This window comes from Coregonus lavaretus (genome assembly GCF_964263955.1).
Source record: "Coregonus lavaretus genome assembly, chromosome: 4".
Taxonomy (NCBI): Eukaryota; Metazoa; Chordata; class Actinopteri; order Salmoniformes; family Salmonidae; genus Coregonus; species Coregonus lavaretus.
Genome location: NC_139991.1, coordinates 41,753,921 through 41,898,099, shown reverse-complemented (window position 1 = coordinate 41,898,099; position 144,179 = coordinate 41,753,921). Strand labels below are relative to the sequence as shown.

Here is a 144,179-nt window from a genome sequence, read left to right as displayed (position 1 = left end):
ACATACCTTACACGGAACAAGATCCCACAACTAACTGGTGCCAAAAGGCTGCCTAAGTATGGGCCCCAATCAGAGACAACGAGCGACAGCTGCCCCTGATTGGGAACCACACCGGCCAACATAGAAATAGACATACTAGAACATATCACCATCGAAATAAACACAACACGAAATATACACACCCTGACTCAACAAATAAACGTCCCCTGAGTCAGGGCGTGACAGTACCCCCCCCCCCCCCCCCCCCCCCCCCCCCCAAAGGTGCGGACTCCGACCGCGCCACATAAACATAACAGGGTAGGGGCCGGGTGGGCATTCCGCCTCGGAGGCGGATCCGGCTCCGGGCGTGACCACCACCTATTCTCCGCCTCCCTGTTGCGCCCCTGGTCAGGTCTGGACCTCGGCGCGCTGCTTCCCCTCTCCTTCCTCCCACGACGTACCAAGCCCTGTTTGGGCCCTGGTGTGGGAGACCCCGAACCTGGAGAGGGGCTGACGTCTGGGTCTGGACTGGAACCGCTGACTGGAGCTGGACCCGACGACGGTGGATCGAACTGCTCTGACTCCGGAGTGGAGCCGCTGACCGGAACTGGATCAGGCACCGGTGGAGCGGACTGCTCTGGCTCCGGAGTGGAGCGGCTGACCGGAGATGGACTGGACCCCGGTGGAGCGGATTGCTGTGGCTCCGGAGTGGAGCAGCTGACCGGTGCCGGACCAGGCACCGGTGGAACAGGCACGGGCTGTGCCGGACTGGACACACACACCACTGGCTTGGTGCGGGGAGCAGGAACGGGCCGGACCGGGCTGACTACGCGCACCACTGGCTTGGTGCGGGGAGCAGGAACGGGACGTACCGGGCTGGCGACGCGCACCACTGGCTTGGTGCGAGGGGCAGGAACAGGCCGGACCGGGCTGGTGACGCGCACCACTGGCTTGGTGCGAGGGGAAGGAACAGGCCGGATCAGGCTGGCCGGACCGGGCTGGCGACGCGCACCACTGGCTTGGTGCGAGGAGCAGGAACGGGCCGGACCGGACTGCGAAGGCGGACTGGAGGTCTGGAGCGGAGAGCTGGCACAACCCGTCCTGGCTGCCCACTTTCGCACTACACATGCGGGGCGCTGGCACAGGACGCACTGGGCTGTGCACGTGCACTGGCGATACAGCTCGTAGAACAGGCGCAGGATATGCGGGACCGAGGAGGCGTACTGGAGACCAGGAGCGTTGAGACGGCACACCCCGTCCTGGCTGAATGCCCATCTTCGCACGACACGTGCGTGGTGCTAGCACAGGACGTACAGGACTGTGCCGGAACACTGGCGACACAGTACGTAGTTGGCTCTGCTCTACCTCTAGGCTCCGCCAACCACCCTTTAAGCCCCCCCCCCCACATTTTCTTGGGGGTATCTCTCAGGCTTCTTCCTCGGCCGGCGCCCTTCCGCGTTGCCGCTGCTCCTCTCTATATCGCGCCTCCACTGTCTCCTCCCAAGGACGGCGATCCATCCCGGCCTGAATCTCCTCCCAAGTCCAGGATCCCTTCCCGTCCAGGGTCTCCCACACCAGGGTCCAGACAGGGCTTGGTACTTCGTGGGAGGAAGGAGAGGGGAAGCAGCGCGCCGAGGTCCAGACCTGACCAGGGGCGCAACAGGGAGGCGGAGAATAGGCGGAATGCCCACCCGGCCCCTACCCTGTTATGTGTATGTGGCGCGGTCGTAGTCCGCACCTTTGGGGGGGGGGGGGTACTGTCACGCCCTGACTCTAGGGACTCGTATTTGTTGAGTCAGGGTGTGTATTTTCTGTGTCGTGTTGTGCCATGTTGAATGTCAATGTTTAGATCTAGTATGTATAGATCTAGGTTGGCCTGTGTGGTTCCCAATCAGAGGCAGCTGTTGCTCGTTGTCTCTGATTGGGGACCTTACTTAGGCAGCCTTTTGGCACCTGTTAGTTGTGGGATCTTGTTCCAGTTATGGTATGTTTGTGTGTTACCTTGGACCTCACGTTTCATTTGTTATTTTGTCGTTGTGGTGTTTATTCTATATACATAAACATGTATGCATATCACGCTGCGCCTTGGTCCTTCTTGTTCGTAAACGATCATGACAATTGCAGATAGATTGTAACTTCCATCATTGTAATTGTCTGCATCACTTCCAATCCCCCATATGTTTTTTTTCTTGCTAATATATATATATATATATATATATATATATATATATATATATATATATACACACACATACATACATAAAAATACATATACATACATACACTGCTCAAAAAAATTAAGGGAACACTTAAACAACACAATGTAACTCCAAGTCAATCACACTTCTGTGAAATCAAACTGTCCACTTAGGAAGCAACACTGATTGACAATAAATGTCACATGCTGTTGTGCAAATGGAATATACAACAGGTGGAAATTATAGGCAATTAGCAAGACACCCCCAATAAAGGACTGGTTTTGCATGTGGTGACCACAGACCACTTCTCAGTTCCTATGCTTCCTGGCTGATGTTTTGGTCACTTTTGAATGCTGGCGGTGCTTTCACTCTAGTGGTAGCATGAGACGGAGTCTACAACCCACACAAGTGGCTCAGGTAGTGCAGCTCATCCAGGATGGCACATCAATGCGAGCTGTGGCAAGAAGGTTTGCTGTGTCTGTCAGCGTAGTGTCCAGAGCATGGAGGCGCTACCAGGAGACAGGCCAGTACATCAGGAGACGTGGAGGAGGCCATAGGAGGGCAACAATCCAGCAGCAGGACTGCTACCTCCGCCTTTGTGCAAGGAGGAGCAGGAGGAGCACTGCCAGAGCCCTGCAAAATGACCTCCAGCAGGCCACAAATGTGCATGTGTCTGCTCAAACGGTCAGAAACAGACTCCATGAGGGTGGTATGAGGGCCCGACGTCCACAGGTGGGGGTTGTGCTTACAGCCCAACACCGTGCAGGACGTTTGGCATTTGCCAGAGAACACCAAGATTGGCAAATTCGCCACTGGTGCCCTGTGCTCTTCACAGATGAAAGCAGGTTCACACTGAGCACGTGACAGACGTGACAGAGTCTGGAGACGCCGTGGAGAACGTGCTGCTGCCTGCAACATCCTCCAGCATGACCGGTTTGGCGGTGGGTCAGTCATGGTGTGGGGTGGCATTTCTTTGGGGGGGCGCACAGCCCTCCATGTGCTTGCCAGAGGTAGCCTGACTGCCATTAGGTACCGAGATGAGATCCTCAGACCCCTTGTGAGACCATATGCTGGTGCGGTTGGCCCTGGGTTCCTCCTAATGCAAGACAATTCTAGACCTCATGTGGCTGGAGTGTGTCAGCAGTTCCTGCAAGAGGAAGGCATTGATGCTATGGACCGCCCGTTCCTCAGACCTGAATCCAATTGAGCACATCTGGGACATCATGTCTCGCTCCATCCACCAACGCCACGTTGCACCACAGACTGTCCAGGAGTTGGCGGATGCTTTAGTCCAGGTCTGGGAGGAGATCCCTCAGGAGACCATCCGCCACCTCATCAGGAGCATGCCCAGGCGTTGTAGGGAGGTCATACAGGCACGTGGAGGCCACACACACTACTGAGCCTCATTTTGACTTGTTTTAAGGACATTACATCAAAGTTGAATCAGCCTGTAGTGTGGTTTTCCACTTTAATTTTGAGGGTGACTCCAAATCCAGACCTCCATGGGTTGATACATTTGATTTCCATTGATAATTTGTGTGTGATTTTGTTGTCAGCACATTCAACTATATAAAGAAAAAAGTATTTAATAAGATTATTTCATTCATTCAGATCTAGGGTGTGTTATTTTAGTGTTCCCTTTATTTTTTTGAGCAGTGTATATATACATATCCTTTAAAAATATATATTTCCCTTTGTTACTTTCCAACCCCACCACCCCTTCCCTAATTGGAGTAAACTAGTGAACAACAACGCTTAGGCCTCTACTTCCAGCTTATACATACTATATACATTTTATGGACACAGTCAATTTGACAATAATTATATTTTGTTTGTTTTTCCTCATGAACTTCCTCTACCCTCAACCTCTGATCATTTTCATGATGTCCATCCGGTTTGCTTCTATATGCCATATCTTTCTAACAGTGCTCTTTCACAAAAGCTCTCAACCTATAACCTATATACTTATTATGGACACAGTATGCTTTACATTAGTTATCTTGTTGTTATTAGTTGTTGTTAGTTGTTATTAGTCCCATCCTGCAGCTCCATTCAACACCTCCCATCTATCTCTTAACACCATCCATATTGGATTTCTATTTGCCAAATATTTTTCAACTGTACTGTGACGTTTCACAAAAGTTCTCAACCCTTCTATTCTCATTGTTTCTACAGATAGTAAATAGAAAATAAACATTTTTTCTAAAAGTACAGTGGGGAAAAAAAGTATTTAGTCAGCCACCAATTGTGCAAGATGAGAGAGGCCTGTAATTTTCATCATAGGTACACGTCAACTATGACAGACAAATTGAGAAGAAAAAAAATCCAGAAAATCACATTGTAGGATTTTTAATAAATGTATTTGCAAATTATGGTGGAAAATAAGTATTTGGTCACCTACAAACAAGCAAGATTTCTGGCTCTCACAGACCTGTAACTTCTTCTTTAAGAGGCTCCTCTGTCCTCCACTCGTTACCTGTATTAATGGCACCTGTTTGAACTTGTTATCAGTATAAAAGACACCTGTCCACAACCTCAAACAGTCACACTCCAAACTCCACTATGGCCAAGACCAAAGAGCTGTCAAAGGACACAAGAAACACAATTGTAGACCTGCACCAGGCTGGGAAGACTGAATCTGCAATAGGTAAGCAGCTTGGTTTGAAGAAATCAACTGTGGGAGCAATTATTAGGAAATGGAAGACATACAAGACCACTGATAATCTCCCTCGATCTGGGGCTCCACGCAAGATCTCACCCCGTGGGGTCAAAATGATCACAAGAACGGTGAGCAAAAATCCCAGAACCACACGGGGGGGACCTAGTGAATGACCTGCAGAGAGCTGGGACCAAAGTAACAAAGCCTACCATCAGTAACACACTACGCCGCCAGGGACTCAAATCCTGCAGTGCCAGACGTGTCCCCCTGCTTAAGCAGATTTTCTATGGGGTTGAGATCTGGAGACTGGCTAGGCCACTCCAGGACCTTGAAATGCTTCTTACGAAGCCACTCCTTCGTTGCCCGGGCGGTGTGTTTGGGATCATTGTCATGCTGAAAGACCCAGCCACGTTTCATCTTCAATGCCCTTGCTGATGGAAGGAGGTTTTCACTCAAAATCTCACGATACATGGCCCCATTCATTCTTTCCTTTACACAGATCAGTCGTCCTGGTCCCTTTGCAGAAAAACAGCCCCAAAGCATGATGTTTCCACCCCCATGCTTCACAGTAGGTATGGTGTTCTTTGGATGCACCTCAGCATTCTTTGTCCTCCAAACACGATGAGTTGAGTTTTTACCAAAAAGTTATATTTTGGTTTCATCTGACCATATGACATTCTCCCAATCCTCTTCTGGATCATCCAAATGCACTCTAGCAAACTTCAGACGGGCCTGGACATGTACTGGCTTAAGCAGGGGGACACGTCTGGCACTGCAGGATTTGAGTCCCTGGCGGCGTAGTGTGTTACTGATGGTAGGCTTTGTTACTTTGGTCCCAGCTCTCTGCAGGTCATTCACTAGGTCCCCCCGTGTGGTTCTGGGATTTTTGCTCACCGTTCTTGTGATCATTTTGACCCCACGGGGTGAGATCTTGCGTGCAGCCCCAGATCGAGGGAGATTATCAGTGGTCTTGTATGTCTTCCATTTCCTAATAATTGCTCCCACAGTTGATTTCTTCAAACCAAGCTGCTTACCTATTGCAGATTCAGTCTTCCCAGCCTGGTGCAGGTCTACAATTTTGTTTCTGGTGTCCTTTGACAGCTCTTTGGTCTTGGCCATAGTGGAGTTTGGAGTGTGACTGTTTGAGGTTGTGGACAGGTGTCTTTTATACTGATAACAAGTTCAAACAGGTGCTATTAATACAGGTAACGAGTGGAGGACAGAGGAGCCTCTTAAAGAAGAAGTTACAGGTCTGTGAGAGACAGAAATCTTGCTTGTTTGTAGGTGACCAAATTCTTATTTTCCACCATACAATGTGATTTTCTGGAGAAAAAAAATCTCAATTTGTCTGTCATAGTTGATGTGTACCTATGATGAAAATTACAGGCCTCTCTCATCTTTTTAAGTGGGAGAACTTGCACAATTGGTGGCTGACTAAATACTTTTTTTCCCCACTGTATTTAAAATCATCCAAATAGACCATTGCCATATATGGATCTGTGCCATTTACTTTGAACTGGACTGTGTTTACAGCATGAGCAGTGGTGAGTAGATGCACTTGTTTTGAGATCAAAGCAAGCGCTGCATGTAGCCACGTGTGCACAGTTTGTTCATATCCTTTGCTAGTTAGTGAGTTATTAGCCCAATTATAGATCATTTGTAGTCAGCAATAGGGGAGTGACTGCTTCCTACAAGAGCACAAAAAGTCTACATTTCTAGGCATCTTTGAAAAGCGAGTCAGATAAAGAGCTTTTTTTGTCTTAAAGGGGCAGTGTTGTATTTTGCAACAGGCTTCAATAAGCTAAGTAGCCAATAGGCAGAGGGTATCATAATTTGTCTGATGGGAATAATAATGCATTTTATTTTGTAAAGTGGTTTCTTGCATCAAACAACACAACAACATTTTCAGTCACCTCCTTGTCTGAAGGACAAGTAGATTAACAGGTTAATGTCAAGCCCTGCATGTTTTTTTTCAAAAGTCTCATGGAATGTAGGCCTACATTGAGCACCACACATTGGCTGCTACTGTAGACTGAATGATAGAACAGCTATTTCCATGTTAAAATGTTATGGGATACATTTTCTCGATTGTTTTTGAAGGTAGGCCACTCTGGTAGGCCTACATTATGATCAAATAGCCACAGTAGTCTACTTGGCCACTGTTAAAACTGTAACTAACAGTGTTCACAGTAAAAGTGCGCTTTAAGTTGTACAGAATTTTCACAACGTTCAAGTTTGCGCTCAGCAGACCTGAAATTTGCTCAGTGGCTAAAGATTTTTGAGGGAACGTTGCTCAGCAGACCTGAAATTTGCTCAGTGCCAAATATTTTTTAGAGGGAACATTAGTCATAATGTCTTATGACACTGGGTGTCAAGTAAAGTGTTACCCCAAAAGGTAATATCATGGATGGCCAGTCCTTGCATCCATAGCTATGTCTATGAATTTAAGAGTGGCGCGGGAAGAACTCTTTGTTGTTTCAACTGCTGATTGACTCTATAAAAGAGCGTTCACACTATACAAGCGGCACTCGCCTAGCCACGCTAGCCTCGCCCTCATGTGGGTGCTAATAAGCAAGCAAGCTAGGTAGTGCTACGTATCAACAGCCAGTGCTCTACTTCTACATTCAGGACTTATCAGTTGGAACATTGCAACTCTTATGACCTAACAGCCATTAGCTTAAGTGCTCTGACTAAAATGACTCACTTTGTTCCAAAACCCAAGCCAAGGCTTGTATGACATAGAAAAAGCTATCTTAAATAGCATCTACTGGATCTGGGCCACATGGCTATAGAGTCAATCAGTCAAATTAAATGCACTTTGGACTGCCTTATAAATATGGAACATGTAGGCCTACCCCATTTAGCTGTACCCTCCAGATCCCATGTTATTGTGGTGATCAGGAGACAGTGGGAGGCCTGATAACATGCAGAGCACAGAGACAGACAGTGCATCTCACTGGTGGCTATTTATCATCTGCTGAGTGGCAGCCAGTCACAAATAAATGGCACAAACTGTCACTCATTTATCTATGTTTATACATACATACAAACACGCACACATTCTTCATCATGTTTTATACATGTCAAGAAATTAAATTTGATAGACATGATCATATAATGGTAAATCCTGTTAACAAGTAATGTTTTTATCACTGATGACTACAATAACTGATTTTTGATTCACAGTAACAAGAAACAACATGGGGGTGTGAATGTTAGCATTTAGTTAACTTTATTCAATGAAAACAAGCAATTATGATACATTTTTGATCCAGGGAGTAATTAACTAACGGATATAGGAATTTGACGTGAAACGGAACTAATTGGAGCTATCTCCTTACAACATGCACTAATGAGCAATCTACAGGAAAACAACATTTGATGGGATGAATGTGATGAGAGGATGGTGATATTCAGAATAATATCACCATGCAGTACTGTCAGTCTCAGGAGGATGCAGTGCTAAAGTTGGTATAGAAGAAAAGGAAATAGTTTTTGTAATATGGATAGCTTCACTCAAATTTCCATCAAAGGTAACGCTTTATACAATAATACAACTTAACAACAATTTCCACTTAACAACCAATGCAGGACCTAAGGACAATATCTAACATAAAAAATTATTAAGAAATATAAACTCAGTGTAAGGTCGATACTGTATCTAGAACAGTCCATCGTCATACTGAAATCTGGTAATGCAAACGTATCTCAAGATCACTTATACTGTACTTTATAAACTGGGTGGTTCAAGCCCTGAATGCTGATTGGCTGAAAGCCGTGGTATTTCAGACCGTATACCATGGGTATGACAAAACAATAATTTTTACTGCTCTAATTACGTTGGTATCCAGTTTATAATAGCAATAAGGCACCTCGGGGGTTTGTGATATATGGCCAATATACCACGGCTAAGGGCTGTGTCCTAGCACTCCACCTTGCGTCGTGCTTAAGAACAGCCCTTAGCTGTGTTATATTGGCCATATACAGTGCCTTGCAAAGTATTCAACCCCCTTGGCGTTTTTCCTATTTTGTTGCATTACAACCTGTAATTTAAATAGATTTTTATTTGGACTTCATATAATGGACATACACAAAATAGCCCAAATTGGTGAAGTGAAATTAAGAAAATAACTTCTAAAAAAAAAATCTAAAAATTAAATAACGGAAAAGTGGTGCGTGCATATCTATTCACCCCCTTTGCTATGAAGCCCCTAAATAAGATCTGGTGTAACCAATTACCTTCAGAAGTCACAAATTAGTTAAATAAAGTCCACCTGTGTGCAATCTAAGTGTCACATGATCTGTCACATGATCTCAGTATATATACACCTGTTCTGAAAGGCCCCAGAGTCTGCAACACCACTAAGCAAGGGGCACCACCAAGCAAGCGGCACCATGAAGACCAAGGAGCTCTCCAAACAGTTCAGGGACAAAGTTGTGGAGAAGTACAGATCAGGGTTGGGTTATAAAAAAATATCAGAAACTTTGAATATCCCACGGAGCACCATTAAATCCATTATTTAAAAATTGAAAGAATATGGCACCACAACAAACCTACCAAAAGAGGGCCGCCCACCAAAACTCACGGCCCAGTCAAGGAGGGCATTAATCAGAGAGGCAACAAAGAGACCAACGATAACCCTGAAGGAGCTGCAAAGCTCCACAGCGGAGATTGGCGTATCTGTCCATAGGACCACTTTAAGTTGTACACTCCACAGAGCTGGGCTTTACGGAAGAGTGGCCAGAAAAAGCCATTGCTTAAAGAAATAAATAAGCAAACGTGTTTGGTGTTCACGAAAAGGCATGTGGGAGACTCCCCAAACATATGGAAGAATGTACTCTGGTCAGATGAGAATAGTTATGCACGCTCAACTTTCTGTTTTTTTGTCTTATTTCTTGTTTGTTTCACAAGAAAAAATATTTTGCATCTTCAAAGTGGTAGGCATGTTGTGTAAATCAAATGATACAAACCCCCAAATAAAATCCATTTGAATTCCAGGTTGTAAGGCAACAAAATAGGAAAAATGTCAAAGGGGTTGAATACTTTCGCAAGCCATTGTACCACACCCCCTCGGGCCTTATTGCTTAAATATACAGCCACATTCATTGTCTGTCACTCTTTTACTATTCCAACAGTTAAAGTAACAATCTGCAGTAGCTGCAAAAAGAAATACACAAAAATATACTGAGAATCACAAACACAGCATAAATAACATTTTCCACATTGTAAACACAGCACTTTGATCTGTATTCATACACAGTGCACACCAACATCACCTGTTGGATCATTTAAGGTTACATACTTCAAGGGAATATGCAATTTCATTACCAATTAGCCTTGCAACAGCTTGAAACTCTTCCAAGTTAATTTCTGTTACTTTCTCAGCGTCATATCTGCTCTGTATTTTACCATCTGGAATAGGCTCATATTTGTTTCACAAGTTCACACATCATTATTCATACAGAAACAGGAAACTTTGTTAAGAAAAATCTTATAGTTTAAATTCAAAACACGTTTCTCTCATGAAATGTCATTCCTTGACCAGAAGAAATCGAAAAACTTGCAAATGTGAAAATGTAATGGGAGGAATTTTCTGCATTGTCTTTTTTTCTTTCTGGACTATCTGGTTGAGTGTATTGGCTAATAAATGTCAGTAATAACCAGTTAGTAGTACAATCTGAATGTCCTCCTGCATAACCTATCGTTAAGCAACCTGTAACGAACAATTCTGTAGCTGGAGGACAGAAATGCAGGTGGTTCACTTAATTCTTCCCTGACATGTATGCTATAATTAGGTATCTGTAGTTGAATTGAGGGTGCCTATATGGGACGCTAAGAGCACTCAATGTTTGTGCGTATGTACTGCCCATCTGGTAGTTACAGTCAGGTGTAAAAAGCTAGTTCACAGTCAAATGTCATGTCAGTACCCACTAGTGCTGAGTGAGTACCGGTATCCCCTGTATATAGCCTCGTTATTGTTATGTAATTTTATTGTGTTACCTTTAATTTAATGTTTTACTTTAGTTTATTTAGTAAATATTTTCTTAACTCTATTTCTTGAACTGCATTGTTGGTTAAGGGCTTGTAAGTAAGCATTTCATGGTAAGGTCTACACCTGTTGTATTCGGCGCATGTGACAAATACAATTTGATTTGATTTGATTAGTGCGTTTTGAGGTTGGTTCAGTTTCTGTTCATTATGAAAAAATAGTCACGGTTTTCGATTTCAATCTTTTTTTTTTTACATTCAGTGCACTATGCATTATGTTGGTTGAATGCTGTAACAATAAAGAATAAAACAATTAATAAAAGTCCCATGATGGTAGTGACTGCTCATTACTGCTTATCACATATTAACCATCATTTATTCACATTACTTTACTTTAATAAAATATTTCAGTTGTTGTGTATATTACATCTCATCTCTATAGAGCTGCTGCCTATGCTGTCTGACAAAATCACTATTTTAGTAGTTCTTCAAAGTAAATAAGGCATACTTTTATGACTACTGAATGACAACTATCAATCACTTAGATCATGTATTTTCAGGTAGAGATTCCTTGCAAATAAACTACTTTCTATCCCTCTATCCCTCTCCATCGCGCGTTCTCTCTTCTCTCCGTCTCGTGTCTGCTCCACACAGACTGGACAAGTAGGCGGGCGCGTAATGGATTGTGATCATTGTAGTTAATTACCATGTTTTCTGCACTAAACTATGTTGAATTTTGACCTGTTGGAAACTACAACTCCCTACTACATAGCACAGTTTGGCTGCTAGGGGGCCCCCCAAACCAAAATTATATATTTTAATTTTTTATGAAATCAGTCGGGATCTCAACTTACTGTTGCGAGTTAGAATAGTAGAATACACAGGGTGCAAGTTAGAAATGTGGTTGTATATCAATAGTTTTTCTCTTGTTTGGTCAGTCACTGACAGTCACTCAATTAGCCATGTCAGCTAAGAAGTTCTAGACTGATAAGTTAGTCTAGCCAGTTATCTAAACTTGGGGCACGTTCCCAGGGGCCCTGATCTCCAGGGGGCCCCCGTTGATTTTGATAGTCACTCTCACTCAGATATCATTATCATGGCATACTGAGAGTCATGGCAAAATGTGTAGAATTGCATGAAATCTGTTATATCATTTCAACAACAAATAATGATCTGCCCTATGCCCCAAAAAAATGTATTGCAGGAAATTTGCTTTAAAGGGAAACTCCACCACTTTTCAACCTTATTTGCATTATCTCCAGCACGAATACCAGTGTCGACATATGTGAAAACAGTTAATTTCTAAGTTTTGTAGAAATACAGTGCCTTCAGAAAGTATTCATACCCCTTGACTTATTCCACATTTTGTTGTGTTACAGCCTGAATTCAAAATGGATTAAATATGTTTTTTCTCACCCATCTACACACAAAATGACAAAGTGAGAACATATTTGTAGAAATTTTTGCACATTTATTGAAAGTGAAATACTAATTTACATAAGTATTCACAACCCTGAGTCAATACATGTTAGAATCATCTTTGGCAGCGATTACAGCTGTGAGTCTTTCTGGGTGTCTCTAAGAGTTTTGCACACCTTTTTAAATTCTTCAAGCTCTGTCAAGTTTGTTGTTGATCATTGCTAGACAGCCATTTTCAAGTCTTGCCATAGATTTTTAAGCCGATTCAAGTTCAAACTGTAACTAGGCCACTCAGGAACATTCAATCTTGTCTTGGTCAGCAACTCCAGTGTATATTTGGCCTTGAGGTTTAGGTTATTGTCCTGCTGAAAGGTGAATTTGTCTCCCAGTGTCTGTTGGAAAGCAGACTGAACCAGGTTTTCCTCTAGGATTTTGCCTGTGCTTAGCTCTATTCCGTTTCTTTTTGTCTAAAGAACTCCCTAGTCCTTGCTGATGACAAGCATACCCATAACATGATGCAGCCACCACCATGCTTGAAAGTATGAAGAGTGGTACTCAGTGATGTGTTGTGTTGGATTTGCCCCAAATGCTTTGTATGCAGGACATAAAGTTAATTTATTTATATTTTTACCATCTACCAATAGGTGCCATTCTTTGTGAGGCATTGGAAAAAATCCCTGGTCTTTGTGGTTGAATCTGTGCTTGAAATTCACTGCTCGACTGAGGGACCTTACAGATAATTGTATGTGTGGGGTACAGAGATGAGGTAGTCATTCAAAAATCATGTTAAACATGAGTCCAGCAACTTATTATGTGACTTGTAAAAACAAGTTTTACTCCTGAAGTTATTTAGGCTTGCCGTAACAAAGAGCTTCAATACTTATTGACTCAAGACATTTCCGTTTTTCATTTTCAATTAATTTGTAAAAATGTCTAAAAACATAATTCCACTTTGACATTATGGGGTGTAGGCCAGTGACACAAAATCACAATTTAATCCATTTTAAATTCAGACTGTAACACAACAAAATTTTGAAAAAGTCAAGGGGTGTGAATACTTTCTGAAGGCGCTGTAAATATAAAGTTAAAAGGTTCTACCTGATGACATCATCAAAAGCTAAAACATTTTTAAAAACAGTGATTTTCAAACAATATGAGATTCACAGTGATGTGGGGAGGAAGAGAATACCCTCCCTTGGGCTAGAAACTCGTTGCAGGTTTTGAAAATCACTGGTTTTTACTTTTAATCCTACCATGTGATGTCACAGAGAAGCATTTTTTTAGGACCTTATTTTTTTAACTACAGATCATATAATGTGCTGTTTTCACATACACTACATGACCAAAAGTATGTGGACACCTGCTCGTCGAACATCTCATTCCAGAATCATGGGCATTAATATGGAGTTGGTCCCCCCTTTGCTTCTATAACAGCCTCCACTCTTCTGGGAAGGCTTTCCACTAGATGTTGGAACATTGCTGCGGGGACTTGCTTCCATTCAGCCACAAGAGCATTAGTGAGGTTGGGCACTGATGTTGAGCGATTAGGCCTGGCTCGCAGTGGGCGTTCCAATTTATCCCAAAGGTGTTCGATGGGGTTGAGGTCACGGTTCTGTGCAGGCCAGTCAAGTTCTTCCACACCGATCTCAACAAACCATTTCTGTATGGAACTCGCTTTGTGCACGGGGGCATTGTCATTCTGAAACAGGAAAGGGCCTTCCCCAAACTGTTGCCACAAAGTTGGAAGCACAGAATTGTCTAGAATGTCATTGTATGCTGTAGCGTTAAGATTTCCCTTCACTGGAATTAAGGGGCCTAGCCCGAACCATGAAAAACAACCCCAGACCATTATTCCTCCTCCACCAAACTTTACAGTTGGCACTATGCATTCGGGCAGGTAGTGTTCTCTTGGCATCCGCCAAACCCAGATTCGTCCGTCAGACTGCCAGATGGTGAAGCGTGATTCATAATTCCAGAGAACGCGTTTCCACTGCTCCAGAGTCCAATGGCGGTGAGCTTTACACCCCTCCAGCCGACGCTTGGCATAGCGCATGGTGATCTTAGGCTTGTGTGTGGCTGCTCGGCCATGGAAACCCATTTTATGAAGCTCCCAACGAACAGTTCTTGAGCTGATGTTGCATCCAGAGGCAGTTTGGAACTCGGCGGTTCCATTCTGTGAGCTTGTGTGGCCTACCACTTCGCGGCTGGGCCGTTGTTGTTCCTAGACGTTTCCATTTCACAATAACAGCACTTACAGTTGACCGGGGCAGCTCTAGCAAGGCAGAAATTTGACGAACTGACTTGTTGGAAAGGTGGCATCCTATGACGGTGCCACGTTGAAAGTCACTGAGCTCTTCAGTAAGGCCATTCTACTGCCAGTGTTTGTCTATGGAGATTGCATGGCGGTGTGCTCGATTTTATACATCTGTCAGCAATGGGTGTGGCTGAAATAGCCAAATCCACTAATTTGAAGGGGTGTCCACATAAGTTTTTATATATCGTGTGGTGCTGAAGATGATGAATATGAGGTTGAAAAGTGGTGTAATTGCCCTTTAAAACTGCAATCATTTCTCTCCAGCCCATTGTAAAATGGGTAGAATTGCAGAAAAGTAGCTTCAAAAGTTCAAAATTTCTCTCTGCCAACTTGCATTTTTTTTTGAATGGCATGAAATGTGTTATAAAATAGCAAACTTTCCTTCCGCCGCATGGCAAAATGTTTAGAACTGCAGAAAAATTGCTTTAAAACTGCAAAAGTTTCTCCTTGCCCAAGGCAAAATTTGTAGAATTGCATGAAACTTGTTATAAAATTTCAATTTTTTCTCTCTGCCCCATGGTAAAATGTGTAGAATTGCATGAAATTTGTTATAAAATTGAAACATTTTCTCTCCACCCAATGGCAAAATATGTAGAATTGCAAATTAACTTTAAAACGTAAATTTTTCTCTCCAATGTCTAGAGGACCACTAAAAAAAATCCAGCTTGGTGGGGAGACCCCCCCCAACCAAATCTCGCTTAGGGCCCCCAAAAGGCTACAGCCAGCCGTGCAGTTCTGGCTTGATCTGATTTATCTCTAGAGAATCTGCAGATCGCACTCACAGAAAGAAAACTAAAAATAACTTACATTTCGGTTAATCGCTCAGCACTATTGCCCTCTTATCAACAACCTGTCCATTTTCCAACCTCACCATGCACACACACCCCACTGTTGTTGTCCACCCAACTGCCTTTCAAAGCTTCCACACCTGACACACAGCAACCCCCATTGGAAAGAGTCTATCCACATCCTCTGCATGAAGACCCTTTTTACTGACACTCCACCGTTACTGTTACTTCCCTCTGCCCAAGAGCCTCTGCAGATCCTTCCTCCTTCCTCTGCTCCATCTCCAGACACACACAGCCCATCAGGTCACTGTCGGTGTAGATGCGGTTCCTCACTCCCAGGGTGGTGAGAAGGTTGGCACTGAGGGCTATGTTCCGCGGGGCTCTGGCATTGCACCCCTGCTGAGCCTTGCTCACTGCCTGCGCCTGTGGGACCCCACTGCAACATGATCCAGGGCGACAGGCAGCCTGGAAGCCCTTCTTAAAGTTCTCATTGAAGTAGCCATAGATGATGGGGTTGATGCTGGAGTTGGAGAAGGCCAGCCAGTGGGAGAAGGGGAAGATGTAGCCTGTCAGAAGGTCCAGCTGGTCCCCTTCAGGTCTGGCGTAGTCTGTGAGGAGCATCAGGGTCCAGAGAGGCAGCCAGGACAGCATGAAGAGGAGGGCCACCACGATGAGCATCTTAACCACCTTGACTTTTCTCTGGTAGATGGGGGACTTGACGTCTGGGTGCCCCCTACTGGACAGAACAGCTGTAGAGTAGAGCTTGACCCCAATGCAGCCATACATTATCATGATGAGAACAAGGGGCATCAGGTAGATATGTGTGAACAGGACCATGGTGTAAACCTTCCTCATCTCAGGGTCAGGCCAGGTCTCATAGCAGTAGTAGAGAGGGTAGGTCTGGTTGTCACTGGATACCATGAAGTGACCCTCCTCCTGCTCCACCATCAGCATCACAGCCGACGGAAGCATGATAACCAACGCAAGAGCCCATACCAGCCCTATAGTTGCCTTAGCAACAAGAAGGCTTAGCTTGGGCTTAAAGGGGTAAACAATACAGCGGAATCTAACAGGAGAGAGAGAGAGGAGAGATAGATGAGAAGTGATTAAGCGATTCATTTGAGCGATTTATCTGCCACATAGATTAAACTGTTTACTGTACAACATGAAGTATTTAACATGCATAGATGAGAGCCTCACTATCCCCTTCCAGTTCCCATGTGCAGATACTTTGGGGGGGACTTACCTGTCCACAGCGATGGCAACCAAGGTGAATACAGACGCACCCACTGATATCCCCTGTACCAGACCACTTAGCTTACACACTGCATTGCTAAAGGGCCAACCTGCCAAACAACAATAGCAACAATAATACTTTATTAGTGAGCTGCCAGACATACTGTATCAATAGCCACACTTTGAACAGGTTTTTTTGCCATGTTTGGTACATGTGAGTTTGGTCAGGATGATGAAGGGGATAACAACTTCAGGAGTATTATATTCACGCTTTTGCACTTTTCAAACCTGCATGAAAGATACAGAAATAAATTGTTAGACAAGAGTGGATGAAGTGGATGACGTGCTTGTACCTGCCCAGCGAAATCATTTAGCCATGAAAAGGTCATTACTGGAAGTTAAGCCTTCCTGACTGAGTGATTTTGTGGCAATGCGTGTTTCACACTTTTGTAAATTTGGGGTTTTCTAAAAGCCCTTTTCCTGCCAAGACTCAACTAATGTCTGTATTGATGTTGTAAAATATGAAGAGATTGTGAAGAACTGTCTAAAAATGTTAAGTTATTCATCAGGCTGTCAAATGAAAGACAGCTGTGATCATCATGTTCAGGCCCAGGACTATTCTCTCAGTGCTGAGACTCCAGCAAATATCCAAACATTAATCAGCAATTTCCACAAGTCCATGTGTAAACAGATAGCAAAAACAACAGAATGGCGATCCAGCTTGTGGTTTGTGAGATGTGTGAAGATACAGTACTGTGAGAATGAATTGAACTGATCTAAACCATTGCAAAGCTGGCTGGGCTGGTGTATTTGCAGCCACATAGACACATAAACCCATGCTGAAACGGAATCATACATTACATGTGAATGACCACTTGCAATAGCTATAATGATGTTTCTTTCAAGGCACAAGAGGAGTTTTTCCTAACAATTGTCGTTATCAATAGCTAAAGGCAACTGGCCAATCTGTTATAGAAAGAACTGTCTCTCGCTAAAGGTTGCGTCATTATTTTCATCAAGGCCAACAGTAATCAATACGAAGCAGCATGTTTTTATTAATTTATGGAATCATTATAGCAGTAGGGTAAAACTAACTCAGTGGCGTTGTGGTTAGAGGGTCCGCCCTGAGATTTGAAGGTCAGAGGGGTTCGAACCCCAGTTGAGTCATACTAAAGACTCTAAAAATGGGAGGACCCCAATGCCTCTCTGCTTGACACTCAGCATTAATGAAATGGATTAGGGGTAAGGCCCTGCGATAGCCTCCTGTCCAGTGGGTGTACTTGTACATCAAGCGGCCTCATACTACAGAAACAGGAGATTGGCCATTCTTCTATAGCAGTAGGGTATTACCTGTGATGAGGTTGTCCACCAGCGTGGTGGGGATGCAGAAGATGCCCACCAGCAGGTCACTGATAGCCAGGTTGAAGATGAAGAGGTTGGTGACCGTCCGCATGTGACGGTTCCTCACAACAATGAGGCACACCAGGCCATTACCCACCATGCACAGCAGGAAGATGAACAGGTAGGCCAGGGTGAAGCTAGTTGCTATGGCCAGGGAGTGTTGGTAGTAAGGGGAGAGCTTGATGCTAGTGACGGTGCAGCTGGAGTTGGTGTTGGTGAGGTTTGTGGAGAGTAAGAGGTCAGAGATCATGTAAAGAGTAGTGGTCAGTTGAAGTTCCCATGTGTCCTCCATCTTGAACTCTTCTTCTTAGACCAGGAGGAAAGTGTCAGGCATAGGCAAAAATATATATATATATATATACAGTATACAGTTGAAGTCGGAAGTTTACATTCACCTTAGCCAAATACATTTAAACTCAGTTTTTCACAATTCCTGACATTTAATCCTAGTACAAATTCTCTGTCTTAGGTCAGTTAGGATCACCACTTTATTTTAAGAATGTGAAATGTCAGACTAATAGTAGAGAGAATGATATATTTCAGCTTTTATTTCTTTCATCACATTCCCAGTGGGTCAGAAGTTTACATACACTCAATTAGTATTTGGTAGCATTGCCTTTAAATTGTTTAACTTGGGTCAAATGTTTTGGGTAGCCTTTCACAAGCTTCCCACAATAAGTTGGGTTGGCCCATTCCTCCTGACAGAGCTGGTGTAACTGAGTCAGGTTTGTAGGCCTCCTTGCTCGCACACGCTTTTTCAGTTCTGCCCATACATTTTCTATAGGATTGAGGCCAGGGCTTTGTGATGGCCACTCCAATACCTTGACTTTGTTGTCCTTAAGCCATTTTGCCACAACTTTGGAAGTATGCTTGGGGTCATTGTCCATTTGGAAGACCCATTTGCGACCAAGCTTTAACTTCCTGACTGATGTCTTGAGATGTTGCTTCACTATATCCACATAATTTTCCTTCCTCATGATGCCATCTATTTTGTGAAGTGCACCAGTCCCTCCTGCAGCAAAGCACCCCCACATCATGATGCTCTCACCCCTGTGCTTCACGGTTGGGATGGTGTTCTTCGGCTTGCAAGACCCCCCTTTTTCCTCCAAACATAACGATGGTCATTATGGCCAAACAGTTATATTTTTGTTTCATCAGACCAGAGGACATTTCTCCAAAAAGTACGATCTTTGTCCCCATGTGCAGTTGCAAACCGTTGTCTGGGTTTTTATGGCGGTTTTGGATCAGTGGCTTCTTCCTTGCTGAGCGGCCTTTCACGTTATGTCGATATAGGACTCGTTTTACTGTGGATATAGATGTTTTTGTACCTGTTTCCTCCAGCATCTTCACAAGGTCCTTTGCTGTTGTTCTGGGATTGATTTTCACTTTTCCGCACCAAAGTACGTTCATCTCTAGGAGACAAAACGTGTCTCCTTGCTGAGCGGTATGACGGCTGCGTGGTCCCATGGTGTTTATACTTGCATACTATTGTTTGTACAGATGAACATGGTACCTTCAGGCGTTTGGAAATTGCTCCCAAGGATGAACCAGACTTGTGGAGGTCTACAATTTTTTTTCTGAGGTCTTGGCTGATTTCTTTTGATTTTCCCATGATGTCAAGCAAAGAGCCACTGAGTTTGAAGGTAGGCCTTGAAATACATCCACAGGTACACCTCCAATTGACTCAAATGATGTCAATTAGCCTATCAGAAGCTTCTAAAGCCATGACATACTTTTCTGGAATTTTCCAAGCTGTTTAAAGGCACAGTCAACTTTGTGTATGTAAACTTCTGACCAACTGGAATTGTGATACAGTGAATTATAAGTCAAATAATCTGTCTGTAAACAATTGTTGGAAAAATTACTTGTGTCATGTACAAAGTAGATGTCCTAACCGACTTGCCAAAACTATAGTTTGTTAACAGGAAATTTGGTTGAAAAATGAGTTTTAATGACTCCAACCTAAGTGTATGTAAACTTCCGACTTCAACTGTATATATTTATCACATGGAAGTATTTGGTCACTTTGGTGAATTGAATTATTTTATTGACTAGTAGATCGATATGGTTGTCCAGTTGATCAAGTGAGAATGCACTGCAGTGTATAGTTGTTTAGGACAATCCACTGTAGGACCTCAGGGTAATGTGTACAGCAGTGGAGGCTGCCGAGGGGAGGACGGCTCATAATAATGGCTGGAACTGAGCGAATGGAATGGCATCAAACAAATGGAAACCATGTGTTACCGTTCCACTTAATCCGCTCCAGCCATTAGCATGTACCCGTTCTCCCCAATTAAGGTGCCACCAACCTCCTGTGGTGTACAGTATTGTAGCAAATACAGGGGGTAGCCCCGACCGGGACTCGAACCTCAGTCCAGTGACTGTCAAACCAACACCTTAAACATTACGCCAAGAGGTCCAAACCTCTTTATGAGGTCACTAGGTGTTGGGTTAAGGTCGCTACATTATCCCCTTCCTTCAGGAGAGCGTGTCCCCACACTTCTCTATACCATACCAAGTCCCTCACGTGTACCCTGCTCTCCGATGGCCTCACAAGAGCAAACCCGAGTCATACAACTGTCAAGCCAACACCTTAATTGTTATGCCAAGCGGATCAAACCTCTTGACAATGTCCCAAGGTGTTGGGTTAAGGTCATTATAAATGTAAATGTAATATTTCAGTAAGCAGCCACAAGTAGGTCTGTTTGTCAGCTGTCTCCATCAAGCGACAATGCTATGCATAACAAGCCTCACAATGAATTATGCAATTATGTGACAGCAATGTTGTTGTAATTATAGTGAGATGGTGAATGTTGATTAAGGAATATGAGAACTTCTCTATGACAACCATTCATCTTGGATTGCACAAAACCCATTCTATTTGCCTGAATACATTCTGTTTTTCAAAGGGGACGAGAGATGTGTTTGTGACAGTCATTGGCATTATATGTCAACAAGGATGTTTTACATAATAATTCAACAAGTCAGTTAGCTTTGATATCTCTGATTGCATCTCATTAATTAATTATGCTTTAACGATGCTATATTTAACTATAATATTATGTTGATGATATGCTTATAAAGTGAATACAAATGTATAAACATACAGCCAATCCTTAAATGGTTTTTAGAGGTTAAAATTAAGCTATCATTCAAAACCAAAAGCATTTCATTCAAACAATAAATAATGAAAGAAAGTAACTATTTCTTACATTTCAATTTTAAAAAGCAAATAAAAGAGTTCTATCATACTTTTTATTATTTAATTCACCTTACATTTCCCGAAATAAAGTGAAAGAGCCTACCTTATCAAGATAATACAGTTGAGAAAGAAACCCTATACAAGACTTAAAATAGTAAGAAAAGCCGTAGATGATTTATAGAATAAAGCCCATACCTTAAGTGCCCTTTCAAATACCTCCACCCGTGCAGTAACAGAAGAAAAAAAAAAATTCAGATACTGCGACACTAAATGAAGAAATAGATACAGAGAGAACGACGAAACTTTCCCCCACTAAAACACTTTCAAATACATTTTAAACTATTTTGCTTGTTTGTCTCATGCTCACAACGGTCTATGCGTCGGGCGAATGAGGAGGTGTACACCGTGCACGTGAACGCTTTTATAGATACAGCGGTGGTCGTGCGTGCGCCACAGTTGGAGATGTTCTAGAGATCTCAGGCTACTCATCACGAGTTTTCGCAGAAAAGCAATGATCTCGATTATTCCTTTACTTGCCAATTCCAATAAATTCCAATAATGAAATCACCCAACCATGTCGGAATACTGTAGATTGCTCTGAAGTCAGCGAAAGGAATTCATTGTGTTAGGCCCACAGGGTTACGCCATTGTCAGCATCAAGTGGGGTCACAAGTCAACACTAATACACTCACGTTTTAGGCTCACCATTACCCTAGCCATGACCCATGACAAGTGGCAGCCTGCTGCTACTTGTGGTTGCACTTGTCATATCAGCTCATATCATGAACTCACAGCCTATATCCATATATCTTGCACAAACATCTGCACTGTAGGCATCATGCATAAAGGGTCAGTACATACTGTAAATGGTATGACTGCATGATGAAAGTTGTTCAAATAAATATAGGCTTTAGTTTCAAATTGAGAGAAAAAGGTATGTGTGGGCTATTCTTCAGGTGATTGGTTGACGAGCTGTGGTATACCATAATTCCCAATCCCATCAGAAGTCAGTGAATGAGACATCATTTTGCTTGGAAAACATGTTACCAAATGTCCCAACGGTACAAGCAACAAGAGCAACATCAATTCGGTATCAAACAATCTGTGTCTCTATCCTTACAAATCAATTATGTTGAGCCCCAGGACTATTAATCTGAGAGCCAATCATTTACAGGACCTGGTGAAACCTTAAAAATATATCAACCGTATTTCAAAGCGTGCAGCAGCAGGGGTGCAAAATGCTGTAGCTCAAATACAACAACATTATGCAAATAAGGGATGTGAAAGTATGAGTGATACATATCATGCTCCTAGGAGAGCATTTGACATTCCTCATTTATAGCCCAATCAACTGTACATCTCAGCCATTCAACTTGAGATTGTTGCAAGTTGTTGAAAATAGCTTTTTTCATGTCCAGGACCAGTGGAGCAGGTAGCAGTATTTTGGCCCTCATTCCTGCGTCCTGACTGTGTTGATGTTCTTGTGTAATTATTCCAATCCCACCCCAACTCATAGTCCGATCAGTGTTTTTCTGGATAAAAGAGGTTCAAGGCAACAAAGGTTAACTTTCAGCTGTTCAGCTGTTCTTAGAATTATAGGTTTATTTGGAAAATAGATTTCAAGACAGGAATGAGTTGCTTTCAGTTGTTGTTGTGTCAATACCAATGAGGAATATTTTGTTAGTCAATTCTACCGTGAAAGCAATGTGAAAGCATTCCAATGGTGATGGGGTGATTGCGGTTGTCCTTAGGTCTGTGTCTTCTGGCATCCAGTATTTTCCAGTAGTTTACTTATACAGTTTAAGAACTGCAGAACACTGTACAATTCTATATCTTTGCATCACAAATGTACCAATTCACATCAAGTTAGGTTGGAAGGTAAAGCCAAAGAATATACCAGTATGGATAGGACTGTAAAAACTACATCATCATCCTCCATCAGCAAGCTTCAATAAAGTGGAAAGAGTCACTCTATGCACTACCATGTAAAAGTATGGTGTAGTGTACAATGCACTGCTGACAAACTTGGGTTGTATTCAGTATAACAGTATAGTCCTAGATTTCATTGATATACTCACTGTAAGCTGATGATTTTGTCAAGCAGAGAGAGAGGTGATAATGTAGCAGTTACAGTAACAAGTGATATAGAAAAGTTGATCTTGTGCAATGTTGCATGGGGCAGAAATGGCATACACACACCAATACTGTTTTACTGAAGCCGTCTGCTTTACAATACATGCTACATAATATGCCTATAATATTCCACTTACATCTGAAAAATTTGCCAAAGTGATTTGAAAAAACTGTAAGAGGTAGAGGGAGTGGTTTGGACATTCAGTAAAGATAAAGCAGAACCTGTATGTGTGTGTGTGTCATACATACAATCAGTGCAGATGGAGTCGTTGCGCTATCTGACATGAGGAAATGTAGTTGACTCATGACTGAATGGTTAATAAAGAAACCTCAGACAAGAGTTTGTCTGTGCTGTAGGGTAAGCATATCAGAAGCTTGTCGTGTTAATTTATCATCCAAACAAACCTGAACAAAATGTCTTATAGATTTAGGCTCCTCAATAAGTCAAAACTTTTATTGATGTTCAATATTCACATAGAAATAACTAAAAATCACAGTGCTCTGTACATTTGTTTTGACAATTGACAGTGTTCTGTACATTAGATTTAATTTCTCCCTTCATTATGACTAGGAGTTGCATTAGGTTGGCATGAGACTGCCCTCGTGTGGTCACATGTGCAACATTCAGCATGCCCAACGTACTGTATTTTTCGACATAAAACAGCTGACTGCTTGTCAAAATGAAAGCAAGATCAAATCCATCTCAAATTAAAGCAGTATCACAAGCATTGAAATCATAAATTCTAAGAGCTAAACTGCCAGTACTTACAGAAAATGAATATGTACATAAAGTATTTGACTCTGTATTTATTCGATTATTCTATCCAGAGAAAGAGTTATAAACACAACCCAGGTGTATGAGCAGATGTTCAGCCTGTTAACGTGAACATCTTCTGTTTCCACCAGTCAGTCAGGACTGTCTGAACAGCTGCTCTCTGACTCCTTGCAGCTCTGCAGTGTAGCATGCTACAGTATCCTCATCTTCATCTTCATCCTAACTCCTCTCACCTGGGAATTCACAAAGAAAATACTCCAACATATGAAATAAAGCTGTGAAGAACGCATTGGTGTATTGTCCATAAAGTGTGGTACTCTTGAGTCTATAGTCTGCATGCACTACACCAGAGAAATATCTTACAGCCAGGGGATGGCTATGTGTGTTGTGCGGCTATTAGCCCGTGTGTGGCTCACATCTTTGTATTCTTTCTCAGTGGTGGTGCCATTGATTGTGCAGGTCTCTCTTCCCTCTGTATAGAGGAGGATCGATGTGAAAGCACATTGTCAAAGGTAAGGACACTCTGGCTTAAAAACAAAATAACAGAGCTGGAAAAAAACTGTGAGAGAAACTTGCATGATCTCTAATTGCCTTCTTTCACCTGTCCTGTGTGTGTGTCCTTTGGTCTGGAGGTTGGTTGGGTGTGGTTGGGGTTCGGAGGCTGAGGATTGAGCCCTAAGCCAGGCTCACTGAGTCTTTGCCGGATGAGTCGTAGTTCTTCAGTCCAGGGGGGCTGGCTGGGGTCTGAGTGAAAAGCTGATGGGTCAGTGTTGGAGGATGTACCAGGCTCTTCAGGTGAAGGGCAAAGGCCAGGGATGGAGGTGGGTGGCACACCAAGCAGATAGCCCATGGCACTCACAATGGCATGGATGAGCTCCAGACTGCTGGGGCCGGGTCTGGAGCGGGGGGACAGGGGAGGGGACACTGGATCCTGAGGGACCTTCTGTGTTGTAGGTGGGGATCTGATGGGCTGAGAGTCTATCTTCTCCCCTGGTACTTCAGCTGCAGTATGGAGAGAACATAGAACAGAAAGATAGATAAGTAGCTATTCAAAATGAACACATACACACTCACTTCTACCCATGTCCCCACCCATCAAACACCAGATTTTGTAGAATGCTAAAAATCTCGGACTACTATTACATAGCAGCAAATGTATACTCTTTCACGTACTGAATCCATATTAACTTACATTTAGTCTGAGCTGAGGGTGAGTGCGTGCCTGTGATCTTTTTGGAGTGTGACTGGTGGCCATTTCTCACAGGTGGAGGGTTCTGGCAGGGTGAGGGTACATTTGGCCAACTCTTGTGAGAGGTAGAGGGTTTTTGAGTTGGTGCCCATGGTATTTTGACTTTAGTTCTCAAGTCCTCCTGTCCTTTAGTAGTCTTGCCTTTCCCGGTGCCTCTAAAGCATTCTTTAGGATGACCCTCCTTGCTTGGCTGTGGAACTGGGCCCTGTGCTGGGTGAGGGTGTGTCGGTGAGGGTGGACACCTTTCCCTCGCCCATCTCTCCCTCTCTCTCTCCCATCTCTCCCTCTCTCTCTCCCATCTCTCCCTATCCCCCTCTCTCTCCCTGTCCCTCTCTCCCTCCCGTAGTAGTTTGGCAGAATATGAGGCTTTACTCCTGGTCTGAGATGGACAGTCATGGGGGGTTGCCAGGATCCTAGAAGTGGAGATAGATGTTAGATTCCCCTCACTTCCCAGGAAAGGAGTACCAGTACCTCTATAGCTTGTTGAAAGCCCTGTGGGTTTGCTCTTGGGGGAGTAGCTCTTTGGCCTGGGTGTGTCTGGTTTCTGGAAACCTTGACTCATTTTCAGCTCTAAACTCCTGCCCAGGATTGAGGTTGAGGCTGCAGGTCTCCCTTCTGGGTTGTTGCTGGAGCTGCTGGAGGTGCTGGAGGTGGGATGCATAGATGGGCTCTGATCCTGGATTGGATCTCGGATCCTCGGATCCCGGGTGGATCTGTGAAGACCTCTACTCTGAGGCTTCTTGGGGGTCTTAGGGGAGGGGGTCTTGGATAAAGGAGTCTTGAACAGCCTAGGTATGTCAGTCGGCGCCCCATTCAATTCGCTGGAGGGTTTAGCCACCACAGGCCTCTGTTGACAAAGGCTTGTAAATGCTTGCTTCAATCTTCTAAGGCTAGGAAGGGGAGGTCTCTCTTTCCTCCCACTATCCTCCTTTGGCTTTGGCACACAAGCAGTGTCTGCAGAACCTTTAGTTTTAAGACTACGGTCACAGGGAGGAGAAGTCTTGTTGGTTGGCTGGCTCCCAGCACTCTGGGATTTTGTATTTTTGGTGGATAGAACATGTTGTGACACTGCAGAGTCTGCCTCACTACTAACAACACTCTGAGGTTTTGATGGTTTCTTGAAATTACACTCAGTTTTGTCTGTCTGCTTCTCTGACAAAGAAGGTGCAGGTGTTAATTTAGGTGAATCAGAGGTCTTGGTTTTAGGACTTTTCTTAGGACTTTTCTTATCTTGAGGAGACTTGTGTTTCTGATGTGCTGTAGTTGACTGAGGAGATGACTTACATGGAGACTTCTTAGGGCTTTTAAGTGGACTGCTTTTGATCTGTGGTACATCATAAGGGTAGGAAAAGATGGAGGTGAGCTTACTGCCTGGGATGGGGGTCCCACAGTCTGGCTCAGTTGAAGACACATCAGGTGAGGCTGATGGTTTCATTGGTTTCAGTAGTCGTGGGTCAGCTTGTGGAATCTTAGATTCTTTCAGAGTGGGACTGGCATGTGATGATACGGAAGTCTTAGCTCTGGCAGGAGAACATTTCTCAGTCGTTTTCTTTGGTGTTGAAGTCTTCTTAATTTCACTGCTCATTCTCATCTCAGAATCATCTTTCTTCGATGTATCCCCTTTAATATTGAACATGTCTGGGTATGGAGTGTTGTCCGCTTGACATCTATCTTTAGGGCTGGTTACTGAGTCTTTAGGGTTGGAACTGGTTACTGTCCCTTTAGCTGCTGGTGGACAGCTCTCCAGCCCACAACATGTAGTCCTCCTTCCTGAGATGTTGCTCCTGATGTGGAACGATGACGCCCTGTGAAAGGTTCCATGTTGTGGGGTGCAAGGGGCACTGGAGGTGAATAACTTGGTGCGTACTGGGGTGCATGGGGCACTGGAAGATGTCACCTGACTGCGTAACGGGGTGCCAGGGGCACTGGAGGTGAAAGAGTGAGGGTAGAGTGGCGTGCTAGGGCAACTGGAAGGCGTACTGAGAGAGAAGGAAGGGGAAAATATTGGGATATTGGGAGATGTGTTACAAAGAGGAGCAGGGAGGGGAGGAGTGCTGGTAGCTGTTGGAGAGAGGAAGGGGGAGTGGGTGTAGGGTGGGCTGAGCATGACACTGCCATCAGATGCTGGGGAGTCCGAGGCACTGCTGTCTAGCTGTCGGCGCCATGACCGGCGGTCCCATCTCCTCACCTGGTTGGGGGGTAGGCAACCTGACCAAAAGAAAACAATGCACCAAAATCAATGGAAACTGTCAACATCCTCTGACTGCTCTATCAGTTCCTCAAGGATACATTTGGGGCCCACTTTTATACAGTTTATAGGTGCATAAATGACCTGTCCTCTGGATATCCTGAGATCAAAATGCAGATGTATGCAGACTAGTGGTGCGGGGGTCAGCTGTTTGTTCACCCACACACGCCCGCAATTGCTAATAACCCATCAGCAACTGCCCAACTATATGTTATAAAGTGAAAATCTGAGGGCCGCACCCAACCCTAACCCGCAAATATAGAACATGCGCTATAGGCTACAGTCAAAGACTGCAGAACAATTTTTTGACAGGGGTTGCTGGATTTTTTTTGTGCCTGATTTAGATATGTTTCTGCTTATAATTTCCAACATTTTGGTAGGCTAATTTTTAGTAAACTTGTCTATAATTAGATACATGCAGCTTCTCTTTTGTCATTATATGTTGCCCTAGAAGACTAAATGTTATGATGAGTTTCTCTGGTATCAAGTAATTCAGGATGCAAGAATATACTTAAACAATTATATGGAGAGTTAATACAAAATATTTAATAGATACGGTACCGGGTTCGTCTAACAAATGGCACATGCTTTGCCTCTTGTCATCCGAACTCCTGAACAAAGAAAGTATCTCTCTTCTTATAGTCCATGTTACATATTGCTTCCACAACATCTGCTAACCATCAGTGGGCACTCCCCACACTGATGGTATTACCTTGTACCCCAAGTCAGTATATTATGTCTATCAATCATTCTAAGATAAACCTCAGTAAGCTCCCTCGACATACTGGAATCCTTTGCATCCAGACTCTGCGGCACCCAGAGTCACCTATCTAATAAATGTTGTTCCCACAACACTATGACAAGACATCATAACACAAAATAAACCCTTGCTCAACAGAATAATGTAATAGATCGATCCAATGAATGCTTCAATCTAGTTGACATTGGTAAAGTTCTCTCTGTCAAAGATCTTTCTCTGTGAAAAGATTTTCAGTGCAAAATGTCCAGTTTATCGTTTGTAAGGAAAAAGTTAACTGTGAAAACGATCCAACGTGTTTCTGATTTCAGTTCGGCTTCGATGCATATTTTATGTGGTTGAAATACTATCCGTTTTTATGATGCCTTTTTGATAAAGACAGCACCTCAACAGATGGTATCTAACTGAGCATTGCATTCTCTCAAGATGCAGAAATAAATCACATTTTGCCTACATTTGGTGTATCATTTTACTGCAAGAAATGCTTAATTCTGCAGGAGTTAGGCTACTATTAAGGATATAGCCCTATTTGCACGGGACTAGTATTACCAGAGAACGTCCATTACTCCAGAGGACAATTAGGACGGGATTCGTTTTTTACAAACTGCCCCCTGTAATTCTTTCTTTTTTCTCTCTATAAATTGACAGTTATGACAGAAGCTAGGAGGTTTTTTTTCTAGGCGTTAAGATTTTACAAAAAGTAAAGGCGATAACAGGCTACACTGATAACTCGAGCTTGGTACCCCAACCAGTGGCGATTTAAGCATGTAAATCTTGGTGGGGCAAAAAATATATATATGTTTTTGATGCATGCCAGCAAACAAACTACACAACACAACACAACACTAAACAATACATTAATTGCACTATAACGGTGACAAACGGTGCCCACACACTGTTAGGGCCTACATAAAGCTGTCCCAACAGCAGTGTCCCAACAGCAGTCCCAACACCTTACCACTGCTACACATGGCTATCAGCGGAGCCTTGTCTGGCAGCGAAACAGTTCATTGAGCCTCATTTACTGCCTTTAAAAAAAACATAGCTGATATGGCTGACTTGCTTAAACAAATGTGGTTTCTACTGACAATTGAGATGTACAAACTATGGCATAAGGGGACGACGAGCAGATAAGAGGCAATCTGCAATTTAGAATAAGACATCAATGAGCGAGCTAGGACGGACGTAGTCAATATAACTATTTGTTCAGCACCTTTGAAATGTCCAGTGACAGATTTCAGAACATGGGCCGTTCTTACAGTATTCTCCCTGTACACCAAGTCAGAACCGTAGGATAAATAAAGGGGGCATATACAGTACCAGTCAAAAGTTTGGACACACCTACTCATTCAATACTTTTTCTTTATGTTTACTATTTTCTACATTGCAGAATAATAGTGAAGACATAAAAACTATGAAATAACACATACAGTGAGGGAAAAAAGTATTTGATCCCCTGCTGATTTTGTACGTTTGCCCACTGACAAAGAAATGATCAGTTTATAATTTTAATGGTAAGTTTATTTGAACAGTGAGAGACAGAATAACAAAAAAATCCAGAAAAACGCATGTTAAAAATGTTATAAATTGATTTGCATTTTAATGAGGGAAATAAGTATTTGACCCCTCTGCAAAACATGACTTAGTACTTGGTGGTAAAACCCTTGTTGGCAATCACAGAGGTCAGACGTTTCTTGTAGTTGGCCACCAGGTTTGCACACATCTTAGGAGGGATTTTGTCCCATACCTCTTTGCAGATTTACATTTTTACATTTTAGTCATTTAGCAGACGCTCTTATCCAGAGCGACTTACAGTTAGTGAGTGCATACATTATTTTTTTATTTTTCACACTGGCCCCCCGTGGCAATTGAACCCACAACCCTGGCGTTGCAAACGCCATGCTCTACCAACTGAGCTACATCCCTGCCGGCCATTCCCTCCCCATACCCTGGACGACACTGGGCCAATTGTGCGCCGCCCCATGGGTCTCCCGGTCGCGGCCGGCTACGGCTAGCCTGGATTCGAACCAGGATCTCTAGTGGCACAGCCTTAGACCACTGTGCCACTTGGGCCATTCCCTCCAGAAATGTCAGGGAACTTGCAGGTGTCTTGGTGGAAGAGTGGGGTAACATCTCACAGCAAGAACTGGCAAATCTGGTGCAGTCCATGAGGAGGAGATGCACTGCAGTACTTAATGCAGCTGGGGGGGGGGGGGGGGGGTACTTAATGCACCCCCCCCCCCTTTGTTCAAGGACACATTATTCCATTTCTGTTAGTCACATGTCTGTGGAACTTGTTTACATTTACATTTACGTCATTTAGCAGACGCTCTTATCCAGAGCGACTTACAAATTGGTGCATTCACCTTATAGCCAGTGGGATTACCACTTTACAATGTGTTTTTTTATATATATATATATATATATATATTTTTTTTTTTTTTTGGGGGGGGGGGGGGGGGTGGGTTGGGGTAAGGGAGGGGTAGAAGGATTACTTTATCCTATCCCAGGTATTCCTTAAAGAGGTGGGGTTTCAAATGTCTCCGGAAGGTGGTGAGTGATTCCGCTGTCCTGGCGTCGTGAGGGAGCTTGTTCCACCATTGGGGTGCCAGAGCAGCGAACAGTTTTGACTGGGCTGAGCGGGAACTATGCTTCCGCAGAGGAAGGGGAGCCAGCAGGCCAGAGGTGGATGAACGCAATGCCCTCGCTTGGGTGTAGGGACTGATCAGAGCCTGAAGGTACGGAGGTGCCGTTCCCCTCACAGCTCCATAGGCAAGCACCATGGTCTTGTAACAGATGCGAGCTTCAACTGGAAGCCAGTGGAGTGTGCGGAGGAGGGGGGTGACGTGAGAGAACTTGGGAAGGTTGAACACCAGACGGGCTGTTCAGTTTATGTCTCAGTTGTTGACTCTTGTTATGTTCATACAAATATTTACACATGTTAAGTTTGCTGAAAATAAATGCAGTTGACAGTGAGAGGACGTTTATTTTTTTGCTGAGTTTATTTACAAAATAAACTAAAGTAAAAAATTATAAAAAGAAACACAATAAAATAACAATAACGAGGCTATATACAGGGGGTACCGGTACCGAGTCAATGTGCGGGGGTACGGGTTAATCGAGGTAATTTCTACATGTAGGTAGGGGTAAAGTGACTATGCATAGATAATAGACAGCGGGTAGCAGCAGTGTAAAAACAAATGGAGGAGGGGGCGGTGTCAACATAAATAGTCCGGGTGGCCATTTGATTAATTGTTCAGCAGACTAATGGCTTGGAGGTTGAAGCTGTTAAGGAGCCTTTTGGTCCTAGACTTGGCTCTCCGGTACCGCTTGTTGTGCGGTAGCAGAGAGAACAGTCTATGACTTGGGTGACTGGAGTCTTTGACAATTTTTTGGTCTTTCCTCTGATACTGCCTAGTATATAGGTCCTGGATGGAAGGAAGCTTGGCCCCAGTGATGTACTGGGCCGTACGCACTACACTCTGTAGCGCCTTACAGTCAGATGCCGAGTAGTTGCCATACCAGGCAGTGATGCAACCGGTCAGGATGCTCTCAATGGTGCAGCTGTAGAACTTTTTGAGGATTTGGGGACCCATGCCAAATCTTTTCAGTCTCCCGAGGGGAAAAGGTGTTGTCGTGCCTTCTTCACGACTGTCTTGGTCTGTTTGGACCATGATAGTTCGTTGGTGATGTGGACACCAAGGAACTTGAAACTCTCAACCCACTCCACTACAGCCCTGTTGTGTCGGCCCGCTTTTTCCTGTAGTCCACGATCAGCTCCTTTGTCTTGCTCACATTGAGGGAGAGGTTATTGTCCTGGCACCACACTGCCAGGTCTCTGACCTTCTCCCTATAGGCTGTCTCATCGTTGTCGGTGATCAGGCCTACCACTGTTGTGTCATCAGCAAACTTAATGATGGTGTTGGAGTCGTGTTTGGCCACGCAGTCATAGGTGAACAGGGAGTACAGGAGGGGACTAAGCACGCACCCCTGAGGGGTCCCAGTGTTGAGGATTAGCGTGGCAGACGTGTTGTTGCCTACCCTTACTATCTGGGGGCGGCCCGTCAGGAAGTCCAGGATCCAGTTGCAGAGGGAGGTGTTTAGTCCCTGGGTCCTTAGCTTAGTGATGAGCTTTGTTGGCACTATGGTGTTGAAGGCTGAGCTGTAGTCAATGAACAGCATTCTCACATAGGTGTTCCTTTTGTCCAGGTGGGAAAGGGCAGTGTGGACTGCGAGTGAGTCATCTGTGGATCTGTTGTGGCGGTATGCGAATTGGAGTGGGTCTAGGGTATTAGGGATGATGCTGTTGATGTGAGCCATGACCAGCCTTTCAAAGCACTTCATGGCTACCGACATGAGTGCTACGGGGCGGTAATCATTTAGGCAGGTTACCTTCGCTTCCTTGGGCAAAGTGACTATGGTGGTCTGCTTGAAACATGTAGGTATTACAGACTCAGTCAGGGAGAGGTTGAAAATGTCAGTGAAGACACTTGCCAGTTGGTCTGTGCATGCTTTGAGTACACGTCCTACCGATGAAAGTCAGTCAATACGGAAAATGTCAAGAACATTGAAAGTTTCTTCAAGTGCAGTCGCAAAGACCATCAAGCGCTATGATGAAACTGGCTCTCATTAGGACTGCCACAGGAAAGGAAGACCCAGAGTTACCTCTGCTGCAGAGGATAAGTTCATTAGAGTTAACCGCACCTCAGATTGCAGCTCAAATAAATGCTTCACAGAGTTCAAGTAACAGACACATCTCAACATCAACTGTTCAGAGGAGACTGCGTGAATCAGGACTTCATGGTCGAATTGCTGCAAAGAAACCACTACTAAAGGACACCAATAAGATGAAGAGACTTTCTTGGGCCAAGAAACATGAGCAATGGACATTAGACTTGTGGAAATCTGTCCTTTGGTCTGATGATTCCAAATTTGAGATTTTTGGTTCCAACCGCCATGTCTTTGTGAGAAGCAGAGTAGGTGAACAGATGATCTCTGCATGTGTGGTTCCCACCATGAAGCATGGAGGAGGAGGTGTGATGGTGTGGGGGTGCTTTGCTGGTGACACTGTCTGTGATTTATTTAGAATTCAAGGCACACTTAACCAGCATGGCTACCACAGCATTCTGCAGCGATACGCCATCCCATCTGGTTTGCACTTAGTGGGACTATCATTTGTTTTTCAACAGGACATTGACCCAAAACACACCTCCAGGCTGTTTGATCAAGAAGGAGAGTGATGTAGTGCTGCATCAGATGACCTGCCCTCCACAATCACCCAACCTCAACCCAATTGAGATGGTTTGGTTGTTGGACCGTCATCAATTTTGTCATCAAACTTTGTCATCAAAGTCTGGCATTCTCTGGATTTATGGTGCTTTCAAGACAACTGGGAACTATAAATAAAACAAGGTTGAATCATGATGATGTCAGTGAGCGCTAGAAAGAGGTCCGAATTCCCGACTTGCAATTCCGAGTTGGATGACCATTCAAAACGTATTTTTCCAGTCGGAGCTTGTTTTTTTCAGAGTTCCCAGTTGTCTTGAACTCACTGAAATCAGATTTGCCATTTCTGAGTTTCCAGTTGTTTTGAGCACGGCAGAAGTCATGCTGGATTGACACCATGGCCAATGTAGAATGTTTATCCTTTTAAGCTTGGAAAAGAGACCCTTAAACCCAGACTTGGAACCACACACCCACTCCACTGAATAGCAGGCTAGTGATTGCTTTGCAATGCTTGCAGTTAGCCACAGATTCCTTCCAAACCTCTCATTGTTGAATTTGTTTATGTCCAATGGCCGATGAGCACCGATAAGTTTTATCTATAATTTCTCTTCATTATTTATCTTCATATGACAAGGATTAAAAAGGATTTGCCAGTAGATTGTCGACTTGATTCATGATGATGACTGCTACCTTGCTAGCTAAGATTTTGAAAGTATGATGTTGACATGATCAGTCCAATCAAAGCTGCTGTAGATATAACGTGATTTGACGTCATTTTATCTGTGGCCAATGACCTTGAGCCTTCTTGGATGGGCACTTCTAATGTAACTCTATGGCAGCAGCCAAGGGGCTTGAATTTTCGAGTTCTACCCTTAGATTTGGCTGTGATGAAGTGTCCCCATGAGTGACAGAACACTGAGCCAATCACGGCGCAACCAGAGAACATTACCAACCCCTATGCTCCGTATTTTCCACTGGCTGCCCCACCACCACAGAAAGCACTAAGCTAGGCTGAAACACCTGCATTTTGGAGCTGCCTTAAGTTTGTATGTGGCTTTATTAACTAAATTTTCATTTTATGTTTTACATTGTTTGCAAACTGATATGTGACACGTATTAATGCCAAAATAACATGCAAAACAGGCATCCCAAAAAACATGTTTTATGTTTTTTATTTTCCTTTGGCAAGAAAAGTGGGGCTCTGCCCCACCTGCCCTAAATGACGGGTCGCCACTGTTCCCAACATAGCCGGCACTGCTATCATCCTCTTTTACCACTTCACCAAATATTTTCCAAACATTACTTTTCTTGCCCTACCTTCTCTTTATTTTCAACTCTCCTTTCACAGCTTTTGTCTTATTGAATTAATTTAGACAATGTTATTTTTGCCTCCATGGATTAACATGAACTTTTTCTGCCCGTTCCCAAAAGCGTTATTTGGCGATTGGCTGTGTAGGCTATTTGGCGTGTGTACAGTTAAGCCCTAAAGTTTAGGCTTATGCAGTAATACCAGATAGCCTAAAAGAATGAAAGAAAAACCTCAATGTAGCCTATATAAATTGCACAATAGTTGAACATTTATGGATTTTTTTAAGGTATTGTTTCTCTTTATTCAACCCGCCCGCCACCCACCCGCTTTTCAGCCACCCAATATTTAATTACCCTAAACCTGTCCGCGGATATAGCCACGGGGACTGCGGGTTATGAGTCAACCCGCGCTTCACTAATGCAGACGACACAGTCTTCTATGTCCATGCCAAGACAAAGCAAAAATCTGCTCATAAACTTACAGCAGCAATGGAAAAAATTGCTGACTGGTTGGACTACTCATGTCTAACATTTAACGTAACAAAACTGTCTGCATGTATTTCTTCGGGGGTGTTCGTACATTTACTCTGGAATGCCAGAGTGCGCTCTGGGCGTTCATAAATTCAGAGCATTGTCAGATTGTCCATTCATAAATTCACACGCACACTGGACGCTCTGGCCCAGGAGTAGGGTTGAGCCGAGCGTTTTGACCTCACAACTGCAGTCAAGCATCCAAGCTAACTGGCTAAAGTGGCTAGCTTGCTAGCTACTTCCAGACACAAATGAGAGAACACCTCACTCTGACCATTTTACTCGCTCTAGCATTGCTGGTTAGGCTGTTTTCATGTTATCTAGAGTGTTGGTGACTGTCACTTTGCTGCTGGAAACAGTTTAATTACGTTTTTTTGCAGACGTTTACTGACACCAGTCATATTCAACAGGTGTTGCGCTTTCGTAAATTAATCAGTTATTCTGCGCTCTGGCACACTCAGATGAGAGTGATCTGAAATCAGAGTAGATAGCCAGAGTGAATTTATGAACGCACCCTTCATCAAGAACAGTGAGACCCATCAGCCTGAGGTAACCGTAAAGGAACAGAGGATCAAGGTGGTGTCACAAAAAACGAATACATTTTTGGGTGGCCAGTCATATAAAGTATATTGAACAGTCAAAAGCGGCCTGGTCATTTCAAATTGATCAGAAACCAAATGTCAACAGATGCTGCTATACTGTACATGTACTCAATGATTTTGTACTGTGTATCACAGCAATGAAACCACTTCAAAAGCTCTATAAACAAACTCTGCAAGTGCTGCACAAAAAACAAACACATCACCACTGCAATATCATTAAGAAACACAACCTACTGAGCTTTGACAGCTTCTTATGCCAACACCTCTCTGCTGTTTATTAACACTCATGACCTTGCCCCATCACCTCTTCAGCAGTTTGTTAAATATTGCAAGGACAATACCAGGACGACAAGAGCTTCAACCAGAGGGGGCTATTCAACTCAGTTTAGGTCCACCAAATTTGGTCAGACAGCTTTTTCAGTCAGAGCGTCTGGATTATGGAACCCCCTGCCAACCAGTGTGAGAGAGTACTGTACCTTTGCTAGGCAAACCAGTCATGTGAACATCAAGACATTCAGATACTGATGTCAGACACTGTAGGACCAAGGGACATTATATTGTCTATTGTTGTATATTTGGAAAAAGATTTATAGAGATATTTTAATATGATGTTATATTGTAGAATTGTATTGATGTTGATTATTTTCTGCCCAGGGACTACAGATGAAAATGAGCTATCTAGCTAAATCTGGTGCAATGGCATGTTGTACATGGCTCTTGACAAATAAACAAAGATATAAATACAAACCTTTCTCTGACAGCGGGCTCCTTCTCCTCTTCCCTCCCTGGTAGGGTTTACAGACAGACCTCCCCTCCCCAGCACCCAGAGGGGCGGTGTGTCTCGCCTGGACACCAGAGGGGCCTGCTAACAAATGATATGGCAGGGAACAGGTAATTACAATCATTAGTAGAGTAAGCTTGCAAAAAAGATCCCAGATAGAAGAGGAAAGACTGAGTTCCCATTGACAAAGCATAAATGGATTGTATGTCTCAAACTTGGTGGACTAAAATCCCTAGCTACCTGTTTCAGCATTAGACTCATCTGATGCCTCCTAAGGAAAGAAAAGTGAGAGATGACAATATAGTAAGATCCAATATGAGAGCCAATATATTGATTTGTTTAGATATCTTTTAGCCAGGCATGAGTTGAGTAAAATAGCATACAGTGTTTACCTTATAGCAAAGCTGGTCAAGCCTCTCCTTGTGATGTTTGGTCTTCTTCTCGCTGCGCACCACCTGGTACCATTTCAAACTGTTCTGGTAGCGGCGGGTGAGGTAGGCTGGAGTGGTGCTTCGGAACTGAGACTCAGAAGGAGACTCAGAATCCTCGTCGTCGGAGCTGGAACTAAGCAACTGCAAATCCCTGACAGCGCGGGATAGGGAGACACCATCTCCACCCCCTCCCCTGTCCTCACCTCCAGCAGCCTGTGCTTTAGCAAGGGATCTGTGTGAGCGGATACCGTCTAGGGGGCTATGGTCTGCAGAGGGGGGCTGCTTGCGGGATGGTGGTCTGGGTGTCACAGGTCTAACCAACTGACCACCAGGGAGGGTTCTCTGCCTGGCAAGCTGCTCTAAGTCTGGCCTCACTGGGATAAAACGGAGGGTGGCCTCAGGATGTTTGAACTTCACTCTTTTATCAGTCAGGTTAGGGGAAGGGTTGGGGATGGGTTGTTTTATTGGACGAGGTCTACAGTGGCGCCTGCCAATAGGGAGGGCTGTGGTGTATTTGAGCAAAGGCTTGTCATAAGGTTCTCCTTTCCAGGTCTCTTGCACTGGCATCCAAATCTTGATCTTGGCTGAGAGAGTGGGTTGCTTTAGGGGGTACTTTCTATTGAGGCCCGGTGGGGGGAGGGCAGTGGTCTGAGCATTCTGAGGAAGGGTCATAGCCCCTTCTCCTGCATGACTGGGAGCTGGGAATGCTGGATAAAGAGGTTTAAATGTCAGAAGAGATACAGTGGCTTGCGAAAGTATTCACCCCCCTTGGCATTTTTCCTATTTTGTTGCCTTAACCTGGAATTCAAATGGATTTATTTGGAGTTTGTATCATTTGATTTACATGACTACCACTTTGAAGATGCAAAATATTTTTTGTTGTGAAACAAACAAGAAATAAGACAAAAAAACAGAAAACTTGAGCGTGCATTACTATTCACCGTGCATTACTATTTATTAAAATGCAAATCAATTTATAAAATTTTTGACATGTGTTTTTCTGGATTTTTTTGTTGTTATTCTGTCTCTCACTGTTAAAATAAACCTACCATTAAAATTATAGACTGATCATTTGTTTGTCAGTGGGCAAACGTACAAAATCAGCAGGGGATCAAATACTTTTTTCCCTCACTGTATATATACTGAGATCATGTGACATATCATGTGACACTTAGATTGCACACAGGTGGACTTTATTTAACTAATTATGTGACTTCTGAAGGTAATTGGTTGCACTATATCTTATTTAGGGGCTTCATAGCAAAGGGGGTGAATACCTATGCAGGCACCACTTTTCCGTTATTTATTTTTTTAATTTCAGTGTTTTGTGTATGTCCATTACATGAAATCCAAATAAAAATCCATATAAATTACAGGTTGTAATGCAACAAAATAGGAAAAACGCCAAGGGGAATGAATGCTTTTGCAAGGCACTGTAGATGTCAAAATAGACATCTAGCTACTGTATTAAGTTAGATTGTCTAGCTAGCTAATAGTCTTCGAAATTCTTTAAAATCCTCACCAGCTAAATGTGAACTTTCCCTCACATTGTCTCCTCCCTCCTCCTGGAACCTACAGTAAGAAAAAGCAGTGTTTTTCTTAAACTTTTTCCAGCATTATTAGTTAGCTAACTTTTCTTTTTGAATTTATGAAACACTGCATTCAAGATGCAAGCTTTAGCTAGCTAGCTAGCGCAGTTCAGATAACTTTAGGTTAGCTAACGTTAGCTAACTTAACCACACGAGATTTATTGATACCTATCAAGCCAATTTTGGGTGGCCGGTCATGTGTTGCTAGCAAGTGTTGTTAGCAAAACCGATGAGCTGAACTAGAGTACGTGTTTTCAAACGTACCTTTTTTTCTCCTTCTTTGGCTGAGTATATTTTGGTTTCATCTTGTAACAAATATGGCATTCATTGCAAAAGTAAACAAAGTAGTGACATCATCAACGGCAGAATTCTTTTAAAAAATGCATTATGCTCGAGCAGCTCTTCCAACTTGCTGCATACTTCATTTCATGTTTCTATTCTCGGTTCCAGCACAGCGACCATATACAGTATAAATATATGGAGCTGTCCAGTGCTGAAAGTAAAATGACCGTAGCACAACAGCTAAGCAACATGATGCGTTAATGATAAATTCCCTAACATACATGTTGAATAAACCCCTCGCCCTTGTCCTAACAGAAAGACGAGAAGAACAGAAAATACAGTATAAATGAAATCCATACAACATTGAGAAATTATGGATTTTATTTGCTAACATTATCAATTTAACATCGTGGTGCAAGCACAAACACTGCATAAAGCAAAGTCATCAAGTCAGCTCCTGATAAAATAGCACTTTTACTTAGTATATTATAATATGAATGTATCCATTGCATTTTTGGTTACAAGATAACGTTCACAACTGTTAATAAATAACATGAATATTACAATGAATATTACAATATAAATGCCTTCATTTAGAATATTAACAATCTTTTATTACACATTTACAATCCCATTTCCAACTAGTCTCTCACATAAATCTGATGCACACCTTGCAGGAGTAAAACAATACAGCATGTCAATACTAGAGGAATAGGGCAGGTCAGGTAAATGAAACAAAATGTTTTGACAAATCCTAATTTCATAGAAAGTGTTAGTGTTGTGTTTTTCTTCCTGGCCTACATTCAGCTGTGTCACTCCGCTCATCCCGCTGTCCAGTATGTGCAAAAAAATAAAAGTAAAGTAGGAGATGCTCTGTTCAAGTACAGTCAGAGTTTCAATAACACTTTGAAAATGTAAATGACAAGACTATATTCACTCCATTCTGATTTGCTGGGGGTAGAATAAACATGTTATCCTAAATGGTGAATTGACCTACATAATGTCCGTCTAAAGTATCAACACCACAATGACCTCCACAAATGTTGATGTTTCACTTCCTCTTTTACTATCACATCTCCTGCAAAAAGAAAAAAGACAAAGTATGTGCATCACACCAACGTGTAAAACATCAATCCTAAAATAGTTACGTGAAATTGGATTTACCTGCACTACAATCCCTTCTACCAGCCTCAGACCCAGGAGTCAAGGGGTGGAGGTTTGCGCTCCACCAGGCCCACTGCAGGCCTTCCAGCCCGCATGAAGTGCTTCCTCTCTGGGATACTCTGCAACCAAATGGAAGAAGTGTTTAGTTAAATCTTGTGAGTCACCATTGAATAACTCCTGACCTTACTGATAGTAAGGTGCTAATCTGTGCAGTGTTACTGACCTGGAGAGGCTCTCTCTCCATCATGTGGCCTGGCCCATCACCCCCTCTGTCACTCTGCTCCACAGTGGAGTATCCATCTGTGGGAAAGACAGAGAGAATACAATAAACAAAGGCCATTTTACATTCAAATGACAAACAAGGAACAGGCACACCCACACTTATGCTGAAGCTACAGTCTCATGGTGACCTTGATTTCTCTCCATCAGAGGCAGTGTGATGTCATCATAGCCTGACTTTCCGCTCTTAGGTTTTTTGGGCATTCCACTAGTTGTTGGCTGAGAGTAAAAAAGAACGAACACATAGTATGCCATTAGGAACTAATTGTGTCTCATACAGTGCTCAAGTTACAAGTCAATAACAGAGTTGTGTTTGTGCCACCCATTTGGACTGTGTAGTGAATGGGGAATAGAGCCTTTTACAGCATGCCATGCCATACCTTAAAGTGACTCTTGTTCCAGCCTCCCTTGTAGAGACTGTTTCTCAGGTCCTTGTAAGCCCACACTGTCTGCAGGACATGAGATGCTGCTTTGGTCTCCCGCACAGATTGGCTAGCAAAGAAACAACCGAATAAACCAGAGCCAGCATAAATAAGAGCGCACAGCATTGTGGACTGAGCATCTAGCCAATTGAAACCAACACCAAAGATACTATGCTATGAAAATCTACCTTGTCTTGTTGATGGCTACCAGTTTCTGGATGGCGTGACCCTGTATGAGACCATGGGCATTCTCAGGGCTGTCTGAGATCATCTCATGGATAGTGTTCAGAATGGCCACCACTGTGTCCCCTTCCAGGTTCTTGGCTGGCCGCTGCTGACCACAGGGCAGGTTACTGACCAGGTCCCTCATGGCATAGCTCCCTGTGGGGGAAAATACAATTGTAAAATATGTGTGTGTGTGTGTGTGTGTGTGCGTGCGTGTCTGTGCGCGTGCATGTACCTATGAGGTCTTTGTTGCGGCGATCTATGGCCAGGTTGCGGAGAGCAATAGCTACAGCCCGGACCACTTTATCACCATCTGAAAGCAGTAGCCCCACCAGGACAGGCAGACCTTTCTCCTTCCTCACTGTGGCCCGGATGTAACTGGACCACTGAGAAAAAGGCACAGAGAGAGACAATAATAGAAGGGTGTAATGTATGACATGTTGTACAGTCCTATTGTGCTACTTATGACTATCTGGATAAGAGCGTCTGCTAAATGACTAAAATGTCAAACGTAATCAACCCTTCACACACAGAGAGCAAGAGAGAGAGCAAGAGAAAGGGGATGAGAAACAAACACTGTGTTCTCCCACAGCCTCAGATCAACTGTTTCCCCGATTGCCCTTCACTCACAGCCCAGTGTCCTGCAGCGAGGTTCTGCAGAGCTCCAGCTGCTGCCTCCAGGGTGTTGTGGTTCTGACTGCGTGTGAGGAGAGACAGGTACAGCCTCACCACCTCTGGCTGGTAAAGCAGCTCCAGACCTACAGAGAGAGGGAGAGAGGGAGCGAGTGAGGGAGGGAACGAGAGAGAGAGAGAGAGAGAGAGAGAGAGAGAGAGAGAGAGAGAGAGAGAGAGAGAAGCAGCACAGAGAACTCTCAGATATATTGGAACTGATATGATGAGACACAGTGGTTCTCAAGCCACCAGCCTCCAGATGGTTGGATCAGCAACCAGCACTTAAAAAGCTATCTTATTTCAGACTTCATAGTGAAACAGATTAGATCAAACAGAGGACTTGTGCCATTCTGTTTGTTTTGACAGCTTGGAGTTTTGAGGCCAAAGTGAGAAGACTCAGAGCAGGATAATATGAAAAATGCAGTGCAGAATCCTATGAAGTCAAAGACAAAATCTCAAAATCTTTGACTCCCAGCACAAAACAGCTGTTCTTTCATAGTCATGATCAGGTTCATGGTCCAGAACCATGGACAGAGCACTGCAAGACACAGATCAAAGATTCACCAGCTATCAGATGCCTCCTCTAGAGAACATGTGTAGGCGTACACAGTTAGGCTATGAAGCTCAAAATTATTATTGGCTTAGTATTTCAGAAAGAATATATAATGTACACAAAATAGATAATACCCCCAATTAAAGCTCAGCCATGTTTATGTGTGTGCATTTGAGATATTCACACTGCTTTTATGTTGAAGGAATATTCTGCCTGGCAAAGGGATTTGGACTATGCTTGATATTACATATGCATAAAGAAAACAAAATGTTTTTTCCAACTCCCAACTTTCACTCAAACACCTCCACTACATTTAAACATGGCTCACTATTATTAACAAATGGGTGCTGCAGGCTCCAACTCTTATCAACTGTCTGAGAGCTATTTTCTGCTACAAACTGTACCCCTACTCACTTCAACCATTCACAGACTGTACTATTCTACTAGAGTGAGAGGCTTCTAGCTGCACACACATCCCCAGCTGCCATGCTGGAGTATAGAAGGAGGCTAAATACTCAGGAATTCTCTTACAGGCTGTCCTCCAGAGGCTTTCCATCCATATTCAGCCAGCTGAAGCCGAAGCTGCTGGTAGGCTGCTGCTGGCTGGAGGATTACGTGCTGTCTAATCCTGACCTAGGCCTGTAACCTGCTTATCACAATGATTGCAGCCGCTGGCAGGAGTGTGGGATGGCTCCACAGCTGGGCACACAGGTTCTGTGGAGGGTATAAGACTTTCTACAGACCTGTATTAGACCTGACTGGCTACACAGGTCCATCCAGCAGTGCCCGTTCCCTGTGTCATCAGTAACCTTCTCACACAAGCTCTGGTGGGCCATAACCAAACCTTCCCTTTGAACCTGTCTGGACTTCTACATCAAAAGACATCAACCATGCCCAGGGAATGATTTTGTATGTATATGTATATTAATGTATCTGATTATATTCAAACCACAGCGCAGATTCCAATGCCATATAAAAGAGAGTTGTATAATCTATTCAGTTATACAACTCTCTTCTTTACTAAGGTATAATCTTCTGTGGGAACTTCTGAATAGAAACCAATGACTAGTTTGTAATCATGTCAACAGTCTGGATATCACACATTATATTTGACATAAAAAAAGACAGCCATAGTGTCTTATCATCACATTATGACACAAAATACATTCAATCTTCCCTTCATTTGACGGTGAATATAAGCTATACTAGCCGTCTACACTGCTCCATCCCCCCACCTCAAACACAAAACACTTTCTGCACAATATAAGTCTCTTGAGTTGCCACAGCAACCACACCAAGCTATTCCATATTGTATTGTATTCATACAGTAACTGACATATGGTGCGTTTGTATGGACCATGTAGTTCTGTCAAAACATTCAGACATCCTACTGTTATGTCTGAATGTTTTCAATACAATCCAACCACTTCTTGACATTATAACACATTGGGAACTATTCTACATCATGCACAAATACCCTTTACAGATGCCTCATGCCAAGGTTAAGGTTTTGTACACTGTAGGTCTTTGGAATGCTTCTTGAAGTTACGTAAATGCATGTCTTGACTCTTGACCGATCCACAGATCACTAAAGATGCTCCATACCTTTCATTGGTTCTGTGCGTTTTGGTAAATCCAGTGTACCATATTTTTTGTCACTTGGTCCATTTCTCCAGTCTAGACAAAACACACACGCACCCACGCACGCACGCACACACACACACACACACACACACACACACACACACACACACACACAAACACACACACACATAATAAATAGGAAAGATCAAAACATTGAAAATGTATAGAGACATGACATCTTTTCTGACAATGAGTCAGAAAACCCTAGGTCTTCCATTGAAGCTCAAGTCTCGAGGCAGACAACAGGGCAAGCAACCACAGAGGTCCTGGTTTCTCATAGTTGACAGAACATTATTATGGATTTTCAGATTGTCAAATATCATTCATTCAGACAGACTTACTTTGACTGAACCACTCCTCTTTTGAATGGGGATGGAAGGGAACAAAACAAAATATAAATAAGGAAGACATTAGTATAGCAACACAGAGTACACAACAGAAATCCCACAATTCTACTCCTATTACGTGTTTGGCAAACTGCATGAGGTCACGAGGTCAGATTCAACTCACCCTTCGGCTTCTTCCCTCCAAAACAGTCTGCCTCATTCTTTTTCTTCTGGTTCCCTCCTGACCCTGGCACGTGATTGGGCACATGTTCCTGAAATCTCTCTGCCCCCGGCACCTCTTTGTGGACGTGGTAGGAGAGGTTTCTCAGGATGCAGACACAGTTCTCTACCGACTGAGAGAGAGGAGCATAAACAACACAAAGATGCTCATCAAAGACAGCAGATGCATAGAATATAGGGAAGATCTGATTCTCATATGTGGTCCAGAATACTTTAGGTTAATGTACTGATTCGCACTCCGGCTATAGTGTTTTCGTTGGGGTTAACACGTGCTCAACTGTGTCTGTGTTCACCTTATTGTCGGTCTCCTTGTGGGCGACAGCTGACTGAAGGGCATGGAGGAGTGCATCCACCAGCCCCTCACACTCCCTCAGCCTCTGGCGAGCCTCTGCCCCATCTGAGCTCACATTCCTGGGGGAGCACAGGTCTATTAGTGGAGCGGATGAAGTTAGCATAGCATCGCTATCAGTAACTAATTTACCATTAAGTCCAATTTAGAAACGTCCAATTTAGGGAGCAATGAACCCTCAATAGCTCTTGTGTAAGGTTCCATGATCGTGTCATCTATGTAGCTGCTATACTGTGCCTGAGACATCCTGAGGTGTTCTTGAACACAGTTGTCCACTCTGTCTCCTGGGGTCTGGAGTGCTCAGTAGGGTCTCTCCTCCAGCCAGAGTGGGGGATGATGACCTCATCAGTCAGTGTCTGGAGCCCGTGGTTGATGACCATCATCTTCAGAGGCTCATGAGAGGAGAGGTTCCACAGGGTCCCTATAGGTAAAAGAATACGCGATTTGTCTGAATGCTATATAGGTGTTTGGGTAATCAGGATGAATCTTTTGTCATAGGCTCACTGTACCTGTGACCAGCTCTCTGACCTCCATGTTACTGGACTTTCTCAGCAGTCTGACCAGGGCAGGGATGCCGTCACAGTTCTTGATGGCCACCTTGTTGTGGTGGTCTTTCCCATAGGAGATGTTCCTCAGGGCTCCACAGGCCTTGCGGTGGACCTCAGCTTTAGGGTGGTCCAGGAGCCCCACCAGTACTGGAACCCCCTTCAGCTGCCTGACGTCCTGCTTTATGTGGTCGTTCTCGTAGCACAGGTGCTGCAAGTAGGCGGCGGCGTTGGACTTAACCGGGTCCATGGGGTGGCTGAGCATGGTGATGACCTCCCTCAGGTTGGGGTCCCTCCAGCGGGGGTCCTTACGGATGCTGTCCAGGCTGACCATGCTGCAGCGCTTGTGGGGGAACTGTAGCATCTGGGCCCTAGACATGGCCTGGAAGAAGGAGGTGGGGTCCCCATCCACCTGGGACATGAGGGCCTCCTCGTACCCACCTCTGGAGAAATAGAGAGGGAAGGAGGGGTTAAGTGGGGAGGGGGGGCTGAGACAAGGGAAAGAGATAGGCCTAGATGTAGACAGAGACAGACAGAAAGCACAGAAAGCAATTAGATGTTATTTGTTGAACAATCACTGTTATTGGCTCTTGTATGTTCTCTGAACAGTTGTGCAAACAGATATTTTATCTCGACAGCTTGAGTTCCAGATAGATGGAGAGAAAGAGAGAGAGCAAAAGATAGATGGGGAAGAAATAGAGTGCCAGAGTGTCCAGAATCCTCTGTAAACAGCTCATTCACAGCTTATGAGCTGAGGAAAGTGCTGCTGTCAGTCAGTAATACAGGTAAAACCTCCTTATTTATTGACTGGTGGCAGGCAGCCTCCTCTGATTGTTACCACCTGCTCCTAAACTGCTGGCCATCTGTCTCGCCCTCCTCACCATGTTGACACCACATGGACTACTGCAGTTAGCATCTCCTACAGCTCAACGCTATGGAATGCAATATGGAAATTCACTAATGTAGTTTCAATCCATACTGAGCTGTGTTGAGTAGTATAGTGTGATTTTCTAGTCTCCTCTTTTTTTTAAGTGTTCATAAGCTACATCATTTTGAGGGTCAGTGTATGATGAAGTGTATTCTACAGTGTTATCTCTTCACTGAAAACAGCATTTATGCTGTGAATGAAGATAATGATAGCGTGTAGGACTCCTGTTCTATTGGTCAGTAGCAAACATTACACAGAATGTGCCCTCATTTTCAAATGACTACTAACACACAGCAAAAATCAATGCCCTGTCTTGAGAAAAGCATTAGCCTTTGTTAAGGGTAAACTAATTTACAGAGAGGGTATTGATATTTGTGCAGCACACATTAAATGTCAGTTTACTACTGTCCATTCTCTGAATGTAAATAACTCCTTTTAATGAGAATAAAGGACTTGACTATGAATCAATAGATTCTGTCACCTACCATAGAGCTGAGATAACAAGGTCACCAGTCTTTTTAGCTTGGATCTGCTGCTAGGGAGTTCTACTGTCATGCAGGTGCCGAACTAGCTAGCCCATATCCTAACCTGGTTCTGGAAGGTTCCATCAGGAGCTCCATGGTAGTGATGGGTCTGAGCTGGTGGATTTCCCCCAGGGTGGCGTAGCTGGAGGTGGGATAGTCAGCCTTTACCTCCTGGGCGTCCCCTGGTCCTTCCCCCTCGGTCTGGTTGGTCAGGCCCACCTGGCCGTAGTTGTCCCTGGGTAGGGGCAGGGTGTAGTGGCCTCCAGGCTGGGTCTGGTAGTTCCTGGAGGGCCAGTAGGTGTGGAGGGAGCTGTGATGGACACCTCCTCTAGACAGGCTGCCATACCCAGAACACATGTCACCTCCAAGGCCTGGAAAGGGAGGGTCAGGGAGGGTGTAGATGTTGTTCTGCCTCTCAGGGATCTCTGTGTTGGGATCACGGTTGGTGTTGTTGTAGGGAGGGGGGAGAGTGGTGATGGTAGCAGTGGTTGTGATAAGGGGGGTGAGGGACTCAGAGGAGTGTTGGCCGTTGGTCAGGGGGCTGGGCTGCAGAGATGGGTTGCCTGGACCCATGGGAACCTGGGTAACCGGGGGAGGCTGTGGGGCTGGAGGAAGCTGGGGGGTGGGTGTGTCTGGGGTGTTCGGAGTGTCTGCGTGGTCATTCGCCAGTTCCACAGCCTTGAGGTCCTGTAGAGAGGAAGGTACACAGTTCATCTCAATACACCAGTCAGAATGCCTCACTGTGGGATCTAATATTCCATCTCCACCACAGGCTCAGCCAAGTCTATGAGATGCCATCCTAAAGCTGCACTCACTGCCTCAAATAACCACAACCACATTTATCAATACTACTACAGCACTTCTACAACTACCACCAAATCTACTACGAACTTTTTCCCCAACAGCAGAGAGCACAACATGGCACAGTTTGATAGACATTTAACCCTACATTAAACAAAACAAAAATCCCCCACAAGCTCTTGTCTCATATTATCCATAATTTTTATTACAACAGATTCCTGGCTTTGAGCTAGGCCAGTAGATAATGAATTCTGCTTGGCTGCCAGTGAATCATGTTTTCCCCAGTTGGAAATTAGTTTAGATTGGACTGTGATGAAACAAGCTGAGGTCCAGCTACTGTTGAGTACTAGAGTAAATTGCAGGAAATTAAAATGGTCTGTTTGATGGAAGTGGATTTTGATGTTAACAGTTTCACAACCACCAAGGTCAACATGCGATCTGTGTTTTTATCTTGCGCAACTATGAATATGATGTAAATATGTATGAAGTCAGATGACTCAAATAGTCTAATGAATAGTATTGTGGAAATAGTACCCACAAGCCATTCTCTACACTAGGAAAAGCTTTGTGGTGTTCTCTGGCCCTGAGATACAATAGTGTTAGCTGCTACTTCCCCAAGGGAAATTCTGGCAGCCTGGCACAATACAGCCTTCAGTTCAAAAAGCTGTCTGAGGCCATTAGATTTACATTCTGGCGGATGGCTCAGATTGAAAACACATCATGGTTCACCACGGCTGCAGATGTATTACACAGTATAGTTTATTATTATTTCCTATTGGTCTGACATAAATCATAATACACAGGGATGGTGTTTTATTGGAGATATAATGAAGGATTCATCCTTGCTTCAGATTACAGTAGAGAATGCTTACAGTATGATCCTGGGAGAGATGTACTGTAGAGATCAACTGGCTGAGGTTAGATGATGACTGTAATTCAAGTAAATATTCCATAGGGGATAAATATATTAAAGACTGGGAACCTCTGTGTGTTGTGGTGCCTCTGTCTCTGTAGTGGAGCTGCCATTGGTGGAGGTGACAATGGAGGAGTTGGAGGTGGGTGTGTCCAGGTCATCGTCTGCCAGCTCCACCTGTGACTCCTTGGGCTCCAGGGTCATGGCCGCCAGTGATGAAGGCCCCTCTGGGATCTGCTCCTACACAACAGGGGAAAGAGTTACAGTTGAAGTCGGAAGTTTACATACACTTAGATTGGATTCATTAAAACTCGTTTTTCAACCACTCCACAAATGTCTTGTTAACAAACTATAGTTTTGGCAAGTCGGTTAGGACATCTACTTTGTGCATGACACAAGTAATTTTTCCAACAACTGTTTACAGACAGATTATTTCACTTATAATTCACTGTATCACAATTCCTGTGGGTCAGAAGTCTACATACAGTAAGTTGACTGTGCCTTTAAACAGCTTGGAACATTCCAGAAAATGTCATGGCTTTAGAAGCTTCTGATAGGCTAATTGACATCATTTGAGTCAATTGGAGGTGTACCTTTGGATGTATTTCAAGGCCTACCTTCAAACTCAGTGCCTCTTTGCTTGACATCAGGGGAAAATCAAAAGAAATCAGCCAAGACCTCTGAAAAAACATTGTAGACCTCCAAAAGTCTGGTTCATCCTTGGGAGCAATTTCCAAATGCCTGAAGGTACCACATTCATCTGTACAAACAATAGTATGCAAGTATAAACACAATGGGACCACGCAGCCGTCATACCACTCAGGAAGGAGACGCGTTCTGTCTCCTAGAGATGAACGTACTTTGGTGCGAAAAGTGCAAATAAATCCCAGAACAACAGCAAAGGACCTTGTGACCTTGTGTTCAGTAAAACGTGTCCTATATCAACATAACCTGAAAGGCCGCTCAGCAAGGAAGAAGCCACTGCTCCAAAACCGCCATAAAAAAGCCAGACTACGGTTTGCAACTGCACATGGGGACAAACATCGTACTTTTTGGAGAAATGTCCTCTGGTCTGATGAAACAAATATAGAACTGTTTGGCCATAATGACCATCGTTATGTTTGGAGGAAAAAGGGGAACACTTGCAAGCCGAAGAACACCATCCCAACTGTGAAGCACGGGGGTGGCAGCATCATGCTGTGGGGGTACTTTGCTGCAGGAGGGACTGGTGCACTTCACAAAATAGATGGCATCATGAGGAAGAAAAATTATGTGGATATATTGAAGCAACATCTCAAGACATCAGTCAGCAAGTTAAAAATGGGTCTTCCAAATGGACAATGACCCCAAGCATGCTTCTAAAGTTGTGGCAAAATGGCTTAAGGCCAACACAGTCAAGGTATTGGAGTGGCCATCACAAAGCCCTGACCTCAATCCTATAGAACATTTGTGGGCAAAACTGAAAAAGCATGTGCGAGCAAGGAGGCCTACAAACCTGATTCGGTTACACCAGCTCTGTCAGGAGGAATGGGCCAAAACTCACCCAACTTATTGTGGGAAGCTTGTGGAAGGCTACCCGAAACGTTTGACCCAAGTTTTAAACAATTTAAAGGCAATGCTACCAAATACTAATTGAGTGTATGTAAACTTCTGACCTCACAATGTGATGAAAGAAATAAAAGCTGAAATAAATCATTCTCTCTACTATTATTCTGACATTTCACATTCATAAAATAAAGTGGTCATCCTAACTGACCTAAGACAGAGAATTTGTACTAGGATTAAATGTCAGGAATTGTGAAAAACTGAGTTTAAATGTATTTGGCTAAGGTGTACGTAAACCTCCGACTTCAACTGTAGATACACACTCCTACACACCAGGCAAGCACATCGTACAGGGTAGAGGGTTAGAGACATACTCCTACTACAGACCAAGTACAGGGTCAAGAGTTTGATACACAGCAAAGGGAAGCGATTTAGTTAGACATCCTACTCCTACAGATGAAGTGTAGGAGAGAAAGTTTCACAGAGAAAGAGAGTGAGAGAGTGAGAGAGCGAGAGAAAGAGAGAGAGCAAGAGGGAGAGAGAGAGAGAGAGAGAGAGAGAGAGAGAGAGAGAGAGAGAGAGAGCGAGAGAGAGAGAGAGAGAGAGAGAGAGAGAGAGAGAGAGCAAGAGAGAGAGGAGAGAGAGATAGAGAGAGAAGGAGAGGGAGAGTGCCCAGTATCCTTTGTAAAGAGAGGGAGAAATAAAGACATAAACTAAAGGTGACAGGCCGGTGAGAGCAGGAGAGGGTATTATCTAAATGTGAGAATGAGCTCCACCTGTTTAATTAAAGCAGCGTTGGTTTGACCTCTCTTGAGACTCTCTCACCCCGTTGACCAATCTGCTGCTGCCGTTCTGTTGACCTTTCACTTCCCCTGCTGACTGCTCGCAAATTGTTCATTTTTATGCCATCTCTTTTAAACACCCACCTCATAGTAATGCCACAAAGCTATTCAGCCCTTCCATACTGATGTGTGGCCATGTGTGGGGAATGGCAAAGAGGAGAGCAGGCTGTTGTAATTGTGGAGGTTTAGGTGCTGAGAGACTTGATTTGTTAAAAGAGTAACGGTGCCATTATGTGGATTAATGAGGAGGAATGGTTTGGCATAAGTACTGAGATATAACAATGTCCTGTCTTTAATCAGCCCTCTCCAGCAGCTAGCCTGAGACACACAGGGTAATTTAGTGATTTATGCTTATTTATTTCAAGAAGAAGCTAACTTGTTGTTTTCCTCAAAGGAATTCATTTCCCCCAAACTAGGGATCTATGAATATAAAACATAAACAACTTAAAATGGCTCTATCAAAAGACTAAGAGGCATAAAATATGAACAAAATAACCCATAATTAATGCTGACATGCTTTTGCATACTAAATAGTGTTTAGACAAGGAAGATTCTGTTTTGATCACATACTAATACCCAAGGGTGGTCTGAATCTGAGATCTTAGTCAATAATGTTAATGATTAGAACCACATTTCACCATAAGGGAGAATATTGATTTATGTGCAATATCTCTGGCAAGCCAGCAGATAATCTGACATAAAATTAAATGCATCATATCTCGCCATTCTAAATGAAAGTGCTCTCAATCTTACTGTGCAGGAACAAATTAAAAATAACAGGTTGCCTGTAAGGGCTCGATTCAATCCGTATCGCGGAAGTTCAGTGGCTATAGTACGATTGAAATTTAAAGGTGATATTTCCGATTGAGGTGACATGTGTAGGGTTTACCATGAATGCAGTTTCTACGAACGTGTGAACATTGCCTTTAAATTCCAATCTCGCTATAGCGCTGAAACTTCTACGATATGGATTGAATCGAGCCCTTACTGAAACATACTGTAGATATAACTGAAATTCAACAGTATTCCAACTTCATTGAATCCAAGGTAAATAGTAGGGGCCTGAATGTAAAATAGTCCTTGAATCTGGAGCTATAAAACTCATTAATGTGATGGGAGAGCTGATTCACTCGCAGCCTCCATTTCCAAACATAATGTCCTCATCGTCATGAAAATAAATCTGTCAGAGTAGAGAGAAAGAAGGAGAGATGAAAGCCCAATGATCGACACACAGCAGAGAGAGAGAGAGAGAGAGAGAGAGAGAGAGAGAGAGAGAGAGAGAGAGAGAGAGAGAGAGAGAGAAGAGAGAGAGAGAGAGAGAGAGAGAGAGAGAGAGAGAGATAGAGAGCAGAGAGAGAGAGAGAGAGAGAGAGAGGAGCTGGGCAGTTTAAACAGCCCTGGTGGGATAAATGATTCGGAGGTATTGTAAAGCAGAGATAAATAAATAACTAGCTGGCTAAAGCAGGGTGTCTCTGTTCTCTAAGGAAGGCTTGATGGAAGGATTGAGGGATGGTAAATAGGGTTTGATAGAGGCAAAGAGGCAAAGAGGGATGGATAGTGAGGTTAGGAACTTGTGAGAAAATCACACCTGGCCCTGTTTTTAGATTAGTCTTCCAACAGATTCAGAAGCCCTTCCAACACTGTGAAACATCCCTCCCAACAGCCACCAATCAGCATCAAACACTCATGCGTCCATAAAATATGTTCCTCCATCACATCAACCAAATATCCTCATATGTCTACAGGCTGTATTTGCTGCTGTTTACAAATGAGATGCTGGAGATAGACGTTAGAGGCACTGAAGCAGGGGACAAAGTGACACGATTAGTGTCTTGTTCCAGCCAACTGTCAAATCAAGGCTGACTGCACCACATTATAGTGGAAAGGCCAACAGTCTGATCTTCTGCTGAGTGAGTTCAAATTTAGTGGCCGGCTCAAGGGCACTCCAGATGCAAGCCACATTTAATACTTGTCACAAGCTCATTATTATAGATGAATCATGCAGAGGAGGGAGAAAATGCATGCCCTCTATCTCGATATTAATGCAGATCAGAGGAGAAGCTGCGATCCTGTTGGAATTACCACTGACAATGCAGTCAATTTGTCAGATAGAGAGAGAATTGTGTATCGCTCCAGTACTTGATGTGAAATGACTGTGTGCACAAAATTGCGGTACACACCGAGCAATAATCTGCCACAACAGACCCACTCCCAGGGTGCCGAATTAGAGGGTCAAGAAGTTGGCTTGTTTTTGTTTTGATGTCAAGATGTGGGAGTAAAACATTCTCTGTCCACAGTACCCAAATACAGCATTGTCCACTCACAGCAGCCTCAGAGATGTATAAGACCCTGTAACTAGGCATTACAGCATGACGACATCAGGATATCCCATCTCATTCACCGCTGTGCCAAGACTCATTTCCATTGAGAATGAGGACACCGCTCATCCCTTGTCTTGGTCTGTGCAGGATGCAGGACAAACAGTTAAATACTGCACGGTCATTCTAACGTCCAGTGGCTAGCTGGTGATGTGCTGGGTGATACAAGCGTATGCAGCAGCAGCACATTCCCCTGTGGGTGGTTTTCACTCAGCCTCCTCTCATCATGTTACCATGATTGACAGCCTCTCCATATGTCCTGCAGCATACACACTGAACAGAGGTGTTAAGAGCATGTCCCTGAGCACACACAAGTAGACTGCAACACACTGATCTGAGAGCAGAAAATAACGCTTTCCCTTTCATACTACAAGAGAAGAGTTATAGCTTACCGAATAGAATAGAATAGAATAGAGAACAGCTGTGGATGGGGATCCTGTTGGAAAAGCGTCGGCGGGAAAAGAGGGAGGGTAGTGAAGACAAATACGAAATCAAAACACTTACCTCTTTCACCTCTGCAGGCATTGCCAAATCCCTTTGATTAGCTTTCCTACCAGATGATGGACAGAATCAGTCCCCAGTGAGAAGAGAGCACTGCGTCTGTTTCCCTCCTTTTGCTATTTTCTCCCTTGACTTTTCTCTTTCGCTGCGAGCGTGGAGGCAGTTCAGACATGAGCAGCCATCCGTCCTCCTGGGCTCTCACTAACGCACGTACGTGCACGCAGGCACACACACTCACTCACTCACTCACTCGCTCTCTCTCACACACACACAAACACGTACTCTCACACATTCACACAGTGAGCTCAGATTAATTCTGCACTCTCCCTCATGAAAGAGATGCTGAATCAACAACAAGGCAACCTCATCATTACACACCCCTCTCTGCTGTCATATAAACAGCCGTATCCAAGATCTAGGTTAGCAGCAAGATGCTGGTTAAATCAAAATAAAATAAATACTGCTGAACCCTATAAGAAAAGGGGTGAGTATATCCAGTTAGTGGAAAGCCCAGCAATCTGTGTGCTTTCTCCCCAGTAGCCTGCTTCTATCACTCACACATACACACACACTCACACACACACACAGTTCCCTCTGGGCTGGCAAACAGATGCAGCTGGAGCAGGGAGAAGGCTGCACTAGCCCAGCCCTGTCACCCATGTGCAGGACAGAGGGAGGGAGGGAGGGAGGGAGAGAAGGATGGAGGTATGGAGGAGAGGAGGAGAGGAAGGTAAAGGGTGCAGCAGGCAAAGAGAGGCTACCCTGCATACTGAGAAACAGCCTCGAATAAAACTAGACATTTGCATGCAATTAAATGATACAACATGACATTTGAATATTAAACCCACTCATCTAAAGAGACACTAACATCTAATCATTACCCTATAGTGATCTGTGAAAACATACCTGGCACCGTTGAGTGATGTAAGCTCCTACTCATGCTCTGTGAATTGCAAATCCAAAACAGAAAGCCAGACATAGTGCAAAAAGAGACAAACGTTAGACTAAATGGTGATGGTCTAATTACTACTTGCTCAAAATGTTCACCATTGATTTGAATCTTACAATAATAGGATGGCTTATGAATGACCGCCTCAAAAAACACAGATGTAAATACAAGAGGGACAGCTAGTAATAAACAACATGCCTTTAGACCTACACAAAAGCATGTCCATGCATCCCACACAGAAACACTGTATGTATGGTATGTACAGTACAATGATAATGTGCTCAAATTGACACGCATTCTGTCATGCTCAGCATTACATTCCTCCACATGCACTCATTCCCACATTCTCTCTATCACACAGACACATTCCCTTTCATCCCTTCTAAACCCTCCTCCCCCCACTGCCCCCATCCACCTCTGTGAAAGTCTGATGTGACCGAGGCTAATTCATTAGCAGAATTAACACGGAGGACCCGCGGGCTTCACAGCACAGCTAGTTTAATAAGCAGAGCAGTTAACGTCTAAGGACAGCTCAAATACACAATTATAAGCTGAATTGGTACATTGTTGATGACACAGCAGCAGCATAGTCCAATTAAATTAAGCCACATCTGGAAATACCAATAAAGGTCAACAATGAGCTGTAACACGGGACAATGTTCTATATTCAGTCAGGAAATTCCCCCTGAAGCAGACAGTCCAACAAAGGGCCGAGTGGATGTTGAAGTTTTATAGATAATAAATGAGATACAAGTCTCTTTGAATTGTGCTAAATAATGGATGTAAACCAGAGCCCCCCAGAGAGCTGAACTACACAGGGTGTTATGATTTATACTGATCCTTCCTGTCAGGTGGCACCACAGGAAACGCTTAATCATAAACAGCCCAGGGAGGAAACGCATCAGCGGCACGGGAATCTGAACCTGGCAATCAGCAAGGCACTGAAGACCTGATGGATGGGACATATCAATTAGGAGGAGAGTGTGTGTGTGTGTGCGTGCGTGCGTGCGTCTGATATAACTTTAACACCATTGGTCGGCCAAACATAACCACAACATCGTATAAGATGGCGCTATTCTGACACCAGAATCTGCTCCACTTCACACACTCAATGAACCACAAACCCTCCTCTTCACAGCAGCCTTCCTCATTACCATTTTACCCCAGGCTACAGAAACAGCGAGGAGAGAGAGAGGGAGGGATAGATGTGGGGGTAAGAGAGAGAGAGAGAGAGAGAGAGAGAGAGAGAGAGAGAGAGAGAGAGAGAGAGAGAGAGAGAGAGAGAGAGAGAGAGAGAGAGAGAGGGAGAAAGAGAGAGAGCGAGAGAGAGAGAGAGGGGGGGTGGGTGAAAGGGGGGGTGGGTGAGAGAGAGAGAGAGAGAGAGAGAGAGAGAGAGAGAGGGAGAAAGAGAGGGAGCGAGCGAGCGAGAGAGAGAGAGAAAGGGAGAGAGAGAGAGAGGGGGGAGTGGGTGAGAGAGAGAGAGAGAGAGAGAGAGAGAGAGAGAGAGAGAGAGAGAGAGAGAGAAAAAAAAGAGAGAAAAAGAGAGAAAAAGAGAGAGAGAGTGGAAGGGAGGGAAACAGAGTACCAAAACTACATCAAAACCAGCAGCTCAGAGGTCTGCAACTGGGCCAAAGCTAAAAACACACATGAACAGAACACCAATATTAATATTTGATCAATGGCCTTTAAAGCGGTCCCATCGCTAGACTTCAGACAGTTGAAGTGTCATGATTCCTACAAGCTTGGTGAAGATCAAAAGAGCTCATTCAGTTTGAATAGACACAGTAGGGTCACGGTTGTAGAGAGCATAATGAAGGGGGTCAATCCAGGAGGAGAGAAAAGAAAAGGAAGATGAAAGGATGCACGGAGTCAAAAAACTGTAGAAATGTACATAAAAAATGGATAGGTAAAATGAAGGGTGGAAAAACATCAGTCATTATGTGATCTAACCTTAAGAGATGAATGATCATGAATAGTGCATTGGTTGGGACTCACTACATGTTCTGTTTTGAGTAAATAAATGTTCTGTGATGCAACACGGTACTGTGATAAATTGAATGAGAGAAAAGACTGCTGCCAACTGCAGAACCATAGAAACTGAAATTTTACAGCAGGGGTGGGCTATTGTTAACCAAGGCTGTTCATTCTTTCCGTGTTTTATGAGCACCTAACCCCTGTGTAAACGGTTGTTCTCACTGCAGGCTTGTAGTTCTGGAATGCTGTCTCAATCTCTCTGTGGCTATGGCAACAATCACTGGCAGTAAGAGAAATATCACGGCATCAGAATGCTAGTGCAACACACAATCTCAGTGGAATTGCTTCATTTATTAAAGATATCCAACACATACTTCTCTGAAACCAATAGTTGAGCGCAGCAAGCCTTCCATCAGAAAGTAGGCCTATAGGGTTACCTACTCACTCAAATTCTCTTGGAATGGAATTTTCTTTATTCTACTCACAGCACCTTACAGATAAGTCCACTAGGGGGTACCATTACAAAATCCGAATTGAGCTCAGTTCCTGCACCTTGCAGGTCAGAAGAGAAATATAGGATAAAAGTAAGCTAAACCAAGGTTATGGGTTAGGGTTGTGGTTAAGGCTAGAATTAGAGTTGAACTGGGATGTGGACATGAAGCTAGTGTTATTGGGGTTAAGGCGCCCGCATACTAGGCTCGGTTTGCTCCTAGCAGAACTCGGCTAGGCGAAGCGAACGTCTGTGCCTCGCATACTCCTTTAAAAGACCTTTGATTGAAAAACAATAAAAGTAGCAATATTACTGTTTGTCCCTCTTGAGACACCTTTCATAGTTAGTATACACTTCCGCAAAATAGTAAGAATTAATCTAAGATAAATCAAGAAATATGTAATTAATTTTGACGTTTTTGCAGAGGTCTTAGTCGCGCAATTTTACATCTCATTTCTCAAGTGAAAAGATTTGCATGAAAACTAGTCGTCTCACGTTGCATGACAACAAACACTTAATTGAAGAATCCCGTCCATAGTTCCCTCTCCTACTAGGAGTAGTACTGTTGACCAATCACCGACAAAGGGGCGTAGACTTCGGCTACCAAACTTCGACTTGCCTCAAGAAAAGCATTTGTGCGTGAACAGCTGAAAACAAACAAAGACGTTGTTACAGGAGGGGGTCGCAGTTCCGGAGCGACCCACTAGGTGTCATCCTCTGACAACCTTAAGCACCTCCTCACTCACAGTCTGGACTAATCATTATCCTATTGGTGTCACCTGTGTCTACCTGTTCACCTGTGTATTTATGCCCTCACTTCCCTGTGTTCCCTTGCTCAGTTTTCTCTGTTAGTTTCTCTATGTCCAGCAGTACTACTCAGTGTCTGATCAGAGACCTACCTGTATATCCTGCACCGCACCTGGGTCACACCTCACACCAACCCTTACAGACGTCACAAAATGTAATCATAATAAATGCGCAAACTGTTTTGACTGGGAAGCATGCGACAGGCTATAGGGTTGTGGTTGAGGCTAGGGTTAGGGTTGAACCAGGATGTGGACATAAATGCAAGAACGTATAACAATAACAGATAATAAATAATTGAATGACAACGGCTTATACAGAAAAAGGAAAATAACTGTATTTTTTATTTGTTAAAACAACCACAAAATATTACTAAAGCATAATTTCTACATACGCAAAATAATAGAATGTCTCATCATCACATAACATTATTTCTCAAAAGCATTATCAAAACACATAAACCAACAATAAAATATCTGTCTTCTGTACATTTCCTCTGTTCTGCATAAAGAGGCACAACTGTCTGCTAATTGGCCACTGTCCTGAGATATCTGCAAATGGTGTTGGTTATCACTCACTCTATATTCAACACACACCCTTGTCTAGTGAGAGGTCCAAGTGCAAATATCTGTACAAAAAAAATACAAAATAAAATACAAAATCCCATAACTGCACATTGATGTCCTCTCGACTCCCACACCCTCCCACACACTGACAACCCAAACAGACACACTTACACAGTGCTGGGAAGTTGTGGATATACAGGCTAACACTGCAGAGTGGTGTGGCTGGCTACATACACCCTCCGGGAAGACTCAATGGTTCCTATTTGGGGACACACAGGGGTGCTGAGTCCTTTCCCTCCATGGCGTTGGTGAGTGAGGGGCATTTTGGGGGGGCGTCTGGGGCAGAGGCAGAGGAAGAGGAGGATGAGGGCTGGGCCTGCCTGTCTGGGGGGAGGTAGGCTGGGGATGGGGAACGACCCTTACTCTGCAGGCTGCTGCTGCTCTGCAGGGGGGAGCTGGAATTCCTGGGGGCTCGGGTCAGAGAGGACGACGAGGCGCTGGAGAGGGGTGACCTCGCACCCCCGTACCCCAAAATACCAGTGCTCATCATGAACTCCCTGGAGCCGTATGCAGGAGGGGTGGGGCCGCGGGACCCTGGGAGGCGCATGCTGTCTGCAGGGAGGCTGCGTCTGCTGGGGATGTCATACACCCCCATGTCTGGGCAGCCGTACAGGGCCTGGGACCTGGCCTGCATCCGCAGCATCCTGTCCCTCTCTTCCATCTCCCGCCGCTCCTGAATGGAGGCCATGATGGTCTTGGAGAGGTTGTCATAGCGGACCGGAGAGGCCTCCCGGTGGATCAAGGCCTGTTGGGAGAGGTCCCTGTGCATCAGGGCCTGAGGGGAGAGGTCCCGGGAGGTGAGGGCCTGAGGGGTGAGGTCTCGTAGAGAGGGGTCCCTGGGTGAGGTGTCCCTGGGCTGGGGAGATTGCCTGGTGACCCCCATGAACACAGGGCTGTAGGTGTGTGGAGGGGGCCGCTGCAGCACACTGCCATCATGTCCCAGGGTCATGAAGTGCGGGTGGTAGTGAAGTGGAGGTCCCCCTCGCTGGGCCAGGTAGTGGGGGTCACCTGAGTTCACCAGGCTGTCATAGGAGAGGCTGTTGCGGTTGGACAGGGGGTTGTGAGGGGGGAACAAGCCCGGAGACACCTGATGGGAGATCAGACCCTCTGGGTACAAGGCCGGCAGCTTGTTGCCGTGGCGATAGGCATGTTTGAGGGTGAGGGAGCGGGAGTTGAGGGTGAGAGAGTTGAGCTGGAGTGGAGCAGACATGGGACCGGATGGGAAGGCTAGCTGGTCAAATCTGCCCAGGATGAGTTCTGATGACAGGTTATGACCTCTACTGCTGCCCCCCTGCTGCTCTGGTGCCACAGCCACCTAGACACAACCACAACAAATAACAGACTGTCAGAGAGCTCTCAAAACACAACACAGCCACAACAGTCTGTCAGAGGCTCAACAGAACACAGAATCACATGGCCAGTCTGTTATAAAGCTCTCAAAACACAACACACAACCATGATCTGTGGAAATGGCTCAAAACACAACACACAACCATGATCTGTGGAAACGGCTCAAAACACAACACACAACCATGATCTGTGGAAACGGCTCAAAACACAGCACAATAAATCCACAGTGTATCTGAATGGTGTCAATGCTATGAATGATATGACTGACCTGATGGACAGGTGAGGGGGGTGGTGCCTTAGATGTGGACTGCGGTAATGGCCTGAACTGCTGCAGGGTCTGCCCAGGGGAAGGGGTCACTGGTTTGGGATGCAGACCACTCTCTGGAACCGAAACACAGATGCAGAAGGAAATAAATATTTTACAAAATGTAAATATATTACCATAATGCCTATTGTGATTTGTGACTGAACTAATCCAGAGAGATGCCAAGAGTGTGCAAAGCTGTCATCAAAGCAAAGGGGGGCTATTTGAAGAATCTCAAATATAAAATATATTTTGATTTGTTTAACACTTTTTTGGTTACTACATGATTCCATATGTGTTGTTTCATAGTTTTGATGCCTTCACTATTATTCTACAATGTAGAAAATAGTAAAAAATTAAGAAAAACCCATGAATGAGTAGGTGTTCTAAAACATTTGACCGGTAGTGTACACTGTAAGCTAAAGAACTACAAGCTTCACTATAAACACTAAGCTACATTCTAAATTAGGCTGGTTCTAATATTCAGTAGCTCATCCTGAGTTAAATTTAGTTGCAAATCCACAAGTAAACAAACAAAGAAAAACCAAGGAAGACACAAGCAGCAACAAAAACCATGGCTGCCTCTCTGGGCGCCAATTGAATAATAACGCCACCAGGGTGCAGTATGAGAGCAGTGGATGATAGTTTGTGGGTTTTCTGGACTGTTTCAAGTTTCTTCATGATCATTTCCTAATGCTATCTATAATATTAGGTACTGTATCCCTGGTTGTCAGGTTACTAATGTGACCCTACCTTCTAGAGTTGCTAGGTGGCTCTTCAGCACGTTGGGGTCTGGTTTGGGGGGCAGCGGTGGTGGGGTGTTCAGACGTTGGATGTCTGGCTCTTCCATACCATCAGTGGACGGGCGCTGAGAACGGAAGAGAAGGAACTGCAGTTAAACATATCTGATCTGCTGATGAAGTTAGTTAAATACTGATGTTTTATGTGTGTGTGAATATGGGATGTTCCCTTCTGAGGGTATTTGGGGTGGACAGACGTACCTTATTTTGGATATCATGAGTCTGAATGCCGTTATCCTCAACCTTAATAATTGGTATCTGTATGTCAGTCTCTGGTCTCAGGAATGGAGGAATGATGCGAACTGTTGATTTCTTAATGGGCCTCGCTGTATACCTGGTATGGTCCAAGCAAATAGATAAGTTAATGAGCTCCAAAACGTTATATTAAACATGATGTTTACATAAAATGTCACATGTTTCTTACTTTGGAGAAATGGGACTGCATATGAGATACTCCAAGTTGCCACAGCAACCTTGTGTGAAAGGGTTGACCCCTCCTTGAAACTTCCCAGTAACCTGTGGAAAAGAATGCAACAATTTCATCATTAAAGTGAGGACTCGACCTAGGGTGGCCTCATATATTCCAGAAACCTTGTATCTAGTCATTTAAAAACATGAGTTACATAGAGGCGTCTGACCTGTTCATTGGTGGTTCTGCCCCTGGACACCAGGTAGAGGTGGAACCCTGTGAGGCCCAGGACAGGAATGAAGAACAGACCTGATACACTCATCACCACCAGGCTGGACACAGCAGTTAAGGAGCCTCAATGACTCTCTTTAGGGAGCTTTAGAAATGAATGACCCTGATCATACTGCACACACAGCATGAACATACATACACATACACAAAGTACACAGAGTGTGTGTACGGAAGGATACGTGACAGTACAGTGCAGCTTCCACAGGTCTTCCAAATGGTGTAGGATGTAGAGCAGGCCACCGGAGAGCACGCCCACCATGTGCAGCGTGAGTGACAGCAGAAACAGGAAGAAGTAGCGGTAGTTCCGCCTCCCGATACAGTTGTTCACCCAGGGACAGTGGTGGTCAAAGTCCTGCATATGGTCATGACACAATGAGACACAACATTAGATAAAACATTCAATCACTCTGAAAATTATGACAACATATTGTAGCAGCCTACTTTACATGACTCTGTCCAACATTGTGCATCCATGTTACAAAGAGTATTCTGGAGTGGTCTAGCTAGCAAATAGTATTGGACAGTGAAAAAGCATTATCTACCGAAGTCAAATATCATACAAGTGTTGATAGGATCTGAGCTGTCTAAATATACCTCAGTGTACACACGCAGATTGTCCCAACCCTTTTCAAATCTCATCTCTCTCCCCGCTGCGGGGACATTAAGGATTGGGGGAAAGGGATTAACCTGATTAATGTGATCTCTCTCTCTCTCCCTCCCCCTCTATCCCTCCATCATTTTCTCCCACCCGCCATTACCCTACAGCCACACACACTATTGATCCCTACTCAGGCCCTTCCTCCTCCCTCCCCCATCAACCACTACCCCCCCCCCCCCCATTCACCCCTTCATCCCACTCTCCACCAGCCCTTGATTGTTCTCTCTGTCTCACTCCTTCTTCCCTCCCTTTCTCTCTCTCTCTCCCTCCATCCATCCCTCCCTCCCTCCCTCCCTCTCACCTCTACACAGTGGTCACAGACACTGCAGTGGGAGCATCGTGGAGGTCTGTAGAAGTGACAGGAGGCACACCACTTCATCCGGACCTGGACACCCTTCACGTCCACGTTCTTGTAGAGCGGAGCGCGGAAGTCATCGTCCTTGTCCTCGTCCTCATTAGCTGAAACCCAAACACACAGCACAACATGAACTATAGGTCAATGGCACAACACTGGGCGTGGGGTAACACTGGATATTGTTGTTTTTATGTCAATGTTTCTCTTCCAATTCCTTCTCAGACAGAAAGTTAACATTACTAACATAAATCTGGCCTAGTTTATCAATCTATTCACAATGTAATGAAATGTACTAGTATGTTATAACTAGTAGATAATAATTCAATACAGTTGAACAACTACATGCCCACCTACTGTAATGTTTGTCATGTTAAGTTACACTATAGTGTACAGTAGTGAATAGAGGTTTTCTGTTCTACCTGATCATTAATTGCACACACCTGGTGTCCCAGGTCTAAATCAGTCCCTGATTAGAGGGGAACAATGAAAAAAACGCAGTGGAACTGGCTTCGAGCTCCAGAGTTGAGTTTGATGGTACTAGTGTATTATAGTAGTTATAGAATTGTATAACTAACCCATAGGGAGAACGCCTGCATCCATAAAGGTTGCCATGGTGAAGTTGGCCAAGACAAAGAAGAAGAGGATGCCACTGCATGGTGGCACGTAGATTGACACAGTCACTGCCAGCCACGGGCACCTGGGAGAGAGAGACAAGAGACGTACAGTACAGTAGACTCACAATACACACACAGTAATTTTGCAATACACACACATTACACTCACAGTATACACTTAGAACACGCATAGTAATATATCTAGGTTGAATGGGTTGAAAGGGGTATAAAACTCCCTCAGGCTCAGTGTAGGAATCAATCAAAAGGGCTCATCATAATTATTTGGTTCCCTCAACAGGAAAATATAACTTCAGTTACCAACATACACCAGTTACCAAACTCGGCGACTCTAAATTCAGACTGATGCCCAAATTCATGGCGTTTTCTAAATATGTCCACAGAGCTTATAGAAACCATCATAACCATCACTGTCATAATGCAAATGTGGTTAAAACTGGAGAATTAGATTTGGTGAGAGGATGCTCTGATTATATCTCTACAGTGTGAGATTAAATAGAGGCTCTGTAATCAGGTTTACTGAAGGAGACACAGAGGAAGTCACAGTGGATTATAATGATTAAATGTCGGCATGAGTAACCTATACAATATCCGATTTTTTAAAATCTGTATAGAATTGAGTCCAAAGCCATGCTGCTGTGACGATTTTATCTTCACTTGAAAAGCTTACAGCAGAATGTGTTTCAGCATTGGGCCTCTTACATTATCACAACTGGCATCATGTCATAATGGCATAATGCTTCTCCTTCCTGTAGGTATTTTATGTTTAGGGGCAACAACAGCAGTAGTGTGGTTTACCATTGAAATGCAGACTGTGTATTAGTGACCATGACCGTAACAGTGACTGTAACAGGACCGTGATCAGTGTGAAACAGATACTGGGCGGCTCCACCCCACACGACCCAAACCTGTCTCCCCACAGTTGCAAAGGTCAAGGGTCAGGATGTGACGAGGGCAGAACGTGTATGTGTGAACTGAACTCCAATAGACTGACCGTGACTGTGAACGCTGTGAAATGGACTAAATTTAGACCCTTCCCCAGCCCCAGCCCCAGCCGCAACTCCAGCCCCAGTCCCAGCCGCAGCCCCAGCCCAGCCCAACCTGGCGCAAGCCCCACAACCCCCACAGAACAGCCCCAGTAAGGATGGGCGTGTGGGGGAGAGTTGGAGAGTGTGGGGGAAGGGTGGTTACCCCCGAAGGAATGCCTGGTTATGCCATGCCAGCTGCAATCTCAATAATCCCAGGATTAGGGACTCTGGATTACAGACCACTCTGCCAGCCCGCGATGGTGGAATCCTCCCATCAGACGACAAACACACAGCCCCTACAGCCAGCAGCACACAGCACAACACACAGCCCAACAGAACCCATTCCATACCTATAGGATAAAGCAAACCATACATACTCCATTACCTACACAGCTGCAACAGACAAGCCTGCCTTTACAGACAAACAGCCTTCATAGGCAAATACAATACAGTTCTGTACTGGAGAAACAGCTGTGTCTGAAGATCTGTCAGAATAATGCTCCTATTTAAGGATTTACTTAATTGAAACATTAACACTCAATTGTACTACAGAGCAAATCAGATTAATGAGGGGAACAGAACAGTGGGTTCCCACAGCTGGAGGAGGGGATTTATATCTTAAATCCTCTCTGAAGCAACGTTTCACTAAATGTAGTCATGTTTGAGATGTACTTGAATTGTCATAAGAGAGCTAGATTACACGGATATGTGCATTACACTGTACCCCTGCACTACACAGAGTCCACGCTGTACTTGTCCCAGTACATATACTGAATACTGTACTTGCAAGTCTAGCCACCCTACAGTATAAATAGGGAATGTGGATGAAGTTGGCAGATTCAGGGGTAGCTGCCAGCGGGGCAGCACTAAATATTAGGGATCAAGCCCAGTCAGTCTGCATGGTCTGGAGTAGTGTTTATGTATCTGCATACTACTTTCACCATCCTCCTCTACCAGCAAGACCAATGGGTGGAGGGGAAAACAAGTAGCCAAAAAGGCAATTAGGAATAAGTATACTGGCACTGATTATCTTTTCAAAACTCATTATTTAGATGGTCAAATCCTCTTCCCCCCTCACCCATCTGTCAAATAATGGATCTATCACAAAAAAAAGAATACAAAATGAGCACAATATGGAAGATAATGATATTGTGTTCCAAATAAGCAGAAATCAGTCAACCTCATTTGGGCTGAGTGCGGAACGGAGAGGACACACCAGATAAGGTGAAGCGCTTTATAAGAGGGTCGATCCGCGACTTCCTGATTTCTTATCAAAGGGATTATTTCTGTGGATGCCATTGCATGAGCGGCCCTGCCGGCCAGGCCATCATTGGTTTGTGACAATCTGGAACACAGCACAGGGAGTGTTCTCATTATGCTGCAGTGTGGTGGTGCAGGCAGACAAGCCCCTGCCTTGCGCCTAATGAAACAGACAGCAGAGCTGTATTAAATCATCAAGAAGGGTAAGCTGCTGCTGCTGAGGCTGTCCAATCTGCACACTGCCCTGCCTGAGTAGAGCCCAGCAGTGGGTAGGCTAGTCATCACTACCACTGTCTGTTGCATCGGCAGCAAGCAGCAAGCAGAGAAGAGCATTAGAGAGGCTCACAACTACACTCTTAGAAAAAAGGGTTCCAAAAGGGTTTTTCGGTTGTCCCCATAGGATAACCCTTTTGGGTTCCATGTAGAACCCTCTGTGGAAAGGGTTATTCATGGAACCCTAAAGGGTTCTACCTAGAACCAAAAAGGGTTCTCCTATGGGGACAGCCGAATAACCATTTTAGGTTCTAGTGTAGGGCTCCTAGAACATCTCATGGAATGAAAATATGAGTGTTAGAAATGTTGAATGAAATATGATCATAAGCCCTTAGGAATGTATGACCTGTCTTTAGCTTTAGAATACACTGAATGAACACATAACACTGTTATAACACAGTTTGAAGAGAATTCTTCTTTGAACTATAAAAACTATGGCTTGAATATCAACTACAGTACTAGTCAAAAGTTTGGACACACCTACTCATTCCAGTGTTTTTCTTTATTTTTTACTATTTTCTACATTGTAGAATAATAGTAAAGACATCAAAACTATGAAAGAACACATATGGAATCATGTAGTAATATTTTACATTTACATTTTTAGTCATTTAGCAGACGCTCTTATCCAGAGCGACTTACAGTTAGTGAGTGCATACATTTTCATACTGGCCCCCCGTGGGAATCGAACCCACAACCCTGGCGTTGCAAACGCCATGCTCTACCAACTAAGCTACACGGGACTACCAAAAGAGTGTTAAACAAATCTAAAAGTTCTTGAAATGTTCCATATTGACTGACCTTCATGTCTTAAAGTAATGATGGACTGTCGTTTGTCTTTGCTTATTTGAGCTGTTCTTGCCATAATATGGACTTGGTCTTTTACCAAATAGGGCTATCTTCTGTATACCAAACCTACTTTGTCACAACACAACTGATTGGCTCAAACGCATTAAGAAGGAAAGAAATTCCACAAATTAACTTTTAACAAGGCACACCTGTTAATTGAAATGTATTCCAGATGACTACCTGGTTGGGAGCTGGTTGGGAGAATGCCAAGAGTGTGCAAAGCTGTCATCAAGGCAAAGGGTGGCTACTTTGAAGAATCTCAAATATTAAATATATTTTGATTTGTTTAACACTTTTTTGGTTACTACATGATTCCATATGTGTTCTTTCTTAGTTTTGATGTCTTCACTATTATTCTACAATGTAGAAAATAGTAAAAATAGAGAAAAACCCTTCAATGAGTAGGTGTGTCCAAACTTTTGACTGGTACTGTATGTATATCTACTTAATGGAAACATTTGTGTACATATAATATTATTGTATCTAGGGATCGATGCGTATGTGGGCATAAAACAAACTGTTTGTTTGGGTGTTATTCTATAAATATCTAACCCACTATGGGTGTGTATCACATCTGACTTACTCCCCTCTGCACATGATTGCATAATTAACTCAGAAAGAAAGTAAAAGGTCAAGAAGGCTTCTCCTTACAGAATTGTATAGCATCTCAGCTACATCAAATGTTGACATTAACTGTGGCAAATAGTTACAAGGAAACACCCTTGAAGTTACCCTTGAAATAATATTTTCTTACAATGTTTCAAATTCGTAGTGTTTCTACTGTTGGTCTTTGCATGTCTTTTGTGAATTGTCCACAGTAACAATACTTAGAGAGAACAATGTAACACACTCTGAAGGCTGAGATAACAGTTTCTGTTTTAGCTCAGTAATGAGGCTATTTATCAGTCGAAGGATGACCAAAGGTTCCTACTTTCAGTAGCCCCCCCATGCCAACTTCACAGGAGGACATTTGTCTTGATATTGAAAAGTGTCCTAAATCTTGTTTAGGCCAGTTTGTCAGTTTGTGAGTCATGTACTTTGATACATCAGAGTAACTGTTGCAGCTTACTCTAGATACTAACAGACTGGGGGTGCATTTGGGCACTTTCTTTTGACATGCACATACTCTAAGTAATAACCTGAGTGACCATGAGGTCTGACTGGCATTCCCTTTGGACTCCCTACAGCAGCATATAGCACCAAGGATGAATCAAGGTCTCTAACCCTCAGAGGTACCAAGGTGGGGTTAAATTTGGTCGAGATAACGACAGGATCTGGCATCTGTCCATCACTGCTTTTAAAGGAACACAGACACTGTCCCTGCTGACAGAGCAGACAGGCAGACAGACACAAATATACCAGTCATTCTCTGATTAAAGGGCTGTCTAACAGTGATGTAGGCCTACATATGATGTAACGGCAAAATATTGTCCCTACAGATTCCATTTCTTCTGCTACTGCCAAATGATGATATAATTCACAGCAAAGGGTGGTTCACAAAGAGCTGGGGTCCATTTGTATGTGTGCTTCCTGTAAAGTGTTGAAATAAATGTGCTTCCTGTAAAGTGTTTATGGAATGGGCCTCCACTACTTCCTGAGTGAAAGGGCAAACAAAAGAGCATGTGTGATTGGGCTGGAATGCTCAGTTTCAACATGAGCTTATCTTTGAAGAATGGCTGTCCATGGAAAAGAAACTTCAGACATAGACAGTGTATTTTATCATAGTGAAACATCTCTCAGTGGGAACGTTTTCGGAAAGTTCTTCATCTCTCTTGTTGGCGATCTTCAGAGAAACCTGCAATAACAGCCACTTGTCCTGGAGAAGTAGCCCTCTGGGGGTTTGTGCTAATGGAGTGTGGAAGTTATCTTTAGAAATGCAGATACGAGTCTATTGATCATTAATGGAAAATGACCACTCACTCTCATTATATAATACTAGGGATAGACTGCTTGCTCTGCCTGGCCGCCAAAGTAATGCTACCCACATACAGCAGCAGCATACATCATCTGATTGCAAATACCAACACAGAATTTCAGGGATTCTTGAAAGTCGTGACAATCCTCGTCTGCCAGGAAAACTTTATTTGTATACTTTGTTTTTGTAATTTTCTAAATATTTGTAATATTATTAAATTTGCATGTCGGCTCTGTGCCAGGAAATGCCCCTTTCTAGAGCAAAGGATCCCAATTTCAAACTCCCCCCCAAAATGTTTAAACTCTAAAAACTGGCTAAAATGAATATTCACTGAAAAAGGATCTCATATAGTTTCTTGCAATAGCCCTCTCTGACTTTAAGGAATATGTTTCTCAAAATTGTGATTCCTAAAAAATTTGTCCGGAGTGTTGGTCAACTGTCTAAAATCCTAAATGAATAGAAAATTAGCAGGGTCAGCTATACCATGGGAACCCCTTCCTCATCTCCTGATTACATGTTGTGCAACAAGACAACTCATGGTCCTAAAAGTCCTCTACTTTTGAAAGATTTAAAAAACATTATTGATATCACCATAGTCACAACCATAACCTGACAACTCAATCTACCTTATAGATTAACATAGAACATGAATTTTGGTTCAAATATGTTCATTTTAATTAGGTTTTAGAGTTATAAAGCAACTGAAGAGAAACAAAATTGCTATGTAGTATAGCACTCGAATAAAGAAGAAAAATATGCAATTTGTCAACTCCGTAAAACATAAACTCTGTCAGATTTTTGTCTAACGTCTGATAGAATGGTTGGGCCAATTGCAACCACTGATGGCCACTAGATTGTCACCAGCTGATGTCTAGTTAAACCATCAATGTTTGTATAAAATGTTTTAGAGACAACAATATGTCTGTTTTGAGTAACTGTTGTCACCTCGGGCAGTTGCTTGTCAACTCTGTCACCAATTGCTAACTACTTTAAGATCGATTTGTTTGTAAATATTCTGAAGAAATGTGTTAATCATTGTCCTGCAATATATGCTTAAACTATTTAACAATTTGCTGTGCTAGAAAAAAGCATAATGTTTGCTTTATAAATCTTGCTTTATGTTCTTAATCTAGAAAAACATGCCAAAATGCTAACAAAATTAGCCCTGGAGCATTATACAGTGTTATAAAACAAAACAAAAATACTTTTGGAGATTAGCATTGCATATTTTAATAAGCTAATGTTAGATTGACACAATCAAGGCCTTTAAATACTTGTTGTACAATAAATATACAAATGAAATGCCTTTTGTCTGATGGAGTTGACATAAATCTAGTTAGCTGCACTTTATGAAAAAAATGTTTTTAATTATGCTGGTTGTTCCTTTACATGGTGTGATAGCTGATACTTTGGTTTTAAAATATATATTTCAAATCCTGTTATTATGAAGAAAATTATTTGTGGAACATTTTTTGTATTGTCTCGTCTTTTAAGAATTCCTGATTTACAATCCCAATTAAAAACATCCCCGGAATCAGTCAACAACAGCAAGCCACCAGGATAATAATGCAATAAACAAGCCTATACGTTTTTTTCCTCTTGCAGCAGTATGTGAAGAGATAGGATTGGCATACAACTGGGTCACTGACACTGAAAAGTAGCAATCAAACTGCAACAGCAGCAGCTACATCAGCAGCCAAGAGTTGCAATAAAATGAAATGAGTTTACTTTTTTTTAACACACTTCACTTATCAGATGATTCATTATATTGTATTTCCCATAAAGAATTCCAGAATTCCTCATTCCAAACAGCATGTCAATTGCGGGTATGCAGTAGGCATGGCCATGTCAGTTCTTATATTCAGTTGTTATATTCACTGTTGACACTTTCAGATACAAGATCACTTTCTTGAGCTTTCTCCATGTAACAGTTCAACGACATGAAATGGACCGAAAACTGTGAATCTTCCATGCTAAGGATGCAGATCCTACCCTACATAGCCATAGAGGATTACACATCTATCTTAAGCCCAATGTCCATAAGCTCCTTGTCTTTGAACAGCAGGGAGTAAAACAATAGGGAGGATGTCAGTATGAAATCACTCTTTCCAGGCTCTCTCACGCATCGTTAGATAACCCCCAGCCAAGTCAGTGGTTTTAGTCCAACTCAGCCCACTGAGTACAGTACAGCACATTTACAACTCAATCCACTGAGTACAGTACAGCACATTTACAACTCAATCCACTGAGTACAGTACAGCACATTTACAATTCAATCCACTGTGGCCCACTTTCTTTTTCCTCATTTCAATGCACAATCACATGTGACTGAGGATATAACGTTCTAAAAGATTTCAGTTCATCAGAAGTGCATGTAGTCTAGTGCACTTATGCCAGTATGAAAATGTGTGCACTCACTAACTGTAAGTTGCTCTGGATAAGAGCGTCTGCTAAATGACTAAAATGTAAAAATGTAAATGCCAAGTTTCCACCAGAGAATTACCCAAAATGCTCAGACTTTTCTGTTTCCATCTCCACAGACTGGCACCTGTATCACACTAGGCCATGGCCTCAGTGGACATGCTCTGACTTCTGGCCAAGGCCTGGCCACTGGTACTTTTCAACCGGTATTTACATAACAATAGCTAAGTGTAAACATCTTTCTATGGTTAACACCTTCTCACAAAGCAACTGTGTTGATTTTTTATTTATTTTACCTTTAACTAGGCCAGTCAGTTAAGAACAAATTCTTATTTACAATGACGGCCTACACCGGCCAAACCCAGACGACGCTGTGCGCCGCCCAATCACGCCCGGTTGTGATACAGCCTGGAATCGAACCAGGGGGTCTGTAGTGACACCTCAAGCACTGAGATGCAGTGCCTTAGACCGCTGTGCCACTCGGGAGCCCAATGATGCAGAGGTTGTTGATTCTGCCCTTTACAAGTCGTCGATAGTTTCCTCCTCCCTGCTCGCCCCAAGTCTTTAGTCACCCCTAGTTCCACAGATGGGGGAATCAAAATGCATCGATCAGAAGATCGGGATCCTAATCCGAAACTTCCCATCTGCTAGAGGATCCACTTGAAACGTTGCTGGTAAAACAACATGTTGACAATGTCATAAAGGGATTTAGGAATACATTTTCACATTATGATCACTTGGGGCATGCTGGTGTAGGCTACAGCTCTGAGAGGTGTGGTTGTGTTCATTATATTTTGAGTCAGAATAAAATATTATATAATGATGTTTCCGGATCAGAACACAGTTATATCAACCACTGAACCACATCATCATCCTAGCATTTGAGTTTAGCCTAACAAGAAAATCGACCTTAGACATAGGCCTAATAGTTAAATAGACTCTTAACTCACATAGACCCCATACAAAATTCATATAGCCTACAGTAGCTCAGATTAAGAGGATCAACATGATATTAGGCAATGACATGTAAATACTAATAGAAATCTTTGGGTACAGTATTGTTGAACTGTTTAATGAATAATTTAGCATATTAATATGTAATTAAAACTACACCAGAATTTTGTAAAGTCTTTTCACAAAATATAATTTTTTCAACAACAAATGTGTGTCATATTTCACTTCTGTCAGATTGAACGCTACAAAAACACTGTTCTAAATTCTGAATGTGAAGTTTGCCTTAAAATGTTTATAGGTCATTCTTCAATTACAGTGGCACTTGGACATGGCATTTTGGACAAAATGTACTTCACTTTTCTAGATTCTTTATTTTATTTTATTTGGGTACATCTTCCCATTTTAAATAATATGCCATTTAGCAGACGCTTTTATCCAAAGCGACTTACAGTCATGCGTGCATACAATTTTTGTGTATGGGTGGTCCCGGGGATCGAACCCACTACCCTGGCGTTACAAGCGCCGTGCTCTACCAGCTGAGCTACAGATAACCACATATGGTAGCTTAATTACTTTAAGTTTTTACCATTATGACAATGTTGTGCCATCTGTAGGAGTAGTAACACCAATGATGGTAACACAAATGAGACATTTGAGGTACATTTTCTGAAATGGAGGCCACTGCTAAATTCATCAATCCTTTACTAAAGTGATATGATAAATCATTTTGCTCACAATGTTATTTCCCTTCATTTAAATTGACTAACACCAAGTGACACTTTGGATTTTGACACACCAAATTAGTGTGGAATCCTCAAATGGAATGGAATCCTCAAATTGATGACATACTAAAAGGGTGTGATTTGCTAATAATTTGCTTTAATATAGACCCCTCCCCCAATAACAGTTTGCCACTGGAGAGAATGCTCAAGGTCCTTGTATATCTTTGTAATTAGTTATTTTCAAGGTGGTAACACCAATTAATTAAACTGAGGGTCACACATTATACTGGTTTTTAAAAAATTGGTATTTCAATAGCCTTCTTTGTTTTTATGATTCTATACAATATATTACATACTTTTGTTCACTTTCTAGCATTTAAAATAATAGATAGATATCTCTAAATTCCCAAAACATGTCTTTACAACTCCACTAAGGTGACAAGCCTGCTCCTAAGTAATTTAAACAATGCATAAACATAAAGTGTTGCAGTGTAAATTATTTGCATTATGTTTTATCATTTATAAACAGTTAAATATGAACACAAACATGTATTATATGTGTTTATTTGTAATTTTAAAGTGTGGTTCATGGATTCAAAGGCAAGGGAAGCAAATGCCAAATAAATTCAAGAACGACCCTTATTCTACACAGTGTGTGAGCGACCACAGTTTTATCACAACCTTTCCCTAGAGACAACTTTACCGTTTGAAGCAATTGTGCATGCCCATTGCATCTTATACTTCATAGGCCTATATACAGATATGCAATTCAAATCTGTGGACTTGGCCTAGGCCTACTTCAGATATGGAAAATAATAGTTTCGAAAAGGTAGGCTACTTTAGTGTCTGGTATCAAACTACATTTTCTAAAGGAGGCATATGGTCAACTTACGTAAAGACAAAGAATAAAGTGGTGGACCCGACGAGGAGGACGGCAGCAGTGGACACCGGAATAAACGAGCTGGCTTTAATTCTCTCTCCGCCGCTGGTGGGCATTCTGTACTTTCCACAAACATCAGCAGTTTATTCCAACGAAACGTTTACACCGAGATACAATAAATGATCCATGATACGACGTATTCTCACTATGTTCTGTCCTGAATCTCCATGGATCAACAAATCCATGGTCAAAAAGTCCAACGAACTGCGCCCTTCTTGGAAATCCCACCGTCCCGACTGGTCCTGACCAACCACCAACTCAACCAAGCGCGCTGGCACACTGGTCACCGCTCTTGATTTGATAGGTGGGGCTTTCGCCGGGGAAAGGTAGCATTGGGACACAACATCGGGAGTCTGTCTATTGGTTGGACTCCGTTTGAAGGATGACTTACGTGAACTACACTATAGCAGGTTAGACTCCGTTGTGCTGTATGTTTTCAGTGATAAATATTATTTTTACTATTTAAAAAAACAAAACTCTCATTTCATAGACATACTCTTGATTACAAATGTTATTTGCTTTAACATGGAAATGGATATGTCATTAGAAATTGACAATAATGTTGTTCCATAGTGAGAGATCAAAGTATTAAATGTACAAATGTGGAATATTCTAACAACATAAACATAGGCTATTCAAACTGCTCCTTTACACTGATCCAAGTTCAGTTGGGCTTTTCTCTTCTGTATTGGTTACTACAAGTCTCTGGCAGGGGCGAACTGGCCATCTGGTATTTCGGGCAAATTCGGGCCCATTTTTGATCGGGGCCTCAACAATAAAAATGGGCCGGTGTGGGGACCTCAAGTAAAAAAATGGGCCGGTGTGTTTGAAATGCCAGGGCCGATTTCTGGTCCCAGTCTCTGGTGCTCTCCAAGAACTGAAGACTTAGAAATGTGAAGTCTCTAAGGATTCGTTTAGGGGTTGGGCCTGGCTGTAGCATGATATTAACATCCCTTATAAATGTTGAGCAAAATAAGGCTCAAACATAGATAGATGCCTCAGGTGTGATGGATGCAACGGAGTGGATCAAAGCCTTCATTCGAGGGCTGATGTGTCTGCTAGGGATCTTGGGGAACAACTGGCTTTGTCTCCGCTCTCTCCCTGGACCCAAGTCCAGTCTCCGCACCAATGAGGTCCTCTTCATCAACCTGGCCGTCTCCAACCTCATCACCAACTACCTGGTGGACCTGCCCGCTACCATGGCTGACTTTGTTGGCCACTGGTTCCTGGGTGCCTACTGCGTTGTGCACCAGTTCTGCTCTGAACTGTCAGAGACCAGCAGTGTCTTCTCCACCTTGTTTATTAGTGTGTTCTGGTACCAGAAGCTGGTGGGCTCTCTGAAACGCGGAGGTGCTCCGATCCAGCTGGATAGCCTCCGTCTCATAGCCTGTCTCCTGGCTGGCAGCTGGATAGTAGCTGTGGTCTTCAGTGTTCCACAATTCTTCTTTGTCAAGGTGGTGAGTGGAAATGAGAGCCACGATGACTGTATAGAAGTCTTTCCCTCTCAAACTGCAAGGCAGATCTATGAGCCATTGTTTCTGACCTTCACTAACGTCCTCCCCATCGCTGGTATAGTGTTTGCTAGCATCCAGATTGTGATCACTTTGCTAAGGAACCAGACACGTATCCAGGGCCTGACTTCGGACCATCACAAGGGGACAGCTAACTCAGGTACTCATGTGAGGGCAGCCAAGAGCGTGGTGGCTGTGGCCACTGTGTTTGTGGTGTGCTGGGTGACCCACCTGCTGCTGATGATATCCAGCAACATCCACACGTCCTCCTTGATGTTGGAGCTGGCCAGCTACATCGGGTCCTCTTACATCTGCATCATCCCCTACATCTTCCTCTATGGAGTAAAAAAACTGTAGCTAGATATAGTTATACACTAATTTCTTATTTGGTGGTATCAAACCAAACCAAGTGCTATGTATAATTGCTGCTCTTTAGGACATCTGTGTTGCCTGAAAATAAATCAAATATCACCATGATTTCATTAGTGTAGTTATAGTGTAAACACAAAGTCAGTATATACATCATCACGTCTGGGTGAATATCAGTGAACTCCAACAACTTTCTGACAGATTGAGCTAGTGATGGTGACTGACAATCAGAAGTATGTTTATGATGGAAATGTTGTCAACCCTGTGTAGAATGTAGGTTATATAAAATACACTATAGATATTACATACTCACACATTACTTTGATCTTAATGATTTGCTATAGCAACTTACATCAATTTTGTGTTAACAAGCATTTCAACTTCGAGTTTGATTTAAGTGCTTCATGAACTTGGGAAATCAATTCTGCATCTCTGGAGTCAAGTCTACTTTAATTGTTTTGTTTTGTTTCCAGCACATTAAAATCAAAGGCCCATGCCTGAGTAATTGGAGAAAATCGTCTCAGCAATTATTGCTAAATTGCAGAGACAACAACCAGCCCTGGAGCACAATTATCCTCTATTAAGGGTAATTATGCCAACAAACACAACAGGGACACAAGGTATGAACAATCCTCTACAATGGGGTGTCTGTTAATTGTCAACAGTGCTATGAGGCTGGGTTCTGCAGTGACATACAATGCCTTCGGAAAGTATTCAGACCTTTAAAAAAAAATTACGTTAGAGCCTTATTCTAAAATTGATCAAATCGTTTTTTTCCCCTCATCAATCTACACACAACACCCCATAATAACAAAGCAAAAACACGTTTTTAAAAATGTTTGCTAATTTATTAAAAATCTCAAACTGAAATATCACATTTACATAAGTATTCAGATCCTTTACTCTGTGCTTTGTTGAAGCACCTTTGGCAGTGATTACAGCCTCAAGTCTTCTTGGGTATGACACTACTAACTTGGCACACCTGTATTTGGGGAGTTTCTCCAATTATTCTCTGCAGATCCTCTCAAGCTCTGTCAGGTTGGATGGGGAGCGTCGCTGCACAGCTATTTTCTCCAGAAATGTTCAATCAGGTTCAAGTCCGGGCTCTGGCTGGGCCACTCAAGGACATTCAGAGACTTGTCCTGAAGCCACTCCTGGTTGTCTTGGCTGTGTGCTTAGGGTCGTTGTCCTGTTGGAAGGTGAACCTTCGCCCCAGTCTAACGTCCTCAGCGCTCTGGAGCAGGTTTTCAATAAGGATCTCTCTGTACTTTGCTCCGTTCATCTTTGCCTCGGTCCTGACTAGTCTCCCAGTCCCTCCTGCTGAAAAACATCCCCACAGCATGATGCTGCCACCACCATGCTTCACCGTAAGGATGGTGCAAGGTTTCCTCCAGACGTGACGCTTGGCATTCAGGCCAAAGAGTTCAATCTTGTTTCTCATGGTCTGAGAGTCCTTTAGGTGCCTTTTGGCAAACTCCAAGTGGGCTGTCATGTGCCTTTTATTGAGGAGAGGCTTCCGTCTGGCCACTCTACCATAAAGGCCTGATTGGTGGAGTGCTGCAGAGATGGTTGTCCTTCTGGAAGGTTCTCCCATCTCCACAGAGGCTCTCTAGAGCTCTGTCAGAGTGACCATCGGGTTCTTGGTCACCTCCCTGACCAAGGCCCTTCTCCCCCGATTGCTCAGTTTGGCCGGGCGGCCAGCTCTAGGAAGAGTCTTGGTGGTTCCAAACGTCTTCCATTTAAGAATGATGGAGGTCACTGTGTTCTTGGGGACCTTAAATGCTGCAGACATTTTTTGGTACCCTTCCCCAGATCTGTGCCTCGACACAATCCTGTCTCGGAGCTCTATGGACAATTCCTTTGAATTGGTTTTTGCTCTGACATGCACTGTCAACTGTGGGACCTTACAGTGCCTTGCAAAAGTATTCATCCCCCTTGGCGTTTTTCCTATTTTGTTGCATTACAAACTGTCATTTAAATAGATTTGTTTTGGATTTCATGTAATGGATATACACAAAATAAATAACGGAAAAGTGGTGCGTGCATATGTATTCACCCCCCTTTGCTATGAAGCCCCTAAATAAGATCTGGTGCAACCCATTACCTTCAGAAGTCACATAATTAGTTAAATAAAGTCCACCTGTGAGCAATCTAAGTGTCACATGATCTGTCACATGATCTCAGTATATATACACCTGTTCTGAAAAGCCCCAGAGTGTGCAACACCACTAAGCAAGGGGCACCACCAAGCAAGCGGCACCATGAAGACCAATGAGCTCTCCAAACAGGTCAGGGACAAAGTTGTGAGAAGTACAGATCAGGGTTGGGTTATAAAAAAATATCTGAAACTTTGAACATCCCACGGAGCACCATTAAATCCATTATTAAAAAATGAAAAAACAAACCTGCCAAGAGAGGGCCGCCCACCAAAACTCACGGACCAGGCAAGGAGGGCATTAATCAGAGAGGCAACAAAGAGACCAAAGATAACCCTGAAGGAGCTGCAAAGCTCCACAGCGGAGATTGGAGTATTTGTCCATAGTTACCACTTTAAGCCATACACTCCACAGAGCTGGGCTTTATGGATGAGTGGCCAGAAAAAAGCCATTGCTTAAAGAAAAAAATAAGCAAACACGTTTGGTGTTTGCCAAAAGGCATGTGGGAGACTCCCCAAACATATGGAAGAAGGTACTCTGGTCAGATGAGACTAAAATTGTCTGGCGCAAACCCAACACCTCTCAACACCCCGAGAACACCATCCCCACAGTGAAGCATGGTGGTGGCAGCATCATGCTGTGGGGATGTTTTTCCATCGGCAGGGACTGGGAAACTGGTCAGAATTGAAGGAATGATGGATGGCGCTAAATACAGTGAAATTCTTGAGGGAAACCTGTTTCAGTCTTCCAGAGATTTGAGACTGGGACAGAGGTTCACCTTCCAGCAGGACAATGACCCTAAGCATACTGCTAAAGCAACACTCGAGTGGTTTAAGGGGAAACATTTACATTTACATTTCTTGGAATGGCCTAGTCAAAGCCCAGACCTCAATCCAATTGAGAATCTGTGGTATGACTTAAAGATTGCTGTACACCAGCGGAAACCATCCAACTTGAAGGAGCTGGAGCAGTTTTGCCAGTGGCTAGATGTGCCAAGCTTATAGAGACATGCCCCCTTGCAGCTGTAATTGCTGCAAAAGGTGGCTCTGCAAAGTATTGACTTTGGGGGGGGGGGGGGGTGAATAGTTATGCATGCTCAAGTTTTTTTTTTGTCTTATTGCTTGTTTGTTTCACCCCCAAAAATATTTTGCATCTTCAAAGTGGTAGGCATGTTGTGTAAATCAAATTATACAAACCCCCCAAAAAACAGGTTGTAAGGCAACAAAATAGGAAAAATACCAAGGGGGGTGAATACTTTCCCAAGCCACTGTATATAGACAGGTGTGTGCCTTTACAAATCATGTCCAATCAATTGAATTTACCACAGGTGGACTCCAATCAAGTTGTAGAAACATCTCAAGGATGATCAATGGAAAAAGGATGCACCTGAGCTCAATTTCGAATCTCATAGCAAAGGGTCTGAACACTTAAGTAAATACAGTATTTCTGTTTTTAATTTTTTATAAATTTGCAAACATTTCTAAAAACCTGTTTTCGCTTTGTCAATATGGGGTATTGGTGTGTAGATTGCTGAGGATTTTTTAAATTCAATCCATTTTAAAATAAGCCTGTAACGTAACAATATGTGGAAAAGGTCAAGGCACAGTTTATTAGGTACACCATCCCCTTCACGAAAATGTTTAGTTCCTACAGACAGCGTAATAAAGCAGGAATACAGTTATCCAGTTACTGTTCGATTGAACGTTAGAATGGGCAAAACGAGTGACCCAAGTGACTTTTAGAGTGGTATGATTAATGCCAGGTGCACTGGTTCCAGTATCTCAGAAATCTCATTATCCCGGTTCCTGTTGCGTCATGCTGATGGGGAGTCAGGATTTGGCGTAAGCAGCATGATTCCATGGCCCCATCCTGCCTGGTATCAACGGTACAGGCTGGTGCAAGTAATGTTTTCCTGGCATACGTTAGGTCTCTTGATACCAATTGAGCAACGTTTCCATGCCACAAAGAATTCAGGCTATTATGGAGGCAAAATGGGGTCTCACTGAGTGTATATCACTACGGGACCCATACATGGATATCTGTGAAGATTCTCTTGTGCAAAAAGAGTTCAGTATAAAAAAAACAAGGTAACTTTGATTTGAACAGGTTGCACATTTTATTTAAAAAAATTTCCCAATACAATCTTAAACCCCCAAAAAAACAATGACAAATTGAAATTTTTAAATGTATGTAAAATCTGCTTATTTTATAAAATAGCTCATTTCAGGCCTTAGAGTAAAGCTATTTGAACAGCACCCTTATACAAGGCATGGATCGAGGATTTCTGTCCTGACCCTGAAATCTCAGTTGAGTACAACATACATAATTAGATAAACACTCATACAGTCAAATAAATGCCATTTAACTAGTCAGCCAAAAGCAGACACACTGATCAAGGTGAAAAATAAGAAATACAAACAAAACAAGGTAAAAAGTAAGGTTTAGTTATTATAAACCTTTGGCAGAGAAGGCATTCTTAGCGTAATATTAGGAGTCCCAATATTGTACTCTGTATAACGGAGAGGTTGATTGGTACAGACAAACCTGGCCTGAATCATGGCAGGCATGTAGAAGGAAAGACACTGACAGGAATGACATCAGCACGATATCCAGCATGTGGATTCAAGTTTAAACAAATGACAGCCATCTGAGCAATCGTGGAAGTGCATTTCTCCTCTACATACGTACATTCTATATTTTACCCACATAAGTACAGTAACTCCATGTTTAAATGACAATCCCATTCCTGTAAAGTATTGTCTTCTAATTCTGTGTATTAACAACAGTTCATATTTGCCTAACATACATTTGTGAAACCAATCAAATTCACTCAGACAGCCACCAATAAGATGTTGTCCTCACTTCAAGGCTTATATTACAAAACAAATGCATACTGTACTTATAAAATAAGTTAAAAATAGGATGTAAAAAGTCTGAAGCCAGGGCTGTAGAGTGAACTGGTCAATAACCCCTTCTTCATGAAAAATGCGGGGGTGTAGTCCTTTGAGACGTAACTGCAGTCAGAGACCAAACTGTATTCTCAATGTCACACCACTATCAAACACCAACCAGAACAGAAGATATACAGAAGAGCCATGTTATTCAGAAGTGTAAACCAGTGTTTCATTCTGTTACTCGCTGATCTTCATGTGACCCCTGACACCTGTGGACCTCCTCAGTGAACTTTCTCCAGCTTGGCCTGCAGGGCCTTGAAGTTGCCGATGGTGAGCCGCAGGGCAGAGTTAGGACTCAGGGACTGCAGCTCCACCAGGTAACCACAGATGTTATCCAGACACACGTTAGTGAATCGCCGTCTGATGGGGAGAGAGAGAAATATGAGTTAGACAGAGCATATTAGATAAACTACAGATACATTTTAAACATGTTACAAACAATAATTGTCATGACTATGTATGCAGGTTGATATGTTTGCTAACGAAGACAGCAGCGACGGTTAGCACACTTGGCGATTGGTTAGTTACCGGTCATATGTTGGTACTCTGCTGGGGTCCTCTACATATCCTGACAGCAGCACATGGATGCACTCTACCAGGTGGAGAGGTTTCTTCAGACGCTGCCAACACGGATCCTGTGAGACACATAGCCACAGTCTTTTTATGTGTACGGAACCTTTCCTTATTAATCAAATAATGCCCAAGTTAAACAGGTGCAAAATCTGAATTCATAATAACCCTTTATTATTGAGGGCATCTTAATCCATTTGTATCCCATACCTGCCAACAATAATTGCCCCTCCGGGATGAAAAGGTTATTTAATTTAATTGAGAGATATACCCGTGTCTTGAAGAGTTGGTCGTAGACCTCCAGCAGACGGGGCAGCTGTACTCCTATCTCCTGCATGGTGAAGGTGACAAAGCCCACGTCCCAGTTCAGACGACACACCTCCTGCTCCAAAAACTTAACGAGAAATTCTGGAGACACAAGACAGTGGAAAATTGCAATCAGTACTGTACATTAAAACAATTTGCCCGTGCAACAGATCTCTGTAGTTCAATGGTCGTAGAGAAACTAGGACAGGCCACGGCGTTGGTGGATAATTAAGCAATTACAGATTCAACATCCAGACCCAATAGACATAACACCTTAGAGACATACATGTTGACATAATGAACTGCTAATGTAATTACACTAAGTATGGATGTCTTACATAGAGGAAAATCAGTAGAGAAATAATTGGCAGAATAAATGAAAGTAGGCCTGTGGTTTTACCTAGTGGAAAGTATCTGGGTGTTCCTGCGTAGATCTTTCCCAGAGACACCAGTTTGAGACTCAGAGCTCTCATTCTGTCGGCTGGACTCATGGCCACACCGTCACCCAGCTCTGGAATAAAGTCAAAATGACAGCTACTTAAAGGCATACTGCGGGATTTTGAGATTTCGGTTGTTTATCTACTTACCCAGAGCTAGACAAACTCATGGATACCATTTTTATGTTTGAGTGCAGTTTGGAGATTATTGAAGCTAGCATATTGTTAGTTTAGCGCAATTGTGTGAAGTCTCCCGGTACATTTTTTACATTTTACATTTTACATTTTAGTCATTTAGCAGACGCTCTTATCCAGAGCGACTTACAGTTAGTGAATACATTTTTTATTTTTATACTGGCCCCCCGTGGGAATCGAACCCACAACCCTGGCGTTGCAAACACCATGCTCTATCAACTGAGCTACATCCCTGCCGGCCATTCCCTCCCCTACCCTGGACGACGCTGGGCCAATTGTGCGCCGCCCATGAGTCTCCCGGTCGCGGCCGGCGGCGACAGAGCCTGGATACGAACCAGGATCTCTAGTGGCACAGTTAGCACTGCGATGCAGTGCCTTAGACCACTGCGCCACTCAGGAGTACAATAGACCTAACTCCTCCGAAACTGGGTGGTTGGTCATTAATAGTGTTAAAGCTATACATAGTAATCAATCTTTTACAAAATGTGTTAATTTCTCTGATAATTATAAAAAACGATATTCTATCCACTTCCTTATTCTTTCCCTAATGTCGCATAGAGATCGCAACGTTGTATCTGTCCCATTATGGCGCCTGAGCACACGGGCAGCACCATTGAGAGATACAACGTTGCAATCTCTATACATCTCTATTAGAGCAAAGCGTCAGAGACAAACGCGTTGGATAACTTTAGGTGCATTTGTCTGTACACACCTTTCTCCATGATCTCCTGCCACAGAGAGTGCACCAGGATGGGGTCAGAGTGACCAGCACAATGGATGATGGCCAATTTGCATTCAGACAACCGGAAGTGATCTGCAAACTCCCCATACAACTAGATAGGAAGAAAAAGGACAGGGGTATTAAAACATTTACTCTAAGGGAGGAAAATGTATTACCAAACAGAACTATTGGAGTGAGGGGTAATGTTAGATATTCATGCACCGTTACCTTGGTGATGTCCATAAGCTCGGAATCCAGTTGTGACATGGCTCCCTGTACAGAGGGATGCTGGGAGTACCGTCTACTCAGAGTCTCCTGGATCTGGACCTGAATACGCACCACCTTGGAATCAGGACAAACAATATCAGCTTGAGTTGACAGAGCCCAAATCTAAACCTTATCAAAGGGGCCAAAACCTAAAAACCTAATAATTCAGTGAGTAGTTATTTCCTCTCCCCGTACCTCCATCTTCTCCTCCAGCTCATGCAGAAACTCCCCCTCAGCTCCTTGAGCAGAGATGCAGGAGGAGCTCTTGGCTGACAGGATGGCCCTGGAGATGTACTCCAGCCTCTGCTTCAGGGAGATCTCAGTACTGCACACGCACACAGAAAGACACACGTATAATATGTTCATATTTAACATTGCTCAGAATCAACATGAACGAGGACATTTTCATACGTCAGTGTTAGCGCCATGCTCTGCCACTGAGCCACACAGGACCAGTGTGTAAATGGCTCATCAAGACTCGGGGGCTGTTAGGTCTTACCTGTGCATGTCAGCGAGCCTGGCCAGGACATGAGCTGCCTTGCCAAAGCTACGGCTCTTCTCATAGTATCTCCACAGCAGGTCCATGTTCCGCACCTTACTCTGGTCCTGCTTGATCATGTGCATCAGGTGTTCCTCCAGGTACGGAGAGTTCACCTGGATAGAGGACAGAGAGGGAGGATAATAAACCACAATGAAAGACCAGTTAAATGCAATATACTATAAAGAACAAGGCATCTCAGGCCGTGACTGTGGGACAATGCTAGAAGGTTCTTACCTCCAGAAGCTTGTCGGTGAGGTCAGCCTGTATCAGCCAATTGTAGAGGGCTATGTGGAAGAGTTCATCCTGTGACCTCTGGGCCAGACCAATGACCTGCTCAAACTACCAGGGAGAAAGAGAAGAACATCACGAGACAGCTCATTCATAGCATGAATTAATTATTTAACATAAAATAATTATTGTATTATTCCTATTGCTGGCAACATTCTCCTCCCCGCAGCACTCACATGGGCGGTGGCGTCCTCATTACTCAACATGTTGGGGTCAGAGGTCATAACAGGGGGTCCTGGCTGCTTAGGGACACTGGGAGACTGAGGAGCAGCTTTACTCTGGTTCACCAGCTCCTGCATGGTATCTGTGATGCACTTATAACATGACAACCTACAGGAGGAGAGGAGGGGGTGGTCAGTCAATGTCAACACAAGGGAGAAATAAAAGGGCCAGGACGTCCCTTAGCAGATATCCACCGCAGTCTCATGATCAATGTGAACAGGTAGTTGGTTAGTTACCTCTCCTGGAAGGCCAGTGCTCCAGCATGGTCCTCCTCTGGCTCTCCGTTCTTATAGAAGTGAGGTCCCAGCTTCTGAGGATCCTTCTTATCCGCTGCAGTCAGGCACAGCTCCAGCACCCCCTCATAAAAACGCACTGAGAGAAAGGAGAGGAGAGAAACACCCTTAGCATCCCATCCACGCTAAGCATGAAGAGTCAGGGACATTTCAAATAGTATTAGTGTGATGGGCAGGTGTGTGTGTGTGGAGCCTTACCCTGTCGGTACTGGGAGCAGACCAGTGGCAGGTCTGTGTGCTGGCTGATCAGCTGGTAGAGCTGTAGTGACTCTCTCAGTGTTCTTTCCTTATCTGTCTTAGTCTGGATCTGTCTGGAGCCCTGCAGCAACTCATTAGCCTGGGAGGGACAGAGGGAGGGGAGATTTTGTTCTCAGATACAGTTATAAAAGGATAAAGAAGACAGAGGAGGCAACAGTGGATGCTATTCAAACTTTGCCCAGGGACTGCAGATGAGAATGAACTTCGTAGCCAAAATCTGATGGACATCTTCCCTGTCATATAGACAACTAAAAACACTGTGTTTGTAGACTACCTTTGAGCAGACGCTGTCGTCGCTGCTGTACAGCAAAGGGCAGATGTCTCTAAGGTGGTTGCTTATGGCATCTACAGAGGCAGAGTCTTTGATGTAGACGTTGATGAGGGCTGTGATCAGAGCTCCGGTCAGCTCTCGACCCCGGATCACCACGTCCTTAAAACTCGCCCCCTTCATCTGGTCCTGGAACTCCTATTACACAAGTCAAACACGGGTTATAAACAGGATACAAGGGAGACGTCTTTACAAAAGACTTCAGAAATATACACCCTCCTCTGTATTTATTTGGACAGTGAAGCTAAAACATAGAAATGTGTCTCTATAATCCAGCATTTAGGATTTGAGATCAAATGTTTCATATGAGGCGACAGTACAAAATGTCACCTTGTATTTGAGGGGATTTTCATACATATTTTCATGAATGCACTTTATTAATTTTTTTCCTAAGAAGTATTTGGAAAAAATGCACTTAGAGTATTAAAGTATACTGAACAAAAATAAACGCAACATTTAACAATTGCAACGATTTTACTCAGTTACAGTTCATAAAGGAAATCAGTCAATTTAAATAAATTCATTAGGCCCTAATCTATGGATTTCACATGACTGGGCATAGGCCCACCCACTTGGAAGCCAGGCCCACCCACTAGGGAGCCAGGCCCAGCCAATCAGAATTATTTTTCCACACAAAAGGGCTTTATTACAGACAGAAATACTCCTCATTTTTATCAGCTGTCCGGTGGCTGGTCTCAGACAATCCCGCAGATGAAGAAGCCGGATGTGGAGGTCCTGGGCTGGCGTGGTTACACGTGGTCTACAGTTGTGAAGCCGGTTGGAAGTACAGCCAAATTCTCTAAAACAACGTTGTAGGCGGCTTATGGTAGATAAATGAACATTCAATTCTCTGGCAACAGCTCTGGTGGACATTCCTGCTGTCAGCATGCCAATTGCCCGCTCTCTCAAACTTGAGACATCTGTGGCATTGTTTTGTGTGACAAAACTGCACATTTTAGAGTGGCCTTTTATTGTCCCCACCACAAGGTGCACCTGTGTAATGATCATGCTGTTTAATCAGCTTCTTGATATGCCACACCTGTCAGGTGGATGGTTTATCTTGGCAAATGATAAATGCTCACTAACAGGGATGTTAACACATTTGTGCACAAAATTTGAGAGAAATAAGGTTTTTGTGCATATGGAACATTTCTGGGATATTTTATTTCAGCTCATGAAACATGGGACCAACACTTTACATGTTGCGTTTATATTTTGTTCAGTATAGTTACAAGTTTAGTATTTGGTCCCATATTCCTTGACTACATCAAGCTTGTGACTCTACAAACTTGTTGGATGCATTTGCAGTTCGTTTTGGTTGCATTTCGGATTATGGTTGTGCCCAATACAAATTAATGATAAATAATGTATTGTCATTTTGGAGTCACTTTCATTGTAAATAATAATAGAAGATGTTTCTGAACACTTCTACATGAATGTGGATGCTACCATGATTATGGATAATCATGAATGAATCATGACTAATGATGAATGAGAAAGTTAGAGGAACAAAGATCATACCCCACCAAAACGCTAACCTCTCACCATTACCAATAATAGGGAAAGTTAGCATTTTGGGGGGGGACTAGATACATAAAGTGCTTTCATTTGTAAACGGTAAAACAGATATGTATTAAAATACCCTCAAATGAAAGGTGACATTCTGTACGTACTGCCGCCTCATTTGAAACATTTTCTCTCAAATCCAAAATGCTGGAGAATAGAGCAAAATTTACACATTTTAGCTTCACTGTCCAAATAAATACGGAGGGGAGTGTGTGTTGGATGATTAACCAATTAGATTAATTAGTCTGACTGACAGCAGTCCTAACGGAGAATGGACTAGGCTTAATCTGTGTCCGGGAAACCAGTACCAAGTGAGGTCATGGATCTGGAGCTCACCATGGGTAGTTCAGAGATGATGAGGCTGAACTGGTGGTCACACAGCAGCTTCCACAGGGCCAGGGTCTGACAGGAGCGATGCACCAGCTGTTGGATACCCTGAAGGGACATCTTCTCATAAGCCTGAGCCTCGGCTGGGGACGGGGGAGAGAGAAAGATTAGTAACGGTCACAGAGACCACAAAATTCAAGAATAGTGTGTTCTCATTGGTGTTAGGATTCTACTCCGATAATGCGGTCATTCTCATTGCTCCTTGATTTGGATGGCAGTTTAATTAACATCCACAAATTACGTACTGTGGTACTTCCTCTGGAGCTCCTGCTGGACCTGCTGAGAACTGGCTCCTCCATCAGGCCGCATGAAACCCAACAGCCGCTGCTGCAGATTGGCTGGAGAGCTGAAACTGCAGATGGGTGGAGTTCAACATGCAAATCAAATCCAACAGTATTTATTTAACCAGATGACCATAGAAGTGTGGATATATAGTACCTCCCATAAAGCAGCCAGCCCAGGTCTTGGCCATGGGGAGATGCAGGGCCCAAGGGTCTGTCTTACCTGGCTGACCCCAGAGATGAGGGACTGAACTGGGAGTTCTTATCCAGGAAGTCCTTCAGACCACGAAGCTCCAGAAGAACTAACTCCAGATCAGATGAGCTGGCTGTGCTCTCCAACTGGGGGAGAGAGAGTGAAAGAGAGAGTGATCATCCTCATCATCAAATTTACTCGCAAAGGAAGACTGTAATATGCTGTTAATGTGATACTCACAATACTGACAGCCTGATTTCCTTTACTGATGGTCTTCTCAACAGCAAGACTCCCATCCCAGATATTACTGTTAATCAATAATGTTCACAAGTTAGTGAAGTCACTATAGCCATGCTATAAGTGAAACATATGAATAATGTCTCTCAGTCCAGTACAAAGTAAAAAAACGGCATTTCCCAAGTATGGAGGTGAGGCCTGAGTAAAGTACGCTATCCAGGGGAGGTGACTGACCCCAGTATGCGTGTGAAGTAGACACTGATGCCATTGTGTTTCCCTGAGAAGACCACCTCTGGCCCAGAGGACATGCCAGTGATGGGGGCGGAGGACATGGGCGTGGTGGGTATATAGGGCGTAGACACACTCTGGGGCATCATACCTGAGAGATTGTTGTCAAGGCAGACACACTGACATTAAACACTCGAATGTTGCCAATATTCAGTGGGTGAATGTGTTGAGTACTGTTGACGGCAAGGCACTCTGCAAACATATTAAAAATAAAAAGGAGGACTGTGTACCTGGAGCAGGCGTAGCTAAGAAACTAGGGTTAGGCATGGGACTGCTACCAACAGGCATAGGGGATCCTAAAACAACAGGAAGGGAGTAAGACAAGTGATGCAGACAGACAACTTCTCATTCACGCGCAGGCTAATTGCAATGCACGCCGTCCAACTTATACAAGGAATTTCGACTAGGACATTATTGCCATTGGCATGCTACAACGAATGGGAATTCGGGAATGGGAATTTGGCTTCAAGCAGAAATCCTTCCTCAGATGCCCCTCACCTGGTACAGGAGAGCCGAACAGCGCGCCAACGTTGCTAGGAGCAGAATGAGCCGAGGCGAACCTCATCTGAGCCTCTCCTCCATACCTAAAGAAGGCTCTGGAGGCCCACTGAGACACTTCTCTGTCGCAGGCAGCACTGGAGCAGGCCAGAATCAGAGCAGTGGCACACGCCTGCTCCTCCTGAGGGGAAGAGGAGAGGGTTAGATCAACAAACAGAGAAATAAAGAGAGCGTGTGTGTAGTGGTGCTTGCACTAACAAGACAATGAGGAATGAGAGATTCCTACCCTGTGCAGTTTGAAGAAGCGTTCGATTTCTTCACTCTCTCCACCAGTACCGCTCACCAATAGGTGGCGTAGCTGGTCCACCGGCCGCAACTTGTGGAAGATGTGACTTCCCTGGGGGACCATGAATAACAACCCATTTATAGATGTTTGTTCACAAAACTACAGACAGGACTGAACACGTTTAATTGACTGTGTGAATGTACAGTGCCATTCACGCAGTACAAACGAAGCCGTAAAATCTCGACTGTACCTTAGCAGAGAGAAGGACAAACTTCTGTGGAGGAACATTGTGTTGCTGCACCACGACAGGAGAGTCAGTGAGGGGAACCTGATCCTTATTCAGGGGGGTAGAGATTTTAGGTGCTTTCTCCTCCTCGATGGCACAAAGTGCCCAGGAGTGGCCATCTACATTGGACATCATCTGCAATGATATACAGACAATATGAGCTACAATATTCTTTGAAGTCAAACAAATACTACATTTAAAGAAATCTAAATCGTAGCATTTGCAAAGTAAGCTGGGTTGACAGGACATCGTAGATCGGGTTTTATATTTCTAATTAACTATTATTTTTTTAAACATTTTTTTTACATTTTTGGTCATTTAGCAGACGCTCTTATCCAGAGCGACTTACAGTTAGTGAATACATATGTATTTATTTTTTATACTGGCCCCCCGTGGGAATCGAACCCACAAACGCCATGCTCTATCAACTGAGCTACATCCCTGCCGGCCATTCCCTCCCCTACCCTGGACGGCGCTGGGCCAATTGTGCGCCGCCCATGAGTCTCCCGGTCGCGGCCGGCTGCGACAGAGCCTGGATTCGAACCAGGATCTCTAGTGGCACAGTTAGCACTGCGATGCAGTGCCTTAGACCACTGCGCCACTCAGGACCCCAACTATGACCCTAACTCCGTCAGCTCCCACCTGAGCCTCCATCAGGGGTTTCTTAAAGGGGAAGGAGTCATGGTTGATACACCACAGGATGTCACTGTCCTCCGTCTCAGACGCTGCCATCAGGAGAACTCCTGTAGGGATCAACACCAGAGACACATGAGTAAACCTTTAACCTATAGGGTGATGCTAGGAGGACCCATTATAACAGGATAGCGTTTAGACTGCAGAGTGGCTTTACCTTTGCTGTGCAGAGCCTTGTGGACCTTGGCAGGCTTCTGCAGGGTGGAGGAGGCAGAGAAGCCTGGAGGCAGGCGGACATGGACCAGAGCTAGCAGACTAGGGCGTGCCGCTGGGTGCTTGGCATGTGGTGGGGCAAAGGGAGTGGTGCTGAAGTAGAGACGCACTCCTACAAGCAGAGATGGAGAGCTACAGTAAGGTCTTTGAGGTCTTCGTAGATAGTTATTCTGTAATGAAAATAATGTCAGTATGACCTTTATTTCCTCTCCCATGTCAGTCCGTCTCCTTACCTGCATGAGTGACAGCCAGCAGGTGGCAGTCAGACGACTCCGATCTGTCTATCACAGAGATCTGTACGATGGGTTTAAACACAGAGCGATCTATGGTCCTATAGAGAGCGATATAAAATAACAAAGAGATTCATTTGAATTGTTCTTAAGCAGTGATGAGCTTTGACCCATTTCAACCATTCACTAGCACTCTGGATTTAACCAGAGGTGAGGAGTAGCTGACAAACCTGGCAACGTTTCCTGCTGCAGCCACGATGGAACTCTGTGACATGGCTGCCACACGGCTCATACCCTGCCCATCCACACCCAGATCATACACCTGGAACAGACAACATCAGCTTTAAACTCAGGGTCCTAATTCAGTGTTTTCCAAACTGGGGGTTACCAGATATGAAAATGGGGTCGCGGGAGAATTTCCAAAATCCAGATATTTTTAAAAATAAATTACATTTTAAAATATATATCGTCATTGTATCTCAAAATCATTGTAATGTGGTTAACCTTATAAATCTAAATGAAAATTATTTAAATCTAAAAGATACAATTCTACCAGTGCCCTTAGACCGTGGGAAAAGGTGTCATGTGACCGTATGCTGCAGACAAAGCTTTCACGGGTCATTACGGAGGAGCTTTGGTTCCTGACTCAAAGGGAATACACTGCCATCTCCCTCAGAGCGTTAAAACTTTTGGTACCCTACGCCAGCTCAGATCTGTGTGAAGCTGGAATCAGCAGTGCTCTCGTCTGCATTAAAACCAAATATCGATCCAGGTTGGATGTGACAGCAGACATGAGGTGTGCACTGTTAACCACACCCCCTGACTTTGAGAAGCTCCGACGCGACATGCATCAAGCACACCCATCTCATCAGTGGTGGTGAGATATGAGACATTATGTCAGACCAATTTGCAATTGACTGCAACAGTCTCAAATAAAAAAGTAAACATTGGCTTTTAATTACATAATGTCGTGGACAAAAAATGTTTGGGAACCCGTGTCTTAATTAGTACAACCTTTTCAAATGTCTGAAAAAGTTCTAACCAAAGCAACATCCTATTCCACAAATCCTCACATAAAAACATATGGATATTTACTACAGTGCTACCATTCAAATTGTTAAAATCTTATGGGTTGTGTACCTGTAGAACCCCCTTCTCTGAGCGGGTGAAGAGTGTGTTACGGGAGTTGTCAATGGCAATCTGCACAACCGGGTCTGTGGAGCACAAAGATAGAAAAGTTATGTCAAATTCAATTCAAGAACTAGAGCATAAGAAAGTTCCAATTCCACAAGGAGCCTCTGAACTATCCTTACCGTCCTCAGAGAAGGAGAACTGGAGCAGAGAGGGGACGAGGAAGGACAGGCTGCTTTTGGAATGGTTAATCTTCTTACAGCGTTGACTGAACCAGCCTGCCTCGGCCTGGTAGGCTACCTCATACAGGCAGCCATCTTTCCCTGCCAGGAAGATGCGGCCCAGGTCAGTGGAGGTGATGGCCAGGAGGTAGGTGTTGTCTGTGGGGATGGAGTACAGCGGGTCTGGGAGCAACTGCATCCCTCCAGACATGCTGTCATTCAACCCTGATAAAGAGAGGAATAGAGGAAAGAAAGAGAGAAGTTGAGAGAGAGAAGATCGATTTCTGAAGTAGCCCATGGTGGGTTAAAGACGTCCTCCAGTGATTTTTTTAACTTTTCCTGTTGAAAAGTGATATCCCAAGTATAAAACCAGTTAAGTACGCACCCACACTAAAGGGTTAAAAATATATATGTTTTTGGGGGGGGTTTTAGGCAACTGCAAATTTCAAGGAGTAGGGCACTCAAGGAGTTGGACTGATGGTGACTGATGTCATCGGCCTCCCCTCTTTCTTGAGGAGCAATAGAGAACAAAAAAGGAAAAGCCCACCACCCCCCACTTGTGCCATGTCATCAGGATACCCGGACCACCTATTGAGATGTGCCTTTTGTTAAAGGGATACTTCGGAATTTTGGCAATGAGGAGTTTTATCTACTTCCCGAGAGTCAAATGAACGCGTGGATACCATTTTTATGTCTCTCTGGCAAGTATGAATGAAGTTAGAGGTAGTTTCGCGAGCCAATGCTAACTAGCATTAGCGCAATGACTGGAAGTCTATGGGTATCTGCAAGCATGCTTAGTTAGCAATTGCGCTAGAGCTAGTTAGCAACTTCCTTGAAACTGCACGCAGAGACAAAAATGGTGTCCACAAGTTCATCTGACTCTGGGGAAGTAGATAAAGGGCATCATTGCCAAAGTCCCAAAGTATCCCGTTAAGTAAATCAGGTGTTAAATGATGTGAAAAGGAGACTGGAGTAGGAATTCAATACAAATACCAACAACACAATCATGTCAATCTAAACCAAATCAAACAATTTCCAAACTGTATGCCAAATTGATGACACCAGGGGTGTGTGTGTCTGGTGTGTGCTTCAAGTCTAGGAGGATCATCATTACTCACCTGCCTGAGCTTTAGGGAAGCTGAGCCCCAGGATCACTACATCCACAGGAGTGGCTAGGACCAACAGGAAGTGGATGTGTGGCTGGAAAATCCCTGTGGAAAAAATTGGATCCTGTGGCTTAAGTTAAAAAGGTCCAATGCAGCCGTTTTTATCTCAATATCAAATGATTTCTGGGTAACAATTAAGTACCTTACACTGACTTTTGACCATTTAAATTGAAAACAAGACACAAAAATAGCTTCTTAGCAAAGAGCAATTTCTCAAGGAAGAATTTTGCTAGGACTGTCTGGGAGTGGTCTGAGTGAAGAGGGGAAAACTAGCTGTTTTTGGCAGAGGTTTGGAACACTTTCTTATTGGTCTATTAACTAATTTACAGCCTGGTGGTGTCACCAGGCAGGCAAAAACACTATTCCATAACAGGTTGAAATATCAGGGATATTTTTCAAACTGCTCTTACACTAATAGGGCATTATCATCCTTTTCACAATTTCACAGAAATATTCCAGCCTGTGTGGAAATAGTTTATTAGGTACACCACCCTGTTCACGAAAATGGATCGATCCTACAGACAGTGAGTCACTTGGCCATGGCTTGCTATATAAAGCAGGCAGACAGGGATCCAGTTACTGTTTGATTGAACGTTAGAATGGGCAAAACGAGTGACCTAAGTGACTTTGAGCGTGGTATGATCGTCGGTGACAGGCGTGCCGGATCCAGTATCTCAGAAACGGCCACCCTTCTGGGCTTTTCACGCATAACAGTGTCTAGGGTTCACCGAGAATAGCGCAACAAACAAATAACATCCAATCTGCGGCAGTCCTGTGGGTGAAAACAGCTCGTTGATGAGAGAGGTCTAAGTAAAATGGCACGAAGCGTGCCAGCTAACAGGCAGGCCACAAACAGACAAATAACGACGCAGTACAACAGTGGTGTGCAGAACGGCATCTCGGAACGCACAACTTGTTGATCCTTGTCACGGATGGGTTATTGCAGCAGACGACCACACCATGTTCCACTCCTATAAGCTAAAAACAAGAAGAAGCGGCTCCAGTGGGCACGCGATCACCAACACTGGACAATTGAGGAGTGGAAAAACATTGCCTGGTCCGACGAATGCTGTTGCGTCATGCTGATGGCAGAATCAGGATTTGGCGCAAGCAGCATGAGTCCATGGACCCATCCTGCCTGGTGTCATTGGTACATGCTGGTGGCGGTGGTGGTGTACTGGTGTGTGGAATGTTTTCCTGGCACACGTTAGATCCCTTGATACCAATTGAGCAACTAACTTTTCCGACACCTTGTAGAATCCATGCCCCGAAGAATTCAGATTTATGGAGGGAAAGGGGGGTCCGACCCAGTACTAGATGGGTGTACCTAATAAACTGTCCGGTGGGTAGGTGGATATATAACACAGGAAAATCACATTTTTGACAGCACTGGGCCTTTAACCCAAACACCTACAGGGCTGTTGTAACTTTTAATATAGGAAACACTGCTCAGGCAAACGAGTGTTGCCATTTCACCTGCTTTAGGTTTGACCAGCCCCACGGACAGGATGGTTTCACTGAGCCCGTCAAAATATGCAACGTCCCCCCTGTGGAACAAAGTGATGACAGCGTCAGTAAAAATGGGTCCATGTTTACTGCTCCTGCAATGTTTTTCTAAGAACAAAATGAGTATAAAGTGACTTAATTTATGAGTGCTTGGTACTCACCCATCCTCATAATTCCACATGAAGATATCGTTGTCAATAGTGAGCCATGCCCGACAGATTTCAGGAAAAACTCCCATCATACAATTGCACTGCATATCTGTTAGGGGAAGGTTAAGGGCTAGGCAACTTTTCTGAAGTGGTGGTTAGTTTTACACAGTTCACATAATCCTGCACAGGCACTTCTGAGTTCTATGAGTGAGACCTGGACACAGCTCCCTCTGTGTATTCTCTTAAAAGGATACGGCTGAATTGCTCCACCAGCTCAGGGGGTAGGGGAATCCTTCGGACTGCACTGAGCTCAGGGAGGTTTGGCACACTGATCAGCCCAGGTCCCTGAAGAGGGTAGTCCATGTCTGACCCCCCAGACAAAGATGGCATGTCTGCAATACAGAGTGGGAAAATCCCCTTGGTAAGTGGCCTAAGCCCTGAGATGTGGCTGTAGTCTCCCTAGACACAGTAAGTAGGCTACAGCCAAAATATCAGGGCTAAAGTGTCCTGTGAGATTAATTGATTCGTCAAACTTCAACAACATACAACCTTGCACCGCCGATTACTTGACTTACTGTGAGAGGGGACATTAAGAAGCTCTGAGAGGTCAGGGAAGCAGCGGTCATCCTGAAGGTGTCTGTCTATTAGCCGGCCGGAGCTCTCCAGCGCTTCGGTAAGGGCAGCAGCAGGACTGCTGGGTCCCAAGGCAGACCGCATGTTTAACACTGTGGGACTGAGATTCGCCTGAGAAGATGGAAATAACATTTCAGCACCACTGTGACGTCTGCCGTTTCCACAATCCAACCACAAACAAAATCAGGCAGTCACCGCAGGTGCAACTTTACGGACAGACATAATAATAATATGCCATTTAGCAGACGCTTTTATCCAAAGCGATTTACAGTCATGCGTGCATACATTTTTTTTTTTTGTGTATGGGTGGTCCCGGGGATCGAACCCACTACCTTGGCGTTACAAGCGCCGTGCTCTACCAGCTGAGCTACAGAGGACCACACAGACATGTCCCCTACCTTGCAAACTATATGACAGCTGAAAGGCAGTAGGGATATTGACTAAGTTGATTATTTGGCAAACACAGAGAGTAGCCAACGAGCAAGCCCCATTTAGCCTGTCCAACCCCGTCTCCACGTTAAGGAATGACTCTGTAGCTAGTTAACGTTGGCGTGCTAACGTTAGCTAACTAACACAATAACACCACTTTTCTGTTTATTAAAAGAAGGCTGTTGGAAGTGATACAAGTACGTGTGGTGACTAACTTGTGAAAACTGGGAAACTGAATGAATTAGCTATCTAAACTAGTTACATAGTAGGTTAACCGCCAAGATAATAGCACATATCGCTAACGCTAAAAACGCGGCCTATTCACTGTATTCTAGCTGCGAGCTAACGCTAGCTAGGTAGCGAACGTTAAGTGAGATTTATTGAATAACGTTAGCTACTTTTTTTACTCGCAACAACATATAATCTTACCCTACAGAAAGTAGTCCGGACGTAATTAATTGTTTACACAATGTGTGATAAGCAAAATATTCTACAGCCTTCAGTGTAAACAAATGTTGCCGCTAGCCCGCCAGCCTCATGACACTTTGAAAAGGGTGAAAGGTTATATGATGTACTTCCGGTGTAATTTCAATATGCTTTACATGTGAATTTCTACATGCTCTTTACACGAATGGTATATGGAAAAGTGTTGCACTTTTCATAGCCTTTCGTTCCCCAGACCAAAACGACTCTGACCTTAATTTTTGTTTTCAGTCGATAGAATCTGTTCTTGTAGAATAACGGACACTGTAATGTCATTTTCTGTCCACTAAGAAGCGCCAGAGTCTTAGCTATAGTTTTGTACATGGTACATACCAGTTGAAGTACTCCCAGCAGGACCTTGTTTAAGGCTGAAACCAAAAGAGCAGCCATCTGACAGATTTGTTGGGACAGGCAACAAACTTTCTTTACGGCACAGAACCATATATTTATATTTCTCTGAATAGTCATTTTCTCATGTGGATCGTCTCTCTCATGTTTATAGAGTACACAATCCAGTTCATTACAGAAACTGTCAGTGGCATTCAGAAACACAAGATACCAGAGGGATTCGCCCCTGCAACTGAGTTGATGAGCGATGGATTTGAGTTCTCCCGAGTTGCAGACAACTAGGTAATCAAACACGGTGGACTACTAAACTACCACAATAAACCCAAGACAAAATTGACCATATTACAATTATACTACTAGGGAAACAAAATACTATCGCCCTTTCCATCATCCTGGACCTTCCACGTCTTAAATCAAAAACAGAAGGAAAAAAAAGTACAAAAATGACAAACAAATGACAAGTTGACAACAGATACTGCATGGTGGCGCAACATCCCCATGAAAAAAATAAAATAAATTCAAACGCAAACGAGACAAGTAACAAAGAGAAGTACAAAATTTATTGCAGTATTTGCTCCGCCAGAAGTGCTGGCGATTCCTTTTCGCTCTCTTGGGTGACCTAATACATCAAAATCTAAATTTACAAAAAACTCCCCTGCATGTAGGCCACATATACTGCATGCTTCGCTTTCAACCGAATAAATTATATCCAAGAGACTCCATTGTACAGCATGGGTAAACAAATAAAGGGAATAAAACAAAGTAAAATGTAAAAGTTTTAAAAATAGCTTCCCTGGAAACTAAGCTAAACTAAAGAAATCCATCCGGTGCTAGGTTAAACTCCAAGAACACTTTATTAAGAACATTAACAGACTAATTTTCAACATTCACTTTGTTTATTTTTTTTAACAGAATTTGTCAGCGATATAAACATTTTTTTGTTGTTAAACTATGATACAGTGGGAAAATCAAACAACCGAGTTGCTGCACAACAGCGAAGGAGCTCCCACACAATGTTTTCCAAACATTTCCTTCTTGTGTTTTTTCTGTTTAACTTAAACATATCCTGGATCCAGATTAAATGTTCATCACAGACCAAAAGTTCACAATACTTGCTCTCTATCTCGTGCTTACGTTTCATGTTTTGCGTGTCTGTAGTATGTTTGTATTTTCTGTATTTGAAAAACGTTGGTTCCTCATAATAAGAGTTTGGCTGCAAATAGTTTGTCTGTGAGAGTAACCATATAGTCGATTAGGAAGTTCCGTCCTTGGCTGAGTACAGTGACCGTAAAGTATGCACCACTCTGTTCGTCAGCTTGTGTGCACTAGTCAAGGCGATTTTCTTGTAAATAATGTCAGATTCCTTGATAGTGTCCACCCAAGGCACAGTTTTGCGTCCGTCCCGTTTCTTAGCCTCAGCCCACACTCCAGAGTAGGAGCCAGCCATCCAGTGCACCCTGTAGCCCGTATTGGTCTTCTGGATGACGCGGGCGATCTGTGGCCGGTCCTTGTACTTGGGGCAGCAGAGGGCGATGACGTCCATGGAACCTAACGTCTCGTTCATGTGACCTGATGCCTCCGCAGAGTCGCCGTGCTTCCTGGATCTTCGTGATGACTGGGGAAAGAAACAGCAGTGTTACAACAGACACAGCATCCCTTTACTACAACACCCAGCTAACTACTGCACACGAGGGCAGTGAGAGTGCAGTGCCTTCAGAAAGTATTCTCACCCCATGACGATTTCCACATTTTGTTGTGTTACAGCCTGAATTTAAAATTGATTAAATTGAGATGTGTTGTCACTGGCCTACACACACACACACAATACCCCATAATGTCAAAGTGAAATGTTTACAAATTCATGAAAAATGTAAAGCTTTAATGTCTTGAGTCATTCAACCCCTTTGTTATGGATAGCCTACATAAGGTCAGGAGTAAAAATTAGCTTAACAAATCACATAAGTTGCATGTAGTGTTTAACATCATTTTTGAATGACTACCTCATCTCTGTAGCCCACACATACAATTATCTGTAAGGTCCCTCAGTCGAGCAGTGAATTTCAAACACAGATTCAACCACAAAGACCAGGGAGTTTTTTTCCCAATGCCTTGCAAAGAAGACCACCTATTGGTAGATGGGTAAAAAATAAAATAAAATGCACATTGAATACCCCTTTGACCATGGTGAAGTTATTAATTACACTTTGGTGGTGTATCAATACACCCAGTCAGGAAGGAAACCGCTCACCATGAGGCCAATGGTGTTACAGTTTAATGCTGTGATAGAAGAAAACTGAGGATGGATCAACATTGTAGTTCCTCCACAATACTAACCTAAATGACAGAGTAAAAAGAAGGAACAGAATAAAAATATTCCAAAAGATGCATCCTGTTCGCAACAAGGCACTAAAGTAACACTGCAAAAAATGTGGCAAAGCAATTCACTTTTTGTCCTGAACACAAAGTATTATGTTTGGGGCAAATCAATACAACACATTACTGAGTGAGTACCACTCTCCATATTTTGAAGCATAGTGGTGGCATCATGTTATGGGTATGCTTGTAATCGTTAAGGACTGGGGAGTTTTTCAGGATACTAAAGAAAAGGAATGGAGCTAAGCAAAGGCAAAATCCTATAGGAAAACCTGGTTCAGTCTGCTTTCCACCAGACACTGGGAGATTAATTCACCTTTCAGCAGGACAATAACCTAAAACACAAGGTCAAATCTACACTGGAGTTGCTTACCAAGAAGATAGTCTATATTTCTGAGTGGCCGAGTTACAGTTTTGACTTAAATCTACTTGAAAATCTATGGCAAGACCTGAAAATGGTTGTCTAGCAATGATCAACAACCAATTTGAGAATATGAAGAATTTTGAAAAGAATAATGGGAAAATGTTGCACAATCCAGGTGTGGAAAGCTCTTAAGAGACTTACCCAGAAAGACTCACAGCTGTAATCACTGCCAAAGGTGCTTTTACAAAGTATTGCATTTTATGTAAATTAGATATCTGTATTTAATTTTCAAGAAATGTGCAAAAATGTCTAAAAACATGTTTTCACTTCGTCATTATGGGGAATTGTGTGTAGATAGGTGAGAAAGAAATGGATGTAATCCATTTTGAATTCAGGCTGTAACAACAAAATGTGGAATAAGTCAAGGAGTATGAATACTTTCTGAAGGCACTGTAGGTTTCAGTAGCCAACATGGCAGTCATCAGTCTTCTAAAAAGTAATTGAACAGGGACAATAACAGCTGCAATAGGCTGCTTGGGGCTCACCCCTGGGGTTCGCTCTTCTCCGTCGCTCTCGTCGTCATCGTCCGTCTCTATAGGAGCCTGGTGGTGGTTCTTGTGGTCCTGGTGGTGGTTCTTGTGGTCCTGGTGGCTGGGCCCTCCCAGCAGTGAAGTGATGGCTTTGTTTCTGGCGTTGGCGCTGGCCGACGCCTCACCTTCCTCATCCTCTTCATCAGGGTCCAAGTGCTCCATCAGTAACTTGAACTGAGAGAGACAAGAATGTTAACCAGTCTACTGCGCTCAGAGACAATGCTACTTCGCCTTACTTCGATCATCAACTAGATTCAGCCGCAGGCAGTTTTTTTTCTTGAGCTGATTGTCGGAGGGCCGGAACATTATGACAAATAATTTGTAGACTGCAAATTGACCGCAAGAAGCCCAAAAAAACAGATATAATGTTTGCAAATTGACTGCAAGAAGACCAAAACAGATAATGTTTGACAAAAACATAATAATTTCAAACCTTGCTTACATTTGTATATGATCACGTGTCTCTCTATTATGCGTGGGAATACTTGGGAACAGATTTCTTAAATTACTTGGAGCTGATTTCCTGGTGTTTTTACAGTCCCTTTTCTGTTGTTGTAATTTATACCCCCTTTTCTCCCCAATTTCATGATTACGATCTTGTTTCATCGTCGCAACTTCCCAACGGGCTCGGGAGATCTGAAGGTCGAGTCTTGCGTCCTCCAAAACATTACCCCCCAAGCCGCGCTTCTTAACACCCGCTCACTTAACCCGGAATCCAGATGCACCAATGTGTCGGAGGAAACACTGTTAAACTGACCACCGAAGTCAGCCTGCAGGCGCCCTGCCCACCAGAAGGAGTCACTAGAGCGCGATGAGCCAAGTAAAGCCCCCCCGGCCAAACCTTCCCCTAACCCGGACGATGCTGGGCCAATTGTGCGCCGCCCTATGGGACTCCCGGTCACGGCCGATTGTGACACAGCCTAGGATCGAACCCCAGGCTTTAGTGACGCCGCAACACTGCGATGCAGTGCCTTAGACCGCTGCGCCACTCGGGAAGCCGTTTTTACAGTCAAATATGTCCAACAATAATAATAAAAAATAGGAAAAAAATGTGGGGCTCAGAAAACTTTGTGGGCCAAATAAAACCACTCACGGGCCACCAGTTGGGGAACCCTGTCTTACTGCATACACCTTTTACAAACTACAAAAGGAACACCATCTGGCTCAATTCCATTTCAATTCAGTAAATTCAGGAAGTAAACTGAAATTCCAATCCCAATTTTCCTAAACTTCATTACTTCCTTTATAGCACCAAAACAAAACAACTCAAGAGACTTTCAGAAAAAAGGAAATGTGGTCAGTGAGAGTGATCTCTTACATCTAGGTACTGTTTGACGATCCTCCTCTTGATGTCGTAGGTCAGTTCTACGTTGGCCAGGTCAGAAGTTAGGAAGTCCAATGTCTGGCGTGGGCTGAAGTGCACGTGACTCTTCCTGTTAACAGCCTTCTCGTACACCTTGGCCGATTCCGTCGGAGAGTACTTCTGGATTTTACTACAGGGGGCGGATGAAGAGGTTGAGTTTAGGTTATTTCTTCATTAACTGAGAAATTGGCATGACAACATAAAAAGACAGAAGACATATCAGTATCATATTGTGATCTTCCAAGCTCGGTCTCGTCCAGTGAGGCAGTAAGGTGAGATGTTATGTAGTTGTGTTCCTCCTGGCATTGACGTACCTGTCTGAGAAGCCATAGAGGTTCTTTAGGTGCTGCTTGAGAACCAACAGCAGAAGGATACCCTGTGAGGCGTTGGCAAAGTCCAGCAGAGGGATAGGGTTGTCAGGCAGACGTTGCATCACCTTGTCCAAGTCCTCCATCTCCAGGTCAGAGTCAGAGTCTGACTCCACGGGGGCATGGGCCCGGTGTTTGGGCTTCTTGGGCCTGTGGACCACCTCATCGTCCTCGTCACTGCTGTTGGAGCGGCTGCTGTGACGCTCCTCCTCAGAGTTATCCTCCTCCGAGTGGTACTTCCTCTCCTTCGGCTTCTTCTCCCGCCGCCTCGGCTCTTTGAGAAGGGACTGCAGAGAGGACAGAGGAGTGAGTCAGTCATTCACAACCAAACAAAAGCTATTGTTGGGGATTATTATAAGATATACAACCCACTATAGCTTGTATGTCTTTAAAAGTCACATTATAGGTAGTGTTTTTACAAACCAGTGCACGTGTGGCTACGTGTGATCTTGTGTGCATGACCTACCTCCTTAAAGGACTGCAGCAGGTTGCTGCCGGACACAGACAGGGTGATGTCTATGTGGTGCATGATGAACAGGGGCTCCTCCTGGCTCTGGTAGGGGAAACAGGCCAGGTTGTCTGCCATGTACAGGAGCATGTTCACCTCCATCTTCTGCAGGGGGAAAAGTCACAATAACAACCATTACCTTCACCAAACGGATCATTTTGTCTATCTGTTCATTCTGTCTATGTATACTGCTATAATACTGATTCTTCTCAATGTGTATCTAGGGGAAGAAGGGACTCACCGAGCTGTCATCAAACAGGTTGAGCAGTGAGATCAGGAAGGCTCGTCTGTGCTGCCGGTTGGATCGGACCATAGAGAAGAGGTGGGCGCAGAGGGCAGAGGTGGTCTCGTCCTGCCGGTAGCCACGGATCACCGTACCCTTAGCTGACCAGATAGCCTGCTGTACCTGGTAGGACATTTTCATCCCCGCCACGGCCTTCATCTGGACACACACAACCAAACACAATACATTATACATTGATAACATACAGTAGATGATTACACTACCAGCCTGTTGAGAGGCCAGGCCACTCTTCCTACCCTGAGACCAGCCCACAGACAGAAACACTCACATGGATGAAGCCGGTGTACTTCTTATCAATCTCCACCAGCTGCTGGTCAGCCTTGTTCCTCATGGTGGGCTCTGGGTCCGTTCCCATGGCAATCAGGTAGGGCACACACTGAAAAAGAAGATGGGTCAACAGCAGTACAAAACTGTTGCCAACAGTGATACTTTCCTCCATTTTAAATCACACATTTATTTTTTACATGGCCAGAGTTTAAGAATGATTTGTCTGAGAAGAGTAGCCAGCCCAATGGTATACTGTATGGGTTTCTGAGGTGTCATGTACCTGCACAGGATGGATGAGGCCCTGGTTGAGCGTCAGGGCGATGACGTTGAGGGCAAAGTGTCGTACGTTGGACTGTGTGTGGAAGAAGGCCTCCAGCACCTGCTTCAGGTATAGCTGCATGATGGAGCTGCTCATGCCTGACGAGATGTCCCCCATCTCCTTCAGGTCCTCCTGCTTCGACAGCTTCTTCCCTGCAGACGCACAAAGACAAGAACGATTAGGAACCCTGAGCCTGGTTCAGCCGTATGGAAACTAGCCACTAGACATCATGGAGGCATGCCCTAACTAACGCATCCAATATTCTTAGCCTCATTCTAACACTTGAATATATTGCTGTGCTTGTGTGGAGTTCTCTTCTACCTGTATTGATGTGAATAAATGAACTTTTGCTAGGGCACTCTATTTTGAAAGTCACTTTGGATAAGGAAATTGCATATATTAGATTGAATGGACGCAGAGGTGAGACTCACACTGTTGGTCGGCCTCCTGCATGCGAGAATCCTCCTCCTGCAGATATGTCTGCAGGTTCTTCAGCACCTGGATCTTCAGGTTGACAGAGCTCTTCCTGTCCGACAGGATGCCGTTATACAGACTCTTGACATCCTGCATGAACATCAGCCCTGGGTACTGGATGAACTGGAAGCCTGGAGAACGGAGAGAGGGGGATGGGGTGTAAGAGTGGAGGAATATCAGCACAAGCACTGAGGAGCCAGGGGAACAAAAGCCATTGGTGGTGGATGACAGAAGTTTGAAAAGTGTCATTGTTAGAACAACTAGTGGTCTGTGCTAGGGTGAAGTAAGGTTAGCTTTACCTAGACCAATGATGGCCTTGGTCTGAACTTCCTCATCTTCATGCTTGGTGAAGTACAGCAGAAGTTCCATCACTTTGTCCTTTATCACAACCTGAAGGGAAAAAGCAACAGCGATTGACAATACATCAAGTATTCAGGTCTTTAAACATCCCCAACAATACAAACATATATCTCCCTTCTATTTCCTGGCCCTACCTTGCTGGGGCCCTTGAACTCCTCCTGGTCAAAGTCAAAGTGGCGACAGAGCGCCCCCACAGTGAACAGCGAGCGCAGCAAGGCTGGTTTGTTGGCAGCCAGAACAGGGTTGTTGGAATCCTCTGAGTGCTGGGTCTTCAGCTTGGTCAGGGCACCATAGTAACGGTTGAAACAAGCCCAAACAAACTTGTAGTTGTGAGTGACCCTGTTCACCACAGCTCCAAGACAGCTCACACAGTGTTGCACAACCTAAGAAACAAGAGTACAGATAAAAAACCGGTCCTTCACATTTGGTTGGTTCATTCACGGTTATTTTAGTATTGAACCTGGCTACAAGCTGTAGCCTTTACTAGAGATGTACCGTCATGCCGTATTTGATGATGAGCTTCATCAGGTCTTCCTCTATGGTGGTGAGGAAGGTCTCAGAGGGGTGCTCCATCAGAGGGATCACCAGCTCCAGGATCTTGGCCACGTTACAGATCACCATGAAGTCACTCTGGGTCTGGAAACCAGATAAAATGCATATTGATACAGTCAGAGAGAATTCTAATGCGAGACTAAACTTGACCTGTTGGTCATGTTGTTGTTTAAAACTTGTACTGACAATGACCAACCACTAGATGGCCCTAGAGCTCTTTGTAAAAATCAAGTGGCTACTTTTTTGCTTGAACTTTCTTACACCGGTCTCAATGTTTCAACAAATTGAGGAGAGAAGGTTTGCGTGGGTCCTTACGTTGCACTTGGTGGTGAGGTAAGGCTGCATGGTCATGGCATGTTTGACCATCAGCTGGGCTCGATTCTTACTGAACAGGAATAAGGTGGTGATGCAGGACACCAGACGATTAGAGTTCACCCCCTTGTTCTCAATGTCTGAAACACCAACAGAAACACAGATCCTTCCTTCAGTCTCAACTGGACTTTCTTTCTCACAGTCCATGAGAGTTTATCATATCTTAAAAATCAACAGTACATTGATGTGTCAGTTTAAATGGTGACTTGCAAAATCTAAACTGTGAGGGAGCTCCATACCAGCGAGAGACTCTTCGTATTTGAGGATGTGTTCCACTAGATTGTCCACCAGCTGAACGCAGGCCTTTCTGGCTGGTTTATAGGAAGCATCTTCCTCCGTCTTCAGCAGCTAAACACAGTAAGTAAGGGGGAGGTTGTGAGATGAGGCACACAACATAAGTCTTTCTGGAACTCGTTTGCAACAGCTCTCATTAGAGAAAACTGATATGAACAAGTCACAGTAGACGTTTCAAGGACAACCTGGAGTAAACAGCATAACTTTCCGCTGTGCTTAATACTCTCCACGACTACAAATAAATGTGACATCAATGAACCTGAGCCAATGCAAAAAAAGTTATGAATGTGACTCGAGGCCAACTACCACCATGTAACACACTCAGACAACTGGAAATACTCACGTTTTGAAGCAGCTGCTCAAACCAGTCATAACCTGTATCTTTGCATGCAGACACCTAGGAAAAATTATGTCATCAGGCAACCCTCAAATACAGTGACGCCGACTGAGATGTACATTGGAAAGTTATTTGTCAGTTTGATAGTTCAGTGCTCAGCTTTGAGCCCTGGAACTCACCACGTCTGTGATGTTGAGGATCTTGCGGGTCATGGCGTCTTTATCGTGATTGGGTGTAGGGGTGAACCAGAGTTTCTGGAAGGTCTCATTCACAAGTTTCTGAAGAAGAAAGTGGAGCAAACTTAGAAATGTGCACAGAAACGACAGGTAACGTTCTGCAGCCCTGTGAAGTATCCATTCACAAATGAAACTCAGACATTTATTACAGATGCAGACAAACCTTGATGCCCTCCTCGTCATTGACCCTGCGAATCATCTTGACACACATCTCAGTGATCTTGTTGAATGTGGGTTGCTCCAGACAGATGTCTCTCAGGATCTTGATCACCCTCTTCCTCACACTGATACCCGTGTCCTAGAAACAAGAGGGGTGTAAATGAGTACGGATGGGAATGCAACATCCACCATATTTACACATTTTCACTCCAGGGCTACCTCGACATTTTCTGAAATTACTTTACAAGCGATCATAATATATATTATCCAAAATAAATGTAACATTGAATAAATCATATCATATTAACAAAACGACAATCTGAGTTACTTTTGTTGAGTAGAGGAGAAATGATAGCTGTTCATCTGCATTTTGTTTACATTTGAGAAGCCTGCAGTTCTCCAGCAGAGCCCTGGGTGGCAGTGTGGAGAAAATAATATTACCTTAGGTGAACTTTTACACTTGGAATGAACTCTCAGCTAGAGGTGGCAAGTGTCATCTGCCCAGTTCCATTTCTCAGTACTGTGTGTGAGCTGATACCTTCTCATGTTCCTACAGCCCATAGAAAGGGCTCTGAGGCATGTTATCCTCTCTAACAGCTTGTTTGAGTAACTCACAGCAGTGTTTAGGGTGTCACGCTGTGACTCCGTATCTGTGCATAAAGATGTGTGATAGCCTGCTTGCTCAGGTGTGTATTATTAGTGTGTGTGTGTTAGTTACCAGTATCCTCTCGATCAGCATGTCGTAGTACTGCTCTGTGAGCTGGGGTCTGCTCAGCACAAAGCGCCCCAGCAGCTCCACTGCAGCCTCGCGTACACTGGTAGAGTTGTCCATCAGACGACCATGGACCCCGCGCTGCATGTCCAACTGATGAGAGGAGAAGAGTGAGGAGACACTTATGTACAGACAAACAGGCTCGGAGTATATATAGGTGGATCAGTTTTAGTGTTGGGTAGAGCAGACTCACCCTGGCTAGAATACTGGGGTCTACAGCCACCACCTCTGACAAACACTTCATGGCTTTAGTTCTGACAGCTATGGCACTCTCCCCCAGCACTCTCAGGATCTGTTTGAGAGGAGCAAGAGGGAACAGGGATCCATTCTTTACAAACCATACACAGAGCACCAAGTTTACCATACGCAGTAATTAAATCAAATCACACTCTTACCTGTGTTAAATAAATATCGAAGCTCTGCGCGAACGGCCTCATAGAGGCCAAATATCTGACAATCAGGCAGGAGTCGTCATAGTCCACAGTGTCAGAGTTCATCCTGTGGGGGAAGAGAGGAACAGAAGAACACATTTGAGAAAAGAGACACAGGCCAACATTGAGGTTGAGGCACATTCACATTTTAGTCATTTAGCAGAAACTCTTATCCAGAGCGACTTATAGGAGCAATTAGGGTTAAGTGCCTTGCTCAAGTGCACATCGACAGGTTTCTCACCTAGTCGGCTCAGGGATTTGAACCAGCAATCTTTCGGTTACTGTCCCAACACTCTTAACCGCTAGGCTACCCTGCCGCCCCCATGACAGCATTGTGATGTGTACTGACTGAGTGGGACAGCGTGGGTTGAGTCCTACCTCAGTGTGCTGAACTGCGAGGGCGCGGTCTTGATGATGTTGCGGAGATACTTCTTGCGGGCCTCAGCTCTCTGCATGATCTCTCCGGTGGTCTCGATGTCCTTGGCGTGGTGCTGGCCTTCAGAAGAGTCCTCGTCCCCTCGCTGGTTCTGAGACTTCATGGCCTTGTCTGTCTCTGTCAAAGTGTCCCTGAACCACTGAGCTATGTAGAACTTCCTGGCAAACTGAGGAGTAGCAGCAGAAATCAAGAGTTACACCTCTCATCTGACCCGTAAGTAATTGGCAGTTATTACTACAGTATGTCATTAAACACACTCACAACTAGAGATGGATCCGTCTCTGCGTTCTCATCCATGTAGTCCAACAGGGCTTTCTGCAGCTGCTGGGTCTCATCGTTGCCTTGGGTCTGGGTTGGAAATACAGCAAGAATATTGAGGATGAGGTTGAGCATTGTCATAGTCAAACTAAATGTGGGTCTGTGTTCAGTTTGCTCTGTGTTTGACTGAACATTTACCTCTCTGAGGATGCGGTCAATGGAGCGCTGGTCCATCTGGCTGGTGACTGCGTCTTTACGCAGGCGGGCAGCGACCGTGCCCAGGTAGTCCAGCGATGCCACCCTCAGAGCCATCTCCGTCTGCTTATTACTGAACTGGTGTACCTGGAACAGAGGATCGGGAGAAGAGTGTGTCATTCAGGCTGTTATTTTTTCCCACAACAGCAAAGAACTCACCAGAGTAGGGATGGGCTTTTGAAAGAATGTAACTATTCGAATAATATCAATGTAGAGATGTAGCTAGCTAGCTAATTGAGGCTATAATACGCAGCACTCCCCAAATAACAACAACTCCATTCAGATTCAACAACAGCCTACCTGTTGGTTGTTCGTTGTAGCCCACGCCTTCTCATTTAGCAAATTTTTTATTCCGTCATTTGTATACAATTTTGCTTAGAGATCTCTCACTTCACTTCACTTCACTTGCTACATACACATGGAACCTCTGCTGCTTTGATTGGCCGACAAAAACAAGCAGCTACACGCGTGAAACGTGGGTAGGCTACCGGTATGTCTTTTTTGTGTAGCGCACGTCATAAAAAATACATTTCAAAAGTTTGTTTTATTAAATTAAGAATTTCAAATGTCATGGTACTGTATATCCTTGTATGTAACAATGTCACAGACAATTTAATAACATTTTGACAAAGCCTTTTCATTGTTAAAATAGTCCTATATTATTTTCTTATTTGTATGATTACTCACACGGATAACCGTGCCCATCCCTACACCAGAGGATTCCTATGTGCTTTTATCTCTACTGCTAGTCAATAACTGATTGATTTAGCTAATTATTTGTTTCTATGACGGATGGACTCACCAGTAGACGGCCCAGCAGACTGAGGAGAAGCTCTGAAGCTGGCCACTCTGGTTTGTTCACCGTAGACAGCAGGTCCTGGACAAAGTTCTCAAACAGAGGCCGGTAGTCCTCCTCTCCCTGCTTACTGCCACACCTGAAACACAGACAGAGGGAAGTTTGATCAAAGAGCTTACAGTATCATAACAGATATATTACACCATCTTCTAATAACAGTTACAATCTAGTTTGATTGTGAGAATGAAAGGCTGTTTAGAGAGATCATCTTACTTCTTTAGGAAGACAGACAGGAAGTTCTGAGCTGCTCTCATGGCCGTCTCATAAGAGTTAGTGATCAGGACATCTTGATCCACCTGGGAAAAGAGAGAGTGGTAGTGAACAAACAAAATACGGAAGTCTTTGGCCAAGAATTCTGTGGATTCATCACTAGTCCAGGTAGAACATGGCATCTCTAATGTACCTTCTTATTGTACTCATCGTCGTGACTGTCCCTGTTGTTGGGGAGGTGCACCACACACTGGATGAGCTGCAGCACCAGAGCTGTGACCATCTGGATGTACATGGGCTCCCCATCCTTATCACTGCTGTTCAGCCTAGGGATGCACACATAGACAAAGAAATACAGACAATTCATTTCAGCAGATAAACATGCTGAAAAGAAACAGAAAAGTATTTGAAAAATAAGATCAACTTCCTAACTTTCAAACTATGACATTGCTTGGTCTCTCGTGGCGCATGTTCTCTATAGGTGCAGTTACCTGAAGTTCCTGAGGCTGCGTTTGCTGGTGGGTAGTCTGGCCAGAGAGGTGAAGATCTCTTCCAGGATGAGCTGCCTGTGCTTCTCATAGCGAGAGAACACCTGAGGGAGATCAGGAGAAAAGGCTCATCATCAGAGTCACCTACACACACATTGTAATATTGTTATATTGTAAAGATTATTTTGTACATTTGTCACAATAGAGTAATAATGTATTGTATGATGAATTGTTTTATTTGACATAATTGTTCTAATCCTATTTGGACCCCAGGAAGTGTAGCTGCTGCCTTGGCAGCCGCTAATGGGGATCCTAATAAATACAAATAAATATAAGAGTTACCCTGACATTGCTATACATAATACATACACAATGAAAGGAAATATATTCTAGAGCAAATCCAGACTCCATGGGAAACCTGGTTTGAAGCACCACATCAACAGCAACCCTGGCACTGCTATATAAGGGCAGTATGTAATGGATGCACAATAAAGGGGACTTTATTCAAAAACAAAGGCAGAACTCAATGGGAACCCTGTTTTGGATTCTTACCGCAGTCACTAGTTTGATGGCACACAGCTGTAGCTCACTGACACTCTCCACAAAGAATGGAGTGATGCCCATGGAGGAGACCTCAGGTAAGGAGAAAGGGAGAGATGAGTCACAAGGTGAGCAGGGGTCAGAAAAGGTCAGAGGTCAAAGGTGACCCCAGGGATAGCACTAGGAGCGGCGTCTCACCTGTAGGATGGTGGTGTCAGTCAACAGCTGGATCTCCAGGAGCTCAGAGATGTTGCTGACGATGTCACACACCTTGTTGTAGAGCATGATGATCACCCTCTGTTTGTGTGTGGAGCTTTTAGCTCTCTTAGCCCTGGAGCTCAGCAAGCCACCTGGGGGGGAAGAGGAAAGACAATGAGAAAAACAAGGAATGGAGAGCAAAGACCCTCTCCACAGTCAGTCATGGCAGGAAAATGCATAACAGTGGCCCAGGTAGTTGTTCAGAGTGGATCACACTATGTTTATTCTTTACTTTAACCATCTTTCAAATGTTCTGGGTTCTCTGGTCTTGAACAGAGTGTATCAAGACTGTGACTGGTCATTTATATGGCCTATTCTCGCCACATTATGCTATGGCTTTGCGCCAATTGCTTTTGATAGTAAGGTGGGTTTAGGGTGCTGACCTCCATGAGGGTTCACTCTGTAGACAGGGTCATACTGAGGGTAGAGGGTGTTCTGCAGGTGAAACTTGGTGTACTGCAGCACCCTCTCAATCACGTCCTCAATGTACACCGCCTTGGGCATGCGGGACGACGTCATGATGTTGAGGGCCGTCAGACAGGCGTCAGCTGACTTGGTCACGCGCTCCATGATGAGGTCACGCCACAGCCGCTCCTCGTCTTCTGCGTCTGCGTCCTGTTGGACAGAGCGAGAAGACATTCAGACAAGTGGAACTTCTCCATGCTTTTAAAGCCAGGAGGAGACATAATGTGGGTCAGGAAAACCATATGAGAGGACAACTTACATGGTTCATCAGTGTGGAGAGCTTGGAACCGTCCTGAATGTTCTTCTCCAGGATGTTCAGGACCTTCACCAACTTGTCAGATGGAAGCTATGGATGAGACGGATAAGAAAATATATAGCAGAATACCTTCTATCATTTAGGATTGCCAAAAAGACTGACATCACCCTGCATCCAGTGTTCCCTTTTCTTACCCTGAAGGTGATGCCCATGGCCTTGATCTTAGCAGATTCGCTGCCCAGCTCACTCAGCTGGTGTTTCCCCAGCAGAAGCTCCTGTGGGATCTCATCATCATCTGTTGACAAGAGTTGTGGAGTTAGAGTAAGCAGTTCTGTCACCGTCATTTGTCACTGAACATTACTATGGCTGAAATCGAATTACATTTGAAAATAATTCCAACAATCACAAGTTTCTTTCCCATTCTTGGTAGAAATGTATTATAAACACTGACTCAAACCGCTGAGGATAAAAAAACACCTGTAAAGTAGATAATGAATAATGCATACCCATGGCATTGAAGTCAATGTCCTCCAAGCTCTCCAGAATGTTGTCCACACTGGCTGAGAACCTCTTGAACGTGGAGGAATCCATCAGTTCTGTTGAGTAAACACAGAGAAAGTGAGTAACCTGCATTTATGGGACCAAAGTCACACAACAAAGACATTACTGAAGTTAGGATGAAATGACCTTCTGGTGTCAGCTTGGGCTCGTATGCCTTCCTCTTCTTCTGTTTCTCCTTCTTCTTCATCTTTCTGGCAACTGGACAGGATAGATACATGTTAGAAAAATACATTGGACAGCAACACTTACCTAGTGAAATATTACTACAGATTTAAAGATCTTCATTTGACCTACAGTGCTATGAAAAAGTATTTGCCCACTTTCTAATTTTCTCTACTTTTGCATATTTGTGATACTGAATGTTATCAGATCTTCAACCAAAACCTAATATTAGATAAAGGGAACATAAGTGAACAAATAACACAACAATTACATATTTATTTCATAAACAAAGTTAGCTGCAATGACTCCAACCAAATGCTTCCTGTAGGCAGCAAAGCATCCCAAAACCATCACACCACCACTACGCTTGACCTTTGGTATGATGTTCTTACTGTGGAATGTGTTTGGTTTTCACCAGGCATAATGGGACCCATCTCGTCCAAAAAGTTGACTCAAGTTTGCCAAAAAGCACCTGGATGATCATCAAGACTCTTGGAGGAACGTTCTATGGACAGATGATTCAAAAGTATAACTTTTTGGACGACATGGTTCCAGTAATGCCTGGCAAAAACCAAACTCTGCATTCCACAGTAAGAACATCATACCAAAGGTCAAGCGTGGTGGTGGTGCGATGGTTTGGGGATGCTTTGCTGCCTCGGGACCTGGACGACTTGTCTTAATAGAAGGAACCATGAATTCTGCTCTGTATCAGAGAATTCTACAGGAGAATGTCAGACCATCCGTCTGTGAGCTGAAGCTGAAGCGCAGCTGGGTCATGGAGCAAGACAATGATCCAAAACACACAATCAAGTCTACATGAAAATTGCTAAAAAGCAACAAATTGGAAGTTTTGGAATGGCCTAGTCAAAGTCCAGACCTAATCCCAATTGAGATGTTGTGGCAGGACTTGAAACGAGCAGTTCATGCTTGAAAACCCACACGTCACTGAGTTAAAGCAGCTCTGCATGGAAGAGTGGGCCAAAATTCCTCCACAGCGACATGAGAGACTGATCAACAACTACAGGAAGTATTTGGTTGGAGTAATTGCAGCTAAAGGTGGCACAACCAGTTATTGAGTGTAAAGGGGCAATTACTTTTTCACACAGGGGAATTGGGTGTTGCATAACTTTGTTTATGAAATAAATATGTAATTGTTGTGTTATTTGTCCACTTATGTTCCCTTTATCTAATATTAGGTTTTAGTTGAAGATCTGATAACATTCAGTATCACAAATATGCAAAAGTAGAGAAAATTAGAAAGGGGGTAAATACTTTTTCATAGCACTGTATATAGTCAAAGCAAAATAATCATGCAGCAACTGTATTTGAATGTTTAGTTCGTAATGTTGCTTGATCGCTGGTCAATAGTAGGATACGTGAAAAGTGCAATGCTGTTAATATAACAGTGTGTTAGTGTGAGTTTTCAGTGAATTTACGTAAATCACAAAGCTCAGCAACAAAAGGGTGATGAAATTATTATCTTAAATCTGTACTACTCATCCTCTGCATTTTACCCTGTATCTAATGCTGGTTTATACTCTACAGACAGTGGAAAAGATAACCATTGACGCCCATGCTGGATGGTCAGTCGAAGACAGTGCCAGACTTACGGTCACTCATGCTGGGTGGTGGGGATTCCTCGTCTGATTCCTCTGGGCTGTGTTCTCGGTAGCGCCTGCCAGACCCCCTGCGCCGCTCCTGGAAGCCCCCACTACTCCGCCGGTGCTCTCCTGAGCCTCTTATCTCCCGCTCATCAGGCTCCCACGTCTTTTCTCGCTCCTTCTTGTGACGCTTCCGTGCAGCTTCAGGGAGAGAGAGAAGGAGCAACAAGTTACAGGATGATGCTTTAATCATCAGGGGTCTGTTTTCAACCATTAGCCCGCACTACTGGGATTGGAATGAACATAGATTTGGATATGGCTGTGAAAAAAAAAAAAACAGCAATGTGTGTGACACTCACACTCCGTCACAGAGTCGTCGTCTGAGTCGTCGGAGTCGACCTCGGCGTACTTGGGCTTCTCGTTGACAGTGCTGCGCTTGCGTTTGTTCATCTTCACTCTCTCACACAGTGGCATTGTGGACTCTATCTCAGCAATGAGATGAGGAGGTAGTTCTTTCAACACTGATTCATCAAGACCTCCTAAGGAGAGGTCACCCAGTCATCTATTAGCCCTTGTATGAAAGGGCTAAAAACACTAACAATGACATATTATGTGCCACAATTAAAACCAATAGTGTCATGTATTCAGGATCATTAGCAAGGCCTCATGACCAAATCAAATAAATCAGAATCCTTTCAAGGGGAGTGAAATACAGTACGTGATTCTGTGCTGCTAGTGGATCAATGTGCAAAGTCATTAGAACTCTCAAAGTTCTCAAATCAATAAGTCAAAAACACATGATGTCAATAGTTAAACCTTAACTTCACCCACACGATAAGCTGACCCAGTCTGTCAAGCAGACAGCAGGATGTCTCTTACCTTTCCCAGACTTCTCATGAGAGTGTCTGCTCTTGGAGGACTTGGAGCCGCGTGCGTTCCTGTCCTCCCTTTCCCTGATGATTTTCTGCACCTCGTCGATGCTGAGTTTCTGCAGCACCACAACAGGTTTGGCTCCTGTCTTCATCTCCTCTACCAGCCCCAGTCGCTCCAGCTTGACCCGGGGCTCGCTCCAGCCCTCCATTACATGCCCCAGACCAGACCCAGGCTTCCTCATCTCAGCTGCCAACACATGCCCATCCTTATCCCGCTTCATCTTGGGAATCACAAAGTTCTTAAAGCCTCCAGACTTTACACCCCCCAGCAGGTAGGCAGGGAACTCCTGTTTGCTTTCAGCAGGCTGCTGTTGCTGCTTGGAGTCCTGTCGGTTCCTGCTACCGTCCCCACTCCTCCTCTCCTCCCCGCTCCTCCTCTCCTCTTTATTAGGGGATTTGAGGTTGGGGCATGGCCGGTCAGTCCTCTGGCGCCCACTGGGGTCCACCCCCCCTCGGCCCTCCTGCTTAACCCTCGGGCTCTCTGGTCTGGAGCGCTGCTCTGGAGACCGTCGGTCCCGTGGTTCCCCTGACTCTGTCCTGTGTTTCCTCTCCCTGTCTTTATCTGCCCGCTCCCTGTCTCTGTCCCGTCCGTGTTTGGAGTCGTGTTCCCCCCTGCTGGACTTGCTGGGGGTCTCTGGCCTGCGGATGCGGGATGGGTCGCTGTCCCGGGACCTGTCTTCCCTGTGACCAGAGTCTGTGAGTCCCTCGTGCCGTTGTCGTGGAGTGTCAGGCATCCTGCTGTCAGGGCGGGCCTTGCCATTGTCAGGTTTGCCGTCTTGTCTGTGTTTGGACGAGTCTCTTCTGTTTTCGTGCTTGTGTTTAGGGGTCTCTGGTCGGCCGTCGGCGCCCAGCTTCTTGGAGGTGTCGGCCCGCTGCTTGATGACCTCTGGCCGGCCGTCTGCAGTCTGTAGTGTCTCTCCGTCTGTCTTGGACTTTAGCCGAAGGACTCCAGTGGAGTCGGAGCCGTCCTCTGGACCCAGGCGTTCCTCGGGCCAGCGCCGGGCCTCCAGGGCTGGGGTGGGGGTGCCCATGTTCACCTCTGGCTGCCCGTCAGCTCTGCCTGCTTGCTGCAGGTCGATGCTGACCATTAGGGCTGGCCGGCTGGCACCATTACTGGCTGCACTTGCCTCCTGGGGTGCCAACTTGCTGCCAGCATTGCCCCCTCCCACGCCAGGCTGAGTTGCCCCCGCTGTACCTCCAGCACCAGGCTCTTGAGGATACGAGTCCTGCTTCCGCTTCTTCAGTGGCTTGTCTGCAATGAGGAAACCATGGGTAAGGAAATTGACAGGCACCCACAACTATCAAGTTTTTTCTCCCTTCTCTCATTATTAAGTGAGAAATATTGTCAGTTTGTGATAAATCAGTAAGTGTAAAGTGGACGAAGAAAGATGTGCAAACTCACCTTTATCCTGAACCTCTTTGGAGCAGCGCTCCCTTTCTATGAGCGTCTCCCGTTCTATCCTCTCGATCTCAGCGAGAGCGTCCATCTCAGCATCGTCGTACACAGCTCCGCTGATCACCCCTATAGCCTGTTTGGTGTTCTGGAGCACAGGGACCTGCTGGTAGCCTGAATGCTCCCCTTGGCCAGGGGCTAACCTGTGGGCAGGGTCCTGCTGCGTCCGGGAGAACTGCAGGCTGTTGTAGGTCAGGTCAGTGTCCTGGTCCTCTACCCCGGGTAGGATGTCTCCAGATTGGTCCAACTCTGAGGACTTCACCCGGGACAGTTTGAGCGTCAGCTTGGTAGAGTCTTTAGAGGGAGAGCTAACAATGTCGTACATGGCAGCTTTTTCCAACTGTTCTTTCTCCTCTTTAGTTAGCTTCTTCTGCTTCTTCTTGTGGTCAGGAGAGTCCAGGATGAGGTCGGGAGCGGCGTCACGGGGGGGAGCATAAGGTGGAGGGGACTGCAGGATGAGGCCAGGTCGTGACCCTGCCAAAACCAAAAACGGTGAGTTTATTTGTTATTTTCTCAGCAGCGGTGGCAAAGTTAGCTTGGGGGGGGGGGGTGGGGGGCTCAAACGTTATAACAAAACCAATGGTGGACCCATGACATTTTTGGAATTTTTGATTCTCCCTCTGTAGATTTGTTTGGGTGATTATTAGTTTCAAAAATGATCTTATTTAAAAATGTATAGCTCCTTTATCTTTTCTAAATACTTAGATATCTGGTTTAAGTTTACACTGAAAACGTTTTACCATCCCAAAAACAATTTAAAAGTAATAATACATTACAAAAACATTATTAAGCATTATTTTAAGTGGCGGGCCGCCGCTGCTAAATGAATATATGGGAAACACTGCTTGGCATACAATAAGTAGGTTGACTCGTGATTTCCAGTCCACAGCATGATCATGCATATTTCGCAACAAAGCCTCCTTCACTCATGCTGCCAAACATGCCCTCGTAAAACTGACTGATGTAAAACTGACTATCCTACCGATCCTTGACTTCGGCGATGTCATTTACAAAATACCCTCCAACATTCTACTCAGCAAATTGGATGTAGTCTATCACAGTGCCATTAGTTTTGTCACCAAAGCCCCATATACTACCCACCACTGTGACCTGTACGCTCTTGTTGGCTGGTCCTCACTACATATTCGTCGCCAAACCAACTGGCTCCAGGCCATCTATAAATCACTGCTAGGCAAATCCCTGCCTTATCTTAGCTCATTGGTCACCATAGCAACACCCACCCGTAGTATGCACTCCAGCAGGTATATCTCACTGGTCATCCCCAAAGCCAACAACTCCTTTGGCCGCCATTCCTTCCAGTTCTCTGCTGCCAATGACTGGAACGAATTGCAAAAATCTCTGAAGCTGGAGACTCTTATCTCACTCACTAACTTTAAGCATCAGTTGTCAGAGCACCTTACCGATCACTGCACCTTACCGATCACTGCACCTGTACACAGCCCATCTGAAATTAGCCCACCCAACTACCTCATCCCATATTGTTATTTATTTTGCTAATTTGCACCCCAGTATCTCTATTTGCACATCATCTCTTGTACATCTATCATTCCAGTGTTAATACTAATTGTAATTATTTTGCACTATAGCCTATTTATTGCCTTACCTCCATAACTTGCTACATTTGCACACACTGTATATATATTTCTGTTGTATTTTTTGACTTTATGTTTTGTTTTACCCCATATGTAACTCTGTGTTGTTGTTTTTATCGCACTGCTTTGCTTTATCTTGGCCAGGTCGCAGTTGTAAATGAGAACTTGTTCTCAACTGGCTTACCTGGTTAAATAAAGGTGAAATAAAATAAAAATAAAAATGCATAATAGCTGTCTCTGTTGGTATACCTTTTGGGGTCCCTTCGCTGCCTGCAGGGGAACAAACAGACTGGGGCGATCGGAGTGGGAAGGAGGCATTTCTCATGGAAGGATCACTCTCCTGGGAAAACACGAGTCACATAAGTATCTATATTATAGATCATTAAAGCAGCAATGGTGGATACAACTCTATACAACAAATACATTCAGGCAGTGTACAAGCAATGAAGATCCAAGAGAGGAAATTGAATTTCATGTCAAAATAGTCTCTTTGCTAGGTAGTTTCATCTTGGTATGAATAATTTCTTGTGTTTACCTCATTCCCTAGTCTGTGGACTATGTTCATGTAGTCTTCGTTCGAGCCATGTCTGGCATTGTGATTGGCTGAGTTGCTTGAAATTTGCCCGGAGACCTTGTTGTCGTGGATGTTCCGCATGCTGCCAGGAACCACGGGACTGGCAACTGAACAGACACAGACAGACACCCAAATAAATCTCAGATACAATCAACCAATCATTGAATTTCCTTCCAGCTAAGCAAAGCCCATACTCAAATACTGGTTCACCTGTAAATCTTGTTTAAAAAGGTGGAATGAATGCAAATAAACAAGACATAAAACAACAAAACCAAAGAAAGAAAATGTGAAATATTATGCCAATGTACAGGAAACAGTGTGCATTGCAAACCAACAATGCATTCTGTATTGTTACACAGAGTTTGCATAGACAGAGCATGGATATTTTGTGCTGCAAATAATAAGGCACAGAGACATGAGCCGATGGGTCACAGCTTGGAGGTGATGGGGCAGGATAGTGGATGTTTGACATGATGACCCCAGGTGTCTCCCATACCTAAGGTTGGGGTGGAGGGGTTCTGGTGGGGGGAGGCCTGGGGATGGGTCTGCACCTCTAGGCAGGGCTGCACAGGCCTCTTGGGGCTTCCTGAATAAGAGGGTGCAGCCGGAACGACAGGGGAACCATGCAGCTCTACGACCACAGAACATCAACACAACACACCAGGGTAAACCATGGGTATATATCCATGTTATTTTGACTCGTTATTTATATTCGCTATGCACTGTGTATTTATTCCTCGTGTCACTATTTCATATTTTAATCTTTAACTCTGCATTGTTGGAAAAGGACCCGTAAGTAAGCATTTCATTGGTGTTTACAAAGCATGTGACAAATACAATTTGATTTTAGCCATGTTGGTTTTTAATGAATTGTGCACTTCTGTCCATATGGACAAAGCCGACACGGTCTTCAGCAGAGAATCAACATCCTGACATACATAAAAGTTAGGTACAGTATGGTTATTTGAAAATCAGTTCGTAGGTTTCATGCATCATTTTCCTATACAAAAGCAGAGGTGCAGTCTCACCTTGCTGGATCTGTTGGTGCTGAGAATAGCTGGGGGGATGAGGGTACTGCTGCAAGTAACTTGCAGGGCTTTGGGGGGCATAAGGGCTGGGCACAGGGCTGCTCTGCTGGGGCGTGAACCTAGCGCCTGACCCCATCTGTGGAGGGGCAAAGCGACTGTAGAGGAAGAGAATGAGAAGAACATGTCAATTCCAAGGGAATTTGCAACTCTCAAAAGCTGACAGAAGTCTTGAATGAACTATCAGAGCACCAACTGTACCATTACACCAAATTGAATGAGCAATTTATTGTCATACCTAGAAGGGCTGTGTGAGATAGTGGATTGCTGGTAGTTTGTCGACGCCGGACTCCCATGCATGGAATTCTGGGACATCTTGTACTGCGGCATTATTGGCTGCTGCATTATATCTTTGAGATGAAAAGAAGAGAAGTGATTAAAGAGGAGTAGAGGAGGCCGGTGCACAGCACCAGTACTGAGGCAACCTCCAGAACAAGACAGAGGGGTCCTGTTTATGTCAGTGGGAGATAGAAAACCACACTCAGAGAACTATTAGGCTACTTCAGGAGCGAGACTGCATGAGATAACTTTCTGATCCTCACTCAGTTATCTGAGTGGTCTATGGAAAGGTGGTTTGACAAAATGCATTTCTTTACAAACACTAGTATTTAAGAGTTCTGGGGAGTACAGGAGGTTATAGTAACAGAACAGTTTTCACAGAGTGTACAACCAAGTACAATTCACACATCGCATGATTCACTGTTGAATACAACAGCACAGTGTCAGGACAGAGCTTGTGAGACATTACACTGGAGAAGACGCAAACGGCCTGGGTCATTTAGCCAGAAGAGATGACACAGGATACAGGCACCAAGTCTGTGAATCATCATAACACACTTAGCTTGCCTAATCAAGGTCCTTAACTAAACATCACACATTAACACACAAATACCTGTTTGGAAAATCAGAGCACGACAGAGACAGTGATAAGCTATTTCAATTATCCGGATGATGAATGCAACAGCAGCTAGGGAACAGAGGTTAGGAAACTAATACAGTGAGGGAAAAAAAAGTATCCCATGCTGATTTTGTATGTTTGCCCACTGACAAAGAAATGATCGGTCTATAATTTTAATGGTAGGTTTATTTGAACAGTGAGAAAGAGAATAACAACAAAAAAATCCAGAAAACGCTTGTCAAAAATGTTATACATTGATTAGCATTTTAATGAGGGAAATAAGTATTTGACCCCTCTGCAAAACATGAATTAGTACTTGGTGGCAAAACCCTTGTTGGCAATCAGAGGTCAGACGTTTCTTTTAGTTGGCCACCAGTTTTGCACACATCTCAGGAGGGATTTTGTTCCACTCCTCTTTGCAGATCTTCTCCAAGTCATTAAGGTTTCGAGGCTGACGTTTGGCAACTCGAACCTTCAGCTCCCTCCACAGATTTTCTATGGGATTAAGGTCTGGAGACTGGCTAGGCCACTCCAGGACCTTAATGTGCTTCTTCTTGAGCCACTCCTTTGTTGCCTTGGCCGTGTGTTTTGGGTCATTGTCATGTGGAATACCCATCCACAACCCATTTTCAATGCCCTGGCTGAGGGAAGGAGGTTCTCACCCAAGATTTGACGGTACATGGCCCCGTCCATCGTCCCTTTGATACGGTGAAGTTGTCCTGTCCCCTTAGCAGAAAAACACCCCCAAAGCATAATGTTTCCCCCTGCATGTTTGACGGTGGGGATGGTGTTCTTGCCAGTTCTCCTCTGAATCATTCAGATGTTCATTGGCAAATTTCAGATGGGCATATATATGTGCTTTCTGTGGATTTCAGTCCTTCACGGCGTAGTGTGTTACCAATTGTTTTCTTGGTGACTATGGTCCCAGCTGTCTTGAGATCATTGACAATAAATAATAATAATAATAATAATAATATGCCATTTAGCAGACGCTTTTATCCAAAGCGACTTACAGTCATGCGTGCATACATTTTTGTGTATGGGTGGTCCCGGGGATCGAACCCACTACCTTGGCGTTACAAGCGCCGTGCTCTACCAGCTGAGCTACAGAGGACCACAAGATCCTCCCGTGTAGACAAGATCCTCCCGTGTAGTTCTGGGCTGATTCCTCACCGTTCCCATGATCATTGCAACTCCACGAGGTGAGATCTTGCATGGAGCCCCAGGCCGAGGGAGATTGACAGTTATTTTGTGTTTCTTCCATTTGCGAATAATCGCACCAACTGTTGTCACCTTCTCACTAAGCTGCTTGGCGATGGTCTTGTAGCTCATTTCAGCCTTGTGTAGGTCTACAATCTTGTCCCTGACACCTTGGAGAGCTCTTTGGTCTTAGCCATGGTGGAGAGTTTGGAATCTGATTGATTGATTGCTTCTGTGGACAGGTGTCTTTTATAAAGGTAACAAACTGAGATTAGGAGCACTCCCTTTAAGAGTGTGCTCCTAATCTCAGCTCATTACCTGTATAAAAGACACCTGGGAGCCAGAAATCTTTCTGATTGAGAGGGGGTCAAATACTTATTTCCCTCATTAAAATGCAAATCAATTTATAACATTTTTGACATGCATTTTTCTGGATTATTTTGTTGTTATTCTGTCTCTCACTGTTCAAATAAACCTACCATTAAAATTATAGACAGATCATTTCATTGTCAGTGGGCAAACGTACAAAATCAGCAGGGGATCAAATACTTTTTTCCCTCACTGTATGCATGACTACTATGGATGACAAACTGTCTCAGACATGACGAGGTTCCAAGTCTTGCGCTGTATCCCAATCTCAGCACAGCATTATACAGTACAGGGGATCTCTACTGGCACCAGCCTCAACAGTCTATGCAGACACCACTATCCCCCTATAGCACCAGCAACTAGACACCAGTTTGTCAATAGATGAAAAGAAGAACCCCAATGGTATCACTGATTGAAATCGCTTCTTGCTGTCCATAGATCACAGAGCAATTAAATGTTTTATCAAGTATACTTAAGGCAATAAGTACCACAAGCTCTTTCCAAGCTACAAGTACAGCGCAAAGCTTGCCTTGCAATGCCTCAAAAAGCTGTTTTGACCCAGAAAACACATTTGACCCAGGAAGTGTTACTCAGGTCAACAAATCAAGGCCCTAAGAAGAAGGGACACAGTCAGTGCTGTGTTAGGCCATACACCGTGGCCCAGTGCAGCGTCAGAGACACTCTCTCCTTACCACCCTGAACCCTGTGCCAGGCTGACTTACTTTTCTCCCTGAAGATGTTGGGGTTCCTAGACAGCACTGTCTGCAGCAGCACAGGCACGTCTCCCTCTGGGTCATCACTGCCCAGGTTATCCTTCAGCTCTCTGCAATGGGAGGGGAGGGGGCAGAATGTTACAGTCAGCACATCAGAATAAATCACACACTTTATACATGAATCAACTATGGCAACTGTGGCTTAAAATGAGAGAACTTTCTCTCCTCAGCTGGTTTGAAAGCTAGTGTAGAAATGTGCAGGGGCGGTGAGGTACTCACATGTGCTCGGTGGAAACCTGGTTGAGGCTGTGAGCCAGCTGGGACACCAGGTTCTCATCCCGGCAGGCCAGCAGACAGTTGACCTCCTCCGCGATCCTCCCATTGTACAGCAGACTCTTAGTGGTGGTGGCGGGGAGAGGGGAGGGCAGGGGCAGCTGGTTTAACACTGCAAAGACGAAAAGGAGACCGGTTAGCCTGAGTGAGTGGGTGGTTGGCTGAGCGAGTGAGTGAGTAGACGTCTGCCATACTGAAAAGACACTGAATATCCCTTTGAGCACGGCCAAATGAATAATCAAGCTGTGGATAATATATTATACCACTCAGAAAATAAATCTCACCTTCCTTCCTAACTGAGCTGCCGGGTAGGAAGGAAACTGCCAAGGGATGTCAACATGAGGACAATGGTGATAAAACACCTATTGTTTTCTGTATTGATGTGGCTTTGAGCAATGTTTTACGACACCTGTGGTATATGGCGGAACAACATTAAAACTTGTTAACTATGATTTGTGATTATGGTCGTCTCTGCTTGCTGTAACCAACAAAGGCTGAGATGGAAAAATGTGCATGCAGGGTCCGACATTAACAATGGCCAGTGGATCTTGTCAGTCACTGGTCCAACCTGGCCATTAACTTTTCTGTGCATTTTTGCATTCCAGTTCAACATTCACCAGCTATGTCACAGTCTACCATTGAAAACCAATGAAGACTACACACAGAATACTCAAGCTATTTGTATTTGAGCAATATGATTGGCCGTTCATTCAAGCACCACCACGCTACTGCAAGTCACAACTTCTTGAGCAGCACATGAATTGATGCCTTCACACAGCACACGCGAACTGTCCAGAGCAAAAAGAAACGCACAATAATCCACTCACTGAGGTTATTTATTTTACGAAAAGTGATTTACAAAATTAAACTCTGCTGTGGTGTTTGGCCTGCCCTGCTACCTCATTGGATAACGCTGGACAGGCCTCTTGCTAGCGGTAACTCAAATGCGAGGGTCTGAAGCTCATTGGCTGGAACTCAAATTGCTAGGGGGATGGCCCACATGAGGGGAAATGTAGGGAAACAGTTGCTTTTAAACTAGGGATTTCGTGGCTAATTGAGGTAAGACAGTTAATTCTGCTCATATATTATGCATGTATAAACTACACATTGAAACATCCAGCCCAAAGCGGGAGGTTAAACACATTTTTTCTAAATCGCCAAAGTAACGGAGAATGTCTTTAATAGCTGAATATAGAGAGATGCATGCCAACCTATAGGCCAGTGTTTCCCAAACTTGGTCCTGGGGACCCCAAAGGGTGCACGTTTTGGTTTTTGCGCTAGCACTTCACAGCTGATTCAAATAATCAAACTTCGATGATTAGTTGATTATTTGAATCAGCTGTGTAGTGCTAGAGCAAAAAAATAAATGTGCACCCCTTGGGGTCCCCAGGACCAAGTTTCGGAAACGCTGCTATAGGCCCTGCATGACCCCAATGCATTAAAAAAACTACACCATGTCTGGGCCAGTAGAAATTCTGTTTGGGACAGTACATTCTTGGCCAACTGGCCTGACCGGGCCAGAAAGAAAATAAGTTAAGATTGGACCCTGGCATGGATCAACAACATCCCCGATATTGGTTTCACTAAATAAGGAAGCATATACTGAAAAGCCTCCTTCCAAATTATATTAGAAACAAATACATTGTACAACCTAAATGCAAAGTATTAAGTTAGAGGTAAATCCAACACTACACATTACTGCATAAAACCATCCATAGTTTAAGGGTGTTTTCACACTAGAAGACAACATATTTGGTAAGAATCAAAACATTGGGTACAAAATCTATTCTAGCTCTAAAAAGGGTCCCAAGTCGAGTCCCAAGTAGAACAGGTCAAGTCTCGAGTCAAGTCCAAGTTGTGCATTCTAAGAGCGAGTCAAGTCGAGTCACATGTTTTTTTTTAAAGTAAAGTAAAATAAAACATCTATATGACTTGTTCAACTACAAATCTTTGTCTATTTATTGAGCCTACCAGACATCCCTTTTCATTATTTTGTCTACAACACATTTTGGTTATTTAATAATTACTTTTAACAAATTACAAATGTAAGCTTCATAAGTATATTATCAATTTCAAGCGATTTTGACATACCAAAAGACCAGTAGGCCTATGCTAGTAATTTTTGCTTGATGCCCCATTGCTGGTGACCTTGGAAAGTAAACACTTAAAGAGATTCTCCGACACTTTTGTATACTTTTTAGTGAGTAGTTCTGAAAGTAGTGCTCGCGAGCCAAAAGTGGTCCCAGACAATTGCATACTATGTCACACACAGTATGTGCAGATATGTGCACCACGACATTGCTCTCTCTCCCTCTCGCACTCCGCTGTGTGTGCATCTTGCTAGCTGCCACTCAAATGGTGAGGGGATGAAGCTCATTGGCTGGAACTATAATTGCTAGGGGGCTGGCCCACGTGGGGGAAATTGGCGCAGCACAGCTTCCAGTAAAGAGTCGGTTTCAAACTCAGTGTTTTCCATAAGCACCGTCCGTAGGCTAATCAGCCAGTAACGGACACATTTTCAGCCAGCTAATTTTCCACTTCATATTAACTAGGCTACTTTTAATTTAGAAACGTATACTTCGCTAGTCCGTCGAACCCTCTCCCTCTAGAATGAATGATATGCATCTTCTTGCAATCTATTGATAGGATAGGCGCCTGCCAGTCACAAAGCGAATGAGGACAGGGAAACGCAGTCTGATGTCTGTTCCCCCCTCCCAGTAAAACTGGTGTGCGCTGTGGTTGGTTGCATCAGAACAAGTAAACAAAATGATTTCTTAGGTTTCCTATCCTAGGATGTCGGGGCTTGCCATATAGTGACGCTAAAGTGATTGACTCTCGTCTCGTCAAGTCAGTGTAGCCTACCAAATCGCATCGGTGAGAGAGCCGTTCATTTGGCTCCCTAATTTGCATAGGCTACTGGTAGGCCTAGGCTTTTTGGCGATTATCTGCAGATAACTTTTGAAAGCATTCAATGAAGATGGTGAATCATCACTGCAGGAACTATAAGTTGTGGAGAGCCTCATTCTGGTCCAAATATGATAATTAGGGCCCTTGCGGAATGCAGGCATTAAAACGGAATTCAACAATATTCAAAAATGTATCGACCTTAGTAGGGAATCAACTACAGTGCGTTCAGAAAGTATTCACACCCTTTGACTTTTTTCACATTTTGCTGTGTTACAAAGTGGGATTCAAATGGATATAATTGTCATTTTTGGTCAACGATCTACACAAAATACTCTAACATTTATTAAAAATTAATGAAAAATAATCCATTAATATATCTTGATTAGATAAGTATTCAACCCCCGGAAACAATACATGTTAGAAACACATTTGTCAGCGATTACAGCTGTACGTTTTTTGGGGTAAGTCTCTAAGAGCTTTGCACACCTGGATTGTACAATATTTGCCCATAATTTTTTTTCCAACTGTTCAAGCTCTGTGAAGTTGGTTGCTGATCATAGCCATTTTCAAGTCTTGCAATAGATTTTCAAGCTGATTTAAGTCAAAACTAACTAGGTCACTCAGGAACATTTTATGTCGTCTTGGTAAGCAACTGCAGTGTAGATTTGGCGTTGTGTTTTATGATATTGTTCTGCTGAAAGGTACATTTTGCTCCCAGTGTCTGTTGGAAAGAAGACTGAATGGATTTTGCCTGTGCTTAGCTGTATTCAGTTTCTTAATTATTATTTATTTGTAATTTTTACCCCCTTTTCCTCCCCAATTTCGTGATTACGATCTTGTCTCATCGCTGCAACTCCCCAACGGGCTGGGGAGAGGCGAAGGTCGAGTCATGCGTCCTCTGAAACATGACCACCCCAAACCGCGCTTCTTAACACCCGCTGGCTTAACCCGGAATCCAGCTGCACCAATGTGTCGGAGGAAACACTGTTCAACTGACGACCGAAGTCAGCCTGCAGGCGCCCGGCCCGCCACAAGGAGTCGCTAGAGCGCGATGAGCCAAGTAAAGCCCCCCCAGCCAAACCCTCCCCTAACCCGGACGACGCTGGGCCAATTGTGCGCCGCCCTATGGGACTCCCGGTCACGGCCGGATCGAACCCCAGGCTGTAGTGACGCCGCAACACTGCGATGCAGTGCCTTAGACTGCTGCGCCACTCGGGAGGCCCTTATTCAGTTTATTTTCATCCTAAAAAACTCCCTAGTCCTTGCCGATGACAAGCATACCCATAACATGATGCAGCCACCACCATGCTTGAAAATAGGAAGAGTGTACTCAATGATGTGTTGTATTTGCCCCAAATATGACGCTTGTATTCAGGACAAAAAGTCAATGTCTTAGCCAATTTTTTGCAGTGTTACTTAAAGGGATACTTCGGGATTTTGTCAACGAGGCCCATTTTCTAGTTCCCCAGAGTCAGATGAACTCATGGATACCATTTTTATGTCTCTGTGTCAAGTATGAAGGAAGTTAGAGGTAGTTTTGCCTACTAGCGTTACCCATAGACTTCCAGTCATTGCGCTATCTACTAGCAAGGATTATTTTCTACACATCTACCAATCGGTGCCCTTCTTTGCAAGGAATTGAAAAACCTCCCTGGTCTTTGTGCTTGAAATTCACTACTCGATTGAGGGACCTTACAGATAATTGTATGTGTGGGGTACAGAGAAGGGGTAGTCATTCATAAATCATGTTAACCACTATTACTGAACACAGAATGAGTCTATGCAACTTATTATGTGATTTGTTAAGCACATTTTTACTCCTGAACGTATTTCGCCTTGCCATAACATAATGGGTTGAATACTTGTTCACTCAATACATTTCAGCTTTTCATTTTTTATTAATAAAAAAAAAAATTCTACAAACGAAATGCCACTTTGACATTATGGGGTATTGTGTGTAGATCAGTGACACAGAATCTCAGTTTAATTTAAATTCAGGCTGTAACACAACAAAATGTGGAAAAAGTAAAGGGGTGTGAATACTTTCTGAAGGCACTGTAAATGTATTGAAAATGTATTACATTTGCCCAGGTTTATCATAAGACATGAACAGAACGCATCAGGTGATTCGTATTTCCTGCAACTTTCTAAAGAGGCAACAAGAATGCCCCTGTCTGTGTGTGGTGTGCGTGTCTCCCACTTTGTGTAGCCGTTAATCGATGATGCTAATGAAAACAGTCTTCTGGTAAATGGAAAGGCTTTCCCAAAAACCTTAAATTAAATTAACTACAAAGTAGCCTATGCTTACCTGGCAGAATAATATAATGATTATTTTCATCAATCCAGTGGGTATTTACTTTGCAAACTCTACCATCATGTGCGCTACAAAAACACTGCTAAACAACAGCCTCTTGTGCTAGGTGCCCACTTGAATTAAAGGGTAACTACATCCAAAAATCTAAATTTCCCAGATTTTTTCCAGACCTCAAAAATGATCTCCTAATGTGGTTTAAGCATTGTTGTGGACTTAGAAAAACAACAACATTGGATGTTCTATTTTAAAAAGTGTGATTTTGAGAGTGAAAACCTGGATACACTCAATGGAAAAAACAGAATTTTGGAAAGAACAAAACTGAATCAGGCAAAACATTTATTTTATAGGGCCCTACCTAAATGATAATTTGTCATTAATTTAGGCTATGTAAATTAGAAAGAGATAATACTTAAGACTGACATAACCCTTTTATTTTTTTATATTTAACCTTTAATGTAGGCCGTCATTTTAAATAAGAATTTGTTCTTAACTGACTTGCCTAGTTAAATAAAGGTGAAAATAAATGTGTATATATATTTTTCACGATAATGTGGGCTACATAGTTCCTTTTTCAGTTTTAATAAATTACATAATTTGAAGAGCAAACATTATTGTGGCAATTCATATCTTGCAGTAAAACTGTAAATAAGACTTTAATCTCAAGAGAAGACAGATCAAATGTTTTAAAAAAGGTTTACAATAGTCCTGATCATATAGGCCTAGACAATATCCAAAACAACCAACAATACATTGAATTCATATTTTTTGGGTAATTTAAATTGTAAAGTCATGTCTTTCTACATAATACCCCAACTAATTATTCTAATCTGGGAGGTAAATAATGATTCAATCATTTCTCTATGTAGCCTATTTGGATGGAATTAGAATGTACCAGAGGCCACCAAAATAGAGCTACTTAGGCAAAACATTTTGAACCCTTGGAGGCAAAGACCCCGCACCCTGGCCCGGGGTGCCTGGCTGACTACTTTTTCTATTTGGCTGGCTTTATGTACGTGTACTTGTGGCTAATTGAGATAAGACAGTAATTCTGCTAATAGATTATGCACATGTATGAACGACACATTGGCACATCCAGACCAAAGCGGGAGATTTAAAAAAAGACTTACTAGTTGCCAAAGTTGCGGAGCATGTCTTTAGTATTCTTCATCACCAAGAATATTAAAGACAGAAGGATACTATCAACAAACTACCTGTTGATAAGCAACTGCTTGTTAGGGTAAAGCTTAGGTTTAGAATAAGGGTTAGGGTAAGGGTTAGGGTAAGAGTTAAGGTTAGGGCTAGGGCTAGTAGATAGTTAGTTGAAATGTTAGTGATAGCCTGTAGAGCATCTACAGATGGAGTATCCAAATAAAGTGTTACCCATTTACGGCAATCCTCTCTCCCTACAATTTGACGTTTGCGCTGTACAGCAAATCACCAATCTGTTGGCTAGCTCACCAGACCTGTGTTGATTGACAGTTTGCTGGTCCAATTAGAGGGCCGAGTGTGTGTTTCACAAGCCAATCTGTTGCACGTTTTTTTTTTACTCCAGTCAGACTCGAGTCCAAGTCATGTGACTCTAGTCCACACCTCTGGTGGTGGCTGCATCATATAATGGGTATGCTTGTTATCGGTAAACTTGGCAGGATCAAAAGAAAATGAAAAGAGCAAAGCAGAGGCAAAATAATAGAGGAAATCCTTCTGCAGTCTGATAAAGACCTTACGCTGAGAAAGAAATCCACCTATTTGCAGGACAAAAACCTAAAAGTGAAATTCACATCTAGGGATTGTTTGGCAGGTGGATAGGAAATGTTGAATAATAATTCAAAGAAAAGATGCCCTGGCACACTCTACATGCAAAGTCACTTGTTTAGTTTGTGCCAACGTTTCAGCCTCATGGCTCTTCGTCAGAGGTCATATCTGTATTCAAGCTACCTAGCTACTGGGTAACTAGCTACAACCTTGTGTTTGTGAACTGTCAAACTCAGGCGAATGGCCACAAACAATGTAAACACGTGCCACGCATGCACAGAATATTTGCCTAGATTTGTAACCCAGAGACATTTCCATCCAGGCTTGGACACTTAACCACTGTGTAATTTATTGCATTGAAAGTCGAGGCACAAAGGCAACAAAATGTGCACAGGTGGATACTTTCTGATATGGGCACTATACATCACATTGCACTACCAATGCAATTCTAAAGCAAGGGCTATGGAAAAGTACCATCAATCATACTCAGTTGTTGGAGTGTCCTAAATACCAAGACTGTAATATTCATGCAGTGAACGTTAATGCTTTATTACAAGAAGAAAAAAGGAGCAATCAAACAAGCTCAATTCAAATCAGGCTAACTTGGTTAATTAATAATCTAAATACCAATAAATTAGCTTTGTGGCAGGCAGCACTGACCATAAAGCAAGCAAAATGGTTGTGACTTTATGAGATGTATTATTGTTTAAAGGATTGTATACATTTTGAAAACAGCATTGTATACTAAAGATCTATTTTGCCGATGTACCATCAAAGCTTGCAGCAGGAATAAATGTCAGTAGACTCAGTATATCAAAAATAGCTTGGCCCCACTAGCATCTTTTCACTTGCTTTCCAGGTATCCGCCATATCAGTAAATGTGTGAGTGGCAGTGTAATACTTACAGTCTGTAAGGCTAGCGATCCCAGCAAGAGTAGTAATGGGAACATGAGGCATATCCCCATTCATGCTGAAGATGGGGGTGGGGGAGTCGTGTCGATGCACAGGTTGCTCAATGTCGTCGCTCTCCGACTGTTCCTCACATCTCCCAACCGCTGCAGAACAGAGAGGGCTTCATTAGAACAGCCAGCGGCAATGAGAGATGGCCAATTCACAATATCACACAATGCTCCTCAATGTGCAACACTGTGCTCAAAAGAGCCAGAGCATGTTAAACCAAAGCCTTGGTGAAAATAGAATCAGGGGCTTTCATATCAAAAGTCAAAGTGACGGAGCAAGAATCATCAGGGATGAACTAATGGGTTTACATCAATTAAGCACTATAGTTCAGCCAAGGCTGAGGGTATTGACACGAGTTTGAGAGTAGTGCAACAGGATACAAGGGTAGCAACATCTGCAGAGGGTTAAACTGGTTAGTACAAGGTTATAAAGCTCATATAGCACTCACTGACAACTTTCACTCAGGCAGCAGCTCAAGGTTTTACTTGCATTATAAACATGACCTAGGCATATTCCATTATGGAAGCAGCAGCAATAGAACTATAAATTCATGAACTCGCATGTGGAGTAAAATAGGCTACTTGTTGTGCGCATGGTGAAATAGGCTACTTGTTGTGTGCATGGGGAAATAGGCTACTTGTTGTGCGCATGGGGAAATTGGCTACATGGGGAAATTGGTCAATGGCTGCCAGAGCAAACACACTAGTACAACACATTAGCAGACATGCATCAGTGGGGAGAAGGAATTGAAGAAATCCGAGTACAGTACTCGTGGTGCCCTTACTCTGACAAGTAACAAAACAGCCCTTACAAAATATAGTCAGATCCTTTCCTACTGATAATGCAATGGCTTTGGGAGCGTTCTGAACTTATGCGCTAAACTGAAGCATGCCGATAATGTTTTTCATTAGGACTGAGTGAACTGCAGTGCATTTAAAAAGAGTGTGCACTTTTTGCAGTTGGACTGAACATCTCATTATAATTCACTACTATTATCCTTGCCCACCGACAAGGGAGCCACTGTCAGAGAAGGCAACTAGAGGAGTAATTCTACCCCTACAGCATGATCAACACAAGACTGACAGTAGAGACCAGGAACAGCAACACATAGCAATAGGCCTAGATGATGTGACATGGCACAGGTCTATTATCAGTGGTTACCGGGGTAGTACCTTGATAATCCTAGAAAGAGGTGTGAACCCATGCATGCTTAAATGAAAACAGCTACCCCTTTCCGGCCCCAAATGCTCATGGTCACTCTATAGCTGTGCTGGTTGGGTTGGAAGGTGGGCGAGCAAGCAGCATAAAGGATTATCTGGTTGAGGGAAGGAAGGCAATTCCTCTGGCGCAGCAGGATCTTCTTGAAAACACTTGCCTTTATATGTAGGGCCCTATAAAGTGTATCCTACCGCTGAAGAGTTTTGATATCTGCCACACCCCCTTTGAATTATTATTGTATTGGAGAAAACCATTCACACGTTTAAAAAGAAATATGCTACTTATCGTTTTATCTATAAAATGTCTTGCACAACTAACTTCATTAGTTTTTATTACTTTAAATATTTATTTTGTGATCCACCCCTGTAAACGTAATTTGCCTGATGACCCGCGAGTGGAGAAGATTTCAAACAAGCGCACTTCCGTCCGCGTTCCTTCTCCTCATCGCCTCTCTTCGATTACCTTTGACCTTTTTCAAAAGGAGACGAGAGAGGTCGGAGAGAGGACGCAGGAGATGAGCAAATCCAATTGAGAAAAGGCCCCTGTCTGTGTGTGCGCGTTTGTCTACCACTTTGTGTAGCCATTAGTGATGATGTTAATGTAACAACAACAGCCTTCTGGTAGATGGAACTGCTTTCCAAAAACCTTCTCAATCACAAGTGCTACAGAAACATCGCTTACCAAACAACCGTCTCAGGTTGGTGCACAGTTGAATTAAAGGGTAACTACACCCAAAAATCTAAATGTCTTCGTTTTTTCCCAGACCTCAAAAGTGGTCTCCTGATGTGATTCAAGCATTGTTGTGCACTTGGCATTGTTGTCTACCTTTTCTATTAAAGTGTGATTTTTAGCAAGAACACCTGAAAAAAATGGGAAAAACTGTAACATGGAAAAATACAACTGAGAAAACGGATTTGGGGGGGGGGGGGGGGGGGTAAACAGAATCAGGAAAAAAATTTAACAGATATGCTCCCTAACTGTGAAATTGCAGGTAGCTACTGGGCAATTCCATGGTAACGGAATTGCGCTGAGATTTTCCACTTCAAATGTATGCCAAACAAAAAACATTGATTTCAAAGTTTAACAAACAATACAACTCCCTGCACAAGGACTACTTTTAACAATTTACACTGAACATTTTACAAAAACACATTTACTGGAATAACTGTGCAGATGCAAAGTTTGGTAACAGAATTTCGGTAAAATCTCCCTTTTTTAAATTTGTCAATGTTTTCCAAAAACGTGTAAAATATCTGCTCCGAATTAAGATTCAACGATGTCTGCAGAAAGAATGGGGTGTCAGCTATCACATGACACAATGGCTTTGAAAAAATCTCCTTTGGTTATTGAACTAGAGTAAGTGAACTGGATTTACACATGGTAACAGAATTGCAGTAACATAATGTAATCATGGGTCCCTGATCTGTACTACAAAGAATTCAAGGATGTCCCCAACAACAACAAAAATCTTGGTCGACCGAAAGTCGTCTGTTCTTTCGACCAATTGATAGTGTCTTTTTCCATATATAAACACACCCTGTCTTTTAATAAAATCAACTATATGCACTGAGCTTGTCTGATACTTTAAACACACTGTTTGATTAAATAATTAAGACACACAAATTACTTGAGGGAGCCCGAGGGGAATTTATTTGGGCCGGGCTCGGACGGTGTAATTTAATTTTTTTACAGTGAGTGCCTGTGTGACTGGCACTCGTTGCCTCGCTCTCCTCCCTGCTGCAGCGAGCAGGTACAGCAACAGTGTTTATTGCGCTGTCTGTGGTGCTGAAGCTGCAACATAATTACAGGCATTTTTAGTTTCTTCCTTATTCCCTCAACCCTTGATCTCTGTACGTGACACATGTATGCATCGCATGGACATGGACAATAGGGCTTGACATATAGCATATCATAATCACATAAATAAAATGGTTATAACAAACTCCAACACTGTAACACGTGACAGCATATAATGGATGCGGAGGACGTGAAAAAGAAACTCGAAACAGGGGAATGTTTACTGGTTGCTCAGGAGGGAAAGGGGAAGTCCGAAGTGTGGAAGACATTTGACTTAGTTGTGGAAGCCACTGGAGATCAAGAAAAAGAAGGAGGGTATAGGAGCAAGCGTTGCGTGCGTATTATGTGTGCCAAACAGGTGCAGTTAGATACAAATATTTTGGAACAGTGTAAATAATGCTAAATAAATTAAGTGTTCCAGAGAGTCTGTTCTAACGAGATAAAAAAATGTCAGCCTTTATTTCTGCAAAGAATAGAAACAGTTGCAGGCATTCGTGAATGCAATTTGATGACGTGTTGCAGTTTATTTATTGTTTAGGCTAATTATTAGAGGATCCCTTATTTCATTTGTAAACTAAAATACTTGATTGCATTTCAAAACATGAATGACTTGTATGCTGTGTGATGACATGAACGAATGAATGGTTGATACAGTAGCCTATATATTGAAATATAGGCCTAAGTAGGAGGCCCTCTTAGGCCATACAGCTCGATGGTGGTTATACAAGGCTACTATACTAAGCCTACTAATGACATTACTTATTATTATATTGATGATCATAATAATAATTGTAATAATAACAATAAGGAGATCAAGAAAAGGAGGGTATAGGAGCGAGAGCTGTGTGTTTATTGTGTGCGACAAACAGGTGCATAAAATTTATTTTGTGGTCCACCAGCCACTGTGGCAGGTAGACTTCAAAATCTACCAGCCACTGATTTTGTACCAGTCAAATTCCCCCTACCCCCCGCTAAAATTACACCAAGAAAACACACAATAAATAGATGAGCATGCTTTGTAATGTTTCTAAAACAATACATGTATTACTATTAAGAAGTAATGTAGTATATTTTTTGTGACCTGAGACTTTAAACCAAAATATCAGATGAGACAAAAATATTAACCTGCCCCTTTAAGGGCGAGAGTTACTGTGGTAGCGGGACTCGAGTCATGCTTGTGCCTGTGAGATTGAGTCTGACTAGTACAAACGTTGTCTTCTCTTCCCTAGCAGTTGAAACTCAAACATAGAAAAAAAACATAGCTTGTAAACAAAACAATGTAAATAGTCAAGACACACAAGCTGTGCGCAGCGCTTCTGAAAATGAATATTTCACTTAGCTCTTCACTTGCGCACAGCCCCCAGCCAGGCAGTGTTGCAGCGCGAGGTGGAATAGGCTATATAGAATTTGTGCTTCTTTGATCTTGCGCAATTAATTTACCAGCTATGAAACTAAACAGCGGAAATACCTTAAAAACAGCTACTGTAGCATTTATTTTACTATAAATGTGATCATACTTGACTATTTTTAATCAGAAATGCGAGTGAAATGCTCGCACTGTAGAGCCCTGACCACCCGCCAACGTGGCTGGTGAAATAGACCTTTTACCCCCAATGCCAAAATCTACCCGCATAAGTGGCGGTGTTAATTTTAGGCCCCGATTACAATTTGATTATCTTTCTGACCATTTGGAACAGTGTAAACAACACTAAATAAATTAAAAGCAGCCTATACAAGAGAGTCTGTTCTAACGAGAGAAAAAAAATGTATTACAGCATAGCAAAGATTTAAAAAACTTGTGAAATTGCTTTATCTGACATGTTGCAGTTGCGTGAGGCTTGGAGCTCACGGAATCAATATGCTATTAAAAAAACTCAAACAGGCAACAGAAGCAGAATCCATCTTATTTCTGTAGATATATATGGATGATTTATAAAGCCAGGCACATTTAACAGTTAGGCTATTTATTACAGACCAAATTAGGTTGGGTTTCCTCTTTCCACACTTTTCTTAGACAATTAAATCTCCTCACTCCGCTGCTGCCTCCACCGCATTGTTCTCAACACCAATCTGCTGGTTAACTTTGCTATTATGCACACAGCAACATGGTCTAGGAAAAGGAGCCCAGCGCACTGAAGATTGTTTCAGAACCGCAGACAGCGACCTCTATCCAATGTGGGGAAAACCGCATTTGTTATAAAATAATTAGTGCAATTAGTGTTGCACCATTGTTCTTACATAATATAACCATATACAATTTCAGTAGCATATGTCATAGAGTGATGGACTGTGCTATCTCCGCGGCCTCAGCAATGGATTAGTCCACTGAAATAGGCACGAATCAGATGGCTGTCTAGTGCGCCGTGAGAAAATACAGTTGAAGTCGGAGGTTTACATACACCTTAGCCAAATACTTTTAAACTTTAAAAGTTTTCACAATTCCTGACATTAAATAGTAAAAAATTCCCTGTCTTAGGTCAGTTAGGATCACCACTTTATTTTAAGAATGTGAAATATCAGAATAATAGTAGAGAGAATGATTTATTTCAGCTTTTATTTCTTTCATCACATTCCCAGTGGGTCAGAGGTTTACATACACTCAATTAGTATTTGGTAGCATTGCCTTTAAGTTGTTTAACTTGGGTCAAATGTTTTGGGTAGCCTTCCACAAGCTTCCCACAATAAGTTGGGTGAATCTTGGCCCATTCCTCCTGACAGAGCTGGTGTAACTGAGTCAGGTTTGTAGGCCTCCTTGCTCGCACATGCTTTTTCAGTTCTGCCCACACATTTTCTATAGGGTTGAGGTCAGGGCTTTGTGATGGCCACTCCAATACCTTGACTTTGTTGTCCTTAAGCCATTTTGCCACAACTTTGGAAGTATGTTTGGGGTCATTGTCCATTTGGAAGACCCATTTGCGATCAAGCTTTAACTTCCTGACTGATGTCTTGAGATGTTGCTTCAATATATCCACATAATTTTCCTTCCTCATGATGCCATCTATTTTGTGAAGTGCACCAGTCCCTCCTGCAGCAAAGCACCCTCACAGCATGATGCTGCCACCCCCGTGCTTCACCGTGATGTCAATTAGCCTATCAGAAGCTTCTAAAGCCATGACATAATTTTCTGGAATTTTCCAAGCTGTTTAAAGGCACAGTCAACTTAGTGTATGTAAAAGTCTGACCCACTGGAATTGTGATACAGTGAATTATAAGTGAAATAATCTGTTTGTAAACAATTGTTGGAAAAATTACTTGTGTCATGCACAAAGTAGATGTCCTAACCGACTTGCCAAAACTATAGTTTGTTAACAAGAAATTTGTGGAGTGGTTGAAAAACGAGTTTTAATGACTCTAACCTAAGTGTATGTAAATTTACGACTTCAACTGTATATATATAGTTGTGGCTGCTCGACTAAAGAAATCTCAGTCGATCAACAGCCTATCGACCAAACAATCGACCAGTAGACTAAATGGGGTCAGCCCTAACAGAAATGCATAATTATAAATATGAATGTCATTCTCTTCATGTTGATGTATCCTGAATAGGTACACAAAGGTAGAAATATGCTATATCCTCCTTTGCATATTTGGGTATTATTCTACACACTGGCTATTATTCTAATGAGCTCTGCACCCAAACAAGACCAAATTTGGTCCTAACCATACCACATCTGAACCAATCATAGACGTCTATGTTACACAAGTTTGGACATCAAAGTACAGCACAGTAGAGCTCAGTAAAGTATAGTGCAGTACTGTAGAGTACAATACAGTTCAGTACATTATAGTGTACTCAACTCTAGTGTGCTCTACTGTGTACTGTACTGAACTCCACTGTATTGTACTGAACTATACTCTGCTTTTCTTTACTGTACTCTAGTGTCCAAACTTGTGAACCCAACTGTGGTTTGTGACTACTATGATTTCCTATTGTAGCCAATTCAATGGCATAAATTCCATTACCACATTTTCTGAAATTCCGTTACCGATTTGGTAACGGAATTTTTAAAGTTTTAATCACTTAATAATTCATAAACAAAATTGATATCAGTAAAAACAGGTCTACCTTTACTTGTTACTTCTGTGAACTTTCATTATCCTCCCTCCTCATGAGGGAGAGACATTTTTTGATATCTTAAAGATATGTGGGTTTTTGGTCACCGAATTTCAAGGCACAATGCAAGGCAGAAAAGTGTTGATATTAGTTGGCAGGGATCTTTACTTCAACATGATGGTGTTTTTATGTATTTCTAATACCTTTTAAGATTTTTTCTGGTAGGTGTTGTCTAAAACCCCCTTTCCAACAGTTTGACCAGAAATCAAAGCCTTGATTTATTGAAAAAGATTAGGATGGAAAATGGTTGAAAAATGTATATATGCCTTAATTTCTCCAGAATATAGACTCTTAGCTTTCATTTGACACACAATTTGATATGCTCCTATGAACTTCACATGTTGGTGCTCATGGGAAATGACCTACTACTACAGTTGTTACTATTATTTTAATGTGTTTCTTTCTGGTCAATAAACATTATTCAAACAGTAACATTTCCCCATAATCAACTAGTCTATTGAAAGCTTTTATACCTACTTTATTGCAAGTACATTTGACGTGAATACAGCACACCTGCAGCTTGTATGTGTAGACTGTGTTGGTAAATGAAAAGCAAACGCTGTAAACAAATTTCAGTCATATGGGATAGCCATGACATTTTCCACAGATAATGGGTCATTTGGCTTGCTCATGTGTACTAGGTATATGAATTCGATAACATTGAAAAAGTAGCTACACTGGCCATTTAACTAGCTAAGTTAAGTCAAGATAGACACTGTATCAGTGCATTAAGTGCTAGCTAGTAGCTAGCAACATACTACATTGCCATTAGCAAGCAAGTCCTCTTCCCGGCAACGTTTTAGACGGATGATCTTTGCCATCATTTGCATGCGCTACTTAGTAAACATAGTGCATCAATAATGAGGTTGTTAATTTAGCTACGGTGTGCACACAAGCTTTATTAGGTAACTACCTAGCACTAGCTATTTAATATTATAACATCATTTATAATACATGCCATTTAGCAGACGCTTTTAACCAAAGCGACTTACTGTCATGCGTGCATACATTTTAAGTATGGTGGTCCCGGGAATCAGACCCATTACCCAGGCCTTACAAGCGCTATGCTCTACCAACTGAGCTACATTATTATTTATTTGTTTACCTTTATTTAACTAGGCAAGTCAGTTAAGAACAAATTCTTATTTACAATGACGGCCTACCCCGGCCAAACCCAGACGACACTGGGCCAATTGTGCGCCGACCTATGGGGCTCCCAATCACGGCCGGATTGTGAAACAGCCTGGAATCTAACCAGGGTCTGTAGTGACACCTCCAGCACTGAGATGCAGTGCCTTAGACCGCTGCGCCACTCGGGAGCCCGAGTGCCTAGCATTAGCCAGCTACATGCCTACCACAATCTACCTACTGAGCTACATGCCTAGCATGGGGCAAGTTAGCCATCCAGCTAGCTTGATAGCAAAGTTGAATGATGTAGAATTGTATTTCTGCTTTATCCCAGTGATGCTTAGCCATCTAGCCAGTTAGCTAGCTAGTTACCACCTTGACAGAATCCGACTTCCGTTAATTTCTTCTCTCTAGTCAGAAAGGTGCTATGCCAGAATGTGGACAGCCAGAGCCCGGTGGGGTATATGGCTGGGAAAATCAACCTCAATCCAGGGATGGAATATGTCACTGTAATCCTAATTATCCCGAAATGATGAATGGTGAATCTAGAAGATTGGAATATTGCTAGTTTTTAATTAAACTGCAATTTTTGGCAGCATGCTAGGCTAGCTAATGCTATAGCAGCCCATTAGATTCCATGAAAATGCAACACCTAGCATTGGGTTGAGTAGCTACTGGAAGTGTTGTCAAATCAAATGGGCTGCTTTAGCATTAGCTAGCATGCTGATGAAAACAGCAGTTTAATTAAAAACTAGCAGTATTCTCTCATCTCTATGTATCATTTTCAATACTGGGATAATTAGGAGTACAGCGCCCTCTCTGGATACAATCCCATCCCTGGATTGAGGTACATTGTCCAAGCCATATCTCGCACCGTCTCCGCGGTGTTCTGATCACGGCTGCCTGCCGTTCAGACCTTACAGGGAAGAGGTAGATATCAGTGACCGTAAGGTCTGAATCTTTAGACAAGTTACCAAGTCAGTTACTTCATTCACCAGCACCAACCAGCACCAATTTACAGGGCAGTGCAAAATAGAGTAAAAGCGAGATAATGAGAGCTGACTTGCTAATGTTGCCTTCTAAGCATAATTGTCTACATTTACATTTACATTTTAGTCATTTAGCAGACGCTCTTATCCAGAGCGACTTACAGTTAGTGAGTGCATACATTATAATTTTTTTGAATAGTTTTTTTTTTTGTGTGTATTTTTTTATACTGGCCCCCCGTGGGAATCGAACCCACAACCCTGGCGTTGCAAACGCCATGATCTACCAACTGAGCTACCTCCCTGCCAGCCATTCCCTCCCCTACCCTGGACGACGCTGAGCCAATTGTGCGCCGCCCCATGGGTCTCCCGGTCGCGGCCGGCTACGACAGAGCCTGGATTCGAACCAGGATCTCTAGTGGCACAGCTAGCACTGCGATGCAGTGCCTTAGACCACTGCGCCACTCGGGGAGGTTAACCATTGTTAGCAACAGAGACTTGCTACTTCAGTAAGGTTAGCTAGACGTGCACATAATTAGTTAGCTCATCTATACTATAACTATGATCACCCAGATTGAAGGATAACAGTTTGACAACAAGCTCGATTCATGATTACAGACATCATTATTCTCTCTGCTGCTCTGGCTGACAACATAGCCGCACATCTGTCTCTCTCTGGCAACACTAATCGGTCAGATACAGTAGGTAGCTAATTGCTCATCCAACACCAATTAGGGTACAATGTATTTCATCAACTTTCTTCTCATCAACTAGGCAGTAGTCTAACATAGCCCTGATGTATTCATGTTTGTGTTTTACAACCCTTTTCCTGATGATCTAGCAAGATTTCCAAGCAAGGTGGCTATATTTATTGGCTTTATCAATTTTTATTTTATTTTTTAAGTTAGATTAATATCTACAACATTGATAGATTGCTAATTTCCCTGTAAATAAATGAATCAAAGTTTGTTGAAGTAGCCAATCCAATGCAAAAGGAATAGCTATAGGTATATTTAACATGTTATCAACTAGACAATGGGTGGTCTCATCACAAATTGTTATAACTTTATATGCGATTAGGTAAATTATGCTGAACGTGTACAATTTGGTAGCTTCTAAACGGTGAATAGCAAGCTTGCACAGCTTATTAGGCAAACGTTTCAACCAGTTTAGTTGACATTGCAAAAATCTACTAGCCACTAGCAAGTGTGTAGCATTGGATAACAAGAGCCTATTTCTCAGAAAATCTGACTCCAGCATAAAATGTCAGAAAACATTACACTGCTGAGAAAATGTGGTAGTTACACTTGTTAGTTTTGTCTAAATCGCTAACAAGGAACTAGCTAGATAACGCTACGCACATACTGTAGCTAGTTAGCTATATTATTCTAACCCTATTGTTATGTTAAATCTCTGTGGTGTATCTGATGATTCCATTTGATAGATTGTAGTTAGCTAGATAACTTGGTCGACAATAAAGCTGCAGCTATAACTTTATATGCGATTAGGTAAATTATGCTGAACGTGTACAATTTGGTAGCTTCTAAACGGTGAATAGCAAACTTGCACAGCTTATTAGGCAAACGTTTCAACCAGTTTAGTTGACATTGCAAAAATCTACTAGCCACTAGCAAGTGTGTAGCATTGGATAGCAAGAGCCTATTTCTCAGAAAATCTGACTCCAGCATAAAACGTCAGAAAACATTACACTGCTGAGAAAATGTGGTAGTTACACTTGTTAGTTTTGTCTAAATAGCTAACAAGTACCTAGCTAGGTAACGCTACGCACAAACTGTAGCTAGTTAGCTATATTATTCTAACCCTAGATAGCTAACAAAAGTTAGCTATGTCTAGCTAGTTAACGTTAGCTACCGAGACTGCAACCGAATCCATGTTTGCTTTGACTCGCCCACACATAATCATTCCTTTGCAACCGTATGACCATCCCTTTTGGTTTGTTATCAAGATTGCGCGTGCGGATTAGGATTTTATTTTTCCGTTTCAATGGCCTACATCGGCCTATTAGCTTGCTAACTGGACCTCGGACTCGCCTGAGGAAGCGTAACCCCAACCCGACGCCTATGAGCGGATACAAGGCAAAAGAATAGAAGAAAACACATATCCGTGCATTCCACAACGTCTAGCCAGTTTCACTGAATATAAACAACACCCGTGTAGCCGATCGGAATTGTTTTGTTATTGTGCTCCTAAATATATATTGTACAATCATATTTACCTCTGGATGTGTTGATAAAAAGAAATGGTTGCAAGGGGGTTGGATCCGTGTCTCTAGCTCCCTCTCCGTTCTATCGCTCGAACAGCTCCTCCGAGTAATAATATAACAACAATAATCCGGTTCGGGAGGGTTCGTTCTTCCTTCTCACTGCAAACATCTATGCTTGGAGAGGGGCAAACATTCCCATAACCAGTCCTTGCACCGGTTTTTCCCCAACCCCGGCAGAAGATGAGTGTAAATTCCAACTGGTTTCGAAAAACAATCAAATGTGAAAAACAGAAAGGCTATTGACGCGGTGATAAAAGGGATCCACTCAGACTCTCCTCCTTCTCTTGCAGAACAAAATGCCGACCGGAAGAACTGCTGCAGGAATAACTCCCTCCACCGGCGCCAAACCAACTAGCAGGAGCAACCATAGCCAGCAACCCAGTTACTTCCGCCGCTTTCTGCATTGCTACGATACCATCCATTCCACACAGCTACTGTAAATGTTTTGGAGGTCGAGGTCATCCGTGAGTATGCAACCAGCTAAACCAATTTAAGCAGTAAATAAAATAAGATAACTAGCATAATGATAATTCAAATACATACATATTAGTTGTGTATGAATTACATTATTAACTGTAAAACTTTTTTGTGGGGCTGACATGAAAACCTATCAGTGCTTGGATCAACAACCATCAACAAGAACTCCCTCTTTCACTCACAACCATCAACAAGAACTCTCCCTTTCATTCACTCACTCACTCACACTCACACTCACACTCACACTCACACACACACACACACACACACACACACACACACACACACACACACTTTATAGAACAGTTACTTTATGGAGGTTCTCTAAGAAATAGAAGCATGATGACCACCATTGTAGCAGAGAATTCCAGATATGTTGGTGTTGTCTCCTGCTGCATGCACCCACTTTACATTTACATTTACATTTTAGTCATTTAGCAAACGCTCTTATCCAGAGCGACTTACAGTTAGTGAGTGCATACATTTTCACTTCCACACTACTTTTGATTGACAGGTAGTTCAAGTAAGACCGAACACTGCATTCTACCTATGATAAATAATTAACAATAAGCAAGTTAATAAAATAAGCATAACATTGATGGAAATTGGGAAAATGGCAAAGGAGTCAACAGACATGAATGTATCAGGGTATTATGTGCCCAAACAACAACAGCTCTTGATCTCCCTCTTGTGGAAAAAAGCGAAAGTGCGCGAACTGACGTAATTGACTGAACAGGTCTGATTTCAGAAAATCAATAAACAAATAAATACTTTTACTCTCTGTCTTACCTTTATTTGCTATCTTCCTCTCACTTGGCATCCCATCAACATGGATGGGCCTGTGTATACAAGTAGCTAGAGTCGAGAGCTGGCAAAAATGTATCCCAGTAAGATCGTTATTAGCTAACGCGTTAGCTAGCAAGCAAGTAGAGAACAGACTTTTCTTTTTTCCCACAACATTTAACAAATGGACATTATAAATACCATTTGAAAGCACGTACCAAAATTCATTAATAATTTACCCGCAAAACAATTTTACAACCAGATACAGATAGCTAGCTAACTAGTTTTAAACGTTTTAGGTGCTAGCTAGCTAGCTAGCCTTGCCAGTAGCCACTGTTTGATTGTTGTCCCCCGCGATAATACATGAATGGAAGGACGTTGTTGAAAAAGTCGCGCGCTTGGATTTTCGGTCGAGTCACATGACATAATTCTCGTCTCCTACCAAAGTGTCAACAATAGCATCTACTGCGGCTTCGCCTCTTCCTCTGGTTTCAACTATATGCCATATCAAAACACAATTTGAAATATGGTAAATATGGATGTTTCATGTAAGTATGGATGATTTTACCAGATTTTACCTTCTACATGTGCTTTGTCAACCAGAGTATCGGCCAGAGTTGGGTCAACATTTGAATTAAATGCTAGCTATGATAAAGTCTACATACCGGTAGATAAGTAACTATGTAGATGGCTGCCCTGCTCCTTTATTTCTGTTTACCTACACCTTTGACAAGAAAATATCAATGTTGAATTTGATCTCATATTTATTGTGACATGGCTATCACCGATTCATACCCATTGACTTGAAATAGCCTACAGTACCATTACGTTGTTTCCGCAAAGGTGCATTATAAGAATGAAAAACACAGGGACGCTAGTGGTTTCCCCCAAAGTTATAACCACAGATG

The 144,179-nt window shown here is 43.4% G+C and overlaps 6 protein-coding genes across 7 annotated transcripts; 1 reads left to right on the top strand and 5 right to left on the bottom strand.

Moving 5' to 3' along the window:
* Positions 1-14,926: 14,926 nt before the first annotated feature.
* On the bottom strand, positions 14,927-21,551 carry LOC311127124 (neuropeptide FF receptor 1-like). 2 transcript variants are annotated; one of them, XM_084158889.1, is made up of 4 exons: positions 21,381-21,551; positions 17,933-18,289; positions 16,593-16,692; positions 14,927-16,412 (listed from the first exon to the last, which is right to left on the bottom strand). In XM_084158889.1, the coding sequence occupies exons 2-4, from the start codon at positions 18,273-18,275 to the stop codon at positions 15,548-15,550; spliced, it is 1,308 nt and encodes a 435-aa protein (XP_084015015.1). In that variant the 5' UTR covers positions 18,276-18,289; positions 21,381-21,551; the 3' UTR covers positions 14,927-15,547. The 2 variants fall into 2 exon arrangements, with proteins under 2 accessions (XP_084015015.1, XP_084015014.1); XM_084158888.1 differs by having other exon boundaries at positions 17,933-18,286.
* An 18,736-nt stretch (positions 21,552-40,287) lies between these two features.
* Positions 40,288-53,972, bottom strand: LOC311127618 (splicing regulator ARVCF-like; the record flags this gene model as incomplete). The annotated part of the gene is made up of 16 exons (XM_084159442.1): positions 40,288-40,380; positions 40,485-40,561; positions 40,672-40,759; positions 40,921-41,032; positions 41,151-41,343; positions 41,423-41,573; positions 41,818-41,945; positions 44,018-44,089; positions 44,398-44,415; positions 44,567-44,735; positions 44,916-45,033; positions 45,209-45,392; positions 45,481-45,959; positions 47,033-47,655; positions 48,752-48,922; positions 53,952-53,972. The coding sequence occupies 16 exons, from the start codon at positions 53,970-53,972 to the stop codon at positions 40,288-40,290; spliced, it is 2,697 nt and encodes an 898-aa protein (XP_084015568.1).
* A 4,510-nt stretch (positions 53,973-58,482) lies between these two features.
* On the bottom strand, positions 58,483-74,008 carry LOC311127313 (palmitoyltransferase ZDHHC8B-like; the record flags this gene model as incomplete). Its single annotated transcript, XM_084159123.1, has 10 exons — positions 58,483-60,106; positions 60,410-60,522; positions 61,199-61,313; positions 61,447-61,579; positions 61,670-61,761; positions 61,884-61,986; positions 62,125-62,297; positions 62,905-63,062; positions 63,534-63,655; positions 73,905-74,008. The coding sequence occupies 10 exons, from the start codon at positions 74,006-74,008 to the stop codon at positions 58,991-58,993; spliced, it is 2,229 nt and encodes a 742-aa protein (XP_084015249.1). The 3' UTR covers positions 58,483-58,990.
* A 951-nt stretch (positions 74,009-74,959) lies between these two features.
* On the top strand, positions 74,960-75,820 carry LOC311127428 (C-X-C chemokine receptor type 2-like; the record flags this gene model as incomplete). Its single annotated transcript, XM_084159271.1, has 1 exon — positions 74,960-75,820. One exon carries the CDS (start codon positions 74,960-74,962, stop codon positions 75,818-75,820), a length of 861 nt encoding a protein of 286 aa, XP_084015397.1.
* Positions 75,821-80,086: 4,266 nt separating this feature from the next.
* LOC311127357 (nuclear pore complex protein Nup155-like) lies at positions 80,087-96,284 on the bottom strand. Its single transcript, XM_084159196.1, has 34 exons — positions 96,191-96,284; positions 95,275-95,443; positions 94,954-95,091; positions 94,712-94,808; positions 94,521-94,591; positions 92,997-93,089; positions 91,840-92,103; positions 91,667-91,740; positions 90,757-90,848; positions 90,530-90,627; positions 90,241-90,408; positions 90,033-90,133; positions 89,355-89,525; positions 89,105-89,215; positions 88,819-88,999; positions 88,551-88,616; positions 88,267-88,411; positions 88,036-88,102; positions 87,826-87,941; positions 87,567-87,673; positions 87,271-87,404; positions 85,315-85,506; positions 84,981-85,119; positions 84,726-84,861; positions 84,444-84,597; positions 84,214-84,318; positions 83,938-84,092; positions 83,634-83,763; positions 83,400-83,513; positions 83,163-83,283; positions 82,219-82,329; positions 81,784-81,920; positions 81,471-81,577; positions 80,087-81,302 (listed from the first exon to the last, which is right to left on the bottom strand). The coding sequence occupies exons 2-34, from the start codon at positions 95,414-95,416 to the stop codon at positions 81,164-81,166; spliced, it is 4,176 nt and encodes a 1,391-aa protein (XP_084015322.1). The 5' UTR covers positions 95,417-95,443; positions 96,191-96,284; the 3' UTR covers positions 80,087-81,163.
* An 847-nt stretch (positions 96,285-97,131) lies between these two features.
* On the bottom strand, positions 97,132-142,304 carry LOC311128501 (nipped-B-like protein B). Its single transcript, XM_084160686.1, has 47 exons — positions 141,964-142,304; positions 130,430-130,579; positions 122,498-122,663; positions 122,228-122,328; positions 119,277-119,388; positions 118,982-119,136; positions 118,450-118,584; positions 117,915-118,060; positions 117,629-117,719; positions 115,716-116,240; positions 114,261-115,565; positions 113,741-113,920; positions 113,391-113,582; positions 111,745-111,816; positions 111,564-111,653; positions 111,252-111,352; positions 111,061-111,147; positions 110,720-110,951; positions 110,277-110,428; positions 110,091-110,171; positions 109,542-109,642; positions 109,244-109,376; positions 109,054-109,136; positions 108,787-108,919; positions 107,928-108,071; positions 107,733-107,819; positions 107,414-107,637; positions 107,000-107,102; positions 106,798-106,896; positions 106,551-106,697; positions 105,837-105,971; positions 105,617-105,715; positions 105,444-105,497; positions 105,046-105,154; positions 104,750-104,886; positions 104,378-104,518; positions 104,017-104,265; positions 103,822-103,912; positions 103,480-103,653; positions 103,010-103,200; positions 102,731-102,838; positions 102,400-102,600; positions 102,117-102,263; positions 101,597-101,937; positions 101,238-101,412; positions 99,875-100,093; positions 97,132-98,207 (listed from the first exon to the last, which is right to left on the bottom strand). The coding sequence occupies exons 2-47, from the start codon at positions 130,491-130,493 to the stop codon at positions 97,845-97,847; spliced, it is 8,175 nt and encodes a 2,724-aa protein (XP_084016812.1). The 5' UTR covers positions 130,494-130,579; positions 141,964-142,304; the 3' UTR covers positions 97,132-97,844.
* Between the last annotated feature and the right edge of the window lie 1,875 nt (positions 142,305-144,179).

Bases quoted from the DNA above. Each gene is read 5' to 3' on its own strand.
- LOC311127357 (XM_084159196.1), bottom strand. From the start codon at position 95,416: ATGCGGTCTGCCTTGGGACCCAGCAGTCCTGCTGCTGCCCTTACCGAA. The intron at 90,134-90,240 runs GTAAAGCCACTC...TGATCCCTACAG, and splicing joins CAAGGCTCTGCACAGCAAAG to GAGTTCTCCTGATGGCAGCG. The intron at 81,921-82,218 runs GTAAAACCACAG...TTGTGTCTCCAG, and splicing joins ACCCAGATACTTTCCACTAG to AATTTCTCGTTAAGTTTTTG.
- LOC311127124 (XM_084158889.1), bottom strand. From the start codon at position 18,275: ATGGAGGACACATGGGAACTTCAACTGACCACTACTCTTTACATGATC. The intron at 16,693-17,932 runs GTAATACCCTAC...GTTGTTTGGCAG, and splicing joins GGTGGACAACCTCATCACAG to GTTGGCCCTTTAGCAATGCA. The intron at 16,413-16,592 runs GTAAGTCCCCCC...CTCTCCTGTTAG, and splicing joins GTTGCCATCGCTGTGGACAG to ATTCCGCTGTATTGTTTACC.
- LOC311128501 (XM_084160686.1), bottom strand. From the start codon at position 130,493: ATGAATGGGGATATGCCTCATGTTCCCATTACTACTCTTGCTGGGATC. The intron at 122,329-122,497 runs GTGAGTACCTCA...CTCCCATTGCAG, and splicing joins CAGGTTTCCACCGAGCACAT to AGAGCTGAAGGATAACCTGG. The intron at 117,720-117,914 runs GTAAACACAAGA...GTGTTTTCCCAG, and splicing joins TCCACAGACTAGGGAATGAG to GAGAGTGATCCTTCCATGAG.